The sequence below is a fragment of the Ascidiella aspersa genome, chromosome 4, assembly GCF_963924565.1.
Source record: "Ascidiella aspersa chromosome 4, kaAscAspe10.2, whole genome shotgun sequence".
Classification (NCBI taxonomy): domain Eukaryota; kingdom Metazoa; phylum Chordata; class Ascidiacea; order Phlebobranchia; family Ascidiidae; genus Ascidiella; species Ascidiella aspersa.
In genome coordinates this window covers 22,855,517-22,999,695 of record NC_139450.1, presented here as the reverse complement: position 1 = coordinate 22,999,695, position 144,179 = coordinate 22,855,517, and the positions used below count along the sequence as shown (strand labels likewise).

At 36.5% G+C, this 144,179-nt stretch overlaps 8 protein-coding genes and 2 pseudogenes across 17 annotated transcripts in view; 3 read left to right on the top strand and 7 right to left on the bottom strand.

Moving 5' to 3' along the window:
* The window catches only part of LOC146148720 (uncharacterized), a 19,678-nt gene extending 7,816 nt beyond the window's left edge, over window positions 1-11,862 (bottom strand). For 2 of the 8 annotated variants that reach the window (XM_083387349.1, XM_083387350.1), the window contains exons 1-19: window positions 11,717-11,862; window positions 10,673-11,436; window positions 9,519-9,611; window positions 9,261-9,437; window positions 8,731-8,916; window positions 8,413-8,600; window positions 8,041-8,263; window positions 7,786-7,920; window positions 6,061-6,203; window positions 5,426-5,528; window positions 5,149-5,322; window positions 4,618-4,875; window positions 4,092-4,238; window positions 3,307-3,439; window positions 3,056-3,247; window positions 2,785-2,927; window positions 1,489-2,325; window positions 1,231-1,401; window positions 508-727 (exon numbers count right to left, since the gene is read on the bottom strand). In XM_083387349.1, coding sequence (XP_083243475.1) covers window positions 557-727; window positions 1,231-1,401; window positions 1,489-2,325; window positions 2,785-2,927; window positions 3,056-3,247; window positions 3,307-3,439; window positions 4,092-4,238; window positions 4,618-4,875; window positions 5,149-5,322; window positions 5,426-5,528; window positions 6,061-6,203; window positions 7,786-7,920; window positions 8,041-8,263; window positions 8,413-8,600; window positions 8,731-8,916; window positions 9,261-9,437; window positions 9,519-9,611; window positions 10,673-11,436; window positions 11,717-11,765 — 4,287 coding nt within the window. In that variant the 5' untranslated portion in view covers window positions 11,766-11,862 and the 3' untranslated portion in view covers window positions 508-556. Of the gene's footprint in view, window positions 1-507; window positions 728-1,230; window positions 1,402-1,488; window positions 2,326-2,784; window positions 2,928-3,055; window positions 3,248-3,306; window positions 3,440-4,091; window positions 4,239-4,617; window positions 4,876-5,148; window positions 5,323-5,425; window positions 5,529-6,060; window positions 6,204-7,785; window positions 7,921-8,040; window positions 8,264-8,412; window positions 8,601-8,730; window positions 8,917-9,260; window positions 9,438-9,518; window positions 9,612-10,672; window positions 11,459-11,716 lie in introns of all 8 variants that reach the window. The other 6 variants (XM_083387343.1, XM_083387344.1, XM_083387346.1 and 3 more) reach the window with 6 other exon arrangements.
* A 1,105-nt stretch (window positions 11,863-12,967) lies between these two features.
* LOC146148719 (uncharacterized) lies at window positions 12,968-13,788 on the bottom strand. Its single transcript, XM_083387555.1, has one exon. It carries the CDS (start codon window positions 13,649-13,651, stop codon window positions 13,064-13,066), a length of 588 nt encoding a protein of 195 aa, XP_083243681.1. The 5' UTR covers window positions 13,652-13,788; the 3' UTR covers window positions 12,968-13,063.
* A 10,852-nt stretch (window positions 13,789-24,640) lies between these two features.
* Window positions 24,641-67,839, bottom strand: LOC146148718 (activated CDC42 kinase 1-like). Of its 2 annotated transcripts, XM_083388423.1 has the most exons (20): window positions 67,693-67,839; window positions 66,525-66,665; window positions 62,772-62,936; window positions 62,448-62,600; window positions 61,621-61,803; window positions 61,426-61,517; window positions 61,031-61,157; window positions 59,037-59,183; window positions 58,309-58,403; window positions 56,235-56,317; window positions 55,786-55,900; window positions 52,935-53,140; window positions 29,596-29,674; window positions 29,077-29,306; window positions 28,775-28,878; window positions 28,591-28,696; window positions 27,607-28,355; window positions 27,280-27,451; window positions 26,384-26,640; window positions 24,641-26,209 (listed from the first exon to the last, which is right to left on the bottom strand). In XM_083388423.1, the coding sequence occupies exons 1-20, from the start codon at window positions 67,792-67,794 to the stop codon at window positions 26,081-26,083; spliced, it is 3,435 nt and encodes a 1,144-aa protein (XP_083244549.1). In that variant the 5' UTR covers window positions 67,795-67,839; the 3' UTR covers window positions 24,641-26,080. The 2 variants fall into 2 exon arrangements, with proteins under 2 accessions (XP_083244549.1, XP_083244550.1); XM_083388424.1 differs by lacking the exon at window positions 62,448-62,600 and having other exon boundaries at window positions 24,642-26,209.
* Window positions 67,840-69,971: 2,132 nt separating this feature from the next.
* Window positions 69,972-74,657, top strand: LOC146148717 (N-alpha-acetyltransferase daf-31-like). The gene is made up of 5 exons (XM_083386792.1): window positions 69,972-70,042; window positions 70,367-70,570; window positions 70,993-71,081; window positions 71,150-71,306; window positions 73,900-74,657. Exons 1-5 carry the CDS (start codon window positions 70,022-70,024, stop codon window positions 74,089-74,091), a joined length of 663 nt encoding a protein of 220 aa, XP_083242918.1. The 5' UTR covers window positions 69,972-70,021; the 3' UTR covers window positions 74,092-74,657.
* An 8,438-nt stretch (window positions 74,658-83,095) lies between these two features.
* LOC146148716 (uncharacterized) lies at window positions 83,096-89,876 on the bottom strand (annotated as a pseudogene). Its single transcript, XR_014494793.1, has 9 exons — window positions 88,928-89,876; window positions 88,671-88,865; window positions 88,470-88,582; window positions 88,294-88,330; window positions 86,497-86,564; window positions 86,230-86,432; window positions 85,055-85,167; window positions 84,868-84,957; window positions 83,096-83,819 (listed from the first exon to the last, which is right to left on the bottom strand). The product of XR_014494793.1 is annotated as an uncharacterized LOC146148716 (transcript).
* A 1,500-nt stretch (window positions 89,877-91,376) lies between these two features.
* On the top strand, window positions 91,377-92,707 carry LOC146148715 (transmembrane protein 107-like). The gene is made up of 5 exons (XM_083388380.1): window positions 91,377-91,585; window positions 91,686-91,794; window positions 91,871-92,039; window positions 92,170-92,266; window positions 92,329-92,707. Exons 2-5 carry the CDS (start codon window positions 91,708-91,710, stop codon window positions 92,393-92,395), a joined length of 420 nt encoding a protein of 139 aa, XP_083244506.1. The 5' UTR covers window positions 91,377-91,585; window positions 91,686-91,707; the 3' UTR covers window positions 92,396-92,707.
* LOC146148714 (alpha-enolase-like) lies at window positions 92,449-96,245 on the bottom strand. The gene is made up of 9 exons (XM_083388379.1): window positions 96,022-96,245; window positions 94,975-95,103; window positions 94,685-94,818; window positions 94,216-94,455; window positions 93,515-93,658; window positions 93,229-93,368; window positions 93,030-93,146; window positions 92,725-92,892; window positions 92,449-92,653 (listed from the first exon to the last, which is right to left on the bottom strand). Exons 1-9 carry the CDS (start codon window positions 96,200-96,202, stop codon window positions 92,584-92,586), a joined length of 1,323 nt encoding a protein of 440 aa, XP_083244505.1. The 5' UTR covers window positions 96,203-96,245; the 3' UTR covers window positions 92,449-92,583.
* A 15,063-nt stretch (window positions 96,246-111,308) lies between these two features.
* LOC146148713 (general transcription factor II-I repeat domain-containing protein 2-like) lies at window positions 111,309-111,889 on the bottom strand (annotated as a pseudogene).
* Window positions 111,890-124,797: 12,908 nt separating this feature from the next.
* Window positions 124,798-129,350, bottom strand: LOC146148712 (uncharacterized). The gene is made up of 3 exons (XM_083388092.1): window positions 129,096-129,350; window positions 127,179-128,966; window positions 124,798-126,512 (listed from the first exon to the last, which is right to left on the bottom strand). The coding sequence occupies exons 1-3, from the start codon at window positions 129,202-129,204 to the stop codon at window positions 124,798-124,800; spliced, it is 3,612 nt and encodes a 1,203-aa protein (XP_083244218.1). The 5' UTR covers window positions 129,205-129,350.
* A 3,257-nt stretch (window positions 129,351-132,607) lies between these two features.
* LOC146148711 (cell division cycle 5-like protein) overlaps window positions 132,608-144,179 on the top strand; it is a 12,546-nt gene continuing 974 nt past the window's right edge. The window contains exons 1-15 of the mRNA XM_083386371.1: window positions 132,608-132,704; window positions 133,244-133,339; window positions 135,849-136,018; window positions 137,096-137,323; window positions 137,588-137,806; window positions 138,345-138,471; window positions 139,568-139,729; window positions 139,991-140,151; window positions 140,217-140,367; window positions 140,891-141,055; window positions 141,681-141,859; window positions 142,614-142,666; window positions 142,746-142,933; window positions 143,147-143,299; window positions 143,490-143,639. Of these exons, the coding sequence (XP_083242497.1) occupies window positions 132,660-132,704; window positions 133,244-133,339; window positions 135,849-136,018; window positions 137,096-137,323; window positions 137,588-137,806; window positions 138,345-138,471; window positions 139,568-139,729; window positions 139,991-140,151; window positions 140,217-140,367; window positions 140,891-141,055; window positions 141,681-141,859; window positions 142,614-142,666; window positions 142,746-142,933; window positions 143,147-143,299; window positions 143,490-143,639 (2,247 nt within the window). The 5' untranslated portion in view covers window positions 132,608-132,659. The remainder of the gene's footprint in view (window positions 132,705-133,243; window positions 133,340-135,848; window positions 136,019-137,095; window positions 137,324-137,587; window positions 137,807-138,344; window positions 138,472-139,567; window positions 139,730-139,990; window positions 140,152-140,216; window positions 140,368-140,890; window positions 141,056-141,680; window positions 141,860-142,613; window positions 142,667-142,745; window positions 142,934-143,146; window positions 143,300-143,489; window positions 143,640-144,179) is intronic.

Sequence of the window (144,179 nt, the reverse complement as noted above, 5' to 3'; positions counted from 1 at the left end):
CGTGTGAAGATTTTTTTGCCACAACAGAATACGCATAGTATGGGGGTTGCAACACAGCTAGTTTTTAAAAACATGGTCATAAACAGGGGCGGGTCGGGAAGGCAACGAAGCCATTTCTCACTAAAAAAATATATTTTTGCTAGCTTGTACGTAAGGAAAGTGTATTTTTATTAAATAACGGTATTTCGGGCAATATACGAATCTATTTTTATATGCTTAACGTATCACGTATCGTTTCAAGTTAAAACTTTTGCCAATTTAAACCAAATAAAGGTATTTTTTAACGCGAATAGACTGGATTTCAGCTGCATATTTTCACCGGAATTTGCTGTAGAGATTATATGCGAATTACACTGGTTACATCAACTTTAGTATGCGGTCTGTGAAGATTTTTTTGCCTGTTTCCGCCCTTCACAACCCCCAACAAAAAATGATATTCGCAGCAACTGAAGCTTGAAAGATGGCAGCAAAACACTCGACATTATTATAGAAACACAGATGTCTTACCGAAAAGTACATAATCCTGACAATAGATTTGAACAAAACCAAGCATCAATTAACCTGTCTCCAAGCAAGATGCTGGTAATTTAGTATCTTTCTCCTCTCGAGGGCTGGCGAGCCAGGAAAGTGACCTGAGATCGGCTTGCAACTTTCTTGACCTATGTTGGTATCGCAGTTTGTCGCGGCGAGAAATTTCCAATTGCTGGCCGCAAGATGTCAGTTTTACCTGTAATAATACAACAACTGTCTTTAATGGACCCATAACAATTACTAATCAATAAATTTTCCAGACCCTGTATGACTGTTGTTTCAACCAATTTCAACAATTTGAAACTGAGATATTTAGCAACAATATTGTCAAACATGATAAATTTGATAGTTAAAAAGATAGTACAGACTACAGACTCTATTGTAGACATATAAATAATAAACAATAATTTATTCGATGATCAATCATATATTTTTGTTTGTGTTTCATCTTTTAACCAAATGCAAAAACTAAAAGCGAATATATTTAGTATGTATTGTTTTGGTATTATATTGGCAAACATTATAAATTATGTTGGCAAACGTTAAATGTTGGCAAACGTAAATTTGAATACTTAAAATGAAAGTACAGACTATGTTTTACACATAAAAACAATAAATATTTGGTTTGTTGATCCATCATATAATTTCTACAGGGTAACTGAAAGGACATAAAAATATGTTTAATAACAAAACCTGTACCTGTAACTTTTCAACAGTTCTCCTTAACTTGGCGTTAGCTTCCACAAGGGAATAAATTCTTGTATTTGACTCTTTGATCTTCCTTTCTTGCTGCAATCGATCTGCCATGGCTTTTCTCCGATGCTTGTCATGGTCTCGTTCATGGCTGGTCCTTAGTTTTTTAATCTCATTCTGTTATTACATAAGATCAGGTAAAAAGATTAATAAATCAAAAGATGTTAAAACTTGGGATGCAAACGAAAACAAAATATTTATAACCTGAAGTGAAGTTACTTCATACTCTTGTGATTCTGCAACACCTTTCCAATGACACAGCTGTTGTTCAAAGTATTCATTGCATCCCAAACTTTTATAATTTATATCAGAAACAACAGGTGAATTATAATTCAATCGAGCCTTTAGGGAATTTAGTTGTATTTGTAAATTTTTCACATTAAGTTCTTGGTCTGCTAACTTGCTATCAGCAATTTTCAACTTTTTCTTCAAAACTTGAACAGTATTTTTGTAGGCTTTAAGTTTTTTATCGTCAGTTGAAGATAGAATCCTTGCAACATCATTTAGATTGGGAGGAGGGGAGATATAAACGTCGTCAGTTTGAATCAATGTAGAAGTAGAAGAAATGACAACATTATTATTGTTACAAATTTCTAATGAAGAACAATCAAGTGTTTGAACACAAACAGAATTTAATAGTTTTTTAGGAACCGGATTTTCAACTATATCGGGCGCTACTAACGATTCATGTTGGTTAGTCTGGCTGGACGCATCAACCAAACTAGTATCAAAAACTCCATTTGAAGACAGATATGTCTGTGTACCCACAACGCAAAAAGAAGAAACTAATATATCGGTTTGACTGGCAAAGTTTGCAGTAGCTCTGGGCTCAGGGTGCTGCCGACCAGAAAAAAGAGGCTGCAAGTTATGATCCGTTCGGGTTGAAGCCATGGTAGAAATTGAAGACAAACATCGTCCACATGTTGAACATTTAAAACGATGACTCAGTGTGTTAACGGATTTCTTAATAGAATCTTGAGGCAAAAAGGGTGGCTCTTTGTTGTGGCCTGAACTTACATCGCAGTATGTTTGAACCCCAAGCTGCAATATAAAATGAAATGCAAGGTATTTAAATAGAAAATAAATCGTTGCAGTTATTTTAACTTGGTCCTATGTGGTTGGGGCTGCTAGAGATTTTACGAACAATCTTGTGGATGCACATTTACTTTAATTACCCGTTAGCTTTTAAAAAATAAAGAACGAAAAAAAACATAGTTCTAAATGGGTAAAAGAACGGTACCATTTGTGCTATGTCTGGTAACACTTCTAATTGATGAATGGTAAAACCAAGTCAAATTGTTAAATGGATAGCGCTAGTTTGAGATCAATTAATTTGAATTACAAACAATAAAATAAATAACAACATACATGGCCAATAGGCCATAAAATCATATTTAGATAACTTGTTTGTTAGATGGTGTTCCGTGAGATGAGTATTAAAATCTTTGCATAAGAGTTCTAAAAATATTCAAGATAATTGTTTAACAAAATTATGCATACTTGGCTTATGGGGTGGGACGTTTGATTAAAAGAGCGCTTGAATGGGGAAGATGTTGGAGTACATGGCTTGTTATCATGTTCTGTTTGTGTTGAGGTATCCTTCACATGACTACATAATTCCTCAATAAAACCAGCATCTGAAACTTCCATAAATTTCAAGTAAAAAGTAAAAACTGATGCTACGTTTGCCTGGATTTTTTGGTGCATATTTAGAGGATTTCAATATTCATTAAAATTAAATTACGTCTTAAACAATTTTTTTTATAAATACCTCTTGCGTCTGCAGCAACTTTCGACTTGTCGAAAGTTTTTTTGATTTGATCTGAGGTTGTTTGTGCCCATTGTTGATAGTAAGTTTGAAGGGAGACAATATACCTCTGTTGCTGAGCAACTGCCTGGCGCAATTTATCTCTCTCTTCTATGGCTTGTTCAAGTTCTCCAAAACAACTATTTTCCAGAACAACTATCAAAAAAGCATTTCTTGAAATAATAAAAAAAAAGATTTTAAACAGTAAAAAATACTTTTGTCATTTGTTGACACAGATTTAAGCTGCAGTTCATCCAACAATTTTATAGCATTTCTGTTCATTTCTTGTTTGACAGTTACGAGCTCTTCAGTTAGGTTTTTAATTTTTGAATTGAGTTTTTCAATTTGCTGAAAAATAGGCAACAAAACATTAAAAATAAGTTTTTTTAAGGTAAAGAGAATAAATAATAATAACATACATGTGCTTTGCTCACCACAAAATGCAAAATATACATCACATGCCTTATTTAAGCTAGACAATGCATGGTAAACTTCACTATTAAATGCTATACCTGTCACGTGTAAGCTAACTTTGTTTTGGGTTTTTTCAGCTGTAGCATTAAGAGGTTTTTAAACTATTTTGGTATTTGGCAGTAATAATCACTTTATTGCTATAGTTGTTTCATGGTAGTAACTAATAACTTATAAATTGTTGCCCGCATATTCCTCTCTGTTAATCCTGTTGAAAGGTAAACCTTTGTTGCATTAACGATGAATAAATAAATTTAACTGACATATGCAAGACAAGCAGCGCAACATTGTCGGGCAAAGTTATACATGGGTGCAAGTTATATAAGGGCAAGTTATACAGGTTATTAGTTTTAACTAAACAAACTAGCAGGGTGCAGCAACTCTCCATAGTGCAAAGTTTAAGTTTATCAAGTTCACAGGTATTTATTCTTTAAACCAATAGAACAGTGAAGCACAAAAACAGACAGCAAAACAGTTATATTAGCTAAGCAGCTAAAATCAAGGGATAGCATCTGGGCCGCAAACTTACCTGATGCTGGTTAAAACGAACTTTCTCTAAGTCAGAACTTATATTCATTTCTTTCTCCCACTTTGTGTTTGTTGTCAATAATGCTCTTTGAAGTTCTATGTTTTCTTGTTTGATTTCTTTGCAATGTTTTTGCAACTCATTCAGTTTCTGCGAAAACAGAACTATTTGTGGTTGTGATGTTTATGTAAATCAAAAGTTTCTACAAAGAATTCCAACATAAATGCTTTGTCACAAAGAAATGAGGAATTTAAGTCGGCACTATAGCCAAAATTACAAACATAGAATAGCATAAAATAGCAAAGCTTTTTAGAAGCATCAAAGTGTTAAAATAATAAGCAACCAGACAGTACACTTTAAGGTAGGGATAAATCCAGAGCAGGCTAACTTAAAATGAGACAGCTGTTGTCTTGTGTTAAATCCCTTGGGATTAATTACAGCCTACTTAATGGCAGTCTATATTATCAACTATTAGGGCAGCACAAAATGATATGATATAATCATGCATATGTTTTAAGTTTTAACCTACCTCTTCATAATCATTTTTCAATTTAGAACTAACCATTTTAATATTGGCACGATCAGATTCAATTTCACCCAATTGAAAGTTTAATTTGTGCAGTTCAGCTTGATGACTTGAAGCTTTAATTTCAATTTGTTTTGTTTGGATATCCAACTTTCCGTGTAACTCTTGCAGTTCATTCTGCAATTTGACTATAAGATCTGGATGGCGAGTTACACCTTCTTTAGAGTTAACATTGCCAACACAGGTTGAAGTGTCTTCAATCTTTAAAAAAATATATTGAACAGTTGACAACAATTATTTCTGCTTACACATGTGTTTTATACAAAAAGCTGTTGAAAACTCTGATTAAAAAATATTTGAGGACCATTTTCTAAATAAAGAATAGACAAGATTAAAACAAAAATGTCAAAACATAAAAATTGTTTAAAAATATCAGCATATTGAAATTTACAAAGAAATTTAAATCTTAATTTCCATTAAGAGTTAATTGCTATTCACATTTCTGCTTGAATAAAGACAGGTGTACCAAATTACCTTAAGCCGCAACTGTTGAACTTCATTTGTCAAGCATTTTATAGTAAGTTGGGAAGCATCATGTAATTTACTTGTTCTGTTTTGCTTCTTTTTAAAGTCATTCAGTTCCCGGTTTAATTTTACAATTTCATCATTTTGGAGATAAACTTTAGCTGCTGTTTTGTCTAGTTCAGTCTATATTTTTTTAGGTTTATTTTATTTCAAATACTAAATAGCTACAAACAGCAACATGAAAATAAAAATAACAAAACCTCAACTAAAAATTTAAAAAACAAACCTTTGCTAAAGATACTTTTAATACTTCTGCCTCAAGTGCATCGGAAAGTTTGTTGTAGTTTTGTTTACTTTCTTTGAGTGCAAGACTTTTTTCTTGCAGGTTACTGTTAATAAAATATGGAAGTTTTGTTTCTGAGCACACCTGGAAGATATTATTACACAAAACAACAACTAACATAAAAAAAGTTAACACAACCAAAATCTATCACTAATTTTAATTATTAAATATAACAACTATAGCAACAGTAACTAAACTTACAGGCAATTTTTGGATAAATATTATTGAAGTTTTATTGCTTTCAAAAGTTTAGTTTTAAACAAGCCCAACAAAAGACAGACTTAACAAGGTAACGTAATTTGGCTTGATTCCGTTTTTTTCAGCCATGAAATATTGTGGGGTGAGATATTATGATATCACTATGAGTGAATCGCTATTTATCAACCCGTTTTAAGTTATAGAATGAGTAGAATACAGGGCTACAAAGTCAAAGCTGGCTTGGAGCTAGATGGAGTAGGTTAATATGGCTTCTGATTTAGAATTGACTTTATTTTCTAGGCTGGATTCAGATTATATAATATTATTTTCTCAGTCAAGTTGGACTTTAACTGAATGCCATAGTCCTGGTTTTAACATACCGTGACAACTCATGTTCTTTTGCTGCAACAGAACTCAATGATTTTTCTTTGTCTGCCAAGGTGCACTTTATTTTCACTACTTCATGTAGTGCCGAATCTCTTTCCTGTTTTGCTGATTTGATTTGACAAATCAGCTGCTCGATCTGCAAAAAGATTTTAGAATGACAAAAAGGCTATATTGCCAACTGATGCCATCATATGTTTTATATATATTTAAAGTTTTCCATGCTTTTCACCTTAAAAACAGGTTTACAAAAAAAAATAGCGAGAAGTACCATCAACAGGGTAAAAAAAACAAGTTGGCTACTAACTGAGCTGCTAATGGTTCCACTTTTTGACACTGTTGTAATACCCAATTCCCAAAGGGATTATTTGGGATTAAAACCAACAACAGAGTGTCGACAAAAATAAACAGCAAATTTTGGTTTAATAGACCAAAAAAACACGATAGGAGCCAAAAGTGGGTGTACAGAGCATTTTTAAACATTAATTTTAATTTAATAGGAAAACGTTAATCCAAAAGCATGAGCTTTCGATCATAACCAACATAAACAAAAATGTACAAAATTAAGAAAAACTGAAGTAAGCTTTTTGTAATTTTTGTTTGGTTTAGAATTTTATTAAAATTTTGTTTTAAGTTATCTTTAACAACTATACACAGCACAGGCCTGGTTTGTTGCATTAGGTTCAGATAGAACTTTGTTTTTGCCTCAGATAGTTGTGTATCTCTGATATGAACAACTGAGCAGCATTTGCTGTGTCTCTTTTCGGCTGGATTTGAAACTAATCAATTTTATACTTTGATAATCTGCTAGGTCATTGTCATTTTTTTGCAATTCTGAACTGTTACTCAACAATTTTCTAAAAAAAAAACTTGTTTAAGCAACGACAGACGACACCGAGACACTAGAATGCAGTATTTCATAAAATAATACAATGTTTAAATCAATGCATTCTTAATAGGTCAAAAAAATAACAAAATATATTTTTGAACACAGATTTTGAAAGTCTGAAGCGTATGTATGACATTGACACAACACAATTTATTAAAAATAAATAAATAAATAAATAAAAAATGACAAAAAAATTAAATTTAGGTTGGATTAATCAGAAGACATTGTTTTTTTTCTGCTAACTAATGCAAATGTTTTTTACCCCAAGTGACTATATTCCATTATGCTAGTAAAGCTTAGTAAAACATCATCGGTTGAAATTACTTTATTAGGATATTTTACAAATTTTAATAATTTTGAAACACTTCAAAATGAGCACTGGAGAGAAATTCTTAAAAATGTATAATTTTCCTGACTAGCTCCATAAGAAATAATAAATACAAAGTTGTTTCACCATTTTTATGCCATTTCTGTTTTCAAGGTGAGGCATGGTTTACATTTCAGAAAATGCAACTTTTTAAATAATTTAAACCGAATTCATTCTAGTATTTTATTTTTAATCCTGCAAATAATAGAATGTTCCTTCTATCAAAATGCATAGTTACAGTGTCAGATCTGTCTATCTTGTTTAACACTTTTGAGTATCTAATAATGGGTTTTACATATTACTGTTTTTAAAAAACTGGAACCATTTGTTTAAAGGTTTCTTGAACTGAATTTATTGCCATACAGTAAAATATCAAACCTCAATTTACCATTGTTGTGTTACAGAGCCTCTTTACTCAGCTAAATATGTTTATATTTATAAAAAATTGAAATTTAGAAAGGTAACCTGATTGTTTTTGTCATTAACTCTTTGAGTTTGGGTTGTCAAATTTTCTTTGAGATGACCAGAATCACTTTCCAATTTTGACATTATTAGTTTCATTTTGCTGTTGTCACTTTTCCCTTTTTCAACAAAGTTTGACTGGAAATAAATTTTTACTATCATAAACGTGGTTGGAGTGGCTGATTTTACATAATTTATAATTCAATTAAATACAAATGGAATAATTAAAAACATAATACAAAAACATATATATATTACCTTTAAAGCAATCTCTTTCTTTATCAGTATAAATCCTGCTTCCACCTTGTTTAGGTCACCATGGAGCCGGGATACAACCTTATCCAAGTTTTCTTTTTCTTTTAGTTTGATTGAAAGTTCGTCCTCTAGTGATTTATTTATGCTCTTATAATCTAGTACAGATTTTGTAATATTCTCTTTTTCAAAAGACATCTTCTCTTGACTTTCCTTCAACTGCAAAATTCTGAAAACAGAATTATATTTTTAGGATTGACAAATAGTAGAACACCCTTTTATTAAATACAATAAAACAATAAAATAAATGGTTGCATAGAAATATTCAAGTTTAAAATGAATAGAAGTATGTGTACCAAACAAAATATTAAACATCACCTTTCTTGCAATCTCTGTATTGACATTTGCTGTTCAATGGATTGTTGGTTACTTTCAGACAATTGCTTTGCATATTCATCCCGATCCGAACGAATTAATCTTATATATGATTGTGTCGCAATACTGTCATCTGTACTCTGAGTTACCAGGAGGGATAGCTTGGCATTTTCACTTGTAATGTTATCCAACTAAAAAATTATATGCAATTTGTGTTATTTACATGCAACAAAACCAGTGTTACAATTTCCTAAGTGGATATACCAAGAAATTAATTTATGGTGGCAAAAGTAAACATTAAACACACATAATTGAACAGACCTCTTTTTGTAGAATATTGTTCTGCATTTCAATCATTGAAGCCTTGTCCTTGGTTTTATTTAACAGATCTTTTACTTCCAATTTTTCCAGATTAACTTTTTCTAAATCTCCAGTGATTTCTTTATTTTTCTGCTGAAGTTGACAAAGGTTCTCTTCGTTATGAAGAAGTTCTGATAAGTATTTTTCCTACAATAATAAAGACAAAAAGAGAACAGGGTCTTTGTATGCATATTAAACTGTAGATGGTGGGTATTTCATAACCTTTTTTTCGGACACCTAAACAGTGTATAACTGACAATTCAACTACTAGTGCAAGCTTGCACATAACAGTAAAGTAAAAAATTACAAAAAAAATTTCAATTGTTCAATGTTGTAAAATCTAGACTAAGCATAAACTTAATTGAATTTTCAGACCCAAGTAACGCCAATGTGTAACAAGTAAAAACTAATTTATGATAACGATACATTGCTAAATTTTATTATCTGTTCAAAGCAGACATTTATTTTATCACTGATAAATTGATAGTCACCTTATGATGTTTTAAAGTTGACTTCAGAATGACTAGACTTTTTTCAAGCTGTTTTGATTTTGTTGCAGCCTGAGTAAATTGGTTGTTAGTTGCAGTAATTTTTTCACAAGCTTCTTGGTAATCAAGTTGGAGTTGTTGCTTTGCAGAAACAAGTATAGCAGTATCTGCTTGCGATAACTAAAAATATATAGATGTTAACTAACCAAGTAATTTGTGTCAAGAAAAAAAAGAATTTAGAAATAGCAACAAAACACAAACCTTCAGTGATTGTTTTAAGTGCTTTATTTCAGTAATGAGAGCTGAAGTTTTATCATTGGAACAAACAGCAGAGTCACTCTGAACACAAAAAGTCTAATTAAAAAAAAATGACTAAATTAAAATAGTATGCCTAATCAGTGGCGTATCCAGGGGGGGTGTGGGTTGGGGGTTCGGACCCTCTCTTTCGCCTTACGTTATACGTTCGGGTTGGCTGATCAGCAAGTGTGTGTTAGACAATTAATAACAATCAATCAACCGGTCTATGTAATTCATCGGGCCGGCTGCCACTTTGACAAACTATACACGAGTCCATTTTAAAAACTTTTTGACTATTTTAACTATGTAAGTGCGAAAAATGTTGGCGCTTCGCGCAAATGTTCTTTCTACGTCCTTTATTTACGTTTTGATGCTGTCTTTTGACTAGATCAGCGCTTCTCTAGGGTTGCGCTGTGGAAAGCTGCCAAGTGCGTCGCAAACAAACGGAAAACGTATTCAAAAATATTGGACATATATTTTTTTAACATTTTTTTTATTTTTATTTTCGGCAATGTAATAAAAACTTGCAAGAAATTTAAAAGAAATGCCGTTATCCCCCCCAAAAAAAATTGCGCTTGCATCGCTCGCCAGGTGTGCACTCAGTTAAAAACAATAAACAAGATTAACTATTGAAGTGGCGTTTTTGCAGGTGTTGCGCTAATCAAATAACACCAGGGAAAACAAACAAATTTGTTTAGTATTGCAGGTGGCGAAAGACGTGCTTGTAATTTAGCATAGTCCCGTTCATGGATCTACCAAAATCAATCACATATATTTCACGGTTTTCGTTTTTCTCCTGAAGTTAACGATTGCACACAAAGCGGTTTCGCAGCTGGCGTTTGGCAGAAATGTCGACGATGCACGTGTTCGCTTTGCGTCTAAAAATTTGCTTTTGCTGGACGTTAATTGGCTGTTTCTGATGATTTTTTTTATTATTTATGATGTCATTACAATCACTGTTTTATGACGTCATATCTGTCACTATTCTATGACGTCATTAACATAAGACGGAAAAACAGGGAATTCCCTAAGTTGAAAATTCGGGACCCCCCCCCGCCCCCTTTTTGGATTTCTGGATACGCCCCTGTGCCTAATTTACTTAATTGATGCATATTTACATGGTTACTTGCAGGAAATTGTTCCGAAAGTAGCAAACCATCTTGATCCAATGACATTGATGAACATGTAAATGTAGTCACGTCAGACAATTGATCAATAGAATCTGAAATGGAAGCATCTTGTGCATCTGGTAAAGATAGAAATCTCCTTGGTTGATTAACAGTGGTAAGCAGATTGTCAGTAGCAGTAGCAGCAGTGTTATTTGGTAAGTGGCATGGCAGTGATAAAAAATAATTTTGTTTTTCTTCATATATTGAATTGCCAGACAGAATATTGTTGTCTCTGACATCTTGATTTCTTTTTAAAGAAAATTCCCCAAATACAGATTGCAGGGTATCAGTTTCTTCATCACTAGATGGCTTAAAGGATAAAGAAACAGATCGTTCAAAGTCTTCAGGAATTGTATCAGACAATATACTTCCAGAATCAAAAATACTGTCATTTGTTAACATAGAATTTTCAGAGTCAGATGCATCACCATTTGAATGTACATAAGTTATATTCTGTTTTATATGTGTCAGGTCAGGTAAATGATTGTCTTTCGGGAATTTTGTAACGCAGTGTTCACTTTTAGGCAAGCTCATGTATGTTGGTAGTTCAACTGGCTTTGCCTCGATGGTTCTTTGTCTGCGCATCTTGCAGATTGAGGAAGATACTGATGTTGTATTGCTGGTGTTACCACCAGAACAATTTTTAGTAGTCAAAGTAGCTCTTGAATATTCCACACCACCATTATCATTGAAGAAAGATTGATTTGCCGCAACTAAAAAAAGCTTTAGATAATACTAAAAGGTGTAATAATAGATAATAATAAAAGCTTTTAGAAATGTTGTTAAAGTTTGACATTCTTTTATTTTAGACAATTCTGTTACAAGTATTATTTTTTAGCTAGACGCAATATTTCAAATACATTTGGATAGTATAGAACAAAAATATTTACCTAATCAACAATATACGATCATTGATGTCATTGATGTTGTTAAACAAAGAGTTTAAATTAGATTTGGCAACACACATATTAACTACATAATTATATTAATTACCTTTTATCAATTTGGTGGTGGTTTCTTTGGAATAAAAGTTTTGTTTCATAGGGAAAATTGTAAACAAAAAAATTAAATAGCATATTAAGATTTTTTATAAATTTCAATGTAAAATACTTGTTTGAAAAACAAATTTAGTATTACAAGACTATACCTAAAAAAGAAAACATGTAAAATATAATATATATAGAAATAATAAAATTATAAACACCAATTTAATATTTAAATTATAATAGTAAACTGGCGTTGATCCACAAATAGTAGAACAGAGAATTATTAAAATCAAACATGTAGATAAAAAGCTTGATTTGAAAATAACATGTTTCAATTATTTTGTGAAAAAAGTAAAAAAACATTTTGTAGAGCCAAACAAAACTCACCCTTTATTTAACATAAAAAAATAAGTAAAATCTCACATTTTAAATGGCCCTTGATAAACATATACAAACTAGAATTACGGTAATATTATTTTGGGTATCACTGTTTACCCTAATGGTGTTTCAATATAACTTGGCATGTTAAAACAACTTGTTACTTTCTTACACCATAAGTACAACATAATAATATATTTTGGTTGTTTCGAAACTTACAGCCTGTTGTAAGTTAAAAAAAAACAATATCTACCAGAAATATATTAAGAAATTTCACTAGTTAATGATAGTTTAACGAATAAGCAGAAAAGAGATCTTACTTGTCAAAGAATGCATTCCAATAAAAAAATTTAAATATTTAAGAAAAAAAAAAAAAAATTGCCAGATACTTGTTCAAAACAGGCCTATTTTTAGAAGCAGTTGATGTTTAACAAGTGGTATAAGAATATTATCTCATGATAAGGGCGATTATTTTTTGACTTATCAAAAAAGGTCATAATTTTGTCAAAATTTACATGTTAGGTCAAAATTTGTCAAAATTGTTTAAAGTCAAAATCGAATAAAAATGCACATAAGTCGTTTACAATGTTAAAAAAAACAAAAGTCAGCTTTATGTAACCGTGTGTAATTTTTTTTTAATTTGCATTCAATTATATATTTCAAAAAAATATAGTTAACTGTTTACACAACATTTTTCTAAAATAACCAGTGTCTTGTTTTCTATGGCATTTTTATAGTTGTTTTGTCTTTTTTAAATAACAAAAATATCAATTAAATATTTTCTTGAATTTTGCATTAGCCCGAAAAAATAACTGATTTGTGTTGAAACAAAATTTCGTCAAAATAAATTATTTTTAGGTCAAAATTTAAATTTTTCAGGTCAAAATTTAAATTTTTCAGGTCAAAATTTCTTATTTTTTAGGTCAAAAAATAATCGCACTACTCATGATATTGAATTTACATCTTTAGGAAAGTGTTATTTTTTACTGTTTGTTAGTGAAGCCTCTTCGTCGTCTTCTATTAAATGAACTCCTCTATGAGCAGGTTTTTGCAATTTTCGCCGTTTTGACAATTTTGACTTATTAGGAGAGTGTTTCACAAAAAGGGCGGAGGTTATAGGTTTTTGTGAAGAACCCGTATGAGTAGAAAGAATTTCTAAAGTTTTATCTGAAGTACTTTCCAAAATAGTTGAAGACATAATTTCATTCAGTGATGAATCACATAAAACAAGCAAACTGTCTTTAGTTATTGCCTCTGCATATTCACGAATTTGTGAAATTTCCTTTCTAAATTTTTCAGGAATGTATGGAACAGTTTCAAGATGAAGGCGTGTAACATGAGCCCCATTTTCTTTGTAGTCTGCAATTTCAGCATCCTTTTTCTTTAAAGCTTCTTGCAGAAGAGAATTTTCAAACATTAGTCTTGAAAGTGTAGTTATGAGTGGTCTAGAAAGCAACTGTTTGGTTGCAGACAATCTTTCGTTTTCTTGCTTAGAAGAGCAGTGAAATGTCCAATAAAATGGAAAGTCATGGCGAAAGTTGTTTGAAAGTTCTAGTAATAACATGTAAGGACTTACAGCGGATGTTGTAAAGTCGCTTTGTTGTTTCACACTTTGTTGCAAATGGGCAATAACAGATTCCACTGGAGCTTCTAGTCGAGAGTTATTTGCAGTAAATGTTTTAGCTATTTCTTCTTTGTTTAAAGACTCAAGAAAAACTGTTGAACTATCGCTTACAGCAATTGTATAGGAGTTATTATTGGTTACTAAAAATTTTACAAGCCAATTTTTTAAACCTTTATCACTAACAAGGGGTTCCCATCTTGCACTTAATAAATTCTCCATAATCTGTAATTTAAAAATATATACAGCGGTGGATTTAGTAATATTGTTTGGAGGGCATATAAAAAAAATTAAACATAACAACACAAAGTTATGTCATAACATCATAAAACAAGTAATCTAAGAGAACCTGCTGTTAGTTAAATTCATGATCATTAAATGTCAAATTAAATAAAGTCTATATAGATCCAAGTTACAGGTTGGAAACTGTCTAAGAGAATTTGTATTTTATTTAACTTAAAACCAAAGACCACACAATAACTGCATAAGGTTCCATATTAGTCGCAGCCCAACGGCTGTCTGTTAAAAAAGGAGGCATCCGGCTTAATAATATTAAATTTAACTTTCGCAGTTTCGTATTATTTCAGTATTGATTCTGCTGGACGAAACATTAGTTACAGCCAGACATAAGCAATAAGACTATTGGACTAACATCATTATCGGAAAACAAAACAAAATAGAATTAATACCTAATAGTTGGAACAAAGTTTAAATGCGGATATTCAATTCAATTCAATTCAATTATTTGGCACATAACAGTGATACAACAACGAAAGCAATAGGATTATTTAATATGCCAGGAGGCACCAATACAACCAACAGGTTTACCAGTCAAGGTGCCCCCTTTCACTATATATATTAGCAAATACAAGAATACAAAAAAATACCATTTAAACTTATTTATACAAATTATTTAAATTATTATTAGTTATAGACTCTGAAATAATCATCCCAACACCAATAAATGAAGCAGTCGAAAACAACAAATGCATATATACCAGGAAACAAATTGTACCAAATAATAACTTCAAAGAAAAACAAATAATAACGGAGTTGTGAAATACCTAGCAAGTAAGATTCAAATCCGTCAAAATAAGATCTAAACGGCTACTAAATGTCTAAATAACCTAATCTCAAATTACTGTCCCTTGGGTGCACTTTATGATTTTCTGATGTACTCTGTATTGCATACATTGCACTGTAAACGTATGTCACACATATTTGCAGTTCCGATTTTTTTGGGGGTGCACTTTTGAAAGGTTGAAAAATCTCGCGGGTGCACTTGCCATACTTTCCACTAATGTTAGTAAATGTTAGCCAAAAATATAATTTGATGGGCATGGCTTGCCGGCTTGGTTGCCCTCTGGATCCACCCTGTTATGACTACCTTTTTACAAACTCACTGTGTTTGTGCCCCACAACAGAGTACAGTCTGCAGACTAATCCATGTACCCTCGCTTTGAAAAAGATCTCCAACACAGTAATCCACTCTATGAGACTATTTACTGAACTAGTTATTTTAAAATGTGACCAGGAAGACAAATTTTTTTTTTTTTTTTAGATTTACAGGTATGGGGTGTCTAACCAATGTTTAATGCATACTAAAAACTATTACTGCGACGGTTTTGCGCGTTTAAGCGACTTTTCGCGGCTAACCGCTTTTCACGGCCATTTTACACAAAATTCGGGCAGACCTTACTTTCCAACCTGGGATGCGTGCACATGGTGACATGGATGTGCATACATGATGCAGCCTGTCAAAGAATGTAGACTGGCTGATTGCCATGTAATGTCTTAAATACGATTGCCAATAGACATCGTGGGACAGGTAAATCATAAGAGATATATTAACGCTATGAAAATTTTATAACATTTCATTGGCTCTATAATACTCCACGTTTACTACACTTAGACCCGTTCTGTTTGTATGTTTGTTGTTTGTTAGTTGTTACTTTATTACGTTTTGTAATTACGTCCGTCATGGTCTGTTTAGCTGGGCAATCATTCATATCCTATAATAATCTATATGAGGAATGAACCTAAAATATTGTTTTACTAGACGAAATACCCGGCGTTGCCTAGGGTAAATAGTATATTTATATGGGCCGAAAATTTATTTTCGGGACATATCTTATTTTTCCCCGCATTCTTTTTTGGTTTGCTATGGTTTGCTTGGTATGCTTCAGACCGATTTTTGTCCGAAGCTTTATACAAAAAGTAGACATCGTAGAACTTCCCAATTTTCAGACATGGCGTAGAATGGTATGTAGGTGCGTATTTCAGGTCTAGGAGTCCGCACCCCTAGGCGCCTCTGATTGGGGGACAAAAACTAAAAGTGGGACGTCATCATTTTAGTACTTTACAGCTATCTACTTCTACCTAGCGGCAGAAAAACTTCAATACAGAATGCATTCACATTGTTGCTATATTCAGCTCGCGAAGCGACAAAGCGGCAGCTCGCATCCTGCTGCGCTTTATTGTCCAGCGCGGCAACGTTTTTGTGCAAAGTGGCTCGTCTAAGTAAAACTAGGCGTGCGCGCCTTGTCTTTAAGAAAGAGGCTTATCTCAGTAAAAAAAAAACTTACTGCTGTTACAACACAACATATTTTACCGCCGCAAATTTAAATGCGAATTCTGGAGGCAGTGTACATCTCTCTGCTAGCACCCGTTGTAATTGTTGCCCCAACCAAAGGGCCGCAGCAAGCAAAATGCTAGGGCCGCAGCAAGCAAAATGCTAAAGTTTAATGCATTTTTAGGGACGACGTTACGAAGCTACGTCATAACATGGCGTCATACAAAAATAAATAATAAGAACATTGATTTATCATATATATGTTTTGATCATTCCACAAATACCTCGCCGTATTTGAACCCCTTTCACATCTAATAACATGGCCATAGAATTTACAAAATCGTGCTTTAATTGTAATATAAAATCAATGCAAATTAAGCATGGTTTATTACCCATTTGTTATAAAATTTTATCTCTAAAGACGTTAAGCTCGCATAACAAAGACAGCAAGGACGTGCAGTCAGGGGAGGCAGGTGAGGCACTGCCTCACCTGTCAACATCTGGCAAAGCAAAAGATATATCAAGAAAAAGTTATATCAGTTTTATCTACGTTTCTATACCTAAAGCGTGCTGTATTTTTTTCTTCTATTTCTGTTGCGTTTATATCAAGCGTTCACGCGGTCAAAATCATTGAAAAACGCGAAGAGAGGCAGCTCCAAGCTGTGCCTCTCTTCAGATCACAAAAGTGCCATACACTGTATTATGCGTGCCTTTTTCTTTTGCGAATTCTCTCGGAAAACATGATAAACAATTTAGCTATGATTTGAGCAGTGCTTTCACTTTTAGGGATTTAGTTCCAAATTGGAACTTTTAGCCCCTTTTAGGGACAAATCTGGGGATTTTGATGATCTAGGGATTTTTGGGAAATTTTTCGCCATTTTTTGAAAATCGTATTGTATGATTTGTAACTAGTAAATGTTAACCGAATTGCAATTTTGAAAAAAAACAGGTTCAGAATATGCTACTTGCTTCTGTTCATTAGGAAGTTTATTTAAAATTTTAAAGGGTAACTGAAACTGCTTAGCCTATTTGAAACCTGGCATGAATCTGTTGATTTTTGCATTATTGTGCAATGTACATTATGCATGAAATTGTAGGTGTTAGACCGGTTTGAGAGAAGCCGCAGTCTTATATGAAACTTTCTAAAATGGCTGTTTTGCAAACTTTAAAGTTATAACCGTCAGAAATGGCTGATAGCTTGCGAGCAGGGCGGATATTCCGAGTGCTGTTATATATAGACAAGATAGTTTTATCATATCACGAGACAAGGGTGAATGAAATCTGGAGATAGATGCTAGGGGTGAACAAAATTAAGAATCAATGATTTAAGTTTTTATTTTGTGAAATTCGCAAAATTTTAAAGTTCGCGCTTTGCGCGCACCGTTTTTCCCAGTCTTATAACACTCAATTTCATTTGCGCACAAGTGCGACAATAGCAGCAAGTTTCCAGAGCTTATATGTATGTGACGATGCTTTGTGGCCTGCGATGCTGTCCACCTTGGACCACCCTAAGCGACACAATGCAGTTATTTTAAGAAAAATATGGGAATATCTTAAGCTCGCTTTTAGCATGTAAATAAGGTTAATTTGTTTGTCATCTGTGTATATATATATTTGTACCCCTACAATATTTTAGCTAATGTGATATTATAATAGTATATAGCGCGCTAATTTATGGTTTAGGGATTTTCCATGTCATCTAGGGATTTTTTGACATAGATTTAGGGATTTTCTGGTTTTCATTTGTGAGAGCCCTGGATTTGAGGCATGCCTCAATTGTGACGTCCAAGCTACGAAACCTTTCGTTGCCCAGCTTGAATTCCCGCATAGTGCGTGTACAATTGTACATTGACTTCTTGTAGTGCAAAGCGCTAAAGTTGAAGTCATAAATAAAGGCAGACCTGTTGCAAATTTAAAAGTTTTGAATCAGACGACTGGACAAAAAGAATAACACGCAACTTTTAAAGAGATTGATAAAAAATAGTGACTGTGTGGATGTCATGGACGTAGCCAGGGGGGCCATGAGCCCCCAATAATTTATAAATATTGTATTCTTAATAATAATTTGTTTTGTAGCATTTATGAGCAGTAGCCTACCACAACAGTCGATCACAGGCGTGTCACACCTTCAATTGTCATGCACAGTTACGATGAACGATGTAGTCATTATTACGTTTGTTATATTAATGTAGTTTTACTTTTACTACTTTTTAGTCATTTTTTTTGCTCTCTGAATGGAGTACTGCGCTAAAACTCAGTCAGTTGCTTCTCGAAACGGTTTGCTAGAATATTTATTTGTGTTCGATACGCAGTTCATACAATGGCAAAAGCTAAACAAAAAAAGTTCAAACTTTTTTATTTTATTTTTTATTTTTATTAGTACTATACCGTGTTTGTGTTGTGGTTGTTGAAAAAACGTGACTCGAAAAAATTTGTGCCTCACCAACTAGGAACCTCACCGCACGTCACTGCAACTAGTTACCATCATACTTAGACAATACGTAACTAATTGTCAATGTTAGGAAACCTAACCGTTCATATTACATCACAATGCCTCAAAAGTGGCGTAATTTTGTGATTATTTTAGTTCGCGTTTAGCAAGTTGTGCGATAAACCAACAATGGGTTGTAGTCCAACCATAGTTAGACAAACACATCGTTAACGTGAACTAGTTGTTAAACCTATGAAAGATGTTTTAAGCTTCGCATTCAGCCAAAAATTTGGATTGCAGCATAAATCGGAAAAATGAAAACTCAAAGAAGAGCGTTCAATAGAAAAAAATTGCTAGGTATACACGAGTGTTTTTTGTGTGACTTGGAAACCAAGGTGAAACCGAAACCCATAGTTAACACTTCTGGGTATATAGGCTGAAAAGCGTCCGAGTATTTCTAAAGTAGCCGGCACATTTTTTTTTTTCAATTTAAAAAATAATATATATAACTATTTATGGCAACAAACACAGACACAGACAAAAACACAACGGTAATTTTAAAGGTTTTCTACTTGCAACATACCAACTTTTATGGAAATAATATGGCCAGAAAAAATAATAAGCGAAAAACGTAAAACAATTTAAGTCGCTTTCGAAGCCGGCACATTATTGTGTTTGTTGCATCACTCGATCAAGTCAGTTGCCTCCAGCGGAAATTACTGTGTTTTTTTTAAGTAATTAGGAAGGACAAGACGTTGGAACTAGTAATTTCAACCATATTATTCTCCTATGCCATTCCAGTTGGCAAGCCAAAAAATACTTACCAACTATGTTTTGGTTTGCAAAAAAAAATGTTTTGCTCAACAAGCGCTGGGCCCTGTGAAGCGCGGGGCCCGTAGCAGCTGCTACATCTGCTACTTTGTTAATCCGGCCCTTGCCATACCCTACACATCCTGCAGGTTTTCACATAGTCCAGCGGTCGTAGGCAATAAATTATGAGGCCTTGAACATGTTTGAGAAACAAGCGTTGGCGGCCGTCCATTGATACAAACTTTTTGTTATAGGCCACGCAAGGCAAGCAGCAATATGGCTCCAGTTGCCAGTCTTCTTATTGGCTAAGATTAGGGTGACCATGTATTTAGGCTTTAAATATATCGGTTGTCTTAATTAAAATTACACGGAAAAACGTACTAGACTACTGTGGAAACACACAATAAGATATATAAAGCAACAATCAGGGCACAACACATAACATACTAATACTGAACAAACTATAATGCGCAAGCAAACAACCCAACAGCTGTGCCAATTGCATGCTGACGTGACAACTATTCATTCACCTTTAACGCAAGGACCTAAAAACTTACATTAGGAAACACCCTTCATCAAGTTTGCAAAACTGACCAATCACAGTAAATTTTATTACATGCATTACATGAAAAATGTAGAGGAACATTTTGGTTACTAATTGGGACGGTGGGACAAAGTCCTAAAAATCGGGACGTGTGGTAAGCCTACAATATATAGGTAAGATTAATGTGGAAAAGATATACAACAGCTTTAGCTTCACGTGACTCGTGACATTATAACGAGTTTATAAATAGGCGAGCGCTATAGTTAGGATAAGAAGGCTGCTAACGGACGAACATATGGCTGTCTTTGTCATGGTATCCAAACAAGTGGAGTTTAAAAAATAATGAGCAGCATGTGATAAGTTTAAAAGCGGACAAATGTCCTTTGGAAAGGAGGAGTTTTATTTCCGGATGTGAGGCGTCCGATAATATCAGATTGGATCCGATACCAAATTCCTAATGGCAGTATGGGTACTTGTCCGATACTAGGGTGATGTCGGTGCCGATCCGCCAACAAATTAATTTAGGAACTTTAACCATGATTTGCGATCGACTGCGGCTATTCTATCTTGAAAGGTATATTTATTAAAAAATATTAGGTTAACAACAGGAGGTAACTAGAATTGACGGCAAAGCAATTTTTAGTCAAGCAACCTATAAAAAAATACCTTTGAACGTTCAATTTCATCTATTTTTATGTTTAAACATAGTAATGACGTTGCTTGTTATTGGAACGCGATGCGTTTGTCTAAAATACCGGGTATCGGTATCGGAGTAAAATGTGTTGGACATCCCTATATAGCAGTGGTTCTCAACCTTTTTTAGCTTACGGACCGGTAAAATTTCAAAACAAATTTTGCGGACCGGTGGACCTTCAAATATCAAAATTAACCCAAAATGTAAATACGACAAAAGTATGCAGCTTAAAAGCAAAGAATGGAAACTTGGATTTAATAAGCAATTTGCTGCTGTCTTTTTGATATCATATGTGTCATACGTGGTTCTAAGTTTTTTTTTACATACAATTGTTCTTAAAGTTTAAGACTTAAATGAGTTGTCTTGTAGCCAACTTTTAACCAATTGGGCATAACACTTGCAGCATTGTGACGTACCATGAAGTCCAAGTAGACCATAACGTTACGTCATAATGCTGCATATTACGGAACTGGCGAAGTTCTAAATTTGATGGACAAGCCTTCAACGTCTTGCATTTTGCAATTGAAATATAAAATTGTAATATATTTCGCGGACCGGCGGTTGAGAACCACTGCTATATAGGATTTACGAAAAACTACAACCTACTGAATTCGAGTACCAAAAAATATTCGCGCAAAATTTTCTGCAAAAAGACATAAACGATTGGTTAGAGCAGGGGTTCTTAAACTTTTTGGGCAGCGACCCCCTTTACACAGTTGATCGAAACTCGTATGAAGCTCTTGTTCTTGTAATATGCGTTTTACAGGCAGAGTTTTTTTTTCAATATAAACAGCGCTTAGTACAAAGAGGTATTTAAAATATTTAACTGTGGCAGGTTTTTTTTATACCTGTGTTTTTTTTAGCAAAACGTCAATTTGACAATGTAGCGTAAGTACTAAGATGCGTTGCAAACGAAATAATTAGGCCGCCGACAGGCTTTGAGGTTGCATAAACATTTTGAGAGATGATGTCACAATGTTAAGTTATAGCGATCTTGAGAATACTGCTGTTCTCAAAACAAACTCATGTTCAAATATGCAACTAAATTTATGTTTGATGACTCCATACGCAAAAAATATATTATTTGGTTTAAATAGCCTTAAATTTAAAATATGACATAACGCATTGGAGACACAATAGAGACTCATTACCCGATATTTACCCGATATACTCTATATTAGTTCAAACCGCGTAGCCTGGCATGCATAATGTGCATGGCGCGTTTAGGCTGAAAAGATTAAAACGTTCAAAAACACAATAAAATGTAAAAAACATAAACTTTTCGTTTATTTAACAAAAGTTGACAAAAGATATAGTTAGGGGGACATGGCCGGGTGCCTTTACGTATGTTATGTTTCTTTAAGTTTTGTATATTTTTGGAAAAGCAGCCAATATTAATTTCTACATTGCGAGCCGAGGCGATAATAGACGAAACCGCCAGTCGTTTTACAATGGCATTTTATGGGTTTCGTGCGTATCCGATAGTCTTCTTTTCCGCTTTGGCATATTTGTTAAAAACATTATTGTAAGTTTTGACGCACATCTGACAAGGTATCACGGCACACGGGTTGCGAAGCAATGAATTAGATCAGGGGTCGGCAACCTAAGGCCCGCAGGCCGGATCCGGCCCGCCGATGTAATTCATCCGGCCGCACTAGACACGAGTCCATTTCACATACTTTTTGACTATTTTAAATACGTAATTGCGAAAATTTTCCGCGCTGCGCGCGAATGTTCATTCACGTCCGGTTTGTTTACGTTTTGATGCTGCCTTTTTCAATTAGATCAGAAATTCTTTACCGTTGCGCCGTGGAAGGCTGCCAAGTGCGTCGCGCAACTACGGAAAACGTGTTAAAAATATAGGACATATATTTTTTAACATTTTTTACTTTCGTTAATGTAATAAAAACTTGCAAGAAATTTAAAAGAAATACCGGTATACCCCCCAAAAAAACGCGCTCGCTTCGCTCGCCAGGTACGCCTAGATTTAAAACGCTTAACAAATCTTTAGCTAGATTAACTTTAAATGTTATCGCGTTACCTCAAAGCAGTTTTATTACACTTTTCATAAGTAGTATAGATGACGACGTGTGAACTCGAATTTTAAACCAAGCAAACGCTTTTTGAAAAAGGCAGCGACACTTTATACTACCTCTGTGCAGTGTTTTTTTTAAGGTGAAATTTCTCCAGCGGTTTCCCAAAATTTGGACTTGCAACTACAGTAGAAAAGTAATGGTTGTTTCTCGCTATGTCTTGTCGATAATACGAATATAGCCTACGATCAATAGTTCACGTTCGGAAAAAAGAATAAGTGGAGGTACAGCTAACAGCTGAATCAAAGAGTTATTCACAAAATAAGTGCACCTTCGATACTCGTCAATATTTATTTCTGATTTATGGCGCATAATGATCAGTTTTTACGTGTGGAAACATAACAAGCAGAAGCCAACAAGCACACTTTGTTTGATTGTGCAGCAAACTTGTTTGGCGGCCGTGTTGGGCAGGCTGTTTGGTCGCTGTCAAAATCATTTAAGCCAGAGGCGTGCAACATACGGCCCGCGGGCCACAGCACGGCCCGCGCTACCTTTTTACGTGGCCCGCACAGACTCCGTCAAGTAGACTATTCATTTTTAATACTTTTGTAAGTAATTTTTGTAACGAAATCGTGGGTATTTTTCAATTTGTATTACGTCACACTGACGGAACCTCCATTATTGCGTCATAGTGTGCATTGTAGTAAAACTGCCTTCTTCTGCTGGCAATGATTCAGTGACATGATCTTACTTTATGGGTGCAGTGTTTTGAATATATATTAATATTTCACGGTGTTTTTTAATAAAAACTGTAAATGTTGTTCGATTGTTTGGCCCGCAGCACCATCATAACTATACATTATAGCCCGTTGCGATAAACAGTTGCAAGCCCCTCATTTAAGCTGTGCCTTGTCGAATAATTCATTTTATGTTGCGTTGATTGTATGTAGTTTAAATGCCTAGGTTTGTACTGCATCTTTAGAGATTAATGTTTGTCCTAAAGTAACCTTTGAAATCAGAAATAACGTAATAATTGCTTTTCTTGCGAAACCTAGATTCGAGTTAATTCTATTCCTTCTCGACTCTTCTCTGACTTAAACTGCACATTATCAAGCTTATGATGTCATAAACGTATTTACTCAACCTGACGTTTAGTTTTAACAGTTGTTTGTGACGGAACTTAACCGAAGCTTCTCGTAGGTGGGAGAATATTTTTGGCATTATATCTTGCGGTCTCTTAAAACTATACTTAGCGGTCACCTAAACCAAACCTTAAAAAAAAACTGCCTCTGTGAATGCAATTAAACACGTTTTTAAGTGCAAAAAATATCCGAGGCCTGTCTGATTCACAGGTGCCCTAGCATTTCAATAACACGATTCTTAGTTATCATTTTGTGCGACCCGCAGGGGCCTTTTTGAGTTTGGTTTTCGCCCGCGGCTAGAAAAAGGTTGCCGACCCCTGAATTAGAGCAAAGTTTTTTGTTTTGATTAAATTTAAAAAACAGTAAACTTTGTGCAATGTATGTGTTTTCTATTCGACCGAATTTTTTATGTAATTTCGGTGCAGCCATTCTGTTGTGAGTCAATAGGACTATTTCGTTTCATGAGTCAAAGTCTCCTTCTAAGAATTTTTTTGCCATCTTAAAACTTTTGTTTCGCGCTTTGCGACATTACTAAAATAGCAAAACAGCACCTTGCTTAAGATCACATCAATAAGACTTCACAAATTTGTACAGGGTCGATACTGATACCACCCCAGTATCGGACGAGCACCGATATTAATCAGGTACTATCAAACATACCGACTGTCGGACGTGAAAAAAAATTAAGACTGCCTATGCGGTCGTTAACAGCTAGAAAGTTGTGCACCCCAGACGAAGACGAATATAAGCTTACTGAGTTATGACATGCTTTAGTAAAAACAATGTCAAGTTATCATTAACAAATCGAAACCAACTCAAAATGAGATAAGTGGGCAAACCGAAAACCGAAAATTCGCACTAATAGATATATTTGTTTTACGTAATAAGTAATGATGTATTTTGTTTCTGATTCGACAGGGCATTCGAAATCAAGCGCCAACCGTCGCAAACCTAGTTTTTCTTTGGCAATTATATGGGTTAAATCATTTTGCTCAACGTAATAAAAAAGCATTTAGTCACAGAGTTTGCATTTGAAATATGTTAGTTTTCTCTAACCTTAAAAAATTACATTCTAGTCTGCAACTACAAAGCGCCTTCGGCTTTATGACTGATCAACACAACGAAACATTTTAACAGGAATCGGAAACCCGACATATTTTAATCGAAATAAAATAAAACATAACACGGCGGACGGCGGTGAGCGTTAAAGAGGCGAAACAATACTGTGTTCACTAATAGGACGAAGCGTAGGTAAGAACCACTTCAGGCAGAAGCCACAAGCCGACCGATTTAACAACTCTCATCTAAACGCGCAGTAGCTTATTAATACGAATAAAAGTGAGGTGGTAAAACGAATAAAAATGAAACTGGAATGGAATAGGAATAAAAGAGAAAAATAATAAAGGAGGGTTGTCGATTGTTTTATCACATGCCCAGACGGTCGAATGCTTGGTATTTGTGAAACGGTAACCTCTGTTAAATGAGTGTCAGGACATGAACCTAGGTCGCGATGTACATGCCGTTGATGTGCCGGTGGCTAACTTGAGGAACAGTGGCTTAGGCAGATACTTAGCACATTCAACATTGTTCACAGTATGCGAGGTAATTTGACGGCACTTGTGCTGGGCGAATGTCGACCAACCTTCAACATTCGGTTGTTTTGTCTGCATGCAAATGAGGCTTGTTTTCAGTTCGCCGCCAGTGGCATAACTTGCAGTAGCACCAGATAAGAAACACGATAGAGTCGCGTTGGCCAAATAGTTAGCCGAATGAGGCGAAAAACACCAGCGACAAGAATGAAGGGCAGTGACAAGTTGTGAAAAGCTAAAAGTGCAAAAACAAGATACTCGTAGGCAGCCGAGCCGTAATTAGTTACACATCCTCTTTTATGTGTGACATTGTTTGCTGTCCCAAGCTCACCGTCTTATCTCCCATCGTAGCGATCAATCTCCATCTCGCTTGTCAATCACATACTGCTCCCAGCTTCACGAATGTCACGCTGAGTCGTGATCACGAGATATGAAACGAGCGGTTCGTGAGCTGACAAGGTAGGACAAGCATGTCTTCACAACGACTTTCGTGTGACATGCTTGTAGCCTTTGGGCGCGATCCTATGATCCAGCATCATGGTGCGATGATCGCTTCTCTATTTATTGGATCGACGATGTTGTTCTAACAGGAGTTGCGAAGCAGATTGTAGATCCCATTCACATGATTGGAGAATACGCTGACAGGTGTCACGAGCTGCTAAGCCAACGCCAAAGAGTTGCTCGACCTAACGAAATGTACTTAATTTACAACGACATATAACAAGAGCTGGAAAATCGGAATTTTAAAGGTAATAATTTTAACCGTCAACATAATAACGCAGAATTCCAATTAAAACAAAATTTTGCAGTGACTTTTTACCTTATAGTTAATTAACAACTGCCCAAGTCCATTCTCTCACCTTCAAGTAGTTGATAGTCCGGGACACGTCCCACTCATTAAGTCGAAGGGCGCCTCTGCATTCCTCGTCGGTAACCCCGAACACTTGACCTTGAACTGCAATGACCTTCTCGCCTCGGCCCATCTCAGCGTACCGGGGGCGCGCGTGAAAGGATGACGTGTTACTTTGGGTCGCCGGGGACCGTCGTGGGGGGTAAGTGGAAGCAGGGTCCGCCGTCGAATGGGAAAGCACCGAGTTATACGTGGAACGACTGGGCCCTGGAATAGTTATCAATGTTGGATATTTGTCACTGCGAAATAGTTACTTTAATACCCAGGGAACGGCAACCTACGCCAATGTAACTCTTCAGGCCTGATATTTATTTAAAAAACTGGACACAAGGGCGAAAATGTGTTTTGTAATTAGGTCTTATTTATACATCTATAGTATGTTTACGTTTTGAGGAAATCTTTTCAGCCTAAAGGCGTCGTAATGCATACCCTTGAACTATCAGCAAACGATGTTCACCAACTTAGCTTGCTTTTCAAGAATAAACATAACAGCAAGAGTTTAACGACCCTATTTTAATTCCACAATAAACTAGGTGAGGATTACATTTATCGTGTTCCCCTAAAGTTATTATTACACTTTTTTATTGTGATCGTGCATGACGAGTTGACGACGTGTGGAAATTAAAAAAGTAGATATTTTAACAAAACAATTATCAATTGACCCCTGCACTACACGGCCGTGGCAATATCAAAATAAAATTGTGTGCGTGATGCGCAATTCAGCATATATAGTCGAACATAGAAATAGGTAAAATTAAACTTGCAAAATCGAAAAAAGAAAAGCAGAGGGACTTTTAACCTCCAATGCTGATTGCTAACAGAAAAAATATGTTTTTGACAACTTACCGACAGTGGATTCGAGGGAGGATAAGGTTGAACTCGTTGGTGGGGGAGGTCGGGGTGGGGCAGGCCCCGTTGAACGCACAAAGGGGGCTACGCGGGCGGATGGGGTTGGCCGAGAGATGCCGTTCAAGGGTTCGTATTTTTGTTGGTTTCTCTGCGATCTAGCAGTTGCGGTCTGAAAAGAAAACGAGGAACTTACTACATGGAACTTTACAAATAGACGTTGGATCGCACACTAATTAAGAAAATTTGTTAATAGAAACGCGGGCCTTTATAAATGTTATACTAAAATCATCTTTAGAAGGAAACGGGTTGTAGGAACAAAATTACCTTATTCTCTGGAAGGAGGTAGTAGTGAGTAGAGCTATCCTGCTTTCCATCCTTCATAATAGGAAGGATAACCGGATTGGAACCCGTCATACTAGGTGGGAGGGCAGAAAACACAGTGGTGGTCGACGACTGCGTCTGGTACTTGGGTCTTGAGGTGGGAGGCACTGGCGACGGCGATTTTATTGACGTCACTACCGGTGACGTTGGCGACGGGGTGGATGACCTCAACTGGGTCGGCGAATTGCGGGGAGGGCGGACAGGCTCGCGGGGCGGAATCAAAGGCGGTATCTCACTCCATTTTATCTCTTTCGAAGAACCGGATTGCGTCCGTCGCGGGGTGGCGCCAGAGGTCTCGTTAAAAAAATCGCTCACCCACGAGGGGGCGTCGGAGAGGGCACGGGCGGATTCGAAGGAGGCCGTTGCCCTGTCCACTGATGTCGTCACGAGACTAGAGGCTGATGACGAAAGGGATGAAACGCTGTTGGCAGTTGCGGAGGAATCGCTCCTCAGAGAAGGGGCGTTGTCGCGGAAACCGACGAAGCCGTATTGCTTCATCATTTCGTTTTTAAGGTCCTCAAACTCATTCGAACGAGTCTGCGTCTGTTGGGGCTGAGAGGTATCGACGCTTCTCGACTCGGCGCTATTCACTTGCTTCTGTAGGGAGGAGAGCTTCAGCGCTTTCAGGAGCTTCACCGTTTGATCTTCCGATCCGTCGCTTGTTGAAAAAGGTTTGCACCACGAGTTGTCACCTGTAATTCGAAATAATTGTTTTGAAAAATGAAAAACGTTTTAATTTCGAGGCACAATGGCTGAAGGAGCAGTTAGACATAATCAAAAGCTGAAAAATATAGGTGACGATTTTAAACGTTTTAAATAGGAAAATTCTTTTTATGAAGGTGTGCTACGATTTATCCACAAACGTTTTTTTGTCATTCCTAAGTTGTTACACGAGGAATGACATGTATCTAATAAAGAGCTACTAACCAGTCTCGGTAGGCCAAGTGGAAGATGAAAACACCTCGTCATGGCTGACTGAATCTGGAGCTACTGGATCGTAACGGGGGAAGGAAGTTTCGAATCTCGTGCAATCCTGAAAAATAAAAATAAAACGTTAAAAAACCGGTATTTAATGTGTCATGAAATTAAAGTTTTAGGAAACCACTGTTACCTGTGGCTCAGACGAGCTATCCCGTTTCCACATCTCGTTGTCAATGGATTCGCAAACTTCAGGAAAAGCTTCCGCGAATGGTTTGATGGGGGAAGGGAGTTGCTCTGAAACAAAACAATTAGCATTTTGTAACGTATTACTAACCACTTGGTAATGCTTTTTTAATGTAATGTACATATTTCACACAAGCTGCGAGGTTTTACTTGCGTATTCATAAAAAAATCCAGCGTTGTGTTAACCAGTCTAATTAAAATAAAAACAAATCAAAGCGCCAAATTTTGCTTTTTAAGTTGTAAACTTACTGGGAGGCGATTGTCTGTCCAAGATGGTCGACGGGGATCTGGGAGGCGAATGATTTACCGACAGCGGTGGCACGGCGCGCCGAGGACGAGATCGGGCCTTATTAACCGATTCGGCGGGAAACGAAGCTTCCTTTTCCGGCCTCGGGTCGGTGGCCTGGTTGGTTGCGTCGTCTTCCGAATTTGATTCCCTTTGTTGCCTGATGCTTTTCGAGAGTGGCTGCCACTTTGGTCTGCAATATAACACACTTTTAATACAAGTCGGTACTTTAACACTTGGCCAGTTTAAATTAGTTTATTCAATCTTGCTAACATACTGGCATTAAGCGCGCTAAGCATGGATTTGTAATGTAGCTTCAAATGAATATCACAGACAAGCAGGTCGAGTAAATCAATATCATTTTTTAAAAAGATATAAACTTTGAAGTCAAAAATCTTAAATTAAAATCGACAAAAAATTCAAATCAAAATCGACATCAACCAAAAAATTAGACATTTAGTTAAATAGATTGATAAACATACTTATAGGGTACTTTCTTGTTAAGCTTTTGATGCTTTTTTGAGTCTTGATAAGTTTTATCTGAAGGTTCGTATGGTGAATCTGTAAATAAAAGCTTGGTTAACACAAAGTTAAATCAACAGGGCGTGTAAATTAAGGCATGTATTACATCAGTAACACATCTGATCAACACAACAGCATTAGAGTGTCTAGTAATAGAAAGCGCGGCAAATAAAAACAACGATCATTTTAAATGTCGGGCCACGCCGATATACCACTTATAGATACAACGACGTCGTGACCAATTTCCGCTCTTTGAAACACCCACCGATATTAGTTCTTCGTGTTACGCAAGCGTACATTGCTTTCAGCTTCATTTCGGGCAAGCAAATACGCCGAGAGAGCACTGAGTGTTGGTCCTGTTAGCCACTTTTCATTTACAGATATTCTCTAGATTATGATCATGATATATTGGATACCTATGTGTGTGTCTGTCTCTGTGTACAACATACGAAATCAGGTTACACAATTTTTTTTTTTTCTTATCCAGGTTCACAAACTTCACCTAACATATCTGGCAAATACCGCTACATTTCAACTAATTACTTTTAACCCTGGGAACGAAGATAATGCAGGATTTAACTAAACGCTTTCTCGTTGTTTCAGGTCGCCAAACGGCCAACACATAAGACACAATTCGACTCGTCACAAAATCTGGCTTCCGATCTAATGTATCATAATTCCAATTGACAGAATCCGTTTTCGATTAGCGAGAGGCAACATAACGCCTGGAAAAAAGGTCACCAAAAAACAAACAAAGCAAACGATCGATCGGTACAAGCGGCTCCTTCTCGCTGCAGTATCAGTGATGACGGCTTGACAAGCGACCTGTTATAAGCGCTCTGACGAACGCCCAGCTTCTCTTAAACGTCCGGTCGAAGAAAAAGGCAGCGTCAGGCACACACAAAGCTAACGCGCAATTAGCTGCCTTGCAAACGATAGGAGGCCAGCTCGAATTTGTAATGGGAAGCAGAAACACTTACACTTGACTCCTTACACAAAAATTTCCACGAGAATGGAAAAAAACACCATTGATGTTTAAACGGAAGTTAAGAGGAAACGTCGCAGGCAAATGGCACTCAAACTTTATTCTGTACATTATTTGAAAGTGAAATTTACCGACATCGAGTCAAAGCCTTATGCTAAAGCGAGCAAAACATATGCACCAACAGCGAACCGAGTTTTCAACAGAGGGCAAGCATGTAAGTAGGTAGTAGTAACTCCACATAATGTCGGTGTGTTATCCACAAAAATCCACGAAAAACTAATTAAACCAGCGGTAGACCGGAAAAGGGCCGGGTAGGCGGAAATAGAAAGGAAATAAATAAATGACAATGGTGTGTTACCCAGTTTTTTTAATCACAAAGTTTAACGAAACACCCTCAAATTTGTATCCCTTCCTTTACAAATAATACAAAATGAACCTCTGAAAATAATACACAAACAAAAAAGTTTTTTTTAATAATGTGATGCTAAAATGTATTAGGCCTTTTGCTGAACAACGTTGTTTTAAATTTACAAAAAAATACTTTTCAACAATCAACACGCCGGGACAATGATTAGGAATTCGCAATCGGGGCTGAGTCACATTGGGCAAAACTACCAGCAATTAAGCGTAGAAAGAAATCAAGACCAACTCCACTTTATGCATACCACTATATGCCAGGACACACTAAATTACTGTTGTTGTAAGAGTTTTAAAATATACATAATATCGCATGACGTTTTCGAAGAGTACAGTTTCAGCAAGGCGGCTGTCGTCATTTGAAGATTGATTGCATTTTTTACGTTACTATAGTGTACCCACTGATTCCCTCCCACCCAAATAAAGTGGCATATTTTTACGCTTGGTCTGAGCGTTTCCAGTTATTTTACATTTTACAAGCAAAAAGTATTTGAAGCTGTACTTTAAACTTTCTCGAAACCCATAACAGCATAGACCTTTTGAGAAGAGCACCGCGCAGAAATTTTCTCTTATACCAAAGTAAACAGACTCACGAATAACGTGTATTAGTCTATTTTTAGCATTTTCATCATCCCATTAAAATCAAAACGACCAGACAAAACCGTTGCTATCACAACATTTTATCGTTAAACTCAAACACAAGGCGATCGTAAGTTTAACACTTGAGAGGTAAAGGTTGCCTCACGAATTGGTGGCAACGACGTAGCAAACATACGGTCGCTTACTCATTCGACAAAATTGGGTCATCGTTGCGGTTAACATTACACATGTCGCCAGTTTAACGAGAAAGTGTGGTCACAAAACAAGTAAGGTAAGAAGCAACTGCGACACTAATTTTAAGTCGCTGTATAACCAGTTCATATAAAATACTTTTTTTTACGATAAGTAAAATACACTTTCACTAAGAATCTAAAGCGCGAAATTTTGCACTTCCCCTAATGCCCACAGGCCATTTTTCAATTTAGCAGAGAAATTGCCAAGACCAACAAGTAGAGCATTATTTTTCTTGCAGTGCAAAACTTGCGAGAAATCGGCGGTTATACCAGCATTCGGCAACGGGGCCGTCGGGCTGCTTCCGGCCTAAAAACAGACGCGACGTCTGAGTACGTTCAAGACAATTTTCTGCAAAACAGAAAATAAAATTCTTTGGCCAAAGTTACGCAACGCCGAGTTGTTGTGCGCGAGAAACCTCGTTTACGTAAACCACTCGATTGCGAGTAACCTCTGCGCCCGGACAAACTGATTCTTTCACGTGACCAGTAGGCCACACACTCGCCGGGTTGCTGGGCACAATATTTACTCAGTAGCGAGAGAAAATATACGGAAAGGTGCAGTATGGCTGTTTCTCCCAAACTGGGCGACATAAGCACACACATTCAAACAACCAGGGTAACATGACCTGTTATATGTTGACGGGATGTAGCAAAGGCAGCAGGAAAATATTGCATTCAGTGCAACTTTGTTTAAACTATGTTGTTCTAACTACCAACGCATAGATAATGTTCATATACACAATCCAAACATGTTGAAGTGTTATAATTGTGCTACCTGTACTGATCGAGTGTCGTTAAGTTAATTAGTACGAGTAGTTTGTCATTTTCAATACTCCTGTACGTAGTCGTTTCTAGATTAATAAAAATTCAACCTAGCTACTTTTATACATTTGGTTGTATACCATCAATAGTTAAAATTAATCGTGCACCTAGATAAATTTGAGTCCACATTAATATTTATCAATTGACCCACAAATGTCGCTTATTGCACCGAAACATTGCTTTTCGCTACACTTTGAGTCGTGAATAAACCAGACATGACATCATTCATGAACTGGACATGTTCGAAACAACGACAGATGAATGGAGAGCAACGCCACAGACAATAGCCATCGCATCACCATAGTGGGGCACAATTTTTGAGACGGATTAGAGAGCGCTTTATTTATACACACCGAGTCCGACGGTCATATATGCCGGTCGACGCTACGATCGCGTCAAGACTCAATACGGGATTTTCTCCACAAAGGCCACGGTTTGTTGATGTCTTTAGCGCAATCCAAGAGCTCGTAGCATTTTTAAGCGATTAGAGCGGGCGCACTGGAAAATGCTATTGTGACGTATCCGCCTGATGGGCGCTCATTGGTCGAAGCTCGGTCAACGATGGGTAGCCGAAGGTGGCAACAAACAGGATATTTAATGCCGAGAAGCAAGTGGAGTTCGAGCGGAGATTTGCGACCGCGGTAAGTCATAATCACAACACACAAGACTTACCTTGTGTGATGTACCAACAGCAAAGCTGAGCAATCGACTTGTTGCGCTAAAAATATAGCAGGCTGTTCCGCATATAAACTGTTTAGCTAAAACAAACTTCTCGGAAAACCAATGTCGACTTCTGAATAAAACCGGAAGCGCAGGCGGACAATGGTTTCTGGAAAACTACCAGAAAGAACTAGGATGTTACTTAGCGCCCATCTGGCAATTCATATCCGCAAAACCCTTTAATCTGAAATTTATTTCAGTGATTGGTAACAATGGATAAATAGCTGCCGGAAGGCCTAAACGTTACTCCGAAGAGAGCCATAGATTTATTATTTATTATTAGCTTTGCTATAGACATGCTCGAGTATTTCGGCGAACACGGGATGCCAGCATTTTAAGCGGACGAGGACTTCACAAAATGGCAGCTGTTCTTTGCTTATCAATCGTGTGAGTACGCAATCGCACAGCAAGTCTGGAATGGCCAGTTCGCTGCCGGGATCTAAGAGTCAAACGTGATCATTTTACGAGCACCAGCGACGTAGACCTGGGCAAACAAAGTCCTTGTCACGGAAGCCTGTTAAATCGTTTGTTTAAATTGAATGGGTACTTTAGGTCGCTGACCGAGGCATAGGGTGAATCATGGTAAAGCAGTAAAAAAAATGAATTTGCAGAATACTGCGAACGCGAGAAATTCTAACAAGTCACAGATTAAATTTCCAAGTACATTGGTATTTTAACTGATAAAACATTTACAGAGGAGCACCAAGAATATAGTTATACGTAGAAAATAAGGGATGAAAGGGGGGAAAGTTGATTGACCAAATATAGTATTTAATGAATAAACTTGTTCAAAAATGATGACGCTAAAACTAGTCTCAAAGAAAAGAATAATTGCGTGCAGTTAACAGCTGATGACACTGAGTCGCCCGATATCATTGATTACCGAAAAAAAGGCTGCTTTGGCAAATACGACCGAAAAGTAAATAATGGCATCCAGTATTATGCTAACTTTCGAACTGGGCGTCTGTTAAGTTTTAACAAACATAGGTTCAGTCGATCATGTATTATATGACAAATGTTTTAATTTTATTTGCACCAACTTCTACGCATTTTTTGTATGCGGTGTTGTGTTGCTCACGCTTCTCTCGAACATCATAGTAAAAGGCTAAATATTTCCGCAATTTCAAAAAACAATAAAAACAACTAACAGTTTTAATAAAAAAAGTTGCCACAAAATAATGTGATTTGTATCTAGAGTAAATCAAAACAGTTGTTCGACCACCGAGTTTGTTCGGAGAAAAACAATGACTGCGGTCAGCTCACCTCACCTTTTCTTGCGCTTGCATTAATTTGATTTCTTTAGAAAGTCTGTGAGCAGAAGAAAGTCACAGGTAGCAGTAAGTCATATGAAATATTCGTAGTAGACTAGAAGTAGACCAGATTCAACACAGCAAATTCCCTGGTTGACACGCCAGTGAGCGACTTCTAACAGTAGAGCAAATGAATTGTGTCTGTGCGCCGCGTTTACGCTTTCTATTTCTTCAATGAAGTGTTGCGTCACATGTTCGGGGAGCCAATCGCAGCGCAGCAAAACGTGACGAGCGTGGAGCGCTTAAGAGCATGAGTTCGTGATGAGGAGGTCCGGTTGCTGGAAAAAGGACTTCCTAGTTCGGGCGAGACTCGTGACTGATTGCTGGCCGGGCGCGTGGACACACTGGCGCCGCCCAGCCATTTGTTATGCGCGACATTTCCTCGAGGTGCGTTGAAACGGGAGCACAGTGTTCCGGATTCCGGGTTGAACTGCATATTGGAATGTCGGTAAACAATTCTTGCAATCTGACAGTCGCAGGGGCTTGAGTTCGCGTAAAGCCGTGCATTCGCTGATAGACAGGAAGAGAGATCGGGTTTGGTATGATGCCTGTCACGAGCTTGTAAGTATGACATGTGCCTAGCGTTTGCTATACCCCAATTTAAAAGCACGTCCTGCTAATATTCACATATTTATTATCAACGAACAAATGGCGATAATCGCACCTGCACAATGTGCATCTAAAGCAGTGTGGTATAGTATGGTATAGTTAAAACGACACATTTTAATGACAACTTTTTTCTTTGACGTATTAGTGCCAACGCCGAGTAACAAAATACTTTTTATTTTTATTTTATTTTTTTAAGAATAATTGCCAACGAAGCCTTCGTAGTTAACTTCCTAAGATAAGTCGATGAAAACATTGGCAACGTGAAATTAACGTACGTGATTCGTTTCCATTTAATAAACGAAATGAATAAACTTCCGGATACGCTGGATTCCCATCCTACGTCATATGGATTAGTCTTTTAGGTTGGTCACCTCGTTAAGCATGTTTTCAAAAAAGTTGTTTTAGAATAAAGTTGTACTTCGTTACATATGAAGAGTTATTAGGTTAGTTTATTATAAAGTTGTTGCCCTCTGCAAATTGCATGTCGGACCATGTTGCATAAGTTAGTCCCAACTTACAACGTACAAAAGGTTACAAAAAATGCGACATGTTCAACGAAAGTGTCGATTTCCGGTAAAGATTCACAGACACAGCAGTTTTGTCTCGGACGTTTAATTATCACAAAGAGTTATTTTAACGTTGTACGCACATCATTTTGTCTCCAACCTTTAATTATCACAAATAGTTTTTTAACGTTGTACGCACATCAAAACCAGGCACGTTTTGGTGAAAATAGGCAAAATTAATGTAAATACTGGATCGGTTGGCCGCCTCCACGTTTAGCACTAAGAAGCGATTCCCAAATATAACAAGCATTTAAAATCGCATTATTAGTTATGAAAAGCACGCGGAAACATATAAGAAAAAAGAAACGGTATAAAAGCTGGAGACCAGACAATCTTCAACAGCAGTAAGAAACCAATGGAGAGAATAATCGTTTGTAAGACTATCACAAACACACGCAACAGACGTGGTAACTCATTTCCTTTCGGAGCTATGATGCATCAAGAAAACACAAGACACCCAGTGGCACTCATTCATAAAACGGGTACCGGCGAGCAGGATAAATACTATCCGGCATACCACGTCATAGTAGGAAACAATCGACGCCGCCTAGGGTGTACAATAATCATTCATTGTGTCGCATCAGCTACAACAGGATTACACACCCAGGTATAGTAAGCAGTGTTTATAGCAGACTACAATACAACAAAGACACACATGGCACCTGGTCAGGGGAAGTAGGATACACATAATGAACAACTTCTCAATGACAAGCTGTTGGCATGACGCGCATGAGACCATAACGTACGTCAAACACTGAATAGTATCTAACATTATTTTAACCGTTCAACCGCTGCACTACACGATGGTCATATTTTGATTTTAATTACTCTCAGTTGTTTGCAAAATAACGAGAAAGAATGTAATACTAACACTCCGACAACGAGATTGCTATCACGAGATCGGCTCGTAAATAAACTGAACAATATTTAGTTGTATTTTGATAAATGCCGAAAATGTTTTATTTTATTTTAATTGGATAAGAATATAGGTTTAAAGCATATCGCTACAAGAGAAAAACGGGATATGGTTAAAAAAAAGAGAGTAATAATAACTAAAACAAATATATAATTGGTTGACTAGATTTACACAAAGTTTATAAAGGACAAAATACCTTAACCGACTTAAAAATACTACACAAGTACCAGCTGCCACTCTTGGTAATAATTACGGTAAAATAACCCCTGGTATAAAAGCATAGCTAAAAAAAACTCAAATGAATGTAACGGCAGAAAACTGTACTTTCGTGCTTATAGATAAATTAAGGTTGCGGTAAAAAGAGGCCTTTAGAAAAAAGTTGTATAAACAAAATTAACTACGAAATTGAGAAAAATATAAAACGTTTCACCGAAACTAACCCGTCAGTAATATTTCGAACGAAATGACGACAAGTTAACGTAACCGCGGGCTCCGACAGGGCAGGTAGGCATGCGGCAAAGTAGCAATTAAAAAGCGACAAAAATGCGTTATGCCATCACGACCTTTTAAGGGCGACGGATTAAGTCGAATCGTTAAGCTGTGAGCAATTTGTGCGATTCTTCGACTGACAAAATGTTTATAATTTTTGGTAGTTTCGCACGCTTATTGCAGCGATATACGAGAACCGACGAACAACGTATGACTAATTTGTTTTTATAATTAACTTATATTTTGGGCAAAACTTTACGTGCAAATAAATTCTTAAATGCTGCTTCTTTATTCTGGTTATTGACAATGTGCAGTGCACATAAAAAAACGCCTTGTCACATTCAAGGTCGTTTGGAGGTGAAAGTGTAATTTGGGTGAAGAGTATAATCTGCACATCACTAGCTGCTGGTTTAAGTCTAATCCGATCTAAGCAGCCCTTTCCATCAACCGACAATTTTTTTTGGTTAACAGGTTCGTTAAACCGCCACTTTAAACTACAAATTCACACCAATTTGCCGACAAGAGTTTTTTTTACAATATACAGCTTGCCAAATATCGAAGTATTAGAATATTTATTTAAGTTAAAGTTTATTTCATGCAGTAGATTTTCTAGGGATAAATTATATAACGTATGAATACCGAAAATTAAGAAATTATGAGAAGTGTTTGTCGACTTAAAAACAGTGATATAACTAAAAAATCTTGGATGGATTCCATGTATATTTTTCATTCGGAGAAACTAATGATTTGCGACTGGTGGTGGGAGAAAAAGGTCGTTGAAGAAAACGCCGAAGGTGGCTCGACAAATTTTCGCACAAAATCGGATTATCTTCCGCGCAAAAATAAACAAGTATACAAGTGCGCAAGTCCAAAACTGATGAAAGAAACTGCCCGCCGGCTCCTCGCGCGCTCGCCTATGACGTCACAATGGCAAGAGCAACAAACAACGGAGAGTTCTGATCGACGCAGGACATATCACATAGGCCTAGTTAAGGTTTGAGACGACTCACAGACAAACGAAGCTTAAACTTGTTTGTTTTTTCTCTCGGCTTCGGGCGGTCATTTAAAATTCTGACGCGATAACGACAGCTCACCGCGAACCAGTGGAAAACATTATGACGACCATGTCATAGTGTGAATGGAGAATCGTCATGTTAGGGCGTTAAATGCAAAACACACTTGTTGTCGTGTTGTTCAGCTCGCACATCCGTCCTCGTGGTGAGATTAGGCTGACTGGAGCACCGACAATTGCGCGATACAGAAATGATTTGCCCATATCTAAGATGGCGAAGAGTTTAGTGGATAAATAGAATGGTCATGTTGGAGATGAATCAGACTAGCAAAGTTACTATCTCTATAGCCTCTGATGACTGAAATAAAATAAAAAACAACAAAGAAAAATTACCCTCGAACAGTGCGTTCTAGTGAGTTGCAGGTATAACAGTTATTCGCAACCTTATGAATTGGCGATGGTGTTCCGATGGCCTTAACTTACACGAGTAACCACATTTAAAAACTTTGTAACTATGCCTGGCAGCAACAGTATATCAATTTTATCTAAGTTTTACAGCTTCCACTACAAATGCCTTCAACTACAAATGTTAAATGACTATTTTTTATTATTTTTACATCACATTTGTAATAATGTCCAGTTAATCGTTACTGCAAAGTTTAGAATCAAATGGCTATGGAAAAAAGGGTATTGCTAAAATATTTTCAAACAAAACGAGTCACGATAATCTGGACCGTAAATAACATGAACGCAATTAAGGTTTGACTGGCATGTTGAGTTTTTATATTATGCAAAATTAGGCTCCATTAAACGTGAGACACCGGGACTTTTTATTTTATTTTATAGGTCCCATATTATAATTGCGGGCGGCATTACGTTTTGCAGATGTAATTACAGGCGGCTATACAATTTTTTTCGTGTGTTTTCAGTAAACTATTGGGCGTGTAGTGGCAACACCAGATCGCGACCCGCCTCTGCAGAATAGCGTGATAAGCAGATAGCGCGCTGCAAACCAAACCGAAAAGAGCTTTTACGAATGCGTTTAGCGTCACGAAAACATAGCCAAGCAAGATGAAAGCACGGCAATGGCCGGCGCACTTGAAGCGTGACCGGCACTGACAATCGTTCAGGTGAGACGAAATAATTCGGAGCCAAGCAGGACTTGCACAGCCAGAAAATGCCACCAACGAGCGGTGATCTTGCACGCTTGGAAGCTTCTGACGACATTTGGGAGTTCACTGTGTCTTAAACAATCCACTTAACAGCACATCGGCAGTAAATTGGTGCATCGTTAGAAAACAGATGGACGATTAATGTGATATTTTTCCAAATTGTTTTAAAGTTTTAGAATTATAAGATCCCTGTTACGATATATCGACGAGAAATGCAACTCAGAACGAAATTTATAAAGAACTGAAAATGTTTTTATTAAAACCTTTTTAAAGAAAAAATATTTTTAACATAGTTTTCTGCAATTACATAAGAAATGCTGCTCGTCGAACAATAGAGTGAACACTATTCGTGACAAAGCCGCCAAAATAAGCCGGGTCGCGGGGAGTCACACACGGTTAATCTCATTAGCAGCAAAAGCTGACAGATTCGCCGTTCGATTACCGGGATCAGGCGCAGCTTGAAGCGTTGTGACTCACAACGCAACACAATGGTGTTCCCGCGATCACCTGATGGGGAGAAAAGTGCGATGGCAGCGCGAACGGCGAGTTCATTACATATTGACGAGACACAGCACCAGCTCCGTCGCGCTTGGGTGCCAAGCGACATTTCTATAACCAATTCTGGAGCGGTGGATTGTGGCCAGTTTTAAAGTGGCTTTTTTGTGGGGAGGGGGTACGCCCTTTTACTGCGGGGTGCCGAAACGACTGGAGGTCGAAAGATCAAGTCCGAAACATCAACAAAGTAAAGTCCTTTTCGGTTTTCTCCACGGAGGCGTTTTTTTGTGGTTGTTTCTCGGCTAATTAACAAAGCTCAGGGTTGAGGTTTAGCAACGAACACAAGTATAGGTTAATAAAAACTTTTGGAGATTTTTCCACGGGGAAACTTTATATTTTTTAAAAGTTAAGCAATATTTCCATTTAAAAAAAGAATCATAAAATAATAGTGAACAACCACTTTATTGACCGTTGATATTTTTTTAATATTTTATAAACGTAAACATTAATCCCTTTAATTTTAATACTATCAGTCAAGTAAATACATTTACATACAATGCAATATCTACCTAAAAACTGTTATGGGGCCCATGTCAAAATTATGGTCCATGTAAAAATGTTTTTTTGTCATGTAAAAAAGTGTTTTTAAAATGTGTGCCTAAAAAAGTTGCATTATCACTGATTTCTCTGTTGGCTGAAATCGGTCCAAATACGACCACGCATCACTGATTTAATTACTTGAGTAAAAAATTGTCGGTTAAAACACAGTTAAGGGTCAGATTTTCCAGTATGTTCTATAATAATCGATCGCCAAGAGACAGATCGACGTTGTGCGAGGGTTGATTTCATCGTTCTGTTTAAAAAATACTTGTCAGTTATTTGTCGCGGGCCAATATTGGGAGTGTCTGGCATGTGAACTGCGGAAATTGTTTCTGCGATTCGATAGTGGGATTGGCGCCCGGTACCATGTGGTCATCACCCACCAGCAGACCATATATATATATAAGATCCGGCCTATATTGTTTTAGGAGAAAACGTTTAAGGGATGCTTTACGGGCGATCAAGGTCTCTATAACAAACTCAGCTACATCAAAAATTTAAAAACACGAAAGAGCTCTCAGGGGTGACTCATGTTGCGGATGGCATCACGTTGAATAAAATTCAAAATGAAGTTTCAATTAGCGTGCAGCGAAAACTCGGATTGCGAAATATCTACCGGAAATGCCACGTCTATGTGACTAAGGGGTTGGAATTTGTGTATATCCACTAACACCGTACTCTCCTGTATTGCATGCTTTGCGTGTAAGTATTACTGAAAAGGGTAGCGGACATATTTAATTTGTATGCTATTTTTGGCAAACTTCGCCTCGCTGTCAATTACCGATTGATATTTTTCACTGCGTTATAATTTGTCTAGTTTTTTAACCACTTATTTTAGTGCAAACATCTCATTTACGATTTGATTTCAGTAAATATTGCTTGTAACCACAAAAGTTACTGATTTAAAAAAAAACTTTTCGTTTACATTTGAACAGCGAACCTAGCTAATCATCGCTAATCCTTAAAGCGCCCCGTCTCCAGTATCTGGCGTCGCACGATTGTGACGTCACACGCGATTACTTATGACGACACAGTCGGTGACAAAGGCCGTACAGAACGTGTGGCACGCGGAAGGTAGAAGCAACGGCCAGATGCTGCGAATGACGCCGAAGAGATTTCCCAGAAGCGGAAAATATTGATAGCTGCATAATCGTGATTTCACTGCCGCCAATCACACCGCGGTGGCTTTCTTCCGCGAAAGCTTCAACAGGCCGAGACTTGGGACGGCTGTAGTAGGTTATCTAAACATGTTAGATGTAAAAGTTATGTAAGGTGCGAAACCGGATGGCTGAGCACAACTTCGCAACCCAAAATTGACATTGGCTGACGAGGGTTCTGAATACCTCACACAGCTGCTCGTATTATTTGTTGGAAGGCGTGAAAACTGGAACAGCCGAAAAGGAAGTCAATTGTCTAGACATTTATGACGAAAAAAATCGGGCAGGTAGTGGGCAGCTCTGGCACGACAATGCGCGCAAAATGTCGCGGAGAGTTGCGGGTACAGGAAGGTGAACAGACCGAAAACAACAAAGTCCAACAACGCCGACACATTCCTTTAACCAAGATTCTCGCGAAAGCATTTCCGATCAAATGGGTTTAAGCCAGGGGTGTCCAACATGAGGCATATTTGGCACGCGACCTAATAAAAAATAACACGCAACACCCCTGGTTTAAGCAAACAAACCGAAAAATATTTTTTAACGGCGTGGTTGTAAAAACAGCCAGAAATCGTGAAATGCAATAAAACACTACTGTTCTGTAAACCTTTGTTTTGCATTCTTATTTTTATGGAACGTTGCCAATGCGATTAGAAATCCATGTAGAGGTGTTTGCGTGTAAACACAATAATATTTTTTTACGTTTACAACCAAAAAATAGTTCACTTTTCACAAGGGAGGATATATACATAGTTGTACAATGTGTACAAAGCACGTATACAGGGTCGTTTATGACGTAAATAGCCTACGTCACCGTACTACGGGGGTGGCTGAAAGTCACGTACAGATTTGTTTTTTACTTATGACTCAACGAAACAAAATTAAGAAAGAATTGCGTAGGAAGTTAAAGTTACAGCTAACCCTGTTACGCCCTATATACGAGGTGAAAAATCATCTTACACCTGTTCTGCGTGAAAGGAATAAAAAAACTGTTTTTCTGTGTTTCGTTCTTAAAAAACAACGCTTCCAAATATTAAATTTTTTTAAAGTTTGTTGTAATATATTAGAGACTGAAAACACAACTGAGGTAAAAATATAGTACCAACTACGCCAGTCCGAGAAACGACAATTAATGACAAAATGTGCTTTAACTCAAACTGTATAGTTTTTGGGCAATACACAACGCGTTAAGCAAAGCATTACATTTCTTATTAAAAAAAATATCGGTATGTATTCAGTTTTCAATAAGGTCACATGTGGGATCCTCACAATCGGTACGATGATTTCATACGATTTGAACGCGCAAAATTCGGCACTGATCTTCATTTAACGGAAAGGTACTTTCGTCTTTATGACTTGTGGCCTTGACGACAAACGTATTGTAACAGATAAAAGCAAAATGTAAGCGATGTATGGGCAAGTGAAGAGAATAATGCTGGTATAAAAAAAACTTATTGCTGCTGTATCGGGGACACTCGTTCTCAAGTGTTTGGGTTTAGAATGCGGACAGCGAGGCGACACAAGCGTTCAGTTTACAAGGCCACTTGAAAAGCAGTCGGCTCCTTCTTTGCTGCGTTGTGTACGGGTGCGGATAATAATAAACGTTAACTAACGTGGTAGAAATGAGATAACAAACACATTTGTCATGCTCAACGTATTATCTTGCGAAGTATGTGCGATAACAGATGCACACTGTCGCCTAGTCCTTCGCGCGAGTTAGAAAGGACAATTCAAAGAATGTATTATAGAGGTGGTCTGTTGGATACAGGCGACGACATGCTCGTGAGAAACTTTTTTTCTAAACCGCCCGTGTAAAAAACATGGCTTCTTCAAAATTGTCCTCGACTAACTGGAAAGACTAAACGGCACAGCGTTCTCGAATCTAACTTAAAACACAATCTTTATCGCCCTAAAGTAAATCTGTTACCCCTTTTCTGTGTGTCATTAGCTCCGATTGGACAAAGCTCAGCAACACCTTGAAATTTCTGCCATCTTCATTTCGACGACTGAAAGTTTTTTTTTTCAAATTTTGGTCTGAATTTTATTTAATCAATTGGTTACTTTTTTGACGTAGCGTTATGACCTGATTTCATCACTGTATGTTTAAAAACGTGTCATGCCAAAATAAAACTAAATTTCTGAAAGAAGCTGACATGCATAATTTCGAAACTTGTTTTTTTATTACAGGTGGAACCGTCGTCGGTTCTGGCACCATATTATGTTAATACTATGTTAAATTTAGCCAAAAAAATTTATACTTTTTAGGAAATATACCTAAAGATACTTTGTAATATACCTAAATATAGGAAATATACCTTAACAGCAGAAAATCCAAAATCTATCGCAAATTGAAGGCTGAAATACACAAATTTTAATTTAGCAGCGGAGTACCGAATATATCGCTTGGTGACGGGCATCTACCACGATACGATATTATCGGAAATCGTAGTAAAAACGTCAAGGGAAATAAACAATTTTTAAATATCAATATGTAACATGTAAACATTGGATATGCAAGACCTGACAAAAACTTATTTAAACAGAAACGTTTAGCAACATCCGGTTTGAAAAAAGTATGAAGAAAGGAACCTTTTGATATAAGAATCTCGGAATGGTCTATATCTGGCAATAATTAAATTTAGATTGAGCGCATTATAGTTCTAGGCATATTCGAGTATGTTTGTTTAGCGAGGTCGCGCATCCAATACCGAATGGTTTGGATAAATCACTTCTATTACAATATTGTTTCAAACATTGTGGTCGAACACGGAAACTAAATCGATATATAAAAGTAGAAACAAATCTAAATGCGTTCTTGTCTAAATTAAGTAAAAGTAAAAATAGGCATGATTTGAAAGCATATGACAATATGAGAAAAGGCCAAATTGCTGTATATTATCCATCAAACGCTGCATTGCCAAGCGCAAAAACAAACGAATGTGAAACACAAACACACATTAGGATTACGCGAATATGTATTTCTGTTATCTATAGAGCATCAAGGTTTGATCGATAAGATATTTTGCGACAACAACAAGATATGAGCACTGATGTGACCCAATCCAAATAAACAGAAACAGAGCGAGTCCAAGGTTAAAGCTCCATGTAAAGTCTTTTGGAAAAGTATTCTCCCACATAAGGAGTGTCAACAAAACAGTTGACGATCGAATTTAATAGACAAAAATAATTCTTGCAGAGTAATAAATAAAATTCGTTTTCGCTCAGTATTTAGAAAACACAGTTGCATATTTTGAAAAACTTGTCGCTTGTTGCTGTCAGTACTACGTGTGTGATTGCGCGTTAATTATTACAGTAATTTATCTATTTACACCGCACAAACAAAGGAATATACCTGATCGTGTTTGATAATAAATACTTACATTTTTAAAAGCATTAAGAGTGAAAAAACGAAAAACATAGGAAAAACACTTTCTTTCTCCCACCAATCAGCAGCAGCAAACGAAAAAACTCGATAGGAAACAGAAATTGGTTGCTGTCCTAATCAGCCAACAGAAATCGATTGAATCTTACCCTAAAATGATGGCGCCATGGCTTCCTACTGAGGGACGAATACATTTCCGGCGTCCGCCCGAGAGATTTCCCACACAAGCCGGCGTCGAGTCGGCAATTGCAGTAAAAAAACAAGTGCGGTATAAAGTCGCATAAAGGTCACCGGTGAACGGCGTTTGCCTTATAGGTCAACAATCTGGGCAATACCTTCTGATGCGAAATAATTCAGTGGATCATTACCACAACAGCCAACAGATCCCATAACTTGATACTGAAAGCTACAGACATACGAACAAATCGCTGGGCGTTAGCTTGCAGCACAATGAAATATAATTTCACTAGAATGCTGCGGGATTTGTAGTTTGGTGATTTGTCTGCCAATCAATGCGAGGCAAGTTAAGAAATGTTCGACCGATAGGCGGAAATAAGCAAGGAGGCAACAGTCGCCGGTAGGACGCTTGATTATCATCTGCGAGGTCAATCACCGAACCCGATTTACTTATTTATAGCTTTGATAAAAGTACGGAACAAAGATAAACCAAAACTGTACTTCACGTAACTTGTAATTGCCATTGAAGAACGAAGATCAGCTGTATTGCGCTTATATACGTGTATAGCGCCACAAAGGGTAGATTTAATGGACCATTGAACCCCAAACTAAAACCTTGTTAGTGTAATTTTAAAGGTTTAGTCTGGAAATATAAGCGTATTTTGGTGACTTGGCTATACTTTTGTCAAAACTTGGCTATACTTTTGTTAAAACTGGACTTATGTTAAGACAGTTATTTACGCACGCATATAAATCTGTTAATTGAGTTGCGAAACAATACAACTATTTCTTTCAAAATGATTTGTAATTTGCGGTTTTGAAAAATCGTTAAAAAATAAAAAATTACGACTGAATCAAAGTTATGTTTTCCCACCTTTAGTTGGTAAAAATTGGCGTTTTTAGCTATAGCCAAACAAAAACGGCAACAAATAAATAAAGGCAGAGTTATACGATTAGGTCAAGTTGATTTTTTCGTTAGAATTAGGCAACAAACCAGTGGCCAATAAAATGACTTTAGTTGGAGTCTGGAAACTGCAAACGGTATAAGAGATCAAAATAATCTACATAATTTGATTTCAAACAACAGTTGCAAAGCTGCATATGCCCAACAAACACAACCATTCAATCAGTCACAATACTGGCGATAGGGGCTCATATCACGCAGCTCGAACATCTCCGAGAACGCGAACAACACCATACGTATTCTTACGCACATATACGTTACGTCACGTCAAACCGGAAGCGAAACACTCCACGATAGAAAGTGATGACGTCATGGCAAGGCAGGAGAAAGTTGCGCCCTAGGATAATGTTCCTTGTAACGTAGAGTTAACTGTGAGCTGTAGCAGGTCGCCATGCAGAGGTGAATGAACCATATTCAAGTGCAGTGTTCACGTATAGAAACTGAAGACCGCTCGTATATCACCTAGCGGCGAGAATAAAACCCCATTTCGTTACTTCCTGTTGGCTTTCACGTTAACAGCCGGAGGTAAACACGAGAGCTACAAATGATAACAATTCTTATTTACTAACAACAAGCATAAACTACACCAGTTTTTTATCTTATAGACCAGGGGTTACCAACCTGTGGGCCATGGCCCCCTAGAGCCATTTATTTCTTGAAATTTTTTAAGGGGCCACGGTGTAAAAAAGGTTGGGAACCCATGTTATAGTCAACACTTTCAAACGTCGTTCCCGTGCATCGACTCACATTTGAACAAATCGAAGGACAAACGTATATCAGGGCAAGTTTATTTGCATGCCTCACATAGATTACACTCGCTGTCACTAACTTCGTATCGCCAAGCTTGAATGCACACGGGACGTGAGCCAAATAAACAAAGTGGTCATTCGCATTATAAACAGAATTCACGCAGATGACGTCGCGCCGGTTAAGGGTCGATTTCCAATTGATCGGCGTTTTAGGTACTTTTTGGCCTACAGACCAGTCAATGGACGCGGAAGTATCACTTCCGGGTAACGCTGGACGTCATGTGAGTAGCGTCTGTGTCACGTGGCCTGGACATATATATATAATATATATATAAATTAAAACCCTTAACAACACATACTGTAGATTCTAATAACAAACCCCAATCGAAATAAAATCTAGAATAAAACTGTGCTTACTTTCTTTACCTACCAGATGATTAAAAATCAGCAAAATTAAAAAGCCACAGTCCGTGTTTTGCACGCATAATAGGCTATCATAAAGTTCGAATTAGTCAGAACTTGTAACTTTAAGCAGAATAACGACATTGTACCGCGTAACTGCCGTAAGATTGCGGACAAGACTTGCGGAATGGGCACTTCACAGTCCAGTGGTACAAACTTGTGTCTTGCCGGCAAGGATTTGTTTTCAAATTTTTTGCATTACATGCGGGTCAATAATGTTTCAATGGTAAAAAGTTCATGACTGAATGTTAATCAGCGTTATTGGTTCAAAACGTTTTGAAGAAAATAGTTCTGAGTAACTTTACTCTCGTATTCCCCTGTTATTATTATCGCCCCGAGCTTAAAATAATTTATAAAAAATTTATAAAATCACAAAGCTTCGTAAAGAAAAAATACCCTAGACTAGAGAAACATCAACTTCTAGATCCGTAGAATCGAGCGTACATACAACACAGACTCAGGGGCGTGTCTGCCTTATTCTGTGGCATGTGGCTTCGGCAGCAATGAAGTGTGCGACACGGCCTGCGCTAAATTAATACCAACAAACAAGAAAAAAAAACGAGACTGCTACGGCAAAACATAGTTCAACTGACTTCGTTTTTGTGCTGACGCGGGTAACTGTAATACGAAAAACAACCAGTCTTAAATCAAATGTCTAAGAGTGCAAATTGTGATGAGGAATATAAATTTTAAAGAGATGACTAAAAGGTAATGGAAAATAGCGATTACATTAAATATGGTTAATGGTATTTAAAGAAATGCTTCTAAAAGTTACTATTTCTTGCTGTTTTATCTTCATCAAGGCACAATGACAAGAAATTCAGCCTAGAAGGGAGAAAGGAATATCCAAGGTAAATTGCAAGTTAATGAGGGAGACTCGAGATACTGACCTTTCCGGGCATTTACAATCGCTGCTATCTATGCAGGTAATGCTGCTGCTGGTTAGTAAGGATATTAAATTTACCAATAGGTGTTCTTACACGTAAGCACAAACACGTATGTTTTGCGAAACGGATTTGAAACTGAGAATCATGAGGTATTTCAAACAAAGTTCGCACCATTGCCAATTATTGCTGTCTACCAACATACATTACCAAGTAAGATTTGCGGTGACTAAGTTGTACATTTCGGTCAGTTACAGCCGCGCAACTTCGCTATGAACCAATCACGAAAACGAAAATTTTACAAAAGGTAATTTAATAAACACAAGTGCAATTACAAAGTATAATTGTGGATTGAAAGTTGAAAACGTGAAACTTTAGCGATTTGCTCGAGGAATACTTGAATGTGCATCTGGAATGCTTTGTTTGCTGATCGCAGAAAATATCAAATGCGAGGCGATAAAGACGCGAATCAAGCTACTTCCGTTGCAAGTGGGCCAACGCTGATAAGAGGACGCAAATGCCGAGGCAGGGTCGCGATTGCTGGTGGCAGATAGAGGGGTTTATCACTGACGCCATCGCTTCGCCAGGCATTACCGCACGTAAAGCATGCGCTAATGGAAATAAGCACAGACTTTGTGACGCGATAGCATCGATTGCGTACGTCATCAGCGCAACGCCCCCAAGCAGGATGGAGATTTAGAAAGGGTGACACAACTGCAATGCAATTTGTTTTCTTGCGGGGATAAATAGGGAAAATTAATCCAGCTTTTTTTTTTCGAATATAACATTTAGAGCGGGGAAAAAAGCCAACGCGATGTCAAATGTATTTACTGCGCAGCTTAACACGAACGCGCTACGATTTTGCCCATACTTTTAAACATGTGTGACAATCACGCACAGACTCTGGGTTTAACGTATGTCAAAAATACAAATCGAGTTTAATTACCGAGCGAGTCCAACGTCACATACGTCAAACGGGACTTTTTTTCTTTCTATGCAACGGGCGACTGAGCGTAAAGAGGCATAATTAACTGTAAACGACACTTACAGCGATTGCCTATAATAAAGGGCTGCGAATGTACGTAACATACGTTAACGATGGGGACACCATTTAAAACACAAACTAAAGCAATACAACTTAAAATTCGACTAACTTCCACAGCTTGACATTAAAAAAAAACCTCGACAGGAAGAATTAAGGGCTGTGGGAGGAGATGAAGACGTCAGTATAAAGTGGTGTAACGAATAGTGAATTACAGGTGTCGTTAAGTGGACGGAGATGGACGGGAAAATCAGATGATGAATCACTTGCTAGTTGGAAGCACGTCAGCAAAAAAATATGTTCCACAAAGCAACGTTATCAACGGAACCGAAAAAGCCAGATTAGCGAACAAGGACTGGTCATATGTTATTGGACGAAGTTTAAATCATACTCGTTTATCAACAACATTTATCAACTTGTTTAACTAAAATCGTTGTTATTTGGAAAAGGTAATTTTTTTAAACTTTGAAAAGGCTCATATTTATTATATATATATGTACGTTTTTTCTATTTTTTAATCGTTCCAATTGTTTAAAATACACATCTAGAAATGCTTTCGATGCAACATTAAACTTAAAACAGAAAAATACGTTTAAACTCTAGCGTAATTTATTATTAGATGATTCCTTAATTGAATTAAACGCATGTTTTCTTTTTTAAACACTGTTTTTAATGTGTTTGTTTACAAATGGCTATAATTAAAGTGGTTTTATTTCTTATATTACTGATTTATTTATTTTTTTTTTGAACGATTAACCAAACGAATGGCGTGCATCTACATCGACACCTAGTGACAAAAAGACACAAAACGCATTTGAAAACGCTAGATTCTGGGAGTGGAATTAGCAAGTCAAAACAGATTCTTTTTAGTTTGAAACTAATACTAAATACGGGCCGTGCCGGCAAATCGACGAAGAGTGGCACAAATACGTAAACACGGCAATGTCGTCAGAGGCAGGCAAGATAACGATCAGCAATAAACGCGGTTTTCCGTACCGCCGCTGGACAGTTTACCAGCAAACAAGAACTGTCGTTGTAGGAAAGACTCGGGGATTCATCAAAATAAACTGTGGCCATATTGAACTTTGTTTGCCTTACAAACGTTGGTATCTTAATTCGTTTAAGAATCTCGTTTAACATGTGCCGCACTTTCAGCTTCTAAAATGTCACTTATCACGTTTGTAGGTTGAGTTACACAAATGGTAAAAAGTAGGAACCAATATAAATACACTATCATGATAAAACAGACAGTATCAATGCTCACCAAACTACAGTAAGAAGGTATCTGCAACGAACAAATTCTTATAGCAAAACGGAGCGAAAACTGTGGTGTAACTTAATGTCAGGTTTTATTTGTTTAACGCACAAAGAATCACAACCGGAAGCTAAGCATTTTAGCACATGTGATGCCGTCAAGTCCAAACTAGTTCCAAGCAAAATGCGAGTCGTTAAAAAAACACTACAGTACTACAGCGAAAATGTTTTACAATGCGCACACGCATACACTTTTGTGCCTAAATACTGGATATCAATAGAGTGCAAATAACTTTTTTACGTCACCTGTATGATAAAAAGCGACAAGACTGCTATCTAAACGTTGTATGAAGACGCAAACACCACCATTACAAACTATTTAACCAAAAACACTTTTTAAGTCCAAATTAACAGTTAACACGAATAAGTGCAGCACTTAGTAACAGAGTCTACACAAAATGTAAGCACTTGTACCTGATATTACACAAATCGAAAGCGAAACTTAAAATAAAACGAATTGACCCGGACGAAAGATCATTGTAGATGTATTAACAGTGTGCCATTTTGATAGTATACAGGGTTTTACTTGCTTAAATTCCGACAAAACACTTCTCGTGGTGTACCTATGCCACAGTTAATTCCAATATCGCAGGCAAGGAAAGTAAAAGGAAAAGCGTCCCATATCGTCGCTCAGCACATACAATGTGGCCAGCTGGAGAGGCGACAGCAGCGGCGGTTGTGTGTGGGTGGGTGGGTGTGATCTGTGGCGCAACGTCGCCCAACTGTCACAAGGCAAGGTGGAAAGGTGAGGCAACCTCGTTACCGAGCCGGCGAGAAATCAGTGGGCGTTGATCGATTCTAGAGGTCACGGCCCCCGGATGTGACCGTTGACGAACGGCAAAAAAATCATTCAACACGTTCGTTTCCCGTTGGGGTTGACACAGGAACGAACAGCCTCGCTGTTCCTCATTTTTACCGCTGACCGCGAATAAGGTGACTGTAGCTATACTAGGGGATAGACTTTATCGTGGGTATATAATAAGAAACTTTATAATTAAACATAATCTTTATAGTTAAACAATCGTTTGGTTACGTCTACTGCCTCTCAATCGTCCAACTGTTCCACAAGCTACTATAGTACCACAGCTTTTTTTGCCGATACATTAAAAAAATATGGATAACAAATTTGGGAGCAGAGGTTGTAGTAAGACGTAATAAGAATATCAAAGCCCATATACAGAAGCAGGTATCATTTTGAACGTTTCGAACACCTCTTTATTCATTTTCAACAAGATGTTGTTTTCTGTATGGATATTTCAACTAATTATTTCACAAATAGCAGGAAGAACATTGTCAGTGCAAAATAAAACGGTGGTCTCGATCGTTAAGAACTTATCAAACGAAAACGGAAATCAATGGATTGTAGCGGAATGCGAATTCATAATAAGGTTGGTACTTTCCATCGAAACAACCAACGCGACCAATTGCGGTAAAATGACGCACCAGACGGGGGATTCCAAAGGAACGTTTGGACGCGATTCCTGGGCAAGTAGCCCATACGGAACTTGTTGATTTGATAGACAACGAAACGCTAATAGGACACCAAAGTTGATTATTCCGCCTGTGAGACGAATGCTAAATCAAGAATTTTCACAGTAAGAGAAAATCTGGCTGCAGCTGAAGAAGTTGGGAACGTTGATGTGAGACAAATACACCGTAGTAGTTAATGGGCGGGATCTTGCACTATGCCATACGAAGATTTTATTGTAATGGCCACCGACCACGATAAATCAACCTTAAGGCGAGCGATTACATGAAATAGACTTAAACGCAAACCAACACGATGCAGTATATAAACGCGAACAGATAATTTGGTGTATGGTCAATTGTACTTCGCATAGCGAACATCATTCCTGCTGAGGTTAGATTTTAAGGTAATAAAGCATTTACTGTCTAAAACTTTAAAGAATCTTGACCGCCAAATAAGCTTGAAGCATCAAACCTCAAAACATCTACTTCTTAGTATTAAACCATTCATTCCTTAATACTAGATCATTCAATCGTAACATGGTGTTTTGAGTACTGTAGTCCATTCTCAAATCAATAACATAACTTCACAAGGTGGGATAACTATCCAAACCTTTCGTTTGAATAGCGTAGTAAGAACCTAGTTTCAAATAGGATCTGTCAAAACGACCAGAAAAGAAACCGCATTGTGCCATTATCAGAGATCATGCGACGATTTCATATTTCTGCACTCGAATAAATAAAACTGTGTTTACCTCTTTCGGCGTGGTGGTCGTCAGTTGGCTCGCGAGACCTTGGCTTGTGTGCAGCACCGGCGTCACGTGACCGGTGGCGATGCGAGCGATGGTTGTGGCGTTCCGGGCGTTCAATTGGCCGATGTTCTTGCTGATGATGATCGTCTTCCATGGAGCTCGTCATGTCGATAAGATCAGGAGGCTCCATCGGATTATTGAGATACAATCTGAGCGAGATGCGGTTGTTACGACACAAAGGGCCGCGCGTGACGAAACAAGACACAAACAGGTAAACACGGACGCGCAAATAAACACAGCGAGCGTGGCATTGCACAACGGTCGGCTACGCACGCGAGAGGTCACAAAGTGTCAATCGAATAGCAACGTAGCGATTCGAATCGCTCGCCGTTCTCAACCCGCATAGAACTAATGGGTTTTCGGAAATTCCTTATCTAAAACTTCTTGCTACGTCAGGCGACTTTTTTCTGCTAAAAGCTTTAAGGGATTGTTCACCACTTAAAAATGCATTTGTTCATCGTTAAAAACGTATTGGCACCGAGATTTGCTTTTTTATAAAATTAACAAGCACAAAGTGGTTACGGCTGACGTTCGTGCACAGAACAGATAAACAGAATAAACACCGCGACGGCATAATGATGCCGTTTAATCAAAGCGTAATTGGCGTTTTAAAGTACTATGGAGGTAGCAGTATAAGAGGCACTTAATGAAGCTGCTTTAAGATGTGAGTTCCAAAGATCGTACAAAACCTCTGATGTTGTCAAAATCTTATAGAAGTTTTTTTTATGTTCTGAATCCTGTCGAGCAATTTAGTCACTAAAGTGCGACAGGTGCAATACACGAGTCATCGGCTTAAGTCCAAGCGTAAACATACGCGAGAGTAATTGGCAGCGTGTGTGAATAGAACGGGCCGAATGTTGAGAAAGGAAACGGATAATTTCGCCTCTAATTGCACAGCGATCAGGAACGACGAAAACTTGAAAATTGAGGATGCGCCCATCAGGAATAGCGGGTGAACAAGATGGCGTTTTAAGTGGCGCAAGGTTAAGTGCTAGCACGAGACTCGGCAAACATGCGATTCATCACGACCTATAGGCTCCGTAATTGGCAGACAGTCGAGTAATACGTTGATGTGCCCTAACGACCTACGCAATAAAGGTTTAAGGCGGCCGAAAAACGCTTTCTGCCAGCTTGACGTGCGAAGTTGGCAGGGAAGGAACTGCGAATCGTGTTTTGTGATTGTTGCCATTTAATAACGAGCCTTTTCTCCGCACTCGCCGCCAGGGGTTTAAAATCAGTCGACTGGCGGGGAGTGTTGTCGGCCTCTGGCTAATAATAATATCCAGCTAGAATTTGCGTGGGCATCATATACCAGAAACGGGTTGTGTTTAGTTGTCACAATCCGACAGGCAAATGTATTTTGAAAATAATTTAACCTATACGCCTTTCAAAAAACTACACATACAAATGTATATTAAAGTGCTTTGAATTACAAACCTAAACACCAAGTAAAAAACAATGGACCGAATAAGACTTATGTCCATGTAAAACAAAGTCAAGTCTACCAAAAAACATGTTGTAACAAAAGCCTTGATAAAACTAAGATTATGGTATAAAAATACATATTGATGTTATCCAAAAACGGCGTTGATTTGTCAATTAGACCAAGCGAACTTAACCGTTGCTTCACGGAAGATTGCCAGGTGCGCCGCAGAAAAGAAAAAATATTTAAAATAAACACTATATTTTATATATATCGGTATGGGTATAAAATTTTGCGATAGCAATTTGCTCGCCAGGTTAGCCTTGAGGTAAAAAAAGGTTAAGAAACACTGAATCCTACTAACAGCATCAAATAAATGAAATCTTTGATAAGATTGTAGGTTATCGCTGACCAAAGCATAAAAACTGTTTAGCCTTTAAATTCAAAGGTCCCTTTATGAGAAATCCTATTCTGCAATACAAGAAAAGAAACACGGTGGACAGTATGGCGTTAACGGTCACGTGACGGTAACAGCCAATCAGACCCATCCTGCCATTTTGTGACACATTTCAAAGAGAGGGAAGGATGTGTCATTGGTTTGGCGGCGGAAAGACAAAATCCTGTTTGGGAGTCAACTAGTTGAGAATTATTTACACGCAGCGGGACTTTCCCATCGACACAATGGCGACCACATTTCGCAATACTCAGAAACACGATTGATCCAGCACTTATCAGTTAGTCATTCAACAAACAATAAATCGAGCGTCGCTAATATCAAGGTGATGAATTATCTTTTCAGGGTGCAAGGTGTGGCGAATGTTTCAACAAGAGTATGTTACCCTAGGTGTAGTTCAACAACCAAGGCAAATAGAAGCGAACACACAAAACGAGTGGGAAAAATGAGAACACTATGTCGTGATACTGGTATACTTAAAACACGTTTACCGCGAAGGGAAAAGTTGCCTTGTTATTCCAGAACAGTTGGTCGTCTGAAGCATAATTCTAAACGCAAGCCAAAGCAAGTATGCAGTGTATACTTCAACCAACTCTGTCGGGTCGAGACAAAGAGAAACAATAAGTCTAGCATTTAAAATCCGAACCCTGAACATTACGCAAACCAACAAGTAATATGGTAGCAATGCCTATTGTTGCGCGATTATAATGTCGCAGGAATTTGAACATATCAACACAACTATCATGGCTACACTTCCGCGCAATGGACCATATCTACAACAGCTTTTACGTTTTTTAGGCAATAATACGTTGTTCGTGATAACCTAAAGGTGAGGCTTAACATTCTCAAAAACAAGTCAAATCCTTGACAAAAGGTAGACAAATTCCAATTGGATAGATATCAAGAAATAAACGTACTCGTCAATTTGTTGCGGATCTCCCCAACACTGCTCAGGATCAATACTTCCATGGCCGGTGTGAATGAATGAGTGCTTTAACGGAAGGCTGATGTCATTTGTGCTAAAATGGTCGGCTGTAAAAACAATAATGGAAACTGCAGTTAAAATGATTAAAAACAAGTGGTTTAGAGTACATGCCCTACCTAATATATTTTAGTAAAGGTTTCCCTGCCTATCATAAATGAGTTTTCTACATCTACTTAACAAAACTAATAACATTTTAGTGACGATTGGAACCAACCAAATTAAAAACATTATAAACGGAAAAAAATATTTGTGCACTTTAAGGTCATTTTTTTATAACGAATGAAAAGTTTTGTTTGTCAATTGCCAGTTTCGTTGCGATCCGCTCAAACTACAAGCAGCGATATTTGTTTCAAGCAAGGAATAAACCGTGGAATCGCGCACATGAGTTGCTCGTTATATTTCTCGGAAACGTTCCAACTTCAAGAGTACGTTTGTTCTGTCCCCTCCACCAGAAATGGTCGGCTCTGGAACCATAAAAAGTTATGAAAACCGATGAACATATTCTTGAAATTTTATTCTGTGGCCCTATACTTTGATGATTAAAAGCAGATATTTATTTACAAGATAAGCAAATATTTTCATGACGTTTTCCAGAAAGTGTCAAAAAAGCACACTGCGGCTGCACTGGCATTTCTGTATAAGTGTATCGTAACGTTAAGTCACCCAAGCAATACAAATAATATGCTGACTTACTTTAAATTGAGCCTAATCAAGAGATTGGTAGCCAGAATAAATATAATGATAGGCTTTGGTACTTTTGATGGCCATTAAGGATATTAAAGGATTGCCTTTGGAGACCGCTTATAACTTCTAGCCTAGGGGACGAACCTATTTTACCAAACTTCAAACTGCTAATCTGCTGTTACAGGAGTGGGCTGTATTTCAAGATAACGTAGGATTAGTATAACCGGTTCGGTCCTTAAAAATACCCTACATAAAACTCTACCTGTGATGGTAATGGTCGTCAAATTCAGTACCTCGAGCCATATAAGTAAGTTGAAATCAAATTTCACGAAAACTGAAGCTATTAGAGGTCCACGTGATCATGTGGGATTAGAAAATGTAAACATAACACCTTTAATGCGGAGAATAACGTTGGAGGCATAATTTTAAAAACAGTTTACACAAACAACTTGCAAAATGTAGTGTTTTATGTTCAAATACCCTGTTTATAAATTACCTACGGTAAAATTTGGTATACGAATATAATTAAATTGCAACGCATTGGATGCACTTCGAGAGACAAAATGTTTAAGAAAAATACCAAAAATGCCCAATAGAAATATTAGGTTTTAAACGAAAAAAATTGCTAAAATCTCTAAAACAGGGATTTATTAATACTACATTGGCACTTTTTTTTTGGGGGGGGGGATGTTATTTTTAAAGGTAAACAATTTATTCAAACAGGGAGACATTTTCATTCTGTGATAAATAGGCAAACTTTTCGGCCGTGCCAAAAAAAAATGACTTTACCAGGTTGCCATTTTGTGCGTGTTGAATAGCGACAACGCTAAATGGAATGAAACACAAATTCCTTTAATATGTTCAAAAGTTCAAAATCTGCGTTTTTCGTCGCCACGCCAATCTTGGAGCGAAGACATGCCACAACCGCCACATTCTGTAGCGGCGTGTCAAGCTCATATCGACGTGAAGGCGCCCTATCAAAAGCAACAAGCTGCGCCGCAGACTTTCCAAACAAACAATTAGCGGTCCGTGTATATTTACGATGGCGACAAGCTGCGACGATACAACGCCTTAAGGAAAGAGAAAGCCGGATTAACCACGGCGCAAGGCTTCAGTTCAAGAACAGGCAGAGCTCTGTTTTAAGCTAGGAACGGCTGACGGAGAAAGTCACCCGCAAAATGCAGCCGCGAGAATAAACAAATAATTACGATTTGACGGAGCCGATCCGACATCCTTATCTTACCGGAGGACGGCGTGTCAAAACTTAACCTCTGTTTGACATTATATTATGTAAACAGGGGCGCATCATAACGCCCGCGAGTGACATAATGTATGCAGCTACAGGGGATTGCTGCATGGCGATGGTAAACTTTTTTCGAACACCTTCAGCCAGGGTTTCTTAACCACGGGTGCGAGAACTGTTCAAGGGGGTGTTGGGATGCTGAATCAGACACAGAAAATGTATTACTGTAATTTATTTCTTTGTTCAATTAAATGTAAAACTAAGTCACATTTTGGTATTGTGTTACTGTGTTATCAGTTACTTGTATAAAAGTAAAATTACAATGGTTTTGTAATTTAAGCAATTCTGGTGATATTTGGTTGGCGATTTAAAAGGGGTGCAGCAAGGAAAAAGGTTAAGAACCACTGCCTTAAGCTATATTTTTGTGAAAAAAACTTTCAATTAATGTTTTAGAAAACCATCAACAAGGATTTGGAACGGGCAATTTTTTCTCACAAAACAACAAAGCAACACTTGTTTCCAATTTACCTTCCCTTTATAACAGTGAGGGAATCCCCTTTATTGACACATAGACGACCAGGTTCAGTGAGCGAAGAAGTCGCCTGAAGCTCTCTTGGTAAAGCCTACAAACGTTATGACTTTTAATGCATTTTAAATGGTGACGTATTATTCAAAAAAGCAAAATGACAACAAATGCTTTGCATGTTTAGCAAGGCTATTATTAGATGATGCAAACTGAATAACATTTTAGAACTATCTTATCATGTAAAACAGGCACGTGGTCCAGTTTGGACAAAATAAATAGCATTTTGTACGAAATCAAAAACGGGTGTGGTGTGGTACTTTGGCCAGTAACGCTTTAAGCGATAAGTACGATTACATAGCTGTGCCACTGACGTCACACCCTGTTTACTGACGAAAAAATAACTTCCTTTTTCCAGCAAAAATTAACGGGTAAACACTCACCAACATTCCAACCGGTCACGGCATTTCGGTGACAAACAGGCAGAGCATTTTGTCAGCAAACGTTTTAAAAACTAACTGGTTACTGCATTTATTTAACGAATTACATCTCAACTGTTGTATAAATAGTGTGAGGTTCAATATTGAATAAAATAGATGTGGACAAAATATTTCATCGAATAGTAAAGTGCAAACCTCAAAATGAAGCCAAACTTAACCCTCTAGCGAAACCATGCGGTAAAAATATATGTTCCACTTTAAATAACTATTAATCATTAAACTTCTGTGGCTACCTGTGATATGTTTTCCTTGAGCAAAGCAAATGTAGGTCTTTCGGCGGGTCGAAGTTTCCAGCACTTTCGCATTATGAAGTACATGGAATCAGGGCAGTTGTCGGGTTGGGATAGACGCTCTCCTTCTTTCTCGATCTTGTGCAAGATCTACAAAATAATTCACCTAAACGACCTCTAGTGTATACCATCAGTATAAGTATTTGATTATAATTCCGCATACACAAAATGTAATTACTATATGCACTTATAGCATGAGTATAGGTATTTGATTGTAATTCCGCATACACAAATTATTATCTACGTATAATTGATATTTACATCTTAATTGTAATTGATGCTGATCATGTTCATCAATAAAGGAGTTTGTCAATTCTAGAAATACCAAAAGCAATGTAGGTTAAATAAAAACTTATCGGTTTGCTGAAATGCAAATAGGCATTTTATTTTATATTAAGGGTTTTTACGTCTTTATTGTTGCGTGGTCTTGCTTTATAAGATTACGGACAACAACCTTTTTATAACGTGAAACTGAAACTATTATTTTTTGTTGATCATTCTAAGGTAATTTTCTGGGAAATGGGACATACTACATAACTATGTCTACCTGGTAAAACAACAAAAAGGTCAGTCTGAAGTAAAAGTTAGATCTCGGCAATCTTGCAGAAATGACAGTTGGCATATTTTGTGCGCTAGAGCTTCACTACCGATTTACAATGTCCGTTATCCGCTCTAAAACCCAAATGATGCACAACTTGTTTATTTGCAAGTAAATACGACTCTGGAATATTCTCCCTGGGAAATTACAAAAATATTAAACGTAATTTTTTTCCATAAATCGGTCAATACGTATCACCTATAGGAATAAACCATAAAGTAACGGCTGTTTTTTTATGTTGAGATTAAGTCACACTTCACTGAAAATAACTTATACATTGTTTCGAACTTGTTTTTGTTTCTAAAACTCCAATACATTGTTTGTAGAAAATTCTGTAATGTCACAATTTAAGTTGTTTTCTTTGTCTTCTGCTACTCGGTAAAATGATATTCCGTTCGGACATTCCTAATTAAATTTCTCATTCCTGGGATTATCAGAATGTAGAGAATAAGCAGTAGAAGTGGAACTTCTAGGTCTATCAGAACTTTGGGATAAACTTCGAATTTGACAGGCTTTAGCAAAATGTCCTTTCTTATTACAATTAAAGCAAGTAGTTGCAGCACAATTCTAGCGACTAGTTTGTAATACTCCCTCAAAAAAACAGCAATTTTTCTTTCGGTTTTGCAACAGCTAGAATCTTCTAGACACGCATAAATATCAGTACTTGAAGTAAGAATTTCTGACACAGCTGCTGCAAAAGGTGGAATGGCCGGACAAATAGAGTGTACTTGACGTTGAACCCTATCTAAGCTGTCAGCAAGTTAATCAGCCCTTGCTAGATTCAATTTCTCAGTTTCCAACAATCGTTGCCTAATTGTGAACGAGGAGAGTCGACAAACGTGCAATCCTTAGCAAGTCCTTTTATTGCCTGCCGATAGGTAGAAATAGATTCTTCAGGTTTTTGGTCTCTACTTAAGAGAAGGATCCGGGCATAAACATTAGTTTTCCTTAAAATAAAAACCTTTTTTAGGGTTTGAACAACGTCATTAAATGTCTCTGCATGTTCCAGATACGGGTAAACAACAGCTGATAAGCATGAAAATATTATTAGGGCAGTTGCTTCAGCTGCCTGTCCTCCACCCAGGAAATTAAATTAGTTCAGTTCTAAAACAGAATATAAAGACACGACCGGGATCAGGAGCTTCTGGCTAAAACTTAACTTCCTTTGGCCGCAGCAACTGTTATTCCATTTTATAACTTGTAGGTTATTAAATTGACAGGACTTTGGTATGACTAATACGCGAAGCTTTAATAACCTTATAAGCCAGCTATACACAGTAAATCTAAACAACAACGACACACCGATTATATGGATAAAACTTCCACAATACCTATTTACCTGTGCACCATTATAACTCAGCCAAGGTTCCTGTCCATAAGTAAAGATTTCCCACAGCGTAACGCCAAACATCCATACATCACTTGCGTGTGAAAATTGACGTAACTTCAGTGATTCCGGCGCGCACCTAAGAAATCAAGTTATAAAATAAAAAACAGAACATATCAATTTAATAATTAACAAACTAATAGGCAGGGATGCGGAGTCGGAATCGGAACTTGACGGAGTCGGTTTGTTTGGGTGGAGTTGGACTTATTTTTTTGGCCATCGGACTCGGGAGTCGATTTTTAACCGACTTCGCAGCCCTGCTACTAGGAATTATTTTTACTATTACCTGCAATATTTATTGTTTTATTTATCTATATAATTTTATTTAAGAATTTAATATTATTTACCATGCAAAAGGCACTTTGCGCTGTTCCCTCATTACATAATGGTCATCCTTTGTGTCTAGAGCTCTCATCAAACCAAAATCGCCGATTTTTACCTGAAGAAAACATCTGAATTTGTAGAAACTGTGTACTTTAAAAAAAGGCAAAACACGAATGAGAAATAACTGGAGGCTATAAAAGTAAGCAATAATTATTTACCCTTTCAGCAGAAGCAAGAAGAATATTCCTTGTAGCTAGGTCGCGATGAATAAAATGCTTGTGTTCGAGGTAAGCCATTCCTACAGCTACTTGGATGGCCCATTCACACAAGGTGAAGATTACATGTGATTGATATTTGCGCAGGCGATCCAAAAGTGAACCAAGTGGTGCAAGTTCGGTAACCTACATGTAATACAACATTTTTTTGTTAATTCCCGTAGTCTTAGTTAAAAAATAACTACCAATGCAACAAACAAGGTTATTCTGCACTAAAAACACTAAGCTAAAAAACTTTTATGATGAAACACTCTGTATAAGTATTAATAAATGATCTGCTGGAACCAGGGCGGTGGAGCCAGAGCTGGAGCAGGAGATCTGGAGTCAAGCATTCTCTCTGGAAGTGTAGCCAGACACACTTTTTGTTTTTTGTAGAGCCGGACCTGGTGCCATTTTTATTGTTTGTGGGTCCGGAACTTATTTTTAATGTTTGTGGGTCCGGAGCTGGAGTCGCAGTTAATGCTGTTTTACTGTGGCTCCCAAGCCCCCAGCCCTGGCTGTAACATTGTAGACAATATTTACAGAACATTTTTTATAATGATTTAGAAAAACAGCTTGTTAGTTTTCTATATCAAACGGCTTATTAATAAAAAGGTTATAAAATTCGCTAAACTAAGATCTATGAAATCTGACAGACAATGCCATCTATGACATGAAAGAATGGAATGAGGTGATTTGAAATACAAATTTCAAGTTAAACACAAAAAATATGGAGTGATCAAAAAAGTTCATTTTTGGAATCATTAAACTTCTGTCTGCTGAATGCTTACCATTTTCATTGGTGATGAAATAACAATTCCATATAGTCGGATTAAGTTAGGATGGTCAAGCATATGCATTGTATTAACTTCTTTAACAAAGTCGTCAAATACACTGCTATCGTTTAACATGTCTTGCTTCAAACACTTTACAGCGACTTTAATCTAAATATAATAAAAACAAAAAATGAGAACACAAAGATGAAAACTAAAATCAGACAAACATATAGTAGCGAAAATTGAACTACAAGTAAGGTAAATCAAATCCTCCCCGCCAAAAAAAATGAATGGACATTTTGATTAATATGACGAAAAAATATTTAAAAGCAAGCCCACTGTAGCTCCACTTGGTGGCGTCCACTCTCCTTTTCTGACAACTCCAAAAGATCCATCTCCAAGTTTTTCTTGTAAAGTTATCTCCTTTTCACTAATGAAGCAAGTCAGGCCCAAACCAAGTACTGAACAAGATCCATCCAATTGTTGCTCCTCTTGACCAGCTTTCTACATTAGGTTGTGATAGACAATTAGGAAGAGGGAGAAGGACTAGTATCAGTATTATATACACAGACAACAAACAGGAATGTGCAGCAGACTGTTTTGGTGTAATTAAAAGGTGACACTTTGTCATAGTCGGAGAGATCAGTGCCAAAAAAATTCTGGCATGCATACAATAAGTAGATGTGGTATTTTGGGCACAGAAGTTCATTTAGGCGTTTTAGTGTGAGTTTTTCCAGAACAAACTTGATTTTGGAGTTTTTGACCCTGTATAAACATCCAAGCTCTCAAATTGCTCAAACAAACAAGAAGGAAAATTTAATTTTATAAATATCTATTTTTGTAATTCATGACTTATATTTTGGTTAATACCGTATACAGCTGCGATGACTTATGTTTGGGATTTACACTCGCCCCTTGCAAATGTGAGTGCAATGGACTATGATTGCCTTAATGCCTAATTAGAATTCTTGGGTTTGATTTTCCAAATCACAAAACCTTCGCGACACACAATTTCAATATTATTGGTGTAGGTAATTTTAAAATTACTGTAAAAAAAATTTAGACCAAATAAAAAAACAATATGTTGTTACCAAACTTAACCAGCACTTTGTACATATGAAAATTTATATAAAGTTTTATACGCTTTTGGTTGTTTGAGACCAGTAAGAGCATGTTTGGCAGTTGAAATCTTAAGACTTTAGGGGTTCATATGGGGGAAGTACACCCAAATCATGTTGATTTTGTCTGGGCAAAATCAAAATAAAACGACAAAATAAACAACTGTGCCATACATCCCATGTCTATTTATCATATATATGCCAATGCCCATAACGCCCCCGCCATTAACGTAAATGCAAATAAGTTTAAAAATTCATCGTTTCAAAACGCCCACTTTCATGCTCAATCATTAGTCAAATAACATGAAAATACAACTCAGCAATTTGTTAGGTTTAATTCATGTAGGTGTTATAGTAACTATACACTCTTTAAACTAGTAAATTCCAACTGTCATTTGATTGTAGTAGAAATTAACACTACGGTGTCAGATACTTGACACATTCGGATACTGTTACCAGATATTTAGAACAAAAACTATTTTTTTTACAATTTGAAACTATTTTTACAATATTGGTGGAGCTGGAGCTAAAGCTAGAGTCGTTTTTATAATTTTTGTGGAATTGGAGCTAGAGCTTAAGCCATTTTAATTTTGTGAAGCCAGGGCTGGAGTGTAAAGTATTGTTTTTATAGAAACAATTTTATTAATGATTTTTGGAAGCAACTTTTAAAAAAATTAAAGCTAAAAAGCCGCCCAGCTATTGGAAATGTTTTAATTGCTCTTTAGCTGTAGCTGGAGCCGGAGTCACATCCAAGATACATGTGCAGTGTTCCCTCTAATTTTTTACCATGTGCGCAGGTGCCCAAAATTTTGCGCACAAGCCGAAAATAAGTGCGCAAAGGGCCCAAAATTTCCAACAAAAAAAGTGCCCAAATGGGATAAGCGGCAGACCTTTCTTTTTTTTTGGTCTTCACTAATTTTAGTTTGTTAATTTACCCTGTTTTTTATAATTATTTTTTGCTTGCTTTGTCCATCGAATGGATGTATTTGTTGAAATGGAGAGGAGCAATATGCGCGGGAGAGCATGAGAGGTGTCGCAATAATCTCAATTCATTTCTCCCAGACATGTCTCTTTATTTGGAGAGCTGCACTCGCTTGAGACGTGATTTCGCTTGGACTTATTTAAGCGTGTAACCGCCTAATAGTCAAGATAATTATCGCACGTAGTGCAGCGGTTTTATCAGTAAGCATTTTTAAGTTTTAAACGGGTTATAACTTTAATTTTTTTTAAATTTCGCCTTCGCGTATTTCCTGTTTATATTGACATACATTTAACCTACTCCTTTAGTTGACACAACACGCAACTTTGCTTTTTGGGGGTATATTATAATTTGCATTGTACACTGTTTTACCAAAACAATGAGCGTAAAAGTTTTATCTTCGGGAAGTCCTAACCTTTTAAGCCAGGGGTCGGCATCTTTTTTTTAGTCGCGGGCCAAAACCAAACCCAGCAAGGTCTATGCGGGCCGCACGAAATGAGAAAATGTGTTATTAAATTGTTAGAACAACACTGTGAATCAGACGGGACTTGGATCTTTTTTGGCACTTAAAAAGTGTTTAATTAAGGACGCAGTTGTTTGGTTTTCATTCAAGTCCACATGTCGTCATCCATACTACTAATGAAAAGTGTAATAAAACTACTTTAAAGAAACGCGATAACCTTAATAGTTTATCTAGTTGGAGTGTTTATTAACCTTGAAGTAGAAGGCGAGCAAAGCGAGCGCTATTTTTTGGTATACTGGCATTTCTTTTAAATTTCAAGTTTTTATTACTTTGCCAAAAATAAAAAAAATGTTAAAAAATATATGTCCAATATTTGTTAATACGTTTTCCGTTTGTCCTCGACGCACTTGCCAGCCTTCCACGGCGCAACGGTAACGAGGCACTGATCGAGTTCAAAAGACAGCATCAAAACTTAACAAATCGGACGCAAAGCGCGAAAATTTTATGCATTCACGTAGTTAAAATAGTCAAAAAGTATTTGAAATGGACTCGTGAATAGTTTGTCACAGAGGCGGCAGGCCTTATATATTATATTGGGGGATCTGGCCCACGGGCCGTAGGTTGCTGACCCCTGTTTTAAGCGTTAAAAACAACTTAGAACTGCAATAATTCCTGACGGATCGGGTGAAACTACACATGCATGTAATTTCAAAGTAACGCATAAGACACCGAATATAGGCAGAAATCACACCAGACGTAACATGTAACCATAAAAATTACTGCACATAATAGAAAATATTTATAGCAGTACTTGCGACGCCCTAAGAATTTGCCGGCGCTCTATTTAGGGGGGAGCGCCTCCCATAGTTAAGAACAACTTTTTTCCACATATAGCTTAAAGCAAACTAATTTGAACACTTTTTTGTTCTGTACGTAGCTCAGATAAAACTAATTTGGGCACTTTTTGTTCCGTGCGTAGCTCGGATAAAACCAATTTGGGCACTTTTTTCGTTGTAGCCTACGTTCGTAGCTCAAATAAAACTAATTAGGGCACTTTTTTAGTCGTATGTAGCTCGAATAAAACTAATTTGGGCACTTTTTTGTTCCCCGTACGTAGCTCGAAGAAAACTAATTTGGGCACTTTTTGTTCTGTACGTAGCTCAGATAAAACAATTTGGGCACTTTTTTCGTTGTAGGTAGCTCGAATAAAACTAATTTGGGCAATTGGGGAACATAAGGTATTATATGTACTAATCTTTGCAAAATAGTGATAATCTGGGCTTTAGGAGACGACTGGGGGTCGAATTGAAGTAAAAAAAACAACTTTTAATTTTTTTTTTTTGCTTGCGCACTTCCGTGAAAAAAAGTGCGCAAATGCGCAAAAACAATGCGCTTATCGGGAACACTGTACATGTGTTTGATGGCTCCAAAGCTGAAACCAGATCCATTGAATATATATGTTTACTGGCTCTGATGCTGGACCATTCTACAAAGAAAATGAGCACAATTTTATATGGAACATTAAAACTTACCTTTCTGTTGAACCATGATTTTTTCTGTGCAGCTTTAGCCTTCTTTACAGAGTCCCATAACCTTCTCTGAGCTGGTTTGCCAAGTCCAATCTTGTCCAAATCTTCACCTTTTACATAGTCAAAATGAGAAAGTCTTGTGACCTTAAAAGTTTATAAAATGTGAGAGATTTTTTTAAGCAACACAATAAAAATTGTTTTAATGACAAGAATTAGTCAGCATGTTATTCAGACAGATTTTTTTCTTTTAGAAAGTTTAGATATACAGTTGTTAATATTCAATTTTCTAAACAACTCCCATTGCCAGGTAGCAACACCAGAAAGAAATGCCTATATAAATTTGGTATCTGACTGTCTCTCATATGACACAAACAATGAACAAGTACCAAACGTAAGCCTCCTTAAAATGCAATGTGTGCATTAGGATAAAGATTTATATGAAACATAGGATGATGTTTTCAGTTATGTGATGCTCTATAAAAGGTCATATACTAGAATTAAATACAAACTATTAAAATATCAATTAACAACGAAATAGAACTAGAACAACATATTGCCAATTCAATTGGTTTTTGACATTTTCTTAGAGTTTTGCAGTGTAGAAGGAACATTTGCATGTACAAAGAAATTCCTAAATTTAATATTACTATACAGTCTAGACAAAACACACACAAAATCAAAATAGATGTGTTAAGTCACAAGAGCTAACAAAAGTGGCCACACAAGTGATTTTACCAACTCAAAAATAATATAAAATAATTTCATTTGGATTTTACAAAAAATGAAATGCACAATATATTGCACAACTTCTTGTGAACCTATTCTTTCACAAATATACTAACTTATTTACATTTGCATGAATTAAATACAAATATAATTGTTTTCACAAAAATGTTCATTAAAAAAGATCATAAACCAAACTAATTTTCATGGAACAAATCCAAATTTGGAGTACTAGTAAAAAGCTAACTAAACTAGATTTTTTACTAACTAAATATTGAGCACTTTTAGTCAAGAACTTGCACAAAGAGCTAATAGAAATATATTAACCATGTTTGTATAAAATGTTTATAGCGGCTTCAAAAATGGTACTGGTAGGTTGTACAGTTATGAAAGCATAGATTGCAAATTTTTGTCAAGTTAAATAGGCCAAAAAGGAAGAAATACCAACCTGGAGTTCATCTCGGAGTTTTAAGTAAAACTGTTCAAGTTGAATGTCCACTAAAAGCTGACGCAGCCAAGTAGTTCCTTCAATAATACCACTGGAAGTCATCAGAGTAGCACACAAAATGTGTGATTCAAAACATAAAATAATTTATAAAACGTAAAACTTGAGAAAACAAAAACAACACGATCTATCAATCATATAAGTTAATAGTGTTTCATACAAAGACCAGATCATAAACAATTTGCGATAAATTTAATCAGTGTTTAGTAAATTGATTCTTCAATCGCATATTGGTACGATAAATGAAAATGCTTTTCAGTAACTACTGTGAAACTTTTCCGGCTTATCATGACCTAAAATACATGAAAAGCAAAGCATCGAGGTGATTGGATGCGCACATGAAAGGTGAAAGAAATTTGCATACACAATACTATACACACACCTAAAAAATTTTTTTTTAAAGTTGAGTTTTGGTTGGTTTTCTAAAATATAACCTCAAGTATGAATAAAACCACTGAATTGAACTACTAATTTAGAAAATACCCTGGCTCAACATTTGGTCCAAGCCCCCTAATTTCAACCAGAAGCTACACAGCATTTTTTTTTTAATTTATAATGTATAGGCAATTCTTAGTATTGTGGTATAATTTTTTTTTTCGTCATAAATATGTTTATTTTGCCTTTGTATTTCTTTGTGCTGCTGTGTAGCTTCTGGTCTAATTTCATGAGATCAGTGGCATCTGAGACCTGAGTATTCGAAACGCGCAAATGAAAAATACAAGGAAGGGTCTGGTCAAAAACATCATTAAGGCTTATTATCAGCTTCCGACATCCATGAAGAAGAGAATTGCATTAGAGTTTGTCTCATCACTCTTTGGACTTACTTTACAACTTTTTTTTATCTTGTAGCTGTTTTAATTTTGTTTGGGAATTTTTACTTGCGACTCGCAACTTTTGTAAAATTCGCCAGTTAGGTGAATACCCATAATTCTCATGATGTCAGAGAAAAGACAGATGTTCGACCGAAATTATTCAACCGGTTTGTAAAGTTCGAGTTCGGATACAATATGAGATGCGTTACACCTAAAGATGTGGGTTATTAAATGCAGAGAAAAATTATTCAATTGTAACTCGTATTTAATCAAGGTGTTGCCACGTCTTAAAAAAGAAGCAGTGAATTATTGAAATATCTGAAAAAGGGTAACACTAATTTACGGAATGATGAATGGTCGGAACGCTCACTAATTTACGGAATTGTCGGAATGGAATGAATAGGGCCGAAATTAATTTGATGAATGGTCGGAATGGAATGAACTGTTGGAATGAAATGAACGAATCTGTAGGAACAGAATGAACTGTCGGAATAGAATGAACTGACGGAATGGAATGAATGACGCTGAAGGAGCAGAATGAACTGTCGGAATGAAATGAACGAAGCTGTAGGAACAGAATGAACTGTCGGAATAGAATTAACGAAGCTGTTAGGGTTGGGGTTAGGGTTGTTCATCTCATTCCGACAGTTCATTCCTAACCCTAACCCTAACAGCTTCGTTCATTTTATTCCGACAGTTCATTCCTAACCCTAACAGCTTCGTTCATTTTATTCCGACAGTTATTCTTTTCCTACCATTCATCAAATCAGTTTCGGCCCTATTTATTCCATTCCGGCCATTCCGTAAATTAGTGAGCGTTCCGGCCATTCCGACAATTCATCATTCCGTAAATTAGTGTTACCCACTGAAAAATAAAAAGCTTGGTTACAGTGAAAACATTTGCCCACAAAACCGGCTCATAAAGTTGCAGTTCTGTGTCGCTAGGTCTGCCATGAAATGTGACGTTAGCAGGCTGAAATAAAGTGACAACCACAAAATGTTTTTCGTTAGCAAATTTATTTTGCATTACTCGCCCTCTAACAAAGACTTTTTGGTTATCATGTTAACTAGCATAGTCGCTCGCACATTTTCAATAATGGGTCTTGAAAAGCCGGTTTGATATGCAATTAAAAAATACCAATCAGCACTCGCTTGTATCTAACAGTCTGTCTTTAATTGTGCTGCAATTACTTCTAGTTCTTGTATAGTATGCCTCAAATGTTTACATGGCAACTGAATGCGTAGGATTTTTTACCATGTGCAATGTGCTTACGGGCACATTTGCGATTTATGCTATAATTCGCCTTTGGATTTTAACATAATTTGTCAAAGAGCAACAGATTGAGTCCAGTAGGTCTAAAGACAACCACCATTATTTAAGCTATATTTTTCATTCTTATTAACAAGCAGACTTTACAGTAAAAATATTAGTTTTTTTAAACTGCCTGCGAACATTCAAGATGAATGTGCGAAATGCACAGGTAAGTGATGGTTTTTTTTACTTTCTTTCTGTATTAAAAAAACATGCTTGTGTAAAAATATGGGTGTTTTTTCTAACGTTACCCGTGGTGACACAGTAACCCAATAATTTTTGTGTATAATTATGTAACTATATTAGCAGTAATATAAAATAGATTTATAACAATCTGAACTATAGCCCTAGCCCTATTAAATTTTTAAAGATGGCTACGATATAGTGGTTGACATTTAATTATATGTTTCTGATCAATGCCTTATTATTGTTTAAATTAGATAAAAGGAGAAATGTTGGTTCGCAAATTAAATACTATTTTTATTCAATATAGCCTGCTGATTTGATGAACATGCAACACTGCAATCTTCTCTGCCTGCCAGAAAATTATCAAATGAAATACTATTTTTACCATGGGTTGTCATGGCCACAGCTATCTTACATTGCAGAGGATAGCAAAGGAAACATCGTGGGATATGTATTGGCAAAAATGGAGGAGGATCCAGATGAGGCTACACATGGACACATAACTTCCCTGGTATATGATTCATAAACTCACAAGTCACTATTGTTTTATAATATTTAACCTGATATCAATGCTGCCATATACAAAACAAATTGATGGTGAAATTCTTTTATAAACTAAGTAATCATAAATGGCCAATAATTCACATATTGTAGTAAAACTATAAAAGGGTGTAACTTTATGGAATCCAAATCCATTGGCAGCAGGTTTTTGCTTGTCAATCACTGTTCCTCTGACGCGTATATAAACAAATATTTTAATTTGTTTGTAGTAAACTATTTTGTTAAAAAAACTATTGTGTTGCTTAGCTTTTACTCAATAAACTTTCAAACAAAAAGTTTTTGTATCATAAGATATGTTACTGAGCAATGCACATAATGTTTCATTAACCTACAGCTAGGTTTTTTGTAATACTACTCTTTTATATTATTCAGGCTGTAAAAAGATCTCACCGGCGACTAGGTTTAGCAAGAAAACTGATGGACCATGCATCAAGAGCGATGGTGGAGTGCTTCAATGCCAAGTGAGAAATTTAAACATCATATTTTGTGTCGGAGTAAAATAATTTAAATCTTAAATTGTTGTCCCTAGGTATGTTTCCCTTCATGTCCGTGTTAGCAATCGTGCTGCTTTGCGGCTTTATGCTGATACTCTGAAATTTGAACAGAGTGAAGTTGAAGCAAAGTATTATGCTGATGGGGAAGATGCATATGCCATGAAACGGGACCTTACAAAACTTTTAGAGGAGGTTTGAGATTTATTTTAAAACTGACATAAAAAATAATTGGTCTACTGCATATGATTGATGTATATAATAGTATCTTATAACCAGGGCAACTTTTTATTGACTAAAATATCCAAAAACAATACTTTTTAAACAAAAATTTGTCTACACTATATTCTCTTGTGTTTTAGAAGCTTTATTAAAAACATAAATATTAAGTAACCAAGCACATTTCCAAACAGAACATAATAAGCATGTCTTAAAGGCTATATAGGCAGGAAACTAACTTCACATATATATATATATATAGTTAAAGCAAGTGTTTTAGCTGTAAAGTATCTTTATTTTGGAATAGTGAGTAGTAGTGGAGTTTGTGATGAACTCTATTGATAAAGGGCAAGATTCAAACACTAAATGAGACTTTAAAAAAATAGTCTTCAATTTTAGGTTATGTTTCTAAGTGGTGTGGTTTATTCAGGACCGGATTAAGGTTTCATGGACCTGGGGCTGTAGGGCATTCAGAGGCCTATTGGTCGTTTGTATTATGTTTATTGTTCCAACCAGAATTAACATGAAATAAGATTTTTGATTCACTTATCAAACAGATTCATTTAACATGTGTTCTAGCTTGAGTTCAGATAAAGCAAAGCTGTTAAAACTTTATAGCTGTCTATTTTTTTCTAAAATCTTGAGTAGAGCTAAGGAATGCAACCTATTATGGTCCATAGACGAACGCATTTGGTTCAGTATTCTTACGAAGACTGAAAATGAGCGTTCGCCTGGATAATTAGTAATCATCAGACAAAGATGCATCCTTAATACAACAGATAAGTTAGAAAACGCGAACATGAACTTATTTTCAATAATAATTTTATACACTAGGGCTCCTTTGCTACTTTCGTCGTTAAAATGGCGTTCTTTTATCAGGGCAAAAGATAAATCAACTTTTCGGGAGTGATTTCCAGATCATCTGGGTAATACTGAAGCGAGGTTATTTCTTGAAATTTCAGCAGTATATGCAGTAAAGAATAAGATCAAAATTGTCTGAATAAGCATAAATTCATCGGAAAGGCCTAAATGTCTAAAATAGTTCCCAGAACTGTAGGTAGAGGGTATGGGACGATCGGGGGCCGTCGGTCAGGCATCGGCTGTCTTGGTTTGGACACTCTAGTTTGACCACTTGACCAGTGCCGTTAGGGCTTCGCTGTTTTTAGCACAGGATTTTTGGTCTTGTTTTGGGTTGTTGGTGAGTAATGGTTGGGATTATGAAATGGTTTAGGATTATTAGGGAAGTTAGTGATGCACTTAGGGGTGGGGTTTGGGGTTAGTTAGTTGGGGTTAGTAAGGGTTGTTTAGGCCTGATTCTGACCTATATAGGTCGTATTCCGACGGATTTTATTCCTTTTTAGACGGTATTCTGACTATTAGGTATTAGTGGACTCAAGCCATAAGACCGAGATGAGAACAACACCAACGTCAGAATAAAACACACTTCGGAATATGGCCAAAATAGGACTAATACCTAATGGTATTAGTACGGTCTAAATCGGAATAAGTCCTAAATCCGTCGAAATAAGACGTAAAAAGTCAAAATCAGGCCTAAACAACACTTTAACTAACCCCAAACCCCACCCCTAAGTGCATCACTAACTCCCCTAAGTGCATCACTAACTCCCCTAATAATTTCACCACTAACCCATTTTCTAACCCCACCCATTACCCACCAACAACCCCAAACAGGACCAAAAATCTGGTGCCAAAACAGCGGCGCCCTGACGGCGCCGGTCAGACTAGGGCGTCCAAACGTAGTCACCATAACGGCCGATGCCAGACCGATGGCCCCCGATCGTCTCGTACCCTCTACCCACAGGTTCGAGCGTTATTTTGCCCTTCTTCGAATGAATATAGGCCTTATTCCAAAAAATTTAGGCCTTATACCGATGAATTTAGGCCTTATTCCGTTGAATTTAGGCCTTATTCCGATAAATTTAGGCCTTATTCCGATGAATTTAGGACTTATTCCGATGAATTTAGGGCTAGTTCCGATGAATCTAGGCCTTATTCCGGTGTATTTAGGCCTTATTCCGATGAAATTAGGTCTTATTCCGACAGATTTAGGTCTTATTCAGACGATTTTGATCTTAAGCTGTACTTGATATTACTGCGTATTTGGCATTATTATGACGTTGGTCCTAACACTATGGTTTTATAGATTTTTCTGCTTTAGGTATTGTTGCTTTTTAGGTCTTAATGTGTGTTCCCGTATTAAGTCTTATTTTGGTCTTATTCCGAACTGTGTTTTATTCCGACGTTGATGTTGTTCTTAACTCGGTCTTATTACTGGAGTCCGTGGTGATATCTCTAGAACAGCGGTTTCCAAAACTATAGAAGTACACTAGAGCAGTAACGATTCTTTCTAAAGTAACAACTTTTTTTCTTTTTTTTTTCTGGGTTTATTTAACACTGTTAGAAAAATATAATGTATTAACAAGATGCAATTCCCACGCACGTTATTTGCGGTGTTATAAAGCCCTAAAACATATTTTTTAAATATAAAACATGTATAGTTTTACGGGTCACGAAATACCAACTGTATTGTTTATTTTATATTTTACAGCTTCCCAAACCTAAGCCACTGTATCTGCCTTTTCGTCTAAAGAACTCAAGTTCCGAACCTTTTGCTGATACCCAAGCAGCAAACGAAACAATGAAAGATCTGGTGCCAGAAGTTGACACTTCGTCACCACATGTTACATATGCGGAAGACAATTTAGAAAAGGGAATTCGAAATGTGAAAATAGAATCTTAATTGTTAGGTTCCACCCAATTAAATTACCACAGTAAATTGTTGGGTAGAAAAAAGCTGAAAACAAAACTGGCCACCATAAACTAAGCCAGAGACGTGCACAAATGGTCCGCCGGCCACAATCCAGCCAGCGCTACCTATTTTTGTGGTAGCATGTTTAACCCGAGTATCGTATGTTGTTGTTTCCCACGCGATTTTTGTCACAACTATGATACTTATATGTGAAATGTACCTAACATAACTTCTTTGAGAAAGTTATATTCTTAAAACTATTGACAGAGGAAACGAAAAGTTAGTGCTTTTGCAGCATAGAAACTAATGTAAACAGAGGCGCAAATAAAATGAAGTTTAAGGCAACGCAGGAATTAGAAAAATAGGGACGTTATTGAGTCCAACAAACAGAAACTAGACGTTTAGAAATGAAAACCGGATGCTTCATGTTGATGTAGAATAACTACTAATGCGATAGTTGCCAATAAATTACCTGTGTCCTTTTTATTATTGTTTCGACCTAAGGTTGTAATGAATTAAAAAATAAAGACTTAATGCGCCCTCCAATAGCTAGAAGATTGTACACCCCTAAACTAGACCCCTTGAAATTGAAAATGACAGTTTAACGTGCAGGGTTATTGAAAATGACAGTTTAACGTGCGGGGTTCTTGAGTCTTGCAGTGCAGTGCGGCCAGAAAGTCACAACCCACGTAAGTTAATCAGATCTCTCTTTTATTGCAGAAAACAGATTGCAGAAATACTTGCGCCTCTTAGCACATGTTAAAAGTCTTATAAACCAAAGGAAATAAGACTTTTGCGTTTTCTGCATTTTAGGTCATCTTAAGTCAAAGATGTACGTTACGTAAACAGGTTGCTTTGACCAACGCAAATCCACAACAATATCCATCCATTGCTGCAAACGTAACCACAAGGTAATGCTAAACTTTATGCGAAATTATGGATGAAACAGACATAGGGAGACCGGGGCGTAAAGTAACACGAGTCAGTTGTAACCAGGGAGTCGAACCGTTTGACTTTTCAGGTTCGGGTTCAAGGTTTTTTTTTTCGAAAATCAAGTTGCGTTAAATCTAAAAATGCGGGTCAATAAATGTAGAGAATAATCTTTGAATTGTAAGTCATTTAATCTAAGTTGTGTGACGTATTGAAAATTTATTAAAATGTCGGAAAAATAAAAAATCCACGTTTTATTCAATTAATATTCATATTTTTTTCATAAAATTTCGTAATTTGACTCTGCAAAATACAAGTTGTGACGTCATGCTGGAGTGAACCGCTTTTGTTTACAGGTTCGGGTTCGGTTATGGTTCAGGTTTTATCAAATTATTCGGTTCAGATCCTTAAAATCTTACAAAAAACTGTTCAGGTTTTATCAAATTTTTCGGTTAAGTTCCGGTTCAGATCCTTGAAATCTTACAAAAAACGGTTCAGGTTCGGTTATTGTTCGGAAAAAATTGACCCCAAACCGGTTCATAAAGTTTCGGTTCGGTTTCGGTTCGACTCCCTGATTGTAACACTCTAAATTGCACCACCAACGGACCAACTGGAATCACGTGATTAACATAGCGCATGCGCCTTTCGGTTCATTTTCGCCATTTAAAGTTTGAGCAGGCTACCTGAAGCACAAACCAAGTTGTGAACAAAAGCATATATTTCAGACAAGAAAGTAACTTTATTGTATTGTTCAACCATTTAACTTAGAAATTTGAAAAAGCATACAATCTTATTTAGAATTAATTATTGCTTATTACTTTATGAACTAGTCACTTGACTAGGCAAGCGGTGAACGAATGTAATTATTGACTGACATGGGCCTGGGTCGGTTGTAACAAAATTGACGGCGTTGGTTTTAACATTTTAAAGGTGTTACAACTGACCCCGAGCGAAACTGTATAATGTACCAAAGTTATAAATATATTCAGCTATGGTGAGAAACTTCAAACGAAACATTAACAGAGGTACTACACCTGTGCAAGAACTAGCAAGAGCTGCCAACGATGTGAAAAACCAAGAAAATCTATTCGATCAGTAGCAAAAGAATATTCTATTTGCCATGTCACATTGTCTAGATTTTGCAAAGCAAAACAGAAGCTAGAAGAAATAGAAGAAAATAAGTGCAGTCATCCCGCAAGATTTACTGCATGGGTAAATCAAATGAAATATAACGCTATCAATTGCAAAGTGCACAAGGAGTCAAGGGCTACGAGTTTTCACAAACACCGCGTCGGTGTGTTTATCTCCAAACTAGATGCCGTTATATGTGGCAATTTGCCCATAGCTCTCAATAAGACATCTTTAGTTGTCTCCACTCGCAGATTTTTCGTCGTGTGATGGAATGCGTCAAGGTCTGCCACCTGCTCTTCTGTCTTCGGGTTCGTAATTCTTAGGTCAAACTCCATCAACTTCTGCTTCATGCTAGCCTCATAAAAAAAAAAAACTTCGTCCATTGCCAAAAGCACCACCAAGACAAATAGTTGGATCCAAACGAAAAAGATGCAAGCAGAAATTTTACCGGATACGCCAGTCAAGAAAGCAATGGAAGAAGCGGAGAGACAGGTGCCTGCTAAAGTTAAAAGACAAATAATTCTGCCCAAAAAGTCAAAAAAATAAAAATAAATACAAAAAAAAAATAAATAAAATAAATGTAAACATCCCATGACAAACGAGCCACGCTAACTGATGCCTTGGACGACGAAGAGAATTACTATACTTTGGTATATAGGGAGCATTTCCAAAAATTCTGAAACAAACGAGGACTGGATTCAATATGTTGTACGTCACTTAATTGTGGGCCCACGACTCGGATGATGAAAATTAATTTGCTGGATTACTATGGTAACAGTACCTTGCGATGCTGCCTCATGTGTATGCGCATGCTGCGCACTATCTAACCTGCAGTAAGCTAACGTTACGTTTAGAGAACGTATTATTTTTGCTTTTTTTTCGTTTGCCTTCGAGTTGTTCAAGTTATGTCAGCACCAAGAACCAACGATTTCGTTTAAGCTAGTTTAATAATTCGGACCCAACCAAGCCTGCAGTTTAAGCTGTAGGCAATAATTGAACTTAACAGTAATCGAATTTTGTTTAATAGGTGTAATCCTGTCCTTTTGCAACATCCGGTAACACCCGGCCTGAGACCTACAGCTTCGTAGAAGCCCTATTAGTCTATCGTAGGCGAATACTTTCTGTTACCGGTACATTTAGATTTGACATTTCGTTGAAGTATAACAATAAAAATGGATTATTATCAATTTGTTTATGCGGTTGTTTTTGTTTGTTACAGTTCGCCCCATCCAGTGTTAGAACCGACCCGTTCACGGGGCAAATTGTTATACTTTTTTCATCTTTTTTGAAAGGTCATAACTTTTGCTGTGGACAAGATATTTTTATAGAACCTGCTGCAACTTATTGCTAAAGGATTGTAGGTTATTTTCATACGGCGAAGGTTTTTTTTCATTCATTCGAAAGATGATTAGATAATATGTCAAAATTGTGTCAACACGCCCCGGTCTCCCCTAACGTTTTTCTTTCGCCTTTCACGGGGCGTTACGCGCTCGGTGGATCATGTAGCATTTTTGAGTACTGCTCCCACGCTGTTACCAGCTATTTTCCGGTCAGGTCTAAGATTTTTTCTACCACAAAAAAATTATAATCGGTATCTGGTATGTATGCTACACAGGCCGAGCAAATAAATTAAAAAATGGGCAGTCGTTTCTACTGCTTTTTGTGAAGTGATATCTGGTATCGTTTTGAAGTCGAAATTATTAAATCTATCGCAAGTAACGTGTAAGAACTATTTCAATGTATGTTCACCAAGCTGCCAAGCAAATTTTTTTTTAACTTAAATTAATTATTTTTCAGCGGGTGTTAAGGAATATTTTTCTGGGGCTAATTTAAATGGATATTATCCGGCGGGTGCTGGAGATATCTTTTTGAGGAAGGTAAGCGATCGCCGTCCCCAACCGGTCACCGTTAAGCAATTTTTATTTTCAACGATTGATTTTTTTTTTCACGTTGACGCAGTTTGGTTCTGGTATTATTTGCTTGAATATTACGCAAGTCTAAACAATTGCTGTTACAACTTAAAGTTTAACGTTTGTTAGTAATTCTGAATCGATAAATGTCGCGGGTTTTCAGCATTAAAAATCAATTGAAGTCATAACATACTGATTGCCTTAATAGAAATAAGTTTTAATGTTTTCAACTTAAAACTTATATGTTTAAAAACTTCTTGATGTCTGTTACCGCTTAAAATTTAGGTAGGGTTCGCAAAATTTCGCATTTAATGCCGCTGTTTTAATAGTAACCAATTTTCAGTTTCAAACGAGATCTTACTTACGTTGGACACAGTGTGGTACCAGGATTACGTATTTGCTGAATATCACGCAATGCGAACAAATGGCTGCTATACAACTTAAGGTTTTACGTTAGTGAGTGGTTCTCTATCGATATATATCACTGGTTTTCGTTACATAAAAGATGTTTGACGTGCTTAGCCGTTGGGTATATAGTCATTTCAAATAAGTACGCATTATTTGTAATTTTGTTTCAACAAAATGCAGAAATTTTAGTTTGCGAAGACGAACAATTAGATATTTCACAGTCACGCAGATAAATGCGATAATTTATAACACACCATCCGATTAAATGCTGCTTCCACACAGGCTAAAGAATGTGACTCCATTTGTGGGGAATCATCATTTATAGTTAACCCATTTCAGGCACAATAAGCAAAACAATATAGTCAAGGGACCATCAACATATATGCCGTATAACAATTAACGTTTAGAACGTTTATTAAAAAGTTTTATTTAGAAAAATCAAAATGTTTACTACTTTACACACCAGTTAGCATTCAAGCCAGGATAATACGCTATCCGTAACATTACTTCATTTACAGTGAAATGGTAAATTATTTTTTTTTTAAATCATCGGCAATAATACGCGGCTCAAGCAAATGACACAAAGTAACAGAATATGTAATAGTTTTAAGAGGCCAGCTTGATGGAATCTTATATTTTGTTTAACTTATGCTTGAGAATGATTTGGTCCGGGGAATACGAATTTGTTATGGACACAGCGCCTTTGCCAACATGTACGGCCTAATATTGTCGCTGCTTTCACGAGTACCGCATCCTACTTTAATTGTAGAAAGTATTTACACGACTCATTTTATTCACAATACAGAACATTACTTTAGGTTACATACACTGTTTACATAGAAATCAAGTAATACTGTATAGTTTGTAAACACTACAATTATTTGCATTAAATTGTTTTTTATTAGGTCTACATTAAGTTTATTTGTAGTTTTTAATATCCGTCCCGCATTTAGGTTTCTAAAAAATGGCAAGCCTACAACTGGACGACCCTAGCGTTGTATGCCAGACGCCAACGCTAAAAGCAAAACGCGTCTTAACCAAAGTATGATAAGGAAAATGTTATTTTAAATATAGGTTACATTGTAATAGGGGAGATGCGGGGCCATCATAGGGACCAGTTACTCAGGAGCTTTTTCCCTCTTTCCATTGAAAATAGATATTTGAAGATTTAAAAGAATAAAACGATTTTTGAAGCAAAAAAGTAAAATTATGTCATCGAATAGAATTTGTTTTAGAGGTCATTGGGGAGCCACGGGCATAACTCTCTAGGTAGGTCGTAGTTTGCGAAACCCAAATAGAGAAGTTTCTTTATTTATAAAATTTGCCTGTTAACTGAAATTTGTGATTTTAATTATGACCTTTCTTGTAGCGTTTTGTAACACATTTTTCTGACACGTTGTTTGATTTACTAAGTAGGGATGTTAAAAGTAGAATATTGTATCCTTTTATTACGTTTTATCGCAAAATTTTACGCCTAATCGTACGTTTGCGAGTGGCAAGATTGGATAAAGGCCTTTCGCTGTGGCAAAACAATTACTGTGCTGTTTTATGTAGCCATGTGGTGCGGCGTCAGCGTTTTTTCGGGCAGCCAATTACTTGACGATAACCTTCGCCTAATCTTTAAGTTTCCGTCAAATGCTGTTGGGCAAGCAACTAATTTGTAATTCCCGGTGCAGATAATTCCCAATTTCCTTAAAGAGTTTGCAAATGAACATTCCATCGTGAAACGCGCAAGGTATGCTACGGGGTTACTTAAGGTCAACTTGCAGGCCAATATTCAGCTATAGGTTATGCACAGCGTATTTGGCAAATAATAGTAACGCATTATTAAAATAAAAATCTAGGAATCATCTCGGCGAATGAATTGACAAAAGAGTCGAACACAAAAAATACCTCGGCGGAGTCCAAAAACAAGCTTTGCAATGACTAACTAAGTTAGTTTAATTTTAAATGACTGATTTGTTAAATAATTAGAAAGTATAGGTGCATTCATTGAACTTTTCTCTTCTTACATTTTGAGTTAAATGCTGTCGTATGTTGAAGGGTAGATTAAACTTCACGTTACGACCTCTAAATCCAAGTTTACGACTCAAATAAAACCTGCAGATGTAAAAACGTCAAAAGTGACCCACTGGTCCCACATCTTCCCTACACTATGAGTCTATGACACATAATTACATTTATTAGCCTACATGTTTATATTATATTTGTGTTATTTTGCAGTAAATAATTTCAATTTTTCATGTATGTATTTTTACTACATTTTGTATAGCTTCGTTTGTAAAATTAGGCCCTTTCCTGGTAAATAGCCTTAGGCCTACAATATCCTTAATCCGGCCCTGCCTGCGCTACCTAAAGAAAGTTTGCCCTCAGCGAAGAAAGACTCCTATATATTAATACATCCACTAGCTGCTTGCACTCCCAGCATGTATGGACTACTATAAGATCCACAAATCTTCATTGCCGTTGAGGCCAAAACTAGCATCCATTGGAAGCTTCTGCCACATGTTTTTGAATTTTATCTGCGTCAGCAATCACTTAACAATCACTTCGTCAACTTATAAACTTGCAGACGACACGTTTGCTTTTACTTCACTTATTCAAAAAAGTTATTTTCAGGTAAACATATGGTAGCCACGTCAAACGCCTCTCCACTAATATTCCTGTTGATTGCATCATCAAACAAATCCTTGATTCCGTCTTCAGCAAGTGACTAACTCGCGAGCCAACCACAATAGACGAAGGTGGTTAGAACAGTATTGAATTATAAAAAAGGCTAGTTTCAAACTATAGAGCAGCGGAGAAAGTTAGCATAAAGCATAATTATGTCACTAACAAAGTATCTCATCTCCTGTTAGCGTACGTAAGTAAAGAAGGTTTTTTATGGAAATTGTGGGCCAGGCGCGGATCTAGGATTTCAGTTTGGGGAGGGCCATGAAATTTTTTCAGATATGACGTCACAAAGGTATACCATTGCGTGACGTCATAATTCAGGTAAAATTAACATCGGCTGGCCGAATAAACTAACTCATGCAAAATAACGCGAAAAACAGACCTTTTGAAAGCACGAAAAAGTAATAAGGTTAGCCTGTACAGTGGGCCGGTTTCCTAGTTTGACCCGGTATGATGAATATCGCTGAAAGACGCTACCATGTCTATTGTCTACACATCTTGCTTTTTCCCGAAAAGGCGAGAGCAACCGCACATGCTTCCGAAAAAGCGCCGAGGTCACGTCGCAATAAAACCATAGCGTTGTCTGCTGCGGTCAGTTGTGGTTCTTTCATGACACTTCTCAATTTTTAAGTTACTGTAGTTGTTTTTGGCCAAATAAGGTTGCTGAAATAAGCAAAACTCTATGCAGAGTTAATCCTAACATTGGATAGGTTATTCAAATCCTTACACAAGGGTCGGTAACCTTTGTGTAGTAGTCGCGGGCTAAAACCAAACTTAGAAAGGTCTCTGTGGGCCGCACAACATATGTTAAATGAGATTTTGTGTTATTACAACTTTATAACAATTGTAAATCAGGTGGGCCTCGGATTTTTGCACTTTAAAAACGTCTTTATAATTACTTTTAAGGAGACAGTAAAGTCTTGGCGCAAATTCGCTAAAAAAGCGTATACTTGGTTTAAAATTCGAGTCCACACGTCGCCATCCCCCTACTACTATTAAAAAAGTTTGATAGTTAATCTATTTTAGTGTTTGTTAACCATTTGGGGCACACCTGGCGAGCGCGATTTTTTCGGTATACCGGTATTTCTTTTGAATTTCTTGTTCTTGTTACATTTAAAAACAAATGGTTAAAAAATATTTGTCGATTATGTTTGAATATGTTTTTCGTTTGTCCGCGACGCACTTGGCAGCTTTCCACGGCACAACAGTAAAGAAGCGCTGATCTAGTTCAAAAAGAGCATCAAAACGTAAACACACTGGATGTATAAAGATCATTAGCGCGAAGCGCGAAAATTTTTTGCATTTGCACACTTAAAATAGTCAAAAAGTATTTAAAATGGACTCGTGTCTAATTTGTCAAAGAGGCGGCGGGCCGGATGAAGTATATTGGCAGGCTGGTTCTGATACAGATTTGCATTAACAACAAAAAAGCTTTTAATTGTACTTGGATATAAGTTAGTTATTATATAGTCGAGGTCAGCGTACGGTCATTAAGCCGTCTCTGCAAATCTGAAAAACGCCGCTTTGTGCGAAACAAATTTTAGCATTTTTTTGAAATATTCATTATATGGCGCCATAAGCTCGTACACCACTACAAAGCTTAAAAATGTGTCTTATTTTGGCGAAAATAGGCCTTACTACCTAGGGAACCGCGAAAATAAGCTGCCTATTAAGTAAAAAAAATGTACATATTTTTTAGTTTGGGGGGGGGGGGGGGCCATGGCCATAACTTTACAGGATCCAGAACTTCGACATTGAGGAAACCACACACACGGGTCACTACACTAAATGATGTAGCTTGATACCTCCGCGGGGCCGTATGTTGCCCGCCCCTGCTATATACAGACATTTTACTGCAACCTGGTACACATTTACTGCACCATGGTGCACAAGTTGTTTTTTATTGTAATCCTGAAATGCTAAAACGGATTCAGGCTTGATCAAATTGGGGCTAGTATATGTACCAATAACTGATGGTAACACGTGCGTCGTGCGTACAAAAACAAACGTCTTTATTAACATGATGTCGATTCACTCGACATTTTTGGCTCTGACATTCATTTTCTTGAAGTAAATATAACCAAAATAATTAATTGCAAGAAAATCGAGTGAGAAGAGCACAATGCATACCAGTTGGGAAAAGGCATGATACACAACAATATACAGTTTTATATTATTTTAAGGTGCTGTTTAAATAAATCTACCACTTTACTCAGTAGTATTTCCCAGCTCAAACCGTGATATGTTCTATTAGCACCAATGTTCTGAGTTGCGAGATATTTTAGCAATTTTTTTAAACACTGAATGACTGATGAATTGGAACAAAATAAAGAAATTGGCTGTACTTGATATTCATTTAAACTTCACAGTGGCAGTTTAAAACAATACTAAATATGATACACCTTATCCTGATCAACACTTCCATACTTTATATACTTTCCATCATTGGGCCACGTTCGTAGATTATTGTCGTAGCCTTTGTTCGAGCGTTGGCTATTGTGTGGCCTTTGATCAACATATTGGAATAATGAGTTGTTATTTTGAGAATGACGACATTGTGGGTTGTGGTCTTCACATGAAGGCATACATAACCTTAATTTGTCCAGCATATGGCCAGGCCAAAATGCATTTGGAAATGACCTTTCACGACGCAAAACAGGTTCTGCACTGAAAGTAGAAAATAAAGTAGAATGTTTTTAAATTGCACAATAAATTTCAAACAACAATTACGAGTTTGACTAAATTCATGAAATCTACCATTAGGCCAACTGAAATCTAATTTATAATTTAAACTTTTTGTACATGCCTCTATCTGTAGTTTAAAAAAAAAAGGCAGTGGTTTCGAAGATGGGTGTCATTTTTAATTCTCAAGGGTGCCGTTGGGTATTTAAATCTTTACAAATCCGATTTTTGCTCTATTGGTAAGCCTCTTGATACAACTATTTGCGGAGGATTAGAGCAATATTTTCCTAATATAAATATTTTAAGTTGACCATTTATAGTGACAATTACGGTAAACCACTTAAATGGGTGCTACAAGCCATGGAAGGTTGGTAACCACTGCCCCTAGGGCCTCAAGATTTAGCAGTGATCACCTTGTTAGTGGCTATGATCAAATACACTTAAAGAGACCTTCACCATGTTCCTTAATTAAGTCACAACTCTATATATTATTCTGTTTGTTTATTATGCCTTTGCCTTTGTTGATTCAAATTCTGGTAAAAAGGGCCTTTTAAAATGTTAAATCAGTCAAAGTCTGATTTTTCATACTGAAATTAGCAGGGAATTACATATGGGTAATATCAGGTGCCCATATATAAAAAAATGTTAACATATTTGTCAATTTTTTATGATGGAAAACAAAAAAATCCCTTAGCACTTAAGCACTAAGAGATCAATATTATTCTTACTTACCTAAAATATGGTGCTTAGGAAAATTTATTTTTAATGTAATAATATACTAATAACAGGGACAATGACTCCTTTATTATTTTGTATCTTTACTAGCAAATACATACGACGAAAGTGATAAATACATCACACCAAAAATGCCAGGAGACTTTGTAGCAAATTTCATCATACCTGATTTTATGCAATACATTTGTGTGATAAAACTCCTAAATGTGTCTGGAAATTATGAATTTTTATTCAACAGAAGAACTTTGAAAAACAATCCAGTTGTGTTAGTCATAACTCATAATTACACTTAACATACCATGTTAACTTTTCATAATCTTCGTATGTTAACCAACAATCAATTTTTCTGCTTATGGTTGCTCGCCCAGTTGTAAGGTTCATCTGACACCTGCATAGCACATAAACAAGTATATATGTTAATGAAGTTACTGCTGCAGATATTTTTAATATTAAATGAAATGTTTTTAATTTCGAATGAAGTGTACCGTTCTGGTGCTACATCTCTAAGCCTTGGAAATTTAAATAAATTCCCTTCACTTGGTGTCCTTTTTCCGCCAGTGCTACTGTCAGTACTGTCAGATGATGGTGTCTTGTGTTTCTGGGGAAAAAGTGTGTACAATGTTAAATAATGTTAATGTAAAAAAGCAAAATACAATAGGAAATCACAAACTAAAGGACTGCGATAAGCAAACGGTCAAAATTAGAATGACACTATCAGCGCAATTTGCCATAACCCTAAATTAGACTAACAACGAAGTCAGACTTTTGTAATACCTAAAAAAGACCTAAACATTTCAGAACAAGCTTAAAAAAGTAAGAATAATGTTTCAACAACCTGTAACCTAACTCTAACTTCATCACTAACTCTTCCAATAACCTTATCTTTAACCCAACTTCTAAGCTCACACATTACCCACCCATAAACATAAAAAGGATCTGACGCCCAATCAGCAATACATGTTACCCAAATGGTTGATAGCAAAACGTTTTTTTTTAGTGATTTCTATCTTATCTCGTGGGTTTAGGTCTAATTCCAACATTTAGGTCATTCCAGGTTTATTAGTCTTCTTGGCTTATTGCTATGATATTATATAGATAATTCCCTGGTTGATATTGTTGCTTGATACAAATTATTGTGTGTTCCCAGACTGATATATTAAAAAACTGAAGAGTTTCATGATAAAACCCTTTATATTTCAGCACACAATAACCTAAAAACCTCTGGTAGTTTGTTCGGGTGGGCTGCAGCTGAACATTGTACCAACATCTGTTCGCCTTCTGATTCTGCATCTGATGAACTACTTGATAAGGAAGCACTAAACTGGCTTGCACCATCTTCACTTGGCAGTGACAAAATATCAAGTGTGTCATGGCTACTTTTATAAGAATGAGTGGTTGTTGGTAATAATCTTTCTTCCTTTATTGTGTCAGAATTAAGCTGTGCTGTACTTATGCTGCCATTTGTAAAAACTGTGCTGAAGGATGCCATATATAAAGAAGTAATTTTTTCATCCGATGAATGCTTCTGCATTTTGTACAGCAACCTCTAAACAATGTAACACATTTAATCAGTATCCTGAAATAACATTAAATTAAAAGTTCTTTTTAAATATTTACATTTTACAAACAAGTATTTGGAATCTTTTTTTAATGTTACTACCTTTTTACGTATTTCAGATCTATGTCTTTGTTTCCAGAAGTCTTTGGATAAACATTCTCCAGGTTTTCGTATGGTTTGAGCCTGAAAGTTGCTTTTCATTATTATATCATCTGGAATCAACAAAGCCCTTTTTGAATATATTTTCATCAAGAATGATCCCATTTTCTTTACAAAGTTGCATAGCAGTTTGGTACTCTTTGATTCTAAAAGGATAATTGTAATATATTGACAGGTTAAAGTATGCAACAAGCTAAAAACAACACTAACCTTAATGCTTTTCTGTCAATAGTTGTAGCCTTTGTTGGACTTGTACTTTTTTCTATTCGTTCTGGCTCCTGAAATATAATAGCAAGTTTTACCTTTTTCAATCCACATGTTTTTATTAAAAATAATATTATTGATTTAAACAAAGCAGGTTAAAAATTAAACTAAAATAAATTATTAACAGGGAATGTTATTATTACACCAAAATTAAATTAATTTTTCATAATATCCTAGGTCTTGCTATCTGTTCAAAATTCTTTTTCGTTATATTCCAATATGCTGGCTATTAAGTAACCATTTACTCAACAATTTTCTTAAACAACCAGTGAGTTGTTTTAGGTATGCAAAAAATAAACACACAATGTCATCACACATAAACTATTTTTTATTAATTTCTTTTTCAGTTAAAAATTACATTATTAACCTAACCAATAAGCCATCAAGTACCTTTATTCTGTGTTGTGTCATAACATTGATCTATTAAACCAAAAATACTATATTTTGCTAGCTGTTTTGTGTTTTCATATATATATTTTTTTACCCCAATCGATTCTATAGGAATGGGGTCAAAAAACAATGTTTTTATTACCCCAATGTATTATTTTTACCCCTTAATTTTATTTTTAATTCTTAAGGTTTATAGAGTGAACTAAATATGCCTAGCAAATTTATGTACACATACCAAAGCTATATATTGAGGACTTTTTGCAGACCATGAGCTAAAAAACACAAAGGTAGTCAACTAACAGGCATGTACTTGTTAGTCTTATTCAGGAAATTCAAAGCTATGCACAAAAAGTAATGAAATATCAGGAATCATTAGTGCCAGAAGAAAGTGAAACTTTTAAAGAAATTATTTGGTCACGAATAGGGATTGACATTTTATTGCGATACCGAGACCCGCTATATTTTAAACAAAATGTACCACGATCCAATTCAATACCACATGAATTTATTGCTATGCTCAAATAAGCAAATTAAAACTTCTAGAATTATTCTTTTCAGGTACATTGATCAAAACTTGGTCTTATTTTAAGAAATTAGTTACCTCAAGATGTTAACCAATAACCATCTATAAATTTACCTTGGAAGAAAAAATATTTTAGAAAATTTAACAAGTGTACCAGAACCTAAACAAGTGCAGATCACAGTAGACTTGGACAAATATTTTAGATGTATCCAATAACATAGGGGAAAGTTTTTAAGATTTTTTGTGACGGGAATGAAATAAAGGCTAATTAAGAATTTTCTTCATAAAAAGAAGAGAAAGCAGATAATTCCAGGTTGCTGTGGGACTGGCCCACAAATCCCAAAACTCATATTGCTGAGGTAATTTAATTCTTCTAGGGACTAAACATACCACTACTTACCAGTACTAACTGTGAAAAGGCATAGTTTTAATTAACCAGGGAGAAATTAGTTGCTGAAAACTTTTTGAACTGCTTCATATTCCGGATACCATAATGTAATCACAAAAAATGTTTGTGTGTAGTTTTGATAAAGTATCTTTGGGCAAATTACTTCAATTAAAGTCAAACCTGCTTCTATAAATTATTATTAATGGTCCTAATGTACACTTGTTTTTTATCAGGGTAAAAATACAACAGATTTTGTAAAATATTTTTTTTATTTTATATTAAAATTAAAAATCTTTGTGATTGGAAAGGTAGACCCATCAGCTCAATTGGAATGAAAAACTAAACTGTTGCTAAAAACAAAATTTAGGCAGATACGTTAGGTAAAATAGTTTTTTTTTACCCTATTTGACTAAAATGATTTTCATATAATATTATAACATACCTTTATTGTTATGCAATCATTTAACTTGGGTTGAGATCTGAATAATACATAATTTATTATTAAAAAGGTATTAAAATAAAATAAAAATACCTTAAATTCCCAGATTAGTATAAAAATGTAATACATTAAGACAACAAACTTTTAGGTTCAATATTACAAAAGTTTTCTATTCTTGCCTCTTTGAAAGTATATCAGATGCTACATTACCAAAGACCAAAGAACTTTGATTAAAGAAAAAATCAACAATTGTTTCAACATCTTCCACAAGTAGGGTACTCATTTTCTGTAGCTGTATCAAAATTTAAATCAATAAATGAGAATTATGTGAGATATCAGAATTATTAATACAAGTGTTTTACAACTACCGTTGATCTTACCAAATGTAAGCCCTCCTTGCACTCAGCCTTAGATATTTTTAAACTTGTTTCCAAACCAGGAAATATATCTTTCAAGAGAAGGTTATTTTGCTTTAAAAATCTGCACATTTTTTCAATTGCAACATTTACATCAAATGGCAAAGTGTGTTTTAGTTGAGATCGATTTTTGGAAGGAGGTACCTTGTTTTTGTTTCTCTAAATCAGATATACATTGCATAAAGGTAAATTTTAAATGTTTTCTTCAATGTAATTCTCACCATGGTTTGTCCGTTTTCCATTTGTAACCTTTTCAAAACTCTTTTTTCTAATGAGTTTTTGTCTGTTTTTTGCTTCAGCCAAGCAACGTTTAAACCAAAGCTGTTTAAGTCATTTCGTAACTTTCTTCTGTCTTCTACCCACAGTTTGTGTGACTCTAATCGATTATCTGCGACAGTTAAACATGTTGGTGATTTTGATTGTATGTATTCTTTTTGTGGTGGTGGTGTTGTAGCATAGTATTTTGGCAGCTTAAACTGAGAACACTTTTGAACACTGTTCTCTTCTGCAGGCAAGTCAAATGGGTCACTGTCAACAATATGCACCTTACGCACATGTTTTCTTGGACCAAACACTTTGCATGATGTGCGGTGAAAATGGCTTGTGTATAAGTCTCGCTTCTTATATTTTTGTAATTGAAGACTAACAGGAAGTAATGCATCCTCATAACTCTCAAAAAGTTCTTTTACACCAGCAGCAATTCCTTCTTGAAATAAGTCAGGCAATTCAGATTGCGCAGGAGGCATTTCGCTTAAACTTAGTATTCAAATATTATACTTGTAAAGTGCAAAGTAATTTGTGTGTGGGTGATGTCCAACAAAAAACAGATATACCAAAAATACAATTTACATTTCAATAATACAATGACAGTTTTTAAGATAGGATGATCATACAAGCAAGGCATGTTTTTAAGATGGCTAAAATTTAAGAGTTTTACGCAAAAAAAGGATGGAGTAATATAATCTCAAATATTTGCAATAAAAATATAACACTTGTCATGATAAATCTCATAGCTAAGTACAATATAGGCGGTGTTATTTGCATTATCTACAATGGCTTTTGGTCAGAAAAGAAAACAATTAACAGACAAACATATTGCTCCCAATAAATTTTGTTTTCGACAAATACAATGAAGGTGGGGTACGATAAACAACTTATGTTAACAAATAGTCTTAGATAATTCCTTCTTGTGGCCACTTCAATTGTTTGACAAGTCCACCCTTTCCTTTAGCGTATGCTCCATAAATCTCAAGGTGACAGTCAGACCTTGTTGATCTCCAACCAACCAACCCAGTTGTAGTTTTGGGATATGGAGGAGATTTTCCAACTCTAATGTATTTTTCAATTGGTGTAATGGGTGGCAAGCGAAGCTGTTCAGGCAACTGAACTTTTGGCTTTTCTTCTTTTTTGGTAGGTACAAATTCAAGTGAAAGTTCCTTATAGGTTTTAGTCATGAAACCCCAGTTTTGTGGCCATTTTTTAGATGCTGACCATTCCATATGAACATGACTTTTCCAAATTTCGTCATTTGCCACATAATTGCAGCCTGCCACTTGTCGTCCAACTTTAGTTGCCATTGTCGTTTTACATGCGTTAGTCGTATGCGTTAACTTCTTAGCTCACAGCTGTTTTTAGCGCAGTCCTTATGATGTTGCTGAAAAGTTTAGTTTGCTTTCTAGCGTGACTGTTGCTAGGCGACGCTAATTGAAGTCTTTTTTGCGATTTTTTCTATTAGTATGCACTTAGACATTCTAATTTATGGTTCTTCCAAACAATTTTGTCATTTAAATCTTTTTACTATTTTGCTTGAAATAGGTTACTTTTTCTTTTTAATAAAATCTGTGCTTCTTTTCCATTTTTCTTGACAATATTTGTCAACCACAGCTTCATTTAAAACAAAATAAGTTTTTTGATCAGTGTGTCACTGTGTATTTCAACATGATTTATGGCCAAGTTTTCCATGTTAGGTGTATGTTTTTGTGGTTTGAAAATAAGATAGGACAATAATAATGGACGTATTATCCGCACTATAAATAACACAGCCTATAGTTTTAGAAGAATACTCATTATTTTAGAAACACCCCAGTTTTTTCAGAAAGTTTATAACTATACTAATCCAACAAGCAAAGACTGCATTTCATGGTAGTTCACGCCGAGATCTTGGTTTTGCAGGGGGGCAGTCATGTTTTTTTTTCGAAATTAAAGTATGCAACATAGGTGTACTAAATCATGTGTGCACACAAAGTTCATTAAAAATCTCGGGTGTGCACTTGCCACATAATGCAGACTGACAATAAACTGTTACTTAATATTTTTTGGTGAAATTTCATATTTTTAATTATACGCTGTTATCAGTGAAGATTTACAGTTTTTTATAAAATCAATTTTTGTTTTAGTTGTGATTTTGTTGGCTAAAAAAAATTTCAAGTAAAGAGTGTCACTTCATTGTAGATAAATAAGATTGGTAAAGGTTAGCCAGGACGAAAATAGATTGATAACACTACTCAAGACTGTTTGAATCAACAATACAAACTAACCAACTGCATTACTGCTGCAGCTATTTCAAAGCTTTGGCACTTAATGAAAATGAGCAAACAAATAATTTGGGATGCCAGTGATTAGCTATTCCACTAATTTCAATTAAAATAATTTTCAATGTTTTTGAAGAAGTTATTAACGCCTTCCTTTTGTTTTAACAGTACAACTGGTCCGTGTATCTACAGACAGTAAACAGCTTGCAAAACTAAGTTAGTAGTTTAGATAATTGGTTCAAAATGTTTTAACAGCCAAGACTCTACTGTGTCATTACATAATCAAGTTATATTTTCCAAAAGGTTTTGATTGCCTCTTGTAAAATTCTTTGGAACTCGTTGTATGAGGTTTGTGTGTGTTTGCTTTGATGTTTACCTCCTGACAGTGTCATGAAAATATGTGTAATACTAAATTTAGGCAATAAAATTTCACACTATTATTTTGCAGGATATTTTAATACATTTCCAAAATGAGGGCAACCCTAAGTATTATTCCAGCTAGATTTCTTGTGATGATGTCACACTTAATCATGGTGATTACAATATTTCTCTCACTGGTAAATGCTTTACAAGCTCATAATATTTAAAAAGTATTGCTGTAGAAGAATTGTTAAATTAAATTTTTTTTTTAAGGATTCCAGTGTGACCACTTGTTCATTGTCATCTAGTCCTGCAATTGATTTCAACACTGCAAGGACAACATTTATTGTTGCACTTTCTTTGACACTCGTAATGTTTTTGCTGGAGTTGCTTGGTTTCTTATCTGGTGTATCAATGTTCAACGCATCACAATCTCTTTTATGTATCCTTTGAAATTTTGATTTACTGGCATCTACATCTCGTCAAGTATAAACCAGCGTTTCAATAATAATTATTAATTAATCATACGCATAAAAGTTTCCTACTGAACATTTTCTTTAGCATTGTTATAGCAATTGGAGCTCATGCAGGTGCAAGCATATCACTTTCTTTTTTTCTGTTCGATAGTTGGGCTTGCAATTTGTATTGGTATATATTCGGATTCTGCAGGTAACATTAACAATTTGTTTATCTCTAAAGTAACAGGTTAATTGTATTGTTGTGTTTTTCAGTGCTCTTCCCGCATTAACTGAACTGGGAGTCATGGTAGCAGTTTTTGGCTTACGAAAGGGAATTTAAAAGTTCATCATCAGCCAGGGCTGATAGAAAAAAATTGCCGGACCACACTCATATTGAATATATTCTATACAGTTTTATTTAAAGAACTGCTGCAAGATGAACTTTTGTAATGAACGCACAGATGTCATGCAAACAAAAAATTATAAAAAAACAGTAGCTATTGTGTACACTTTACTTATATTTTTGTTTTACTCTACACACTTCTTTCTCCAGTTTGCTCCGGCAAACTTTGCATCTGCTCCAAGCTCCTCTTCAATGCTTAACCAAAAAGAATGTGTTCAATTTACATATTTAATGCAATAAAAATTATTACTGTTATGTGTGTTTACCGAAGCAGTTGATTATATTTGGAAAGACGTTCAGATCTGCAAGGTGCTCCAGTCTTGATTTGACCAGTGCAAAGTCCAACTACAAGATCAGCAATAAAGCTGTCTTCTGTTTCACCAGATCGATGAGACACCATTACTCCCCAACCATTGGACTGTGCCAGTTTACAGCTAGAAAAGAAAAACAACATTTTCTAGAAGTAATATTAAGAAGTTCATACAGTTTTACTGAAAAAAAAAACACATTAAAAAATTTTAATGCATCTAATTGGTTTAGACAACACACAGTTAGAGCAACTATTACTCACGCATCAATAGCTTCGGTCAGCGAACCAATTTGATTGACTTTTAGGAGCAATGCATTGCAAGCTTTTTTATCTAAAGCAGTTTGGATGCGCTTTGGGTTTGTTACTAATAAATCATCCCTGTAAAAAATATATATATATATTAATGTAAAATCATTAAATCAGCTACTACAAATTACTTAAATAGACTGAAGCAACTTACCCAACAACCTGGGCATCCACAGATGCAGTAAAGGCAGTGTAACCTTCCCAGTCATCTTGGTCAAATGGATCTTCAATTGAAACAATTGGATATTCATTTATAAAACTTCGGTACACATCTCCAAGTTGTGCAGGTGATTTCTATAAAGTGAAAAGTAATGCGTTATGCAAGATTAATAATTTGTTCTGTTTGTGACACTCCCCTTTTTTAGAAAATGACATATTGAGAACAAAATTTTCATTAAAAGTATACATTTAAAAAATCAGAAAATTCAAAGCTTACTTACATATCTATTTGCATCATTGGTGTCACCTTTTGGACTCTTGAAGTCAAGGTCATATTTGGATAACTCTGTGTTCCAAAACTCTGATGCAGCAGTATCCATGCATATATTGATTTTACCAGTGTAACCTGCTGTTGCAATCGCTTCCTAAACACAATAATAATACAATGAAAACATTTGAGAATGGTGGAAATTGTAATTCTCCACAAATTAAAAAAAGCCAGCAGTTGTCATATTAAAACAAATCGAAGCGGTTATAACAGGCAAAATCATTACAAAAACAATAGGCATTTCGTGATGATACAAAAGCTTCAAAGCACTGTGGCATTTTGTCAGTTTAGTCAATATGTGAACACATTTTAAGTTCATTTTTCAATACCAATGTAAAGAAAGCAATTTGATTTAGTATTTAGTCCTGCTTCTATTCTACAACCTGTATTTTAATGGTTCACGTAACTAAGATAAGATCGATATTCAGCACTCCACTTATAGGGGTGTCCCCTATAATACAGGGTTGGCATATTATTCTACCACATGCTGTTTCATCTCTACAATTTACATTTATCTGCTTTATCAGATCCGAAATTTGGTACTGCACATGCGCTTGTCGGACTCTGGTAGTCTTTCAGTCACAAGTCAGACTCTGTGGCCCTGATTGAATTAATTTAACAGCACTACACGAGCATTAAGTGGTAACTATTAACCTTGATAAGTTCCAAAGCTTCCTTGTTGCTCATAATATTAGGTGCGAATCCACCTTCATCTCCTACATTAGTTGCATCCTGTCCATACTTCTTCTTAATGACAGTCTTCAAATGTTGGTAAGTTTCTGCTCCCATCTTCATTGCTTCTTTGAATGTGGCAGCTCCTGATGGAAATATCATGAACTCCTGCATGGCCAACTTATTGCCAGCATGACTTCCTCCATTTATAACATTGAAGGACTGCAAAATAAAGCTGCAGTGTTAATGATCTATAAAAAAGCATAAAGTTCCTGTTAAATTCTGAAATAAATGTTTAGAAATTTTGATAAACCTACTGTATAATTTAAAAGAAACAAAAATATTCTACTATTATGGTCGACAAAACGTTTTCCAATAAAACTAGTGCTCATTTTTTTACAAAAATGGACTTCAGTTGTATTGTGTAAACACATTAATAAGGGGTACATACAGGTACAGGAAGAACAACAGACTTGTTTCCAGCCAAATCTGCCAAGTGCCGATACAAAGGAACACCTTTCTCAGCAGATGCAGCCTTCGCAACTGCCAAGGAAACTCCTAAAATTGCATTGGCTCCAAGTGCAGCTGTAAAATACAAAGACAGCATGTCGGAATACTGGTCTACGCAAGTGTTTAAGACATTTTAGATGGCACAGTACGAATCTTACACCAATGTTCGACACTAGAAGTATCCAAAGTTGAATGTGAATTTTAAAAAAAGTAATAAATTGATAAACTTACATTTGTTTTCGGTGTTATCGAGATCCAACATAATTTTGTCAATAGCTGCCTGGTCTTTAAGATCCAATGATTTTCCAACTAAAGCTGGGGCTATCTTGTCATTGACATTTGCAAGTGCCTTGGATACACCTTTATGTACACAGCTTTGAATAATGCATATGTATATATAAATAGACACCAGTAATTTATTACCAACTATTAGGCATGCATTTGTAACCAGTTTAATTCATGTATTATGTCATATTCTGGTCTTTGATTTAGGAATAAGATAGTTTTGATTATTTTTCTATAATTTTTAAATATAAGATTGAAACAAAGTTTAAATTGTATTAATAGTAGCTTTTTGTTTTCACTAGAAGTTAAATGAGAATAAAATTAATTTATTCTATTACTTTATTGATAATAGCTTTTTGCTTTCACTAAGTTAAATGAGAATGAAATTTATTTATTCTGTTGCAAGTATAAGAAGCAAAAATTAAAAGAAATTTGGGCGCCGGTCTAGAATCCTACCACATTAAGTAATGAAACGAGTTGTCAAAAATGAAATTGCAAGGAAGAAATCAATATGGAACAATAAATTTAATAACAACACTTGACCAACCCAAATGCTTACTCGCACCGTAACCCAAATAATGTTAGCAATATAAATCCCCGAAGAAAAATGTGGTAGGACTCTTGACCAGCACTGAACCACCTATAGGCCACTGTGGAAAGTATGGCAAGTGCACCCGCGAGGTTTTTTCAACCTTTTAAAAGTGCACCCCGAAAAAAAATCTAAACTGCACCCGAAATATGTAAAACGCTTGTGCGGAATACATTTACAGTGTAATGTATGCAATACAGAATGCATCCTAAAATCATGAAGTGCACCCGAGGTGCACTTTTTTGGCCTTTGTTGCACCCGGTCACACGGATTTTTTCGGCCGTGCACCCGCAAGATCTGCCATACTTTCCAGTAGTGCCTATAGGTAGCTGAAAAAATAGTGCGCTAGTGAGTTTTTCAAATAATGGAAGTCCTATATTATAGCTACTTGATCAGTAACGAACCTTTTCCTAAGAAGGCTTTTGGGTCTTTATCTCGGAGCTCCAAAGCTTCATAGATCCCAGTTGAAGCACCACTTGGTACAGCTGCACGAAACAATCCCTTTTCAGTAACAAGGTCAACTTCAACTGTAGGATTTCCTCTGCTGTCATAGATTTGCCTTGCATGGATTTTTTGAATAGACATGACGAATAATTAGAAGTTAAAGCGAAAGTAATAAACAGTGCTATTATCTGCAAAATATTTTCTTACATTACCTTACAATTTAAAACGTTTCTTAAGTGTGTAGAACACCTAAATGACCGAAGACCCATTTGCATAAATAGTGCAGTAAAGCTACCTTTAAGTATTTGTTGGGCCTTTGTGACGCGGTTTTGGAAGCATCACAACATGTTTTATAGCGTCTAACGTAGTAAGCAATTCAACACCTACCTATCAAAATCACGGTGTACACTGCAATATCACTTAAGCTTTAAGCCAATGGCGCCTTCAAAAGATGAAGGTCGCAAAACCTTGTGGCGACCTTGGGTTATTTTAAGCTAGTAGCGCATTGGAGTCGCCTACACACCGATCAGTTAACTTTTCGTCTAGCCAAAAAAGCAACCGGGATACGTGATCCAGCGCATGGTATTAGCCACACGGCGTGCGTGTGATCAGTAAATTTGTTAAAACATTAGCGTCATAGAACAGAAAGATTGACTAAAGCGTCCGCATATGCGTAAACAGGCAGGGGCAACGGGAAATGGCCTCTCCTACATTCTATGCCAGGGCTATTCAACCATTTTTAGCAAAGGTCCAGTCAGAAAAGTTTAAAATTTGCTTAGATCCGTTATAACTCTCATGAAATAATTTACAGTCATACAAAATGTAATACGGTATAATTTACATATATCCTTCGCTTCAACAGAGAATTCTGTAATGTCCGTTACTATATAAAGGGGTCTTCAACGAACAGCAGCAATTGTTTGCCAAGAAAAAACTCATCAAATCGCATTGCTTGGTAAATACTGAGACAGATAAGGTCCGGATTCAACACTGAAAAGGTCCGCATTCGAACCGCGGTCCGCCAATTAAGTAGCCCTGTTCTATACTATGTAAACATAATTTACAGTTTTTAATTTATGAGCAGTACCACATAATTAGTCATAACAGTTGATTTATTATTACGTATTTTGAGAACAAACATACTTTGATTATAAATGTTTTGCATTTTATAAAATAATAATATCATTATTTTTGTGTACGCCTATTCCAACACTGCCAGCTGTTCCGTATCGTAAAATCCAAATATCCATCTTGTATGATCCGAAACGAACTACAAAAGGTTTAAAAAGATATAAAACAACTTTGTTTAAAACATAAATAATATGCAGTTGCGCCATGAACGACATCATCAGTTTTGGTTAACAACTGCAAACAATTTAAGCAGAACTTATAATGAATAGTTATGACCTGAGTTAAAATACAAACTTTTTGAGAAAGAAGGAAACGCGCTTACGAAAGAGAAAAGTGACTTTTAAGGACCGTTTTATTAACAAATTCAAGTCATATTTTGTGTCACAACATCGCTAACACTAATAACCATTTTCAATCAGAGATTGGTTCTATACCTGCGTGTACTAATATTTGCCGTGAAGTTTTAGGAAAATCGGCAGCTGAGAAGATAGCGCAGGTCAGGGTTGCCAGACTATGAAAAGGTCTTAAGGCCAAAATAATACGAAAACAGGCCAAAATAGGCCAAATGAATATTTACCCGTTTCTATTAAACATAAAGTGATGAAAGTACAAATTTACAAAGGACTAAATAATAATAATAAGTAAATATAATACACTGACACCAGCTACAAATTGAAATTACAGTAAATTTCTAGTTTTTGTGCAAGCTTGAAGTCAACTAGGATAACCACAATAATAAATATAAATGGTGCTTTTTAAATGTAGCCTATATATTAAATAGGTTAGGTTAAAACAACAGAAATAGATTATAAGTTAACTTGCATAGCTGCATAGTTATAATATTTATTATTATGCTTTATCCTAGTTGAATTCCAACTTGCATTTAACTAGGAATTTACCGAAATTACTTAATATACATTTGGCGGGGAAAAATCGTTGTGAAATTATCTTTGGAGGCAATATCTTAACAAGGTCTTGAAAGGAATGGTCCAACAGGAAAGAGTCCTTGTGTCAAACAGAGCTGAACACTTTTTATAAATACGGCAAATATGAAAGCAATCAATATTAAAATATCATCAATGAATCAAGCTAAATTCATGTATGTATTTAAGACTAAGTGAATATTACCACATTACTTAATATACTTGTTACAAAAGAGATTATTTTGTGAAAAACCAAAAAGGTTTTCTTGCACTGTCGGTGTGTCCAAGAATAAGTTAGACACTGCTACGCCAACAAAAGATTCTTTTGTAACAAGTCAATGATCATTAATGTTATTTACTCATCACAAATTTACATATAACATCACACTAACAGTAATTTAAAAAGTATTTGCTAAACAACTGAATTTTTGAAAGCGTCGGTGGTTGTGATTAGACTACCGATAAATTGAAAAGTGAACACCTAACGTTTCTGTACACCAAGTTTTGAAAGTTGACACTATAATTCTAAAATGATGTCTATAATATTCATATTTATCGACATTTTATGACTTGTAGTGGATTTTAAATTAAAAAAAGCCAAATTTAAGGCCAAATCTAGAAAAAAGCCAAATTCATGGAATTTGGCCTTAAAAGGGCCAATCTGGCAACCCTGGCGAAGGTTCCTCTTTCGGGTCGCACTGTTTGGAGACGAATTGAGGGTATAGCAGAAGACAGTAAAACTCACTTTTAAAGCTAATTGTAAAGTCACCATGATTTGCGATTAAATGTTATGAAGCCACAGATATTAAAAAAATAAAGCTGTGCTGCTAGTATTTGTTCCATTTCTTTATAAAAAATATTTTCATAATGACATGTTATGTGTTTTTATTCCTTAAAAATACCACAGCCTCCGAACTGTTGACGTTTTACATTCTTTTATCTTCTGGATTTACGGTTTTACGGTTTTTTAAAATATCTTAAGACGGCCAAAAGGACTTCAGCCATAAGACCGAAATTAGAACAACATCAACGTCGAAATAAAACACAGTTCGGAATAAGACCAAAATAGGACTATTACCCATAGTCGTATAATATCGTCTAAATCGGAATAAGTCCTGACCTGTCGATATTAGACATAAATTTCGGAATAAGCCCCATACAACCTTTTACCTAACCTCAAACCCTACCCCTAAATTCATCACTAACTCCACAATCCCAACCCTAACTTAATATTTAACCCCACTCACTCTACCCACCACTTACCCCAAACAGGGGAAACAACCAAATTCTAAAACAGCGGCGACTTAACAGCGCCGTAATCGCCGTTCAAAGAACAACGCCAAAACGTTGACATCCATTGTCAAACTGATGACCCCGATCATTCCATACCCTCTCGTTACATTTTTAGGCATTATTGTCAATTTAGGCCTTATTCCCATCAAATTTAGGTTTATTTCGACAGGTTTAGCCATTTTTTTCGACGATTTTAGATCAAATTATATCGTGGTTAGAAATCATTTGCTGAAAATTTATACTCCTGTTAGTGAATTAGTTAAAAAGATGTTTTAAAATTTGACTTCCGGCGGTTGAACATATAGGTCATAGTTTTATATATTAGGGAAAATTTACATTGATTATTGCAAAAAGTTAAAATGTCTGCCTTGATGCATCATTTTCGTTATAATCTGCTGTACAAAGTACAATTAAAAAACGCAAGTAACAGACATACGGGAACGTCGCGGCACCTGACATGGTCTCGCGGCACACCAGTGTGCCGCGGCACACCGGTTGCGGAGCACTGAACTAAATCGTTCATTTTAGCGCAAAACGATAACAGCCTGTATTTAAATTGGCAGATAAAGTGGTTGCGTTAAAGACAAACTCAAATTGTGACAGCAACGCGTAAATAACGGAGTATTAGCAAATGTTTTGAAGAACAACGCACTTGGCCGAGCGTTCTCCGACGTTGTAAGCAGTCACTTGCGTTTTCTTTCTCTAGAGTTTATAAGCAATATGTTTTAAGCGTTATAAACCCTTCGATTACAAATAAATGGACCGTAATCAATTTATACTCGAACATGGGCGCCCCTACGGGGGGGAAAGGGGGGACACTTGCCCCCACTGGAATTTCAAAATACGATTATTAGTATAATTTGTAAGTGCATTATGTATTACTTATGAAGGTTACAAATATTATACAATATCCATTGCGAGCGTAAAACGTCGTTTTTCGTTGTTTGTTTGGTCGACCGTAAACGCAGGATAGTTTTTCTCTTTCGTTAATCGTTTAGGATGGCTGATAAGCAAGTGTGTATTTCGACAATCGACAACGCTAGGTCAAACCTTCTTTCTTTTTTTCTTGCTAAAAAACGCCGAGTTAGGCGCAGCTAACATTTCTCACTGTTCGCTCTCTGCGCTAATATCCGATATTGGTGTAACATCGGCATTCGTCTACTTTACCTGAAGCAGATTCTTAAAATGAAAATGGTGACTGTCTTGAGCGTTTCAAAGTCTTCATTTTTATGTAATGATAGTTAACGCAAAATTATGCTCTTATGGCATATTCTCAGACCACGTGTTAAGTGTGCAATTGACACAACCTATTTCCCCCCAACCGCAGCTTCTATTTTAGCTGACTTGGCACACTGCTCGGCGCAGATGTTGCACTGATCGTGGCATAATACCACCCGGTAAAAATGGTCTTCTTTTAGTATTGCAGGTGGCGAAAGACGTGCTTGTAATTTAGCGCTAGTCCCGTTCATTAAAACTGGGGAAACTGCGCTGCTGATAGTCGAATTATGATTCTACAACAATTAATCACACATATTTCACGGTCTTGATTTATTTTTTCGCCTGATGTTAACGATTGTTCGCTTTTGCTGGTCGTTAACTGGCTGTTTGTAATTAGTGTTTTTATGACGTCACAAATTGCGTTATACCTGCAAAACCACTTTATATATTCCCAGACGTTGCGTTAATTTGCCATCTGTCATTGACCATTTTGACGTAATATTCCTATTGCGGTATATTATCGTGCGACCAGTTGACCTGAGGTTACCTGTTGTTTTGACGTGACTTTGTGGCAAGGCGTGGCGTGTTATTCGACATAAACTACACTAAGATGGACATCTGTTGTTTTTGCTGTGCCACTTTTAGTTTGCGACAGACGTCTTGCAATCACCATTTTATGACGTCATACCGTCACTATTTTATGACGTCATTATTAATAAACGTTATACGGAAATAAGGGGAATTTTCTAAGTTGAATTTGTCCCCCCTGGAAATTTTTCTGCGGGCGCCTCTGTACTCGAACCAGGTGAATCGATCATAACTATATATATCCTATGCGACAAGAGGACCATCAGTTGCTGGACAGTCCGACAGTGCAAACTCTGGTTGCCTGATTTTTTCGTACAACGACCGGATTACCCACAATACTCGAAAACTTTTCTGGTGTTTCCGATCTTCCACTTCTGTGATGGCAGCAACCAAGACAAAACCGCGATATAGATTGGACGTGAAGGACAAATTACATTGCGCGTCATTGAGTTCAATAATTCCTACGTAGGAGCTTCTCATTGAGGCAAAACAAGCTCAGGTTTCCCTTGAATCAAAGTTGTTATAAACTTCCATTACTGAATCTTTTTAAAGCCAGTCTGCGATAAAATTTATGTTTTAAACCGGTCCGCAGTACAAAAAAGGTTGTCCCCTTGTGCTCCATATTATTTCGTACCGCCCCCTCTCTTAATTAATGTCGTAGGTGCATAACTTAATTAAAGCAAATACTTTACATATAGCACTAATTGCGTTAAGGTTTAAACACACTGGTACTCTGCGCTCATGCAATTAAAATGTTTTTTTATAATTTTTAGTGGATTACTGGCCCTGGTCTAGAACAGTGCTCCGCAACCTTTTTCCACTTGTGGCACACCAACAGAGATGAAACAATTTGACCGCACACCTACGAAATTTATGTCGATCGACAATAGACAACATCAGCAAATATCATAAGCAGCAAATAGAAAAAGAAGCGATTTGTTATCAAAGGCGCCGAAAATTTTACGTACTACATTCCTTTATCATCTGATTTTGCGGTTTTGCAGAATTACTAAATTTTCCCGGTCAACGTCCAGAAAAGTGTGCCCCCTTGCAATAGCTAATTAAATTACAGAGGGCTTTTATAGCATTAAAAAAATCCAACCCGACCTTGGTGCTTTGTAATTTTTCGTTTAATACATTTTTTGAACTAGCTGTCAAGATTAATTAATGGGTGGGGTTAGAATTATACGATCAAAACTATTATACGTACCTGCCTTGATGACATATACATTTTTCGCATTAATAAAAAGTGCATCTCTGGGAACTTCGAGGCACACCTGCCACACCGGTTGCGGAGAACTGGTCTAGAAACCGACCACATCGTTGAAACATGTATTAAAGCAACGCATAACATTTAGGTTAGGTTGTCGGTTAGTGTTTGGGTTGGGGTGGGTCAAGTATTATTATTTAACAATATTGCTTAACATAAAGCCAAACGCTAACCCGTACCCTAACCTAAATAATGTTTGCTGTGGTAGGATTCTAGACCAACACTAGATTACATCCTATATATACATACATTATTTCTCAACGTTATGTTATTACGAGGAAAAATTGAACTTTCTGCACCAAGACTTTAAATAAACAAACATTTTGTCGCGTATAAAATGGTGAAACGCGCTAACAACCAACGGGAACACACAATGAGACCTAAAAAGGAACAATATATACCTTAAGCAAGGAAATGTATAAAACCAAAGTATTCAAATCAACGACATAATATAGTCAAATACGACCTAAATCTGAGGAGACCTAAATCTGCCGGAATACGTTCTAAAATCATCCGAATAAGGCCTAAATAACGCCTGAAACTGTAGTGTAGGTAGAGGATATGGGACAATCCGTCGGTCTGGCCTTGGCCGTTTTAGTGACGATGTTTGGGCGCCACTGTTTCGGCACCGGATTTTTGGTCGTTAGGGGTTATTGTAAGGTAATGAGTGGGGTTAGAAGATGGATTGGTTGAAATTATGAGGGGAGTTAGTGATGTACTTAGGGGTGGGGTTTGGGGTTAGTTAAAGTGTTGTTTAGGCCTGATTTTGACAATTAAAGTCTTATTTCGACGGATTTAGGACTTACTCCGATTTAAACGGCACTACCACCATTAGGTTTTAATCAGGGAGTCGATCCGGAACTGAACCGGAACTGAACCGGAACTTTATGAACCGGTTTTGGGTCATTTTTTTCTGAACCGTAACCGAACCTGAACCATTTTTTGTAAGATTTTAAGAAGCCGAACCGGAACTGAACCGAATAATTTGAAAAAACCTGAACTTAACTGAACCCGAACCTGTAAACGAAAGCGGTTCACTCCAGCATGACGTCACAACTTGTATTTTACGAGTCGAGTTACGCCATGTTCGATATTTTATGAAAAAAATATGAATATTAATAAATAAAACGTGGATTTTTTATTTTTTAGATATTTGAATTATGAGTTGCTGTCTTTTTAATACGTCACGTAACTAACTTAGATTAAATGACTTACAATTCAAAGATTTACACATTTTTAGATTTGACGCAACTTATATTGTATCCGAACCGTAACTTTATGAACCGGTTTTGAAATAACGACGGTCAAACCGGAGCTGAACCGGAACTTTTAAATTGCTCGAAACCGAAACCGGAACTGAACCGGATTCCGAAAAAAACCTTGAACCCGAACCGAACCTGAACCGGAAAAATCAAACGGTTCGACTCCCTGGTTTTAATCCTATTTTGGTCTTATTCCGAAATGTGTTATTTTAACGTTGATGTTGTTCTTATTATGGCTAAAAAAATTATTATTACGTCAGAAGTTAACAATGGGTGGGAAACTACTACGTTCGCAGCAATGATACTATAATACCAAGATTGGACACTTCAACGCCTTTTTCTTTTTTCTCCCTATCTCTTTCATTGTTTTTGACAACTCTCTCGCTTTTATTCTTCTGACACTTCACGCTTCAGTTAGTTTATTGAAAGGTTGACTGCGCACGCTAAATAAGCTGTAACGTTTTCCTTCGAAAGTTAAAATTGACATATTTATTTATTTGGTAAATCAATAATAGTGAAAGACCGACCGGTAGGGCAAAACTGCTCATCATCGTCATTCGTTGTCGAATTGCGTGTTAAGGGACTGGTTTCAGAACATTTCTTCTGATAGATTCAATTATATTTTTATTTTTATACGAGAACTAGTTTGTTTTTTAGCGGTAAATCCCGCAAACTTACAGCAAAAGCAAAACTGACATGCGATTTTGCACTGAAAATGTTTTACGTCATGGCATTACTGTTAAATAAATTGTACCGGTAATAAACTTATTTATTTACAAAGAAACTGCCCCTTTTGAAGGTTATTTACGTGTAAGGTTTGTAATATTGTCTCATTCTTATAGCTTCATATTCTATTAATTTTGTTTCCCCATTTGATAAGTTTCAGTAACGAAAATCATAAAGTAGCCTACTACCATTAATTTTAATAAAACACTAGGCATATTGTATTGAATCATGGATGTTTTTGGTAATGAATTTGCTGAAGAAAGAACAACCAACTTTGATGAGGCGATTGAACAAATTATTATTGAAATTGAAACATCTTCTGTGGATGCTTCCTGCTACCTTTGTAAAAGTTGTGCAAAAACCTTTTTAACACAAAAAGGTCTAAAATCTCACTGCGAAAAAAAACATTCAACCTATAACCAAATAGATGTAAACAGTTCAGAAAATTTTGCAGAAAGTACTTTTACGTTACGCCCCTTACGTGCGTTCAGCGCCCCCCAAATGAGACAAAGACCCAAAACGCCCCCTTATTGTAACTCGCTAACGCCCACAAAAGGGCGGTACCGCCCACCTTGGGAACCTCTGATCTACAGCGTTCGATTTTAAGTCAATCTTTGTTATACTGTTTTATCCAGCATATTTATAGCAGGGAGTCGAACCGTTTGACTTTTCCGGTTCAGGTTCGGTTCGGGTTCAAGGATTTTTTCGGAATCCGGTTCAGTTCCGGATTCGGTTCGGAGGAATTTAAAAGTTCCGGTTCAGCTCCGGTTCAACCATCGCTATTTCAAAACCGGTTCATAAAGTTCCGGTTCAGATACAATATAATTTGCGTTAAATCTCAAAATGTGGGTCGATAAATGTGTTGACTCTGTAAAGTAGAAGTTGTGACGTCATGCAGGAGCGAACCGCTTTTATTTATAGGTTCGGGTTCGGTTAAGGTTCAGGTACTTTCAAATTATTCGGTTCAGTTCCGGTTCGGCTCCTTAAAATCTTGTAAAAAACGGTTCAGGTTCGGTTACGGTTCGGATAAAATTGACCCAAAACCGGTTCATAAAGTTCCGGTTCGGTTCGACTCCCTGATTTATAGTTACAATACCGCGCCAGCTTATATAATTGCAAAAATCAAATACTACATACAATAAGTGTACCAAGCAAAATTAATATCTAAATAACTATTTGTCAAGATTTGTCAGTCGGTCAAAATATTCAAATTTGTATACTCGGCTATCGCACACTTGATTTGTGTTGTTAATTTTTGGCTAAACGAGTTTTGCGTTTGATTTTTGTTTCGCATCTGTTAGCTCAGGTCGCGTGATGCATTAGTTTCCTATGATGGAGAAGTTTTCCTATTATTACGTCATATTTGACAATAGTAAATTTTAAAAACTTCCCGCCTTTTTCATTTGGGCGCGATGAGTTAATAGGTAGTTCATGCTTTTACATAAGTGAGCAATCAAAGCTAGCTAAGGTATTTTGCTGTGCCACCGTGTTTGTTTTGAAGATTTAAAATTCGTCTTGGTGCTGTTAGCAAATGACAAGTTTGTTTTCCATAGAACTTTGTTGAACAATAGAATATTGGGCGCTCTTTCACGTGAAAAGTTATGCAAAAAAAAAATAATAATACCGCATACCACAACGCATACTGTTTGGGTTAGGGTTAGCGTTTGGGTGAGGGTGGGTCAAGTAATATTATGTTTATTATTAATAATAACTTGATCCACCCTCAACCAAATTTTTTATTAATTTTTACGTACAATAGTGAAAGAGCGCCGAATATTGTTATTTTTACATTTTTAATAGATTGAAATGTGCTTCTACTAAAAGGATGGTTTATAAAATGTGTGTGATATAATACTTGTTCAGTTGGTAGAAAAATAAGTGACTATACAAAGTAGGTGATTTGTTTAGATCTTAACAGTTTGTGGCAAAATCTGATTTAAAAAGAGACAGATTGTAACTATGTTGATTTATTAACGAAAAAATAAGAAATAAGGGTTTGTTACAAAAACAAACATTTATTACCTCATCTGAAGGGGACATTTCAACCTTTGAACCTATGTGTCAAGTGCCATGATCCTGAAAGCCCACTGGTTAGGAAACACTGCAATAGCCATAGTACTTACCCCACTAGCACGAATTAACAATACTTAAACATGCTCCAAATAAAGTGTAAAATGAACTACTTTTTAGTTAATTTAAATTTGCTGTTTGTTACCATACGGCTAAAAAAAGTAGTAACTTCAGTAACTGCAAGTTGAGTACAAGAATAAATCTGATTTAGTGGAACTTTAATGCTAACGTCCGAAAGTGTGTTGACTGGGCCATAGTTTGTTCAATCATATTACTAAATTTAAACAAATTATTTAAAAAATTAGTTTAGAAAATAAATTTACAACTTTGTGGGTGTGGAGTACCATTTCTGACTACAGACATTCATGTTATCAAAAACCTAGTTAAGTTTTAGAAATAATGTAAAAACTTTATGAAAAAAGTGAAAGGTGGTCGTATATGAGGAAAAACAATATGTATTTTTACAAATAAATGAAAATTTGTCTTTGAAGAAAACACAAGTAAATATGAGTGTGGAAAACATTTTATTTCTGATGATTACATCAGCGTTGGTTTAACTGTAGAAAATGTGTTACTTGTATGTGCAGGACTGTATTTCTTTTCATTGAAACTGTTTAAAACCGTAAACTATACATGCTGTATTTTTTATCAAGTATTTCTCTATTGTTAAAGGGCGAAAACTATGGTTTGTCATGATATTCCTTAATGGTTATAAATATGTGGGATTAGGATATAAGGGTGTGTAGTTATACTTAACCATGCTATAAGGATTGCATTGGAATTTGATAACATATCATCACATTACAAAAACATTGGTATGTAAAAGCTTCCTGGCAATTATTGGAAATTCAAAAAAAATTTTGTTTATTTCTAATTTTACAATCCATTATATTGGATAAAAAGTGTGCTTTTCTTTGGTGTTTAAACTTTCTCAAAACTTCTTTGTAAATAGATTTTACAAAAATGAGCAATTTTGAGAATAAATTTGAAAAACGAAAAATCTACCAGAGGAATTGGATCAGAAGAAAGCGAAAAGAACGGAGAACTAAACAATTGACAGCACGCTTGTTGGAGTTGGATGGTAATAAATGTTCTTTGTCAGAGATAGATCAATGTTGCTCAATTTCGGGTAAATCAGACTACAAATTTCATTATTTCAAGCAAATGCCAATCGCTTTTACATTCCTAATACGCCTCCCTTAAAATGAAAAAGTATAGCCACTTTAATACAAAATAAACGCAATTTATTCGCACTTTGAGCGATTTAGTTGCATATTTGCACAAGAGTTCCAGCAAGAACAACAGGTGTTTACATCAAATATTTTATAACTCTTAAATGACAAAAAATTGTGTCTTAAATGACAAAAAATTGTCATTTAACCTTAAGATGTGGCCCTTATAATTTGTTATTGCTTGGTGTGTCCCTTGTTCCATTTTAAGTTGTTCAGGCATTTTTTATGTTAACTAACCATTTTGCTACCATGTGCATTAGTTTTTGTTACATATTCGTGCCAGAAATACATTTTATTTATAGTACTAATATTTAGTTTTACTTGTTCCTACTAATCTTTTATTTACCTTTTTTGACATTTAGTGTTTGATGAAACTGAAGAGCCCGAGGAGAGGCAAAGCGTTTCCACAACTTTGACAGGTGTGATACAACATTAGTTTCTTTAATTGTTGTCACATCTTACCTATTTAGAAATTTGGCCAAATTAAATTTGCTGTTGCATTGTAGAGGTGGGACCTTCACAAAAATCAAAAGGAGAAATTTTAGAAATCGAAAAAGGTGGGTTGCTTGTTATGTTGTAAAAGGAAATTTAAATTATGGGTCCCCAATGGACACACGTTTGTTTCACTCTGTTTTTTTGACATGAAATGTTTGATACAATTGGATAAAACTTTTACAGCTGAATTGTATGCCTTTGTGATGTGTAATTAGTTTTGCACTAACCCCGCTGACCGGTTGTCAGCATATGTTAACATCAAGAGAGAGAGAGAGCAACGTCGCTCATATGTTGTGCACACTGCTCCCTCTTGAGCGAGAAGTGGCTTGATAAGCTAAAAATAGAAAGAAAGTTATGTGCTTCCAGAAGAACACAAAATGACTCCTTTCTGTGATAGAAAGACAGATCAGCGAGCGTGGTCGCAATGCTCTTACACATGGTCATAACAATTTTCACTTTTGAACGTTTACGGGTTGAAAGCTTATTTACTTCTTACAGTACAGTATGTGTACCCATGCAAATTTGATAGAGTTCACAAAATATGGCACTTATTGGAGGAGTTTAGAAATTTTCACTTTTAAACACGATTCCTATTTTTCTTACAGTGTACACCATTTGTAACCGGGATTTCGTGTTTCCATGAATGTCACACGAGTAGGACATGACCTCTTTCAATTTTATTGAAATTTAGCATGAATAAAGTAGTTGTCATTAAAGTTGGATTTACCAAGTTTCAGCCTAATCGATGCAGAAATATAGGAGTAACAGAAGAGGAAATTTTTAGCATAATTTCCACACAATGGCATAGTTTTAACATTATTTTATTAATAACTTTTGACTGGTAAATGGCCAAACTTTTATACTATTAGTCTATATATATCAAAATAAAGGTAAGAATGTATAGCATGCTACTGATTTGGTTATAAATTGCTTTGGACCAGAAAAAATTAAGATGTACTTGAAGTTTATATGACTCCCGACATAAAAATATTTGTTTTTATATGAAAATTAGGTTAGTTACTTTTAAATAAAACATTTTTGTGGTGATTTGTTCCACATATTTATAAAAAAATGTTTATATCTGTAGTAATAAAAAAACTGAAAGTTGCATTGCAAAGAAAAAAACATCGTAAACAATAAGGAAAAAGGGTTAAAAGAAAAAAGGCAAAATTTCATTGGACTGAACTGTTTGTTATTAAGTAATGAATGAAGAAGGTATCATTTGTAAGCTGTGCTGACAGACAGTTTAACAGCAAACTAGTGGCAATAATAAGTAATAACTTATAATGGCTTGCAGAGTTCTAAGGCTTAAATACATTGTATTCATTTTTAGTAATGAACTGTGATATTAGACTATTGCTAAATTAAGATTGTGATTTTGCAACTTGTAGCAAAGTTTCAATTTCTGAATTAACAGCTGAGGAGCTTAAAATTATAAGACGAAGGTGTGGACTCTGACATTCTTACAAACCTATGTGTGGGCCATACAAGAAAGTATTTAAAACATTCTGCATATAATAACAAAGCTTAACAAAGCTGTGACCCATTTAGCAAGCACACAAAAAGATAATCAAAGATGTTAGAGAAATTTATCTGAGTTTTTGTTTGGAACATCAATCTTTAAATTTCTTCAACCAGTATTGTTTTAACAACTGACCCAACTTTATTATCTGGGTCTGACAAACTTTTTTCAGGAAACAGCAGTAGATGTTGTAAACTTGAACAAATATTTGCACAGCTTTTGGGGAGTATATCAAAGTAAAAAAATATGGGTCTAAAAAATTTCAATAGATGACTGACTGGTACAAAAAAGATTAAGAATGGATAAATGTAATAATGTTCAGCAAGAAAACGTTGTTAAAGAGCAATAACACATAAATACTATCATAAAATTATGACACAACTTGAAGAAAAGTTTAAGAAAAGCAAAAGATATGAAAACTCCAAGTTTTGACTGAGGTACCGCAATCATAGTGCATAAGGCAAACACAACAGTATTTGTTTACTTTGAAAGTGAAGGAATTGATCAAATAACTTACAAATTGTGGTTGACATATGACCAAACGACATTAGAAACAGTAACTAAAAAATAGATGACTTTGACATTTTTGGAAAAACTAAATAAGTATTTCAACACTATATCCCAAAAAACAATCACTTGATTTGAAAAAGTGAAAGTATGTGAATTGTCTGAAGCAGCAATAATAATTGCAGACTTTGCAGAGAAATATTTTTTTTATTTTCCAAGAAGCTGTTCAAAGCTTTCTATGGATGAATTCTCAGGCAACAATCTACGTATTTATAGTTTATTACAAATTTCAAAGAGAAGCAGATGACAAAAACCCAACCTTAAACATGAAAACTTTGTAATTGTGTGAGACACCCTCATACATGACAATAATACAATTCATTGCTTAAAAGCGAAAAGTCTTCGACTGTCTTAAAATAAAATTCCCATTCTTAAAAAAGTTGTGTACTTTACAGATGGTGCTGCTGGACAATATAAAAACAGAAAAAAACTTCAAATCTAATGTGTCAAAAACAAGGCTATATGCTGGGTGGCATTTTTATTCAATTTGACATGGCAAAGGGCCATGTAACAGGTCGGGTGGAACTGTAAAAATATTGGCTACTTGGGCAAGTCTGCATAAAATTAAAAAACATCGCATACAAACCCCAAGAGAGCTGCATAATTGGGCCACGTCAAATATCAGCAATATTAGAAAAGGAAGTCGAAGAAGAATCTGCATTGCTTAAGAAGAAAGTTAAACTGGCTATTCCAACTCATGGAACCCAAAAGGAACACTGCTTTAGGAATCTTGCTAGACTCTTAAGGCAGGGGTGTCCAACCTTTTTGCTATTGCCGCCCGCATTCAGATTAATTTTATAAAGCACGGCCGTAAGTTAATCTGCGTTATCTGAGAGACGAATTTCGTCGTGAATATCTACTAAACTTATCATACCTATACTTAATAGTGCCATGAAATATCAAACACAGTTTGAAACGAATTTATTCAATAAAAGTCTGCGACGTTGCAACTAGTGACTCGCTTGCTTTTGCATACAAGCAGATAAATTTGCAAAGTTGGGAACCTAGCGGGATACCATCAGTGTTAGTTGAGACTCCAGGTTTCCGTCCAACAATCGCGTTCGGTACTCGTTTTTCAGGTACTTCATTTGTGAAAAGGCAGACTCGCACACGTAAGTGCTTCCGAAAAGAACAAGAGTTTCCCTTGCCTATTCTCGCAACATTGGATTATCAAGTGCACTTTTCCACGTGTGAAGCAAATTTTCTTCGCACTTGAACTTAGTAACAAGCTGCTCATTATTTTTTAATTCCACCAGTTCGATCTGAAGATGTAACGGAGAACTTTCGGTTTCAACCAGACAACGAGTCGCTATGTTTGCGAAATTTTTTGAAAATCTTGAAAACGATTAGCAAAATCTTGCAACACAGTATCAAAAACACCCGAAAAAAGAGTGATTGGAATGTTTTCGACCTGTATTTCGCAGCTGTCGATGAGAGCCGTAAGTTGTGTAAAAAAGAAAAAATTACGCTGCCGAAGATGATTTTTAAGGAGAAGACACTTGTCATGAAAATCCAAAACTTTTTTGTGCATGTTACATATTGTCGTACCTTTTCCTTGCAGGCTTCGGTTTAAATTGTTGACATGGGACAGAAAATCCACCAGAAAGGCCAGATATGTGAGGAAGCTCTTATTTTGTAAAGGACAGTCTTTCTTTTTGTGGAATAGTATTCCAGTATTTCTTTGCGTAACTGCAGAACACGGCGAGATGTTTCCCCTTGAGACAACCAACGAACTGCGGTGTGATAGAGAATGTCTTTCGCAGAGGTTTCGCTTATTTGGAGAAGTTCTCGAAATTGCCTATGATGAAGAGCATTCGCACGAATATACAAAATGATGCGATTTACGTCTTTTAAAGTGTCATTCAAGGCAACAGATTTGACACTCAGGGCTTCTTGGTGGATAATGCAATGAAGGTTTGTGAGCTTCTTATTATCGTACTCTTTTGATACAAACTCAGCAAATCTTGCCACAAAGCCTTGGGTGTTACCTATCATTGCAGGTGCTCCATCTGTGCAAATACCACGAAGATTTGTTAAGTTTAATCTATTGTGATTACAAGCATTCTTAACCGCCACAAATATGTCTTCACCACGAGTGCGAGAAGAGAGGGTTTCCATTGAAAGGAGGTCTTCACAGAGATCAAAATTTGGAGACAGAGAACGAATGAAGATCAATAGTTGCGCAGAGTCCTTAATGTCGGTCGATTCATCGAAAGCCAGTGAAAACAAAGTTGCTTCGTTGTTAACTTTTGTTTGCAGGGAGAGGGTCAACTGTTTGGCGATATCATCTTGGCGACGTTGAATTGTATTTCGCGAAAGAGCAATTAAAGAATAGTCAGTTTCCTTACCAGGATGAATGCACTTGACAACGTCTATGAGACATCGCTTAACGAGTTCTCCATCCGAATAAGGCTTTCCCGCTACACCAAGATGATATGCGACTCTATACGAAGCTTCGCAGCGATTATTGTTTGACTGAATAAAAGTGGACATACAAGATGTCTGCTGTCGCACACATTTCTTCAAATTTTCAGATTTTCCTCGACTCGCCTTTCAAATTTGCGTAATTGTGTGACATATGACGACGAAAATGCTGCTTTGCATTATCCCCTTTAACAGTTTTTAATACTTGACTGCATATCAGACACACCATGGTATGCTTTGCCGTCTCGATCATAAAATAATCCAACTCCCATTTGGAATTGAATACCCTTTTCTCCTCTGCTACTGTTCTTTTTCTTTTTTACAAAAACTTATAAATTAAGTTAACAATGGTGGAACCTAAGCTTTTTAAGCAGAGTTTGAAAAAGTATGTTTTCTCTCCTAGGTTTGGCAATTACTTAACGACTCTTGCTACTGTGTGTGGTTTATGATTTATTCTTTTTTGGTTTTTGGTATTAACACAATACAGAATGTTTTTGTGTCTGGCCATTTTAATCCTCAATGTATTCTCTCTCCATTTGCTCCATAACAGTTTAAGAATTACTCATACAAACTTGTTCGTTTAAACAAGGATTTCTATACCTACCGCTTAACCTGTCCCACAGTTTTGCCATAATTCCACTCACAACTCGCATAGCACATAACTGCTCAGCCGTTAATTATGTATCATGAATACCTATATATGTTATCTTTGTGACATCACAATTCAGATTGTTACCAATTTTCTACTTGCTTTTTGCGCCAATCCATCAATGAAATCAACCTTTGATTCACTGAGAATGTAGCGAAAGAGCTTAGCTTACTGATTTAACTGCACTCCCTTGACACGTTTCTTATCTGGATTTAGTATATCAACCATTAACGCATGCCAGTACGGGCACGGCCGCCAACACATGCTTATTAAAATACGTGTAAACGGCCGCAAAATTTTTCATTGACGGCAGCAGGTTGGACACCGTTGCTCTTAGGTGTCTGAATTTTCTGCATCTTTATAATATTAAAAGGACCTGGTATGTGACCTTACTTACAAACATTTATACACTGGGATGAGTTGAGGGGTTTGTTACTTGCAAATTCAACAACCATTGGTGGCTTCCTGCATTTTGGGCCAATCAAGATGAAGTGACGGTTACTTTTTAACATCCAGCCGGACTTTTCAGATCTTTAAAATATTCAACAAACAAAGATACCCTTGTGGCTCCTCCTACAACATTTTATCTAAAGTTCATCCATCAACAGTCACTGAAAGATATTTTTAATTGACCAGCAAAGAACAACAAAATGCATCTCACGTCTTGAATATGTAAAGCAAAAAATAAAATTGTCTACATAAATGTGGAGTAAAATTTTGTTTCGATCTTGCAATTTAGTTAGGTCCACTGAAGATAGGCTCAGAAAGTGTCAATGCATGTTATTATAGATAAATATCCATTATTTAATAAAAAAGGAACACCCCATTTTAACGGTGACATTTTGTTTAATGTATACCATGTAGGGGTTATGTTAGATACTTATGCCTAAAATATTCTTTTTAGGCCTTTAAGGCACAAAATTGCTATTTTAAGGATACATTACATGTTAATCTACATTTTGTACATCCATTTTTTATTAATGAATAAAATGGCGAAAAAGGCACAAGAAAAACAAATTATAATAGAAAAGCTCTCAGGTAGCTAAAACGACAATTTACTTTTGTGTATCGCCAAACTTCCTCTTTTTAAAGCCGAATATTGTTCGGAAATTCGCACAAAACATGTTTTGCACGGTTCATCTTTGTGCACCCCGAAGAGTAATTTCTCGGGGAAAAATACACGATGTTAGTAGTTTCAGTGTTTCATACTTAACCACGCGCTTACGTTTTCCAAGTATAAACACGTCCCAGGACACAAATAAAACAAGTGGTATACGGTTTCCGTAGCCTTTTTGCAGAAGGTACATTGGTTTGATTCTATTTCACCAAACGAATAAAGGGAATCATTTAGTTACACTTAATCTGGAAGCTTCGTAGTTTGTTTTCGATTGTTGAATTGTACGGGTCATGATAGATGCTTTCCCATGGCAGACTAGCACTCCCGCAACTTAAGATCCAATGCCATTCTAATTGAGCTCTAGTGGAAAGAAGCTTGTTGTTTAAATTTGTTCGTAAACCGTTTTGGTGGAGTTGTACTGGTGAATAAATACTTTTAATGTTTCGGTTCTACACGATCGTAACTTTGTTGTGCTACCCGAATCCCATTCTTCTGGGAGACTCGATCTTAATTTAATGAATTTGACAAATTCGGTGTTGTTTGAATTATAGGTACTTGTCGTTTATACTCAATAATTTCTGGTGAAAATTATTTTAGATTCTATAAGTGATGACATAAAAAACACGTGAATGATATTTAATTTTTTGTTTAGCCAAAGCGGACTGCTTGCCTTTGGATCTATGATTTCCTAGAGTTGTTTGCACGCCGTTATTGCGCAACGTTACTTTCACAGGAAGAATATACGCCTTGTAACTGCATTGTTTGTTCCTAAGTTCCCATTAAGGAACGCTTCCATTCTGTTACCTTGGTAAAAAGGGCCTTCGATTTGTTTCCAATCAGCTTCCGCACATTCTTCGAGTAGTTTAGAGATCCATTTCAAAGTCTCTCTTTTCACCCTCTCCCATTTGGATCCCCATAAGAATGTAAAGAGGATTCGTATAACTTTTGAGATAAAGCATTTGGGTATACTAATCGGGACAACACTGGTTTTAAAGGTTAAAATTGGGATCATGAGGGTCTTGATGAATGATGACTGTTGTTTTTTCGGGGACCCCTTGCGGACAAGATATTTTTCAGCAGTGAAGTAAAGTTTTTCTTAATTAGATTGGTGTCGTTACTCGGACTAGTGGAAATTTCAACTCCTCAGTATTTGATAGTGCCTGGTGGCTATAGAAGACCACTTTGTTCCATGTTTTTTTTTTTTTTGTTTCCATGGTTTGTGACTGTTTTTACGATTTGTCCCGATAAAAAACGCTTGATTTCGACATGTTTACTTAGCAGCCTGACATTTCGTCCAAGTCTTCCATTGTCCGAAAGACTTTTGTCACTACCCAAAAGAAATACTGTAGTGTCGTCAGAAAATAAGGAACAGTTTATAAATTCTTTGACATTTATCGTGATGCCGTTATAACGGACCTGTCTTAACGCATGCAAGGCATTTAATGCACAGGACGAATAAAGTTGAAGAGAGGGGATCCCTCGCGTACGTTACACCACTGTCAACGTCAAACGATGGTGATAAAAAAGTTGTTATTAACAGTTAGGCACGACAGATTTTTTTTTTTTTATAAAAACGTTCGATTAATTTAATAATCTCATCACCGAACCCGAAAGCAGCTCAGGCTGCGTATATAAAGTCCAAGTTCACCGTGTGAAAGGCCTTGAACATGTCTAGGGACAGTATCGTGCCAGGTATATCGTAATAGTCGGCGCAGTCAATGATATCGAACAAAAGACAGATATTAGTGCCTTGTGCCAATGTATCGTTTCGGATCAAAACCATTTTGCGCAGGCGAAATAATGTCGTTTAGTACAATTCGGACCCAGGTGTTAACATTCAATAGCGTTATTGGTCCAAAATGTCCCGGTTGATGATTGTCTTAATTAGCTTTTGGATGTAGATTTACTACTGCTTCTGACTGAGAAGCTGATAGCCTACCCGTATTCACAGTATGTCACCAAGTTGCCAAATAGACGCATTTGATATTATCCTAAATTGTGATACAAAACTTTGCTGGACAACCGTCTAGCCCGATTATGATTATCGGGGCACCGGAAAGCTGTTAGGTATGACGAATAAATTGGCGAAAAATAATTAATTAAAAATCGATTTCCTTTTTATCGCAAAGTTCAAACCTCGAACGTTGTGTGAAACAATATTTAATGACATAAAAATAGTATTTGAACGCGTTCAATACCAATATCAATGTCCCACTCGTACTCCACACCGCAATCACATCTAAACGCTTTCAGGGGTTCTTAACCTTTTTTCTCCTTATTACCCATTTCTGTCCAGATTAAAACCCCATTAACCAAAATATAATTTTATCAATTTTGCTATTTGACCATACTAAAAATATAAAACGCCGTTATTTAATAAAATATAGCTTGCTCGAGAATATCTTCATTAAAACACTAACAGCAACGCAGTCATCAAGTTTTCTCATAAAGCAGCTGTAACTGAACTAATTATGAAAAAAATAGCTAGGCTAGGCTAGCGGATACAAGAAAAATCTTTACTACTATTACGTAAAACTGGCCACAAAACTGATCACTATGACGAACCAATTCTAAAAATGATAAAAGGTCACTGTGCTTGTTTGGTTGTTTTAAAGGGAAAGTAATAATGCAACTTTGCCACTTACAGCTATGAAATTGTTTGTTACATCCATAATTCTAAATATTCTGGTTCAGCTGATTACCCACCTGCTATCCTGAAATTACCCACATTTGGATAATTACCCATAGGTTAAGAACTGCTGCTTTATTGGGACCCATAAGACAGGAATGACTTTTCCCGCAACGGCAGTTGACTATCTTATACTTGCAATGGGTATTACTGCACGCTTTACACATCGTTACCTTCGGTAGCGGGTTAACAGTAAAACAATTACAGACAACAAAGTAGCCTACCTCTGGCACAGTATGCACACAAGCACATCTTCATTCGTCTTGAATTCTGGCTGGAGCTCCTCGCATCACGGCATACGTCTCAATATCCCTTTGCATGAAGGACATTGACACGTTTCTTTACCCTCCTCAACCAGAAATAACTCGTCGGTGCGGCACTTCATTGCTAAGGCATATTTGTTGGAACAACTCCATTAAACGAAAGTTTTCGACTGAACCGAAACCAAAGCTTGTCAGCGCGATTCTGGTCGCACATATGTTTATAGATTTACTATTAGGGAGATCGTCCGGGCTTCGTTGCATCCTTTTCCTTGACCAGTTTTTGGTAAACTTCGGTGTACTTGACTTAATGTTGGCGTGGGATTCAGAATTGAGAGCCAGCGAGTTCTTACCAGTATCGTTTAGAATGCTGCTCATGGCGGTTGTAGAGTGTGGATTGTTATCAGCCGTGTTGACTCCAGCGCTAGATTGGGGTGCAACTGCGTTATCATTTGTATGTCCGTGTGCTTTGTCTTGCTTGGGCAATTTCTTGTGTTTGTGACCTTTTTCGTCGCAATACGTGTAGGTTGCAAGTGAACACTTGCCCGTGACAGGTCACTTAAAGTTCGCAGTCCGCATGAGTTCACTGGGGAAAGGGATGGGCACCCAGCCAACTGCGATGTTAATCTTGTCGTTTTCGGAAAGTTTAACAAATTTCACTGATTCTGCTACGCAGAGCTTCGTGTAAAGTTCCAAAACTTTTAGTCTTTTGATGTCGACGTCTTGGTCTCGCATTTCTGCAATTCCAACTAATTTCTTCAGCGGATAATCGATACTTTTTATAAGATTCAGAATTTCGTTTTTTTCAATTGATTAACCATCCTCATACTAAGGCAATTCGGCCTCTTAAAGCTGGCCGCTTTTTTATTTACTGCCTGAGCGTAACTTGCTCTGCATGCCATTTTTCGCCCCGCACTCCACGAGCGCCTGACTGGGAAAAAGCTTTTGTATATTCAAAGATATGGCTGTTTTTATGCAGAAACACCGCCGTCTTGTGGCAAATACACAACAGCCTAGAATAACATTTGGCACATGTTTAACAATTTTACACATATTCTATTTTTTGATAGAATATAAGAGGCTCATGTCAAAAAATCAACTTTTTTGTGTTTATTTGACATAGTTTGACTCCATAGGTAAAACTGTTATGCAATTTAAAAGTATATTTTCGCTTTGCTTAGCCCTCTGACGAGAACATAACTTATTCCTACATGTGAATTGACACATTCGTCTTTCATGGCGTTAGTCATGCTATATCCACGAGGCAAACAAATAACAGTGGGGCTAGTAAATTTACACGAACATTTACAACGTAATACGTTACTTACAGTGAAGAGCCCAACGCATAAGAAACTGTTTCATTTTTTATAACCACGCATAATTTAGATATAGATTTCGCAAACTGTCTATTACGCTTATTGCAATTGTGACTGAGCTAAATCGCCAGTAGACTGCCAGTAGTCCCTGTTTATTGCAGCGTTTGTACAGAAGTCAATTGTCATTTTCAAACGGGATTATTTTTACGTTGGATACAGTTTGGTAACACAACATTGATTTTTTTATGTACATTGTACAAAAAGAAACTGTGTACAAAGTAAGCTTAAAACTAATTTAATTTCAGAAGAAATAGAATTGATTTTTTTACAGTTATACAGATAATTGCGGCCACACGGGCCTCATCCTTTCAAGGTGATAGTCTTATTGCGGGAAAGCATTAGCTTAACCCATTTCACACACAATCAGCGGCAAACAGTCGATGGGCGACCAGCGCTTTTGTTTGTTTTATAATAGGCTACACGTAAATCCAAAAAAACACATCACATGCAAAATTTTTACCGAACTAGTGCCATGTAGTGCAACATTCAAGGTTAAGACTCTTAGGTTCAAAACAACGCGTTTATTCCAGCAGTTTTAACAGTAAGCAGCTTTTATTTCAAACGGGTTACGGGTTTGTATGGCGTTCGACGCAGATTTTTGGTGACCGTAAAATTAAGACATCGCTTATGCGAAGTTAAAGTTGTATGCTCAGGGTTTTGAAAATAATGTGGAATTATTAGGCGTTATCAGTTAATTTGGGGATAGATTTGTTAGTGGTGGCTTTTCAAACTGCTTATAACACGCGTCTTAAGAAAACTTACTCAGAATGATGTTAAATTTCCATTTACCGAAAATCGCTTTAAGGGCCATATGGTAAAGGCCGTTCGCGTTACCGCCTCTTTTATTAAACCTACCCGAGAATAACGTCATATGCAATGATGATTAAGAGCCCACGACATATTGTATTTAGTCAATAATAAACGTAGCGTAGATTAACCAAAACATTGTTTAAATTTGAGGTACATCTCTTACAATTTTCGGATGTTGTAGAAGAGCCACAAAAACTTGCTTAAGAGCCGCATGCGCCTCGCGAATCATATTTTTCCACGTCTGATATAGATAGATGTATAATCTTCTACTTATGTGTTGTGACCCATGCGTTCTTGTCCACATTAACAATCACAACTAATAAATATTGTCAAACTCGTGGAGTGAATATTGTTTACAAATTAGGTAATAATGTATCTGGAACGGCAATATGTAAAAGCCACTTATGTAAACGCCACTATTTTAGTTTTTAAATGACGTTAATGTTTTGTCCTGACTCCTATATCTATTTCAAGAAGTTAAACCTGCAAAATTGGAAGGAACCTGCTTTTGCTTTGCATGGTATCAACGATTTTTGTAAATATTACTGTTTTTTGCTTTTCAGCTCCTACATTAAGCAATATCTTAGAAGAGATAAAAGAAGTAAGGTCTATACTTGACCGGTTGAATTCAGAAAATCCTGACAGCAACAAAGACTTGGATGAGTTGGGCTTCCTTCGCAAACCGTTGAATTCCTTACAGGTTTTGGAAATTAAACTGGAAAGTAAATCTTTTCAAAAGGTCCTAGTAAGTATTAACTAACGTTTTTGTGTGTTATAGTAGTGTAAAATTTCTAGTGTAAACGACACTACTCAGCAGTAATTCTTAGTTGTTACTGATAAACCCATTCTGTTATATTTTACTACTATATTACAAAGTCACTTTGGGTTTTAATTTTAGATAAACTTCTTGGCAAGACTGGGCGGCTCTTCAGTGAAAGACATCGTTAAAAGAATGATGAAGGTTGTCGGAACAAATAAAATGTGGTCAGACTACAGTTATAATGGACGCAAAGGAAAAGTTGCTTTTTGCGAGACACTAAGCAATAAGGCAATATTAAGTAAGTTTGTTATGATGCCCCAAGTTACTGCATAATTTATGGAAATTTACCTGAACTCTTTTGTATCAGAGGCAAGTCTGCGAAGCTGCAAGACTTCTGATTTAAAAAGTGTTGAAAAAGAAATTGGCGACTTTTTAAAACATGCTCCACGGAGAGAAGGTGGTGAGCTTTACAAGGTAATTTTGATAAACAGAACAACTTTTAATACTTGTACAGTAAAGCATTAAAATGTACACCCCCTTGTACAGTAAAGTTTAATTTTCTAAACCAACTGTATTTATTCAAAGCAAAATGAGGGTAACTAGACCCTGTGGGCAGGTTAACTTTTGATTTGAATGAAACTGCACCAAAATATGTTAAATTATCAGATAATCAGATAATGGTTGGTTCATTGCAGTTTCATAACCTATTTGCTTCATACTTTCAGGTCAACAGTTACTTAAACAACTTCAAAATTAGTCAAATGTTTGTTAAGCAAAATGATTATCACAGAAAATTTTGAAATTATTACCATGATAATTGGATTTGAAGTTGTGCAAATATTTTTTAGCCCAATTAACTCACAGGCCTCCAAAATGTAATTTTTTAAACAGCAATAGTTACCAATGAAAGTCCCTCAAAGTTTATTTTAAAAGGTAATACAATACATATAGATGTTTAAATTAGAATTCCAGGGGATTCTAAAACTTTAGGTCCCGAATCTAGAATAACGAATCCAAAATATCAAATCCTAGCATATTTTTATTAAATTATTTTAACGATTTTGTTTAGGGGAGGGAATAATTTTAATATATCCTGAAGCGCTGAAGGACCCATAGTCACAGCGATAAATCGCAATACAATTTGCTAACATAAAAAAAAATTGTGGATATTCAGCAATCCACTTATAGGTGTGTCATATAATTCATTTACCCACAATACATGGTTAAAAAATATCGAACACATGCTATTCCGCCTTTTACGGTTGGTGGGCCATATCAGTTTTAAAATATGGTACTGTGTATGGACACGTCGGACTCGGGACTCGGGTAGTTTTACGTGGTCTAGTTTACGTATTCGGGTATTTTTACGTGGTGAGTCCCAAGTCCGACTCCAGCAAAACAAACCGACTCCGTCGAGTCCCGAGTCCGACTCCGACCCCAAAACAAATAATCTAAAATCACAATGAAAACGCAGAACTAAAGACTAACTAACAATCACTATTCACTATCACAAATCACTACAGAATGCAGCGGGCCACAATATCATGAAAGACTGTCTTCGGGCCGTTAAAAAATCTGTCGCGGGCCGGCCCCGGCCCGCGGGCCGTATTTTGCCCGCTCCTGCGTTAGTCGCTCGCCCAATAACGCTTGACTGGCACTTAATTGTTCGGCGAAGTTTATCGCAAAACGCGAATTAATGGTTCGTCCGAAAAAACGTTGATACTGCACTACTACAAGGCTACATTTAAAGCAAGCACTATAAATGTGTCGCCGCAGCCGTATGTGCAATTAGGCGCTCGCGCAACAATTTTAACAGCAAAGAACAATTTTAACAGCAATATTTACTAAAAAGCCACTTAAAAGTAGTTTTTTTTTATAATGGATACAATACAAAGTGTTCTGAAAGTATTTTCTGACTTTAGTTTAAAATCACCCATTTTTTACCTTTTTAAAACAAAAATATTTAATTTTGTCTACATGTCCTTTACTTGAAACGTGATAAATCAAATGTAGTGAATGGAAACTTACATATGAATGCGGTTGGTAACGGGCACCGCACACAAAGCACGCGTTCATTCAAGGCAACCAGTTTGTCATTTTCCGTAAATTAAATTTCACAGTGATGATATGATTTTATTCTGCCGTGTAGAAGACAGTTATTGCAACTTATTTATTTGGTTTTTCCATGGGACATTTTCATTTTAAAACAAGATTATTTTTACGGTGGATGCAGTTTGGTTACACTCAACAAAACGGTGGCTTGTTCAAAAAAAATGTGGCTTTAAAGTAATTTAATCTCACAAGACGAAGAATTGAATTTGATTTTTGACTGTCACGCCGAAGATTGCGCTAATATATATTTTATACCACGCCAGTTCATTTAATGCCGCTTCCACACAGGCCCTATTATCCCTATAAGACGATATTACTATTGTGGGGAAGCATTAACTTAACCCATTTCAGCCACAATTAGTGACAAGCATTCAAGAGGCGACCAGCGCCTTTGCTGCACGTAAACGCAAAAATACGTCACTTATCAGTGATCACATGTTATACAGTATTTGTTTACCGAACGTGTAGCGCCACGTAGTGCAGCGTTCCAAGTAAATATCATTATGTTTAGTGTGTCAGTTAATTTTTTTATTGAGCTTCTGCCTTAGGACTTGGGAGTAAAATGTCACTGAACAATAGCGGCGTCAAACTGAGCGCTCGTTTCTCCACAGGGCGCGCGCGACTTCTCGGTTTTAACTGTAAGCAATTTTCCTTTTCAAACAAGATTATTTTTGCGTCGGATGCAGGGAGTCAAACCAGAACCGAACCGGAACTTTATGAATCGGTTTTGGGTCAATTCTTTCCGAACCGTAACCGAACCTAAACCGGTTTTTATAAGATTTTAAGGAGCCGAACCGGAACTGAAACGAATTATTTGAAAGTACCTGAACCTTAACCGAACCCGAACCTGTAAACAAAAGCGGTTCGCTCCAGCATGACGTCACAACTTCTATTTTACAGAGTCAAGTTACGCCATGTTCGAAATTTTATGAAAAAATATGAGTATTGAATAAAAAAATCGTTCATTTTTTATTTTTTATTATTTGGATATTTCAATATTGAGTTGCTGTTTTTTTAATAAGTCATGGAACTTAGATTAAATGACTTACAATTCAAAGATTATTCTCTACATTTATGGACCCATATTTTTAGATTTAACGCAAACATATTGAACCGGAACGTTATGAACCGGTTTTGAAATAACGATGGTCGAACCGGAGCTGAACCGGAACTTTTAAATTGCTCAAAACCGAAACCGGAACTGAACCGGATTCCGAAAAAATCCTTGAACCCGAACCTAACCTGAACCGGAAAAGTCAAACGGTTCGACTCCCTGGTTGGATGCAGTTTTGTAACACAACTTAAGTTGTAAAATGTGGTCATGTCTGGTCTAGCAACTTGGTGTTTGTGAGAATTAGTACCATTATGAATCATATCCACCTCGTTTAATCACGCATTTTCCATACATTAAAAAGCACCAAAACTAATATTTCGATTTTCAGGGCAAAAGTGCCAACAGCTTACTCGATGTATCACGGACGCAGTCAGATTCAAAGTGATGATTTTATACCGCCGGACTTGTCATTTGTATTTATCTTCATTTTTTTAATCCACTGTTCGTTCCCATGCAGTACACCTTTCACTTTCTAGTTTTAATATGCACTGTTTCACACAAGGTGAAAAACGCAAAACTTCTCATGTCTATCTTTCGGTCAGTGTTAGTGCACTGGAGAATTATTATTGATGTGTTCAGTGGTTAAACGATAAAAATTGTGATAAGAAATTCCTAAAATGTAACACCCTGTTAAACCCAAACCCGGGAGTCAGACATGTAAAGTGGTGCGGTTTGCCACAGATTGTTTTTTCTTGCTTTTCTCGCCTTTTCTGAGTTCTTCACTGTCACGAACACAAATATTGTGCGCGTTATTTAGAGAAATACTTCGACGTTTTTTCCAGTCTGAATACCCAGAAGTGTTACCCTGCAGTTAGATTTCTGAAGCCCTCAAAACACATGTTTTCACAGCCACGTTTAATGTAGAATAACCAGTTTTAACCGGTAAACATCACGCCACTTTTGGGGCATTATGACGTAACACAAAGGCAAATTGTAAACAACATCACAAAGTTTAACGCACAAGGAAAAGTTACGTGGTTAGATTCTAATTTGTGACATCACCCCCAATTCAAGAGAAATTATCCAAATTTCTGTCAACAGTTAACAAATTAGAACACAACGAAAAACACTGCGAAACGAAAACAACAAAGCACATCACGCACGATATATAGTACACAGTTACAGTATTCAGCGTAGGCGACTCATAAAGTCTGCGCCAACGTTATCCACACCCTTAATACACTCGTATTTAATACGATAATTTTGCAGGAACATTGCCCATCTCATAACGCGATCATTTGCAAATTTCGCGCTTTCCAAATACACCAATGGTTGGTGGTCTGTCTGAAGGACAAAGCCAGCACCATACAGGTATATTCTGAACTTCCGTATTGCCCAAACAATGGCAAGACACTCCTTCTCGATGGTGGAGTAGTTCTTCTCAGCGTGGTTCAACTTCTTGCTAGCATAGCTAACTGGAAAACACTTCCCATCGTGTTCTTGCATCAGCACAGCACCTAGTCCGTTGTCGGACGCATCAGTGCGCAATACAAATGGTTTAGTGATGTCAGGCAAATGAAGTATAGGGTCGTTTAAAAGACTGCCCTTCAGTGAACGGAATGCGGCCTCCTGCGCACCTCCCCAGTTCACCACATTCGGTTGACCCTTCTTTGTCAGGTCGGTCAATGGAGAAGCAACCGCTGCATACTGTGGTATAAAATCCCGGTAGTATCCGGTAAGCCCGAGAAACGATCTAACTTCTTTCTTAGTTGATGGTCTTTGCGCCATTTTAATCTTTTGGACATTGTCATTCTGGAGTCCGATAACGCCCTGGTTAATGCTGTGCCCCAGAAAATCGACGTTATTTGTACCAATCACGCACTTCGATGGCTTAATTGTAACACCTGCGTCACGAAGTCGCTGAAATAAGGTGTCTAGAACAGTCATGTGCTCCTCCCACGTCGTAGAGTGGACGATAATGTCATCGATATAACTTTCCACGTTATTAAGTCCTTGCAGCAAAATCCTCATAGCCCGAACAAATGTGGCACTGGAGTTCATCATACCGAACGGCATTTTAAGAAACTCAAAACTTCCTTCGGTGGTCACAAACGCGGTCTTTTTTATATCATCCTTTGCAACAGGAACCTGCCAGTAACCCTTCGTCAAATCGATTTTTGTAAAGAAGCGATCACCTCCAAGTTTTTGAAAAACATCCGTTACTGTCGTCATCGGCTCTGGGTCAAATATTGTCACTTTGTTTAACTTCCGATAGTCTATACAAATTCTGTTAGTCCCATCTTTCTTCGCTACAACTACCACTGGAGAGGCATATGCTGAATCGGATCGCCTAATTATGCCCAACCGTAGCATTTCGTCCATGTCCTTCTTTAAACTGTCGCGTAACTTGTATGGGACGGCGTAAGGCTTGGAACGAACTGGTCGTTCATCCGTTAACTTTACTTCGTGCTGAACGAAGTTCATGTTGCCAGGTACGTCGCTAAACACACTGCTGTAATTCTTAGCCAGTGCAGCTGCCTCTGATACCTGAGTGTCCGTCAAGTTTTTGCCGTAACTCACGTCGTTCAGAGTCCCTTTCCCGGAAAATGAACACAGCTCCAGTAAATCGTCATCATTTTCTACTTCATCCGTCAGTGTCGCCGAACACGCATCAACATTTTTCGGCTTATCAGTTGGGTCGTCAATCCGCGCGATATATTGCTTCAACAAATTAATGTGAAACGTCTTCCCTTTTCCCCCAACATCCAGCACGTAGTCGCCAAGTCCGGTCCTCTTTTGCACAACAAATGGACCCTTCCACTGCATAAGCAGTTTGTTGTTATCCGTCGGCAACAAAACGAGAGCCTTGTCGCCTTCTTCCAAACTTCTGAACTTTGATTTTTTGTCAAAATACTTTTTATACCGCTCGTGTGATTTTTCCAGCTCCGTCCGAGCAATTTTCAGTGTGTCCTCCATACGCTGCTTTAAGTCAAAAACATACCTGTAACTGCTTCGCACATTGGGTTCCGTCGACGCGTTCGTCCACAATTCCTTCAGAATAGACATGGGTCCACGGACAGTCCTCCCATACAGCAATTCAAACGGCGCAAAACCTGTAGATTCTTGCGGCACCTCACGGTAAGCAAATAACAGCGCGTTTATGTATCGATGCCACTGCTTAGGTTGGTCGCAGCACAGGCGCCTAAGCATTCTCTTCAATGTTCCATTAAACTTTTCCACCAGCCCGTTACACATCGGGTGATACGGAGTCGTTGTCAAATGACGTATTCTTAACAGCCTTTCCACCTCCTTCATGCAGTCCGATACGAACTGAGTTCCCAAGTCGCTTAAAATCTCATCGGGTATTCCGAGGCGACTGTACATATCAACTAAAGCTTCCGCCACCGCTTCGGTTGTGATCGATTTCAATGGAACCGCTTCTGGATAGCGAGTCGCATAGTCCACTAGAGTAAGTATATAGCGGTGACCGTCCTCACTCGTTGGGTAGATTGGACCAATCAAATCAACTGCCACACGTTTGAAAGGTACATCAATCAGGGGCATCTTTTCCATCGGCACCCTCGGAACGTTACCTTTGCTCACTGTCCGTTGGCATATGTCACACGACCTACAAAACCGCTTGACGTCATCCTTGAGACCGGGCCAATAAAAATCGGAAAGGATTTTATCAGCCGTCTTTTTAATGCCCATGTGTCCTCCCATCATGGCGTCGTGAGCGAGCTCCATTATTTTCCGGCGCAAGCTACTTGGTACAACCAGCTGCCGGATCCACCTCCCACCATTAACTTTTGGGTGCTGATAATTCCTATACAGTAACCCTTCATCCATTCCAAACACAGTAACCTGTTCACCTTTGACCCTTTCTTCATCCATTTCTTTCAAGGCTTGCAAAGTTGTGTCGTCGTTTTGTGCGGCCTCGAACCCGGCCTTATCAATATCAGACCACTCTTCACAACTTGGCACTTTTAATGGTTTGCGTTCCCGCTGTGCTTTCTGTGAACGAGTCTTTGCGGCACAACCTTCGTTCCACATTGGATAGGGATCGTCAGGGTCCCTGGCACCCGGTACGTTTCCTATTATCAAATCGTGCAAGGCGTCTGGCAAGCACAACGCGTCCACATCTCCTTTAAAGTATGGCGAATCGATGTGAATTCGAGCCACGTCTGCCTTAACCGTACTCGAGTCCAACAACGTAACAAAACCACTGTGCCCTGTTAGTTGACCGTCCTTGACAAATTTCCGTTTAACCACAACTCCAGTACAGCCCGTATCACGCAAAGTGTCAACCATATGATCTCCCACAAGTCCTTTACGCACTGGTAGCGGCCCGACTTCCACGGGTTTTTCTTGTGGCGTCACAAACGGCTGAACATCTCCTTCTGCAGTTGATTTGCCAATATTATCCAGAGAGGTTGAACCAGCTCCTCCGCTCTGCTTAACTGGCCGTGACGGCGCCACACGTGATCTGCAGTCTCTCGCCAAATGCCCAGTCTTGTCACAAATAAAACATTTCCTTAAATTACGGGAATCCCCTTTCAACCGTGGACACTCTCTCGCCATATGCCCATGTTGTTTACAATTAAAGCATACGTCATAACCCTGCTGGTCAGCTTGCGGTAAATTTCTGCTAGCCGAAATTGACAAGTTTTTCCCATGTGCAGTGAGAAATTGATCCGCTACCGTGGCTAGCAACTCCAACGATTTCGGCGCCTGTTCACGCAAGTAAACTGATAGTTCCTTAGAGCACGATTTTATAAACTGTTCTTTTATAAACAAATCGCGAACTTCCTTCCATTCAGTAGAGAAACCAGACATTTCAACCCATTTTTGCAGGTAATTTTGTAAGCGCACGATGAATTGCGTAGAGCTTTCATCCGACTGAGGTTTCGCAGAACGGAATTTTGAGCGATAACCCTCCTCTGTGAGGTCATATCTATTTAACAATGCCTGCTTTAGCACATTATAATCGATTGCTTCAATATCTGACAATCGAGAATACACGTCTAGCGCTCTACCTGATAACAAAGCACTAAGAGATGTGGCCCACTCGCGCTTGTCCCAATTACTACTAGCAGCAAATCTTTCATACCTCAGTAAGTAGCTATCCAATTCATCTTTTCCGTCAACGAACGGTGGTAACTTTGGAGCTTTAGCCTTACTTACTGCTGCTACATCCTTAGCGTTGTTTGCTTCGGCTAGTTGTAACTCCAATCTTTTCATTTCTAGTTGAAATTCACGCTCCGCCTGAGCGTCAGCCATTTTCTTTTCTTCTAGCCTGTTGGCTTCAGCAATTCTCAGTTCCTCTAGCCTGTTGGCTTCAGCAATTCTCAGTTCCTCTATCTTGTTGGCTTCAGCAATTCTCAGTTCCTCTATCTTGTTGGCTTCAGCAATTCTCAGTTCCTCTATCTTGTTGGCTTCAGCCATTTTTAGTTCTTCATTTCGTTTAGCCTCAGCCTCTAAGTCACGTTTCTCTTTCCGTTCCTCGCGCTCAATCGCTTGCTGTTCGTTCACCCACTTAAGTAAATTTTCGCCAGTTAGGCCCATGAGTTTACCAGCTTCTGCTAACTTTTCCATGGCTAACAATCTTCGTCTGTTGGTGCTGAAAAATCTGAAGAGAAGTATATCCCGGACGAGCCCCCAGTTGTCACGAACACAAATATTGTGCGCGTTATTTAGAGAAATACTTCGACGTTTTTTCCAGTCTGAATACCCAGAAGTGTTACCCTGCAGTTAGATTTCTGAAGCCCTCAAAACACATGTTTTCACAGCCACGTTTAATGTAGAATAACCAGTTTTAACCGGTAAACATCACGCCACTTTTGGGGCATTATGACGTAACACAAAGGCAAATTGTAAACAACATCACAAAGTTTAACGCACAAGGAAAAGTTACGTGGTTAGATTCTAATTTGTGACATTCACTGCCAACCTTTTTATTTTATATTGCTGTGTTTTTTTAAACTTTATTACGATTTTATTTCCTTGGTAACCTGGTTTACAATGCTACATGTGAAGAAGCGCTAGAAGTAGGTTCAGTAATACATTGCAAGAAAACTACAGTCAGATATGTCACAGCAAGTATAAGTGTTGTGGAAGTTCGTTTTGTGTTTATCTAGACGTTTAAATAGCGTAGTTGCAAACGTAATTTGTAACGTCATTGCCAAACATAATTTATATCACATGAAGTTGAAACTATTACGTAAAAAATAACGTTCATGCAAACGTGTACATTATACAACGTAATTTTCAACGTTATGCATAAACGCCTCCTGATTGGAACTTTTACGTAAAAATAACGCTCATGTTGACTTTAATAATAAATTAAAAAACGCAATTTTGACCATCGCATTTAGGTCGTCGTGAATCGAGACTATTGCGTAAAAATATCGTTCATTTTGAACGTATGAACAAGGTCATTAAACAACGCAATTTTACCGTCGTTTATAGAGCAGTGTTTCTTAATCAGGTGAATAGTTCACCCTAGATGAATAAATTTTTTGCAGGGGTGACCAATCAAAAGTGGTGAATAAGGGTGAACCTATACAGAAATGGATGATAGCTTGCGAGCGGGCGGATATTCCGGGTGTGCTGCTATATATAGACGATTTATTATATCATGAGACAAAGGTGAATGAAATCTGGAGATAGATGATAGACCTGATAGGGTTAACAAAACTTAAAGTTTAAGAAAGCAATGGTCTAGACCGGTCATGTTCAAATGGCGGATCGGCCGGATCCGGATCTTTTCAGCGTTTTGTGCGGATCTTCTAATAGTGTTAAAAAAATAAACTTTCTACAGTGTTTTCATGTGAATACCAATTGTCAGTGTTAATGAATTTTGTAAAAAATCAAGCATAGAACGAGACTCCCAAATGCTAATCTTTGTGAGCGTTTGAGGATATCAGTCAGCGACAGAAAGCCCCAATTCGATGCTATTGTAAGACCTGAAGTCTAAAACAGGGGTCGGCAACCTACGGCCCGCGGGTCGGATGCGCCCCGCCAATGTAATTCATTCGGCCCGCCGCCTCTTTGAAAACTAGATACGAGTCCAAATACTTTTTGACTATTTTAACTCGTAAGTGCGAAACATTTTCCCGCTTCGCGCGAATCATCGTTCTGCGTCCGGCTTGTTTACGTTTTGATGCGGTCTTTTGAACTAGATCAGCGCTTCGTCACCGTTAATGGAAAATTTTTTTACCATTTCGTATTTTCGGCAATGTAATAAAAACTTGCAAGAAGTTGAAAAAAAAGCCGGTATACCTAGGCTTGCCATTTTTTGGAAACGTAAATCCGGGACGCATATTAAAAGCTGCAAATAAATTTAATGTTGACCTAATACAAAATAATATAATGCAACTAATTAACTTAACGGGTTTGCGCTTGTTTTATCTTTTGTCAGGGGGTATTTTTCAGGGCCTTATTGAGGGTGGTTTGTCTAAGTAATTTAAATCGTAACCGAAAGTAATGTCTGTATTGTGTATAAAATGAGTCGGGTAAATATTTTGTATAATTAAAGTAGGATGCGACCCTTGTGAAAGCAGCAACAATATTAGGTCGTATGTTGGCAAAGGCGCCGTGTCTATAACAAATTCGTATTCCCAGGACCAAATCATTCTCAAGCAGAGGTTAAACAAAATGTAAGATTCCATCAAGATGGCCTCTTAAAACTATTACATATTATGATGTACTCTGCGTCATTTGCTTGAGCCGCGTGTTATTGCCGATGATTTAAAAAAGTAATTTATCATGTTACTAAAAAGTAATGTTACGAATAGCGTAGTATCCTGGCTTGAAATGGAGTCACATTCTTTAACCTGTGTGGAATCAGCATTTAATCGGATGGGGTGTTATAAATTATCGCATTTATTTGAGTGACTGTGAAACATCTAATTGTTCGTCTTCGCAAACTAAAATTGCAAATAATGTGTGCTTACTTAAAATGAAACGACTAAATACCCAACGTCTAAGCACGTCAAACATATTTTACGTAACAAAATCCAGTGACATATATCAATAGGAAACCACTTACTAACGTAAAACCCTAAGTTGTAGCAGCTATTGTTCGCATTGCGTGATATTCAGCAAACACGTAATCCCTGTACCATACTGCGTTCAACGTAAGTAAAATCTAGTTTGAAACTGAAAATTGGTTATGATTAAAACCGCCGCATTAAATGCGAAATTTTGCGAACTCTACCTAAATTTTGCGCGGTAACAGACATCAAGAAGTTTTTAAACATATAAGTCTTAAGTTGGAAACAATAAAACTTATTTCTATTAAGGCAATCAGTATGTTATGACTTTTTGATTTGCAATGCTGAAACCCGCGACATTTATCGAACCAGAATTACTGACAAACGTTAAACTTTAAGTTGTAACAGCATTTGTTTAGACTTACGTAATATTCAAGCAAATAATACCGGCACCAAACTTAAACGAAATCCAACTTGGGTTAATTAGTTAGCGAGTCTGGTGATAGCATGCGACTTTGAAGCGATCCCTTCTATTTTTACGTCTAATAATTGGACAATAAGTTAATTTTGCTCAGCCGTGCCCTTGTGCAAATTTTTATGTTGGATACTGGGTAAAATCACAGATCTCGATGGTTTTTTATAGAGATCAGTGATTAAAATTAACTTTAAGCAAGTAACGCTATACGCATCAGTGATTTGTTTTTACACATGTTTGGAGAAGTTAGAAGGCGATCCTCTGTAATATTTTAATAAAAGAAAAAGGATATTTCCTAATTGGAATTAAGATGTTTTTTCAGCCTCCTTTTTTGTAGTAACTAAACGAGTTGTCAAAATTGAAATTGCAAGGAAGAAATGGATAAAAGAAAGTGCAGGGCTAAACTCAATTTTGAGCCCGTCTCCTGTCACCCGGATTTTTTCGGCGTAATGTTTCTCTGTGAATGAATTAAACTTTAACAAAGTTTTTTATATTTTGTTTATTTCGGAAAAAAAACTTATTTTTGTGCAGGAAAGTTCTTTTGTAAAATTAGGTTCTTTTTACTTTTGCTAAAGTAAAACATGCCGCGTATTACAATCAAAGGAGGAGTATGGAGAAACACAGAGGTACGGTTGCACAGCTTGATGCCTTTAAATAAAATTCGACCTGCATGTCTGTTCTGTTTATAATGACATAAATTCAAGCTGGTCGTTTATTCAATCCATTTTAGACACAAAACACAAATGTCTAAATACTCATTTTGCATTGTATACTGTATGAGAAAACGAAAAAAATATCGAAAATTTTGGCAGAGACACCTTAGCGCCAAGCGAATGAAACTTATTATGGCTCTTGTTCGCTCGCACATAGTTCAAATAACTTTAAGTTAGTCACTTTTTATTTGTACATAGCTCGGGTAAACTAATATGGGCACTATTTAGTTCATTTGTAAGCTTAAAAATACTAATTTAAGCACTTTTTTGTTCGAATTTAGCTAGAATAAAACTAATTTGGTCACTATTTTGCTCATACATATGCTTAAAATTATTAATTTGGGAACATTTTGATCTTACATACCTCTAATAAAACTGATTGGGACCCTTTTTGTCCACTTAGTAGTATGGAGTTTGTGTTGACTATTTGTTTTGTGTCATGTTAATTTTAGGATGAAATATTAAAAGCTGCTGTGATGAAATATGGTCTCAACCAATGGTCAAGAATTGCCTCTCTGTTGCATCGCAAGTCTGCTAAACAGTGTAAAGTAAGTTCCTTGTGACCATTGTAATTGTTCTACAAGATAAATAATCGACATTTCTCCTCAAAGACCAACCACTGTCATCTATAGATATTATAGAACCATGGACACAAGAGTTTGGGGTGCTCATCCCCCTAAAACTAAGATAAATGTGCATAAGATAGCACTTTGTAACATTAAGTTTCCAAGTTAACAATGCATTTTTTTTGTCTTATGAATATCAACATGACATTGAGAGTTGGTTCAAATCTCAATTTTTATTGTCTGAATTGGACAATATAAAAATTACTGTACCTGCAATAGTTTTATTACACTTTCATATGTAATCACAGACTCGTGTCTCAAAACTGCAAATTCTGATAAATTAATTTAGTTTATGCATTTTCTTGTCAAAAAAATATTGTAGTTTTGTATCATTATTAACAACTTACCAACTTAAACCTTTTAGATAAAAGCATTTTTTGTGCTTAAAGAAAACCTATACAATATTTTTATGGAACCATAGAACTGTTAAGTAAATGACCCACAACCTCTTTTCTTGCCCCACACAATTTCATTTGCGCATGACTTTGACTGAGAACAAGCTTATTTGCTTTTTTTAGGACAATATATTATGACTTAAATTTGACAAAATTAAAAAACAATTCTAGATGCTTCTAACAATTCTAACAAGTTTGCAAGGTCCCTAAATATTTTATTGTCGTTGGTCCATTTTACTGGTGCATCATTAACAAAACTACATAGAAATGTTAAGTAGTATTAGTACTTTTTGTTCAAGTAATATTGGCACTTACTGGCATGTGAATATTGTAATAAAAAAGTCTTCTAGATGTTTAACATTCTAAATAACTGCTATTTGAAGCATAATACATAACTGCATAACAAGCAAAACAAAACATGTAACAACTATCAGGTTGTTGTCAAAACTTTGCTTATTTGTGAGAACAATGTAACACATTTAGAACCTTTCACCAATTCAGTCAGTTTTGTAAAACATTTATGTTTATTAGTTCTACTTACTATAAACGTCATCTGTTATACAGTCAAATATTGTGCTGAAAATATTACAAGATTACTACTGCCAGCAATGTGTAACCAACACTTGACACTTAATGCAGTGCGTACCTTGGTGAATTTTGGCCTAAAGTTAACCTTAAGAAACCGCATATCGCAGTTTGTCAGACACTAGCACGTTTGACGATAGATTGATACCTTTGCAACCTGTATTTAATGAAATTGCGAACTGCCCCTGACATTACATGTTGGATGCTTGCCCAATAACTAAGGATGTTCAAAGTAGAATCCCAAGGTATTCTAGAATAATAGGTATCGAATCTAGAATAACGAATCCAGAATAGCGAATCCTAGTATATTTTTATGAAATTATTTAACCTTGGTGTTGTTTGGGGAAGGGATTAATCTTAATCTACCCCACAGGGCCCACAATCAAAGCAATAAATCGCCCAAACAATTTGCTAACATGTGTATATTATAATAAAAAAATCTCCCATATGTTTAACATTCTTAACAACTGTCATTTGAAGCAGTTCTGTAAACTCTAATATGTCAACTGTCCAGGTTGTTGCAAAAACTTATATTTTTGCCAATAGTGAGTACAATGAAACACTGCACACTGAAGTCTTAAGCAATTCGGTCCTGTTTTTTAAAGCATTGCTGGGTTTTAGTGCTTCTTTTTTGACTAACATGATCTGTTATGCAGTCAAATAATGCACTGCAAAGAATACAAAGTTACTATTGACATAACAAATTCTTGACAATTACGCTGTGCATAACTGCATAACCTCGCTGAATATTGGCCTAAAGTTGACCTTAAGTAACCCTATAGCGCATTTTGTAGATGGCCAGCACGTAATATTACTTTTTCAACTTAACGCATTTAGGGCAATTGCGAACTCCACACCAGACATTACACGTTAGTCGCTCACCCAATAATGCTTGATTGACACTTAATTATTAGATCGCGAGACGCGGTAATTGGTTGCCCGAAAAAATGCTGACACTGCATTACCAGGTTACTTTTAAAGCAAGCACTATAAATTGGTCGCCGCAGTGACAGGCCAACTTACCACACCCGTTTGTACAATTAGGCACAACAATCGTGGTAAACCATTAAATTATATCGGTCCCAATTACCCGAAATAAACGGCAGAATTGGATTCAAATCCCATCTGGATTCAAATCCAAGGATTCAATATTCTACTTTTAACATCCCTACCAATAACACTTGATTGACACTTAATGAATAGGCAAAGGTTATCTGAAAGTAATTGGTCACCCGAAAAAATGTTGTTGCACTACATGGCTACATTTTAAGCAAGTACTATAAATGTGCCACTACCGCTTAATGTCTAAATTCAAACTTGCCACTCATGCAAGTACAATTAGGGGCAACCATCCACAATATATGTTAAGTTATTGATACATGTTAATTGTTAAGTCATTGAGAAATGGGAAGTAATTACTAATAACATCTCTGATGATTATTGTATTTTAGGCTCGTTGGTATGAATGGTTGGACCCAAGTATTAAAAAAACTGAATGGTCACGAGAAGAGGAAGAAAAGTTGCTACACCTTGCTAAACTCATGCCAACACAATGGAGAACAATTGCTCCTATAGTTGGAAGAACTGCTGCCCAATGCCTTGAACACTATGAGTATTTGCTGTACGTAGCCACTCTTTTGTTTGCAGAACTAGTAGTGTTTTAGATTTAGATCCCATATGCTCAACAAAACAACTGTTATTGAACAGACAAAAAACTCCATTTGTTGAATGCGCTAAACTCTGCTACGCGCAAAACTCTTTAACATCACATGATGTCTTAGCATGTCTTGCCAAATCTTGTCAGAAACACCATGCATCATATGATTAAGGGCGAAGGCTTTTGTCGCCTTATTCTTGAATGTAAGCTGCATTTATGTTGCATATTTGCCCACATAATTTAATTTATGGTTTCGCGTTTTTACCATACCCACTCAAACAAAGTTATGGGATTCATACCTACTTCCTTTTTTTTAATTTTAGTCATTTTTGAAACTTTAAAAGCATGATTGGATTTATTAACATTTTTTTAAAGAAATATTTTAGAAATGCTGTGTGAGTAAAAATTAGCTCAACGTACTCTATGCAATATTGTCAGTGTGCAACATTTACAACAAATCTAACTGGGCAAAGGTAAGTGTGTTATTGAGAAAAAAACAGGGTGATGTTTATTCTGCCCATGTGCAAGGTTTGATTGTTTGGAGTTAACCCAGTAAGAAATGTGGCTCTTGTTCCGCAACTCGTTAGCCACCCCTGATATATTTCATAAAGTATTCATTGATACTGCATGGCAAGTGAAAACTCGCATTTAAAATTGGTTGTTATCATCCACATTGTATTAAAAACTTAAAGATATTAAAGTACAATAAAAGTTGTTGTGTCTTTTCCAGGTGTGTGGTAACAATTTTACAAATCAATAATCTTTGTAAATGGCCTTATTTGTTTAACTCTAAATAGGGTAGTCAGGTGGCACTATATAAAGACAAATTGTATGGATTTTCAACCAGCTTTCGCAAAACTGTGCCTCATCAGCTCAAAATAGAACAAATCAATAATAAACATGAAACAAATCAATGATAAAGATTTTTTTTATACTTGAAAAGGGTAAAAAATGTATATGCTTCACAAATCTCACAATCCACCTATTTATATATATATGTTTATTCTTGCATTAAACTGAAATACTAATTAACCCCTTTAGTGACAAAGCGGCTCACAATGAGGAAGGGGAAGACGGCGGCGATGACCCAAGGAAACTCAAACCAGGTGAAATTGACCCTGCCCCAGAGACTAAACCTGCCCGTCCAGACCCCGTTGATATGGACGAGGATGAAATAGAGATGCTAAGCGAGGCGAGGGCAAGACTTGCCAATACACAAGGCAAAAAGGCCAAGAGAAAAGCTCGGGAAAAGCAGCTGGAAGAAGCAAGGTTACAGTCCCAGTGTTTCTCTTTTGCTATAATACTTTTAATTTCTTTCTTTGAATATTTAAGGTGTGTTTTATTTTGATGTTCACAAAAAAATTCAAGCAAATAAAAAAAATATATGGTTAAATTCAAAAAATATGGTTTAAATTCAAAAAAAAAAAGGCCTTTGATCTTCTATAAGGAGAAAAAATTTCAAATCAGTAAAATTTTTCCCTTTTGCAATTCATTAAACATTAAAAATAAAAATATAGTTGTTAAATTTTTTAGGCGTTTAGCATCACTTCAGAAGCGCCGTGAATTAAAGGCAGCTGGAATAGCAGTTCGTAAGAAGCGCAAGAAACGTGGAAGGATTGATTACAATGCAGAGATTCCGTTTGAAAAGAAACCAGCATTAGGTTTTCATGACACTAGTGCTGAAACCTATGATGCCATGGATCCCAATTTCAGAAAACTACGGCAAGATCATTTGGACAAAGAACTCGCAAGGTGAATTTAAAATTTTTGATTTGTTGCAGAGCAATTATTTTATCCTATTGTAAAAGTTAGTATACAAATTAATTTTAAGAATTTTCCTTATGAATGTCCAAATATATTTTAACAGAACCAATACACCAATTAGTAGTACGCGTAGCCACTCCTCTGATACTATGATAATTGCCAAACTAACATATATTTCTTTGTCATTAAACCATGGTTTCTATCCTGAAAAGTTATTTCTTAGGTAGGAGTTAATTAGGGTAATTAGGCATTCTAGTGATAAAATAATTTTAAAATGTGAAAACATTACCTTTGCTTGTAATATATTTTCAGAAATACATTGCTGTTTGACCTTAGTACTGGTGTCATTAGTGTCGTTCAACTTAGGCAGTCATTTTTTTACCCAAATATAGATACTGTTATAAAATATGAAGTATTGAAACACATTTAACTATTATATTTCCAATGTTTTGCAAATTTTTTTTGTGTTTGATTAGCTCACAGCTATAAAGCACAACAAAAGCATTGAGTTATATTTTGATTATAGTGTAAGAGAAGATAAACTTCGAAACAAAGACAAGCAGAAGTTAAAAGACAAAGACCTAGCACCTCTAATAAATGATCAAAATGAACCAATTATTAAGAGGTCAAAACTGGTGTTACCATCCCCACAGGTTATTTGGTGTTTTTGTAGTATTCTTCTTGCAATACAATTTTATACTGTTTAAAATAACTGACAAAACTGAAGAAGTTCTAAATTTATGTCAAGCTTAAATTTATAAAACATGTAACATAAAGAGTGCAGTTATATTGATGTTGTCAATGAATAATAGCAATTTCATGTATATCCAAAAACAATATTTTACTATTAAGTGTTATATCTTATGGGTTAAATTACTGACATATGTATAAATGGGAACACACAATTAGACCTACAAAGCAATAATACCTACCTAAAGCTAAAAAAGTATAATACCTTAACCATTAACCATAGTATTAAGAATACACAGTAATACCAACGACAGAATAAGATCTAAATTATGTCAATAGGACAAACGGGCCAGAATAAGTCCTAAATTGATCGAAATAATGCCTGAAGTTGAGGGAGAGGGTATGGGACAATCAGGGGACATAGAAAATGGGTTAGGGTTGAAATTATTAGGGCAATTAGTGATGTACTTAGGGGTGGGGTTTGGGGTTAGGTAAAAAGTTGTATAGGTCTGATTCTGATTATTTAGTCTTCTTCCAACCAACTTAGAACTTGTTTCGATTTATATGTTATTACGATTATTAGGTATTTAGTCCTATTTTGGACTTGGCTGGAGTCCATATAAATGTTCTTGGGACTGTTTATCGAAATGCAGATTGTTAATAATAGAGTTAGCTACACCAGGCAACATATCAATAGATAGAAAATCACTCTTCTGGTGTAAAAACATTTATAAGCTGACGTTTCCGCAGTAGATTCCTGCTGACCTCATCACTCCGGGTAAATATTTAAAACGAGAATGCGTTAGCCAGCTCATATATTAAAAATTTTAAAATAAATAGACTATAGTTACAAATAATTTGCATGCAAACCCTTGATTAACTGTCTGGTTTGGGTTAGTAACCTGAAGGCTTCCTATTGTGTCTTTATGTAGGACATAAGTTATAATTGAATCCAATTAAATAAAGATGTTTTTTATGTTTTTAAATATTTTAGACTGTTTTCATTTTTATTTCAGTTCGATTAACTGTCTTAATCGTAAATTTAAAAATATTTTCCAGATCACAGATGCAGAATTGGAGGAGGTTGTAAAAGTTGGACAGGCTGCAAAACTTGCTGCAGAAGAAAGTGGAAATGCTGCATCTGATTCCTTGCTTTCAGACTACTCTGTGACTCCTAATACTTCAGCCATGCGCACAGCACGCACTCCTATGCCTAATACAGTTAGTTGTCACCTTTATCTTTCTATTTGTCAGCAATAAACAACCAAAATGTTTTGGCCTTATTATTTTATGCAAGTTGTATATAGCATAACATAAGATATATAATATAAGACATCTTATAATATATAGTGCAGTAAATTTAACTTATTATTGTGCATTGTTGGTCATTTACCACATAAGAAATCTTAAGATAAAACCACTTACACACATATTACACTGATATTCTTGGTATTATATGTTCACACTGCTGTTTTGCTACAGGATGTTGTGATGCAAGAAGCTCTAAATGTGATGGCTCTTACCAATGTTGACACACCCCTGAAAGGAGGGTACAATGCCCCAGTTGAAACTGATTTTAGCGGAATTACCCCTCTAAAACAAAATATCAAGACTCCCAACACAGTAATAGCTACCCCGTTCAGGTAAATAGTAAAAATAGAATATTTGGTAGATAAGGTTTTTTTCTGTGATTGCACAAATTTTGTAGAACCCCATCTGAAGCTGGAACTAGTGGAGCATTAGGTGGAATCACTCCGGGTATGACAACACCACGGAGCAATGAGGTAACACCTGGATACACTCCTATCAGGGATAAACTGAATATCAACAGGGAAGACCTGACACCCTACAATCCAAAGGTAATCTTTTTACTTTAAAGTTAAATGTATTAAGGTATTTTTTTATTAAAAAAACAATTAGAACTACAATTGTATTGTTATAACTAGAACACCGCAAAAGTCATAGTCCAGAATTTAGAAGGTCGGCCATAATCTTTAGATTATTTGGTTACCATTTTATGAAATATTTAAGAGAAATATATTTTATCAGTTATGGCATTGTTAGTCCATAGAAAAAAACATAGGCCCTGATAACACAAGAAAATTTTCTTTAGCTCTTGTTTTACCTTTCTCTAAAGATCCTGATGGCAATATTGGTGAAATATTTTTCTCTTAAGAGCATAATGGTTGGTGGTTGTGGTAAGACGTAGTAATTTATTAAAGTTACGTCCATTCAGAGTCATTATCATCGTTTATTTGTGGCATTAGCAACCATCATGTGGTTCTTGACCTGCCGTCATTTACTTTTTATTCTTGGTTCAAATTAAACCTTTTGAACCTTGATCTACCTGTGATACTTAACGTTGCTTGTTATGTTACTTAGGAGGATAAATTGAACCTTCGTGCGAGTCTTTCCAATCTTCCAGCTCCGCGCAATGATTTTGAAATTGTTCTCCCTGAGAATGACTTGGATGGTGAAAATGAAGGCGCGGAAAATGGTGAAAACAATATGATTCAAGATGCAGCAGATATCGAAGCAATGAAGCAGGTGCAGCTTTTCACCAAACTGGTCTTATTTTATGACCATAAATGATGGTCAATCCTGCATACAGGCTTCATATAAATAGTTTTCAAAATATGAACAAAAGACGTGTTTAAATTATACATAACAAATTTGCCATATCTGTTAAGCAAATAATTCATTTTTTTAGGTTTTTTCGCGAACTAAAATAATTGAGCACCTTTAGAGGATTTCACAATGGGTTAAGTTCTTTTGCCCTCAGCTGCCTTATATATGTGCTAGTTTTTTTAGATATTCTTCCAGTTGTCCCGCCAAACTTTCTAAAACTAATTAGTGTGCCACAAGTGAAAAAAACTTTTGCAAAGCACTGGCTTTCTTATATAAAAAATCTTATTTTAAATTATTTATATTTGTTTATTTAATCTTTTTGTTAACAAAACAGATCGCAGGTCATTAGACAAAACGTCATTTATTTACATTTAAAGTTAAATTGGTGCAATAAATTATTTTGTTTAAAAAAAAAAGCAAAAAAAAAAAAAGAAAAAGCAAATCAAGTGTTTTGCGAATGTACGATAACAATACGCAAAAAATCTTCAGTTCTGTCTTAGTTGTTTAACGCTCTGACTTGTTTCTTCCTTTTTTTATTTTGTAGGAAGCGCTTAGTGCAGCAGAGGAGAAAAGGTTGGCACGTCGGCATACATCTGTAAGAAATGGTTTGCCTCGACCAACACTTATTAATGAAGCAATCTTGCGGCCTCCATCTTCAACACAGTTAGATGAACTACAGACAGCGGAGGAGATGATAAAACGGGAGATGGTAACCATGTTAAGGTAAGGCTTATTGTTTCAGTTTCAATAGATCAACGGTTGTTATCTGTTGTTTACCCTCCACAAACTCCATATACCCTTGGCCTCTACTCACCAATAAAATCTAGATTTCTCACTATAGAATTTTGTATGCTTAGTTTAGGAATTTTTAAACTTTTTGGTTTTCTCTTCTTTTTTACATATGTAAATTTTACTGAAACGCCGCCTTCGAATAATATGTTAAATAGCGACAAAGTCATCATAGTCCTTCAACGATTAGTTTAAATGTAGAATGATTTGTATTATACACACAGTGTAAAGAGGCGCTAAAATGTAAAACTGTCGATGAGTGCAAAAACTGATTTGGATTTGTAGTTCATTTAGCTAAACCTTTAGCAGTTAGCAACTTACTAATGTAACATTAAGAATTAACAGCTTCAAAGTTGTTTATATTCATTATGAAGGCTAACTATTTTTAAAAAGTTGTGAATAGTATGGAGTTAAGTTGGTCTTTCGTCAACGGCAACACGCCCACTCGCCCAGGGACTTGTATGATAGTGGCCCTTTTAAAAATAGCAGGACAAAGAATGGTTTTAAGTGGATTAGCAATTTATATGCTCTAAAACATAGGTTGCAAGGGGAGTTAATTATTTGTATAGTTGTCAAATAGAATTAAAGCTATTTCAAGGTTTTGTTATAGTTGTCGTAGAACGTTGCCGTTATAATTTAAAACTCTTTTTTGTTTGTTTGTGATTTCAATTTGTTAAATGTTTTGCAGGCACGACGCGCTCAACCACACCCTTGTCAATCAAATGTCTGGAAAAGGAAAAAGTAAGTCTTTTCATATGTCAGAAATATGTCACCTACCGTAAGAATAATTCAGATTTATTGATTTGCTGAAAATCAACAGAAGCAAGCAGCGCGGCGTCTCACGTTCAATACTTAAGCAAGCATCCGTACGAGGAGTATGAGCCTGAAGAGCTGGAAGCGGCTTCTCTTCTCCTCCAACGTGAAATGGAAGTTGTGCGAAACGGAATGCAACACGGACACCTTTCTCTGGAAGTGTACGCCAAAGTGTGGAAAGATTGCTTTAGCCAGGTCGGTTAAAAGTTATGCGTTTTAAGTAACTTGATAGCGCGCCCGCGCCACTAGCTTTTTTCAATCCTTAAACATATCTTTTTTTGGTTCATCAATTAACCGTAATGACACACCTTAATTTACTGTTTAAAAACAAGTATAAAACGAAAATACTTTGTTAAGCCTACAGAACTTTTTATTTGGTAAATTCATCGCGTGTTATTCCTTTTCCAGGTGCTCTACATACCGAGCGAAAACCGTTACGCTCGAGCAAACAGAGCCAATAAAAAAGAACGAATCGAATCGTTGGAAAAGCAGCTGGAGGTCAACCGGGGTCACATGACCAAAGAAGCGAGAAGAGCCGCGAAGCTGGAGAAAAAATTAAAAGTATGGACTAGCTAATTGTTGCCCCCCGTAGTGCACTCTTCTCAATTAAATTTTTTATGTGGCGCATGTTACCAAACAATTGCACGATGAGGAAAATACGATGCAAAAAAGTGACGGCAAGGTCCCGGCCGCTACCCAATGTTTCAAATTGCCTTAATGGATTAATTATTATTGTGCTTTCACCCTACAGGTCTTAACAAGCGGATACCAGACGCGAAGCGGCAACATGACAAAACAGCTTAGCGCCTTGCTGGAGAAAATTGACAGCTCGCTCATAGAGCTCCACACATTCCAGGAGCTTAGTCGCTCCGAGCAAGGAGCAATCCCACTTAGACTTGAGGTACATTGTAACCCTTTCTCTTTTTTTTTTGCTGTTTCTTCGCGTTTCTAGTTTTAACCTGAGAAATCCAGTAATTTTTTGTATATAACAAACGACAAGCATTTTAATAACAAAGGAGAAAAACCCTAACATGATCAATACCTAAAATATAAGTTGATAAATATACATCAGGGTTTTTCAAAAAAACACTTTTTTGTCAAATTTCAGTGGGGACCCCCTGGAATTGTTAGGTTGCATCTAAAAACCCCACAAACCAAATCTGAGCACGTTTGATTCAGTATTGACCGTGCTACGTCAAAATTCAGATTTGGGCTAAATTTTTTGAAAAAAATAAATTGTCCTCCCCCTAAAAACTTTTTTTTTCTTCTTTTTTTGCATTGCTTTCCAATTACATAGCCATAAATAAACCTGTTTTGCAGTAAAAAAGTGAGTAGTCAATGGTACAAATGTCACATTTCAACAACATTTGTTATGCTGTTTTGTACGAAAAATGGCTTAAAATTTTAAAATAAAGTAGATGCAGCAAACATGACATCAAAT

Excerpts from the sequence above, each read along its gene's own strand:
- LOC146148719 (XM_083387555.1), bottom strand. The coding sequence starts at position 13,651 with ATGTTATTACTAGAACTTTCAAACAACTTTCGCCATGACTTTCCATTT.
- LOC146148718 (XM_083388423.1), bottom strand. The coding sequence starts at position 67,794 with ATGACTTCCAGTGGTATTATTGAAGGAACTACTTGGCTGCGTCAGCTT. Across the intron at positions 62,601-62,771 it reads CGCCACCAAGTGGAGCTACA|ATTAAAGTCGCTGTAAAGTG; the intron begins GTGGGCTTGCTT and ends TATTATATTTAG. Across the intron at positions 55,901-56,234 it reads AAATATAACGAGCAACTCAT|CCGACCATTTTAGCACAAAT; the intron begins GTGCGCGATTCC and ends TTGTTTTTACAG.
- LOC146148717 (XM_083386792.1), top strand. The coding sequence starts at position 70,022 with ATGAATGTGCGAAATGCACAG. Across the intron at positions 70,043-70,366 it reads TGAATGTGCGAAATGCACAG|CCTGCTGATTTGATGAACAT; the intron begins GTAAGTGATGGT and ends TATTCAATATAG. Across the intron at positions 70,571-70,992 it reads ATGGACACATAACTTCCCTG|GCTGTAAAAAGATCTCACCG; the intron begins GTATATGATTCA and ends TATATTATTCAG.
- LOC146148715 (XM_083388380.1), top strand. The coding sequence starts at position 91,708 with ATGAGGGCAACCCTAAGTATTATTCCAGCTAGATTTCTTGTGATGATG. Across the intron at positions 91,795-91,870 it reads TTACAATATTTCTCTCACTG|GATTCCAGTGTGACCACTTG; the intron begins GTAAATGCTTTA and ends TTTTTTTTTAAG. Across the intron at positions 92,267-92,328 it reads TATATATTCGGATTCTGCAG|TGCTCTTCCCGCATTAACTG; the intron begins GTAACATTAACA and ends TGTGTTTTTCAG.
- LOC146148714 (XM_083388379.1), bottom strand. The coding sequence starts at position 96,202 with ATGTCTATTCAAAAAATCCATGCAAGGCAAATCTATGACAGCAGAGGA. Across the intron at positions 94,819-94,974 it reads CGATAACACCGAAAACAAAT|CTGCACTTGGAGCCAATGCA; the intron begins GTAAGTTTATCA and ends TGTATTTTACAG. Across the intron at positions 93,369-93,514 it reads CCAATGATGCAAATAGATAT|AAATCACCTGCACAACTTGG; the intron begins GTAAGTAAGCTT and ends TTCACTTTATAG.
- LOC146148712 (XM_083388092.1), bottom strand. The coding sequence starts at position 129,204 with ATGGAAAAGTTAGCAGAAGCTGGTAAACTCATGGGCCTAACTGGCGAA. Across the intron at positions 128,967-129,095 it reads CGAGGAACGGAAAGAGAAAC|AGGAACTGAGAATTGCTGAA; the intron begins GTGACTTAGAGG and ends CCAACAAGATAG. Across the intron at positions 126,513-127,178 it reads CGTTCCGAGGGTGCCGATGG|AAAAATCAAAGTTCAGAAGT; the intron begins AAAAGATGCCCC and ends AGTATTTTGACA.